General features: G+C 49.6%; 23 protein-coding genes across 24 annotated transcripts in view; 11 read left to right on the forward strand and 12 right to left on the reverse strand.

Annotated features, from left to right (window-relative positions):
• ENH_00039360 (hypothetical protein, conserved) overlaps positions 1–2,299 on the reverse strand; it is a gene marked incomplete at both ends in the record, with an annotated part of 3,013 nt that extends 714 nt beyond the window's left edge. Inside the window, 6 exons of the mRNA XM_013580571.1 lie at positions 1–80; positions 175–441; positions 535–612; positions 838–1,012; positions 1,190–1,657; positions 1,816–2,299. The exon at positions 1–80 is cut by the window's left edge and continues 38 nt beyond it. Coding sequence (XP_013436025.1) covers positions 1–80; positions 175–441; positions 535–612; positions 838–1,012; positions 1,190–1,657; positions 1,816–2,299 — 1,552 coding nt within the window. The remainder of the gene's footprint in view (positions 81–174; positions 442–534; positions 613–837; positions 1,013–1,189; positions 1,658–1,815) is intronic.
• Positions 2,300–7,586: 5,287 nt separating this feature from the next.
• On the forward strand, positions 7,587–8,282 carry ENH_00039370 (hypothetical protein, conserved; the record flags this gene model as incomplete). The annotated part of the gene is made up of 1 exon (XM_013580572.1): positions 7,587–8,282. The coding sequence occupies one exon, from the start codon at positions 7,587–7,589 to the stop codon at positions 8,280–8,282; it is 696 nt and encodes a 231-aa protein (XP_013436026.1).
• Positions 8,283–9,548: 1,266 nt separating this feature from the next.
• On the reverse strand, positions 9,549–10,842 carry ENH_00039380 (nucleolar essential protein 1, putative; the record flags this gene model as incomplete). The annotated part of the gene is made up of 6 exons (XM_013580573.1): positions 9,549–9,665; positions 9,789–9,847; positions 10,032–10,137; positions 10,298–10,360; positions 10,562–10,658; positions 10,757–10,842. 6 exons carry the CDS (start codon positions 10,840–10,842, stop codon positions 9,549–9,551), a joined length of 528 nt encoding a protein of 175 aa, XP_013436027.1.
• A 7,742-nt stretch (positions 10,843–18,584) lies between these two features.
• Positions 18,585–20,859, reverse strand: ENH_00039390 (ATP-dependent RNA helicase, putative; the record flags this gene model as incomplete). The annotated part of the gene is made up of 3 exons (XM_013580574.1): positions 18,585–18,736; positions 19,133–19,214; positions 19,363–20,859. The coding sequence occupies 3 exons, from the start codon at positions 20,857–20,859 to the stop codon at positions 18,585–18,587; spliced, it is 1,731 nt and encodes a 576-aa protein (XP_013436028.1).
• Positions 20,860–22,000: 1,141 nt separating this feature from the next.
• Positions 22,001–28,924, reverse strand: ENH_00039400 (AFG3 ATPase family protein, putative; the record flags this gene model as incomplete). Its single annotated transcript, XM_013580575.1, has 16 exons — positions 22,001–22,621; positions 22,767–22,844; positions 23,243–23,394; positions 23,566–23,736; positions 24,072–24,210; positions 24,361–24,444; positions 24,908–24,991; positions 25,176–25,285; positions 25,783–25,926; positions 26,068–26,194; positions 26,372–26,514; positions 26,637–26,664; positions 26,778–26,853; positions 27,009–27,160; positions 27,293–27,673; positions 27,794–28,924. The coding sequence occupies 16 exons, from the start codon at positions 28,922–28,924 to the stop codon at positions 22,001–22,003; spliced, it is 3,621 nt and encodes a 1,206-aa protein (XP_013436029.1).
• A 7,578-nt stretch (positions 28,925–36,502) lies between these two features.
• On the forward strand, positions 36,503–40,051 carry ENH_00039410 (glyoxalase, putative; the record flags this gene model as incomplete). Its single annotated transcript, XM_013580576.1, has 8 exons — positions 36,503–36,566; positions 36,895–37,440; positions 37,630–37,769; positions 38,077–38,213; positions 38,378–38,628; positions 38,784–38,950; positions 39,273–39,413; positions 39,821–40,051. The coding sequence occupies 8 exons, from the start codon at positions 36,503–36,505 to the stop codon at positions 40,049–40,051; spliced, it is 1,677 nt and encodes a 558-aa protein (XP_013436030.1).
• A 3,875-nt stretch (positions 40,052–43,926) lies between these two features.
• ENH_00039420 (hypothetical protein, conserved) lies at positions 43,927–46,031 on the reverse strand (the record flags this gene model as incomplete). 2 transcript variants are annotated; one of them, XM_013580577.1, is given in 3 exon segments in its annotated part: positions 43,927–44,817; positions 44,822–45,597; positions 45,761–46,031. In XM_013580577.1, coding segments are annotated over 3 exon segments (1,938 nt in total).
• A 6,823-nt stretch (positions 46,032–52,854) lies between these two features.
• On the forward strand, positions 52,855–53,299 carry ENH_00039440 (hypothetical protein, conserved; the record flags this gene model as incomplete). Its single annotated transcript, XM_013580579.1, has 2 exons — positions 52,855–52,943; positions 53,062–53,299. 2 exons carry the CDS (start codon positions 52,855–52,857, stop codon positions 53,297–53,299), a joined length of 327 nt encoding a protein of 108 aa, XP_013436033.1.
• Positions 53,300–53,971: 672 nt separating this feature from the next.
• On the reverse strand, positions 53,972–60,438 carry ENH_00039450 (white protein, putative; the record flags this gene model as incomplete). Its single annotated transcript, XM_013580580.1, has 19 exons — positions 53,972–54,023; positions 54,140–54,213; positions 54,416–54,483; positions 54,609–54,660; positions 54,895–55,002; positions 55,367–55,493; positions 55,783–55,888; positions 56,292–56,338; positions 56,516–56,585; positions 56,915–56,936; positions 57,361–57,432; positions 57,575–57,623; positions 57,967–58,219; positions 58,436–58,587; positions 58,753–58,877; positions 59,140–59,291; positions 59,527–59,574; positions 59,741–59,878; positions 60,126–60,438. 19 exons carry the CDS (start codon positions 60,436–60,438, stop codon positions 53,972–53,974), a joined length of 2,028 nt encoding a protein of 675 aa, XP_013436034.1.
• A 5,783-nt stretch (positions 60,439–66,221) lies between these two features.
• Positions 66,222–68,593, forward strand: ENH_00039460 (splicing factor 3A subunit 2, putative; the record flags this gene model as incomplete). The annotated part of the gene is made up of 7 exons (XM_013580581.1): positions 66,222–66,293; positions 66,507–66,600; positions 66,844–66,992; positions 67,202–67,356; positions 67,882–67,973; positions 68,214–68,314; positions 68,519–68,593. The coding sequence occupies 7 exons, from the start codon at positions 66,222–66,224 to the stop codon at positions 68,591–68,593; spliced, it is 738 nt and encodes a 245-aa protein (XP_013436035.1).
• Positions 68,594–69,949: 1,356 nt separating this feature from the next.
• On the reverse strand, positions 69,950–72,709 carry ENH_00039470 (hypothetical protein, conserved; the record flags this gene model as incomplete). The annotated part of the gene is made up of 2 exons (XM_013580582.1): positions 69,950–71,854; positions 71,981–72,709. 2 exons carry the CDS (start codon positions 72,707–72,709, stop codon positions 69,950–69,952), a joined length of 2,634 nt encoding a protein of 877 aa, XP_013436036.1.
• Positions 72,710–73,386: 677 nt separating this feature from the next.
• Positions 73,387–81,271, forward strand: ENH_00039480 (hypothetical protein, conserved; the record flags this gene model as incomplete). The annotated part of the gene is made up of 17 exons (XM_013580583.1): positions 73,387–73,788; positions 74,499–74,594; positions 75,003–75,080; positions 75,270–75,518; positions 75,694–75,727; positions 75,952–76,021; positions 76,178–76,248; positions 76,460–76,683; positions 76,886–76,943; positions 77,080–77,126; positions 77,282–77,968; positions 78,099–78,404; positions 78,620–78,653; positions 78,915–78,951; positions 79,361–79,441; positions 80,704–80,825; positions 81,093–81,271. 17 exons carry the CDS (start codon positions 73,387–73,389, stop codon positions 81,269–81,271), a joined length of 2,775 nt encoding a protein of 924 aa, XP_013436037.1.
• A 3,878-nt stretch (positions 81,272–85,149) lies between these two features.
• ENH_00039490 (ubiquitin / ribosomal protein CEP52 fusion protein, putative) lies at positions 85,150–86,117 on the forward strand (the record flags this gene model as incomplete). Its single annotated transcript, XM_013580584.1, has 2 exons — positions 85,150–85,356; positions 85,935–86,117. 2 exons carry the CDS (start codon positions 85,150–85,152, stop codon positions 86,115–86,117), a joined length of 390 nt encoding a protein of 129 aa, XP_013436038.1.
• Positions 86,118–86,543: 426 nt separating this feature from the next.
• On the forward strand, positions 86,544–87,091 carry ENH_00039500 (hypothetical protein, conserved; the record flags this gene model as incomplete). Its single annotated transcript, XM_013580585.1, has 2 exons — positions 86,544–86,609; positions 86,852–87,091. 2 exons carry the CDS (start codon positions 86,544–86,546, stop codon positions 87,089–87,091), a joined length of 306 nt encoding a protein of 101 aa, XP_013436039.1.
• Positions 87,092–87,276: 185 nt separating this feature from the next.
• On the reverse strand, positions 87,277–89,130 carry ENH_00039510 (TPR domain-containing protein, putative; the record flags this gene model as incomplete). Its single annotated transcript, XM_013580586.1, has 6 exons — positions 87,277–87,358; positions 87,472–87,575; positions 87,700–87,849; positions 87,965–88,038; positions 88,189–88,302; positions 88,452–89,130. The coding sequence occupies 6 exons, from the start codon at positions 89,128–89,130 to the stop codon at positions 87,277–87,279; spliced, it is 1,203 nt and encodes a 400-aa protein (XP_013436040.1).
• A 1,063-nt stretch (positions 89,131–90,193) lies between these two features.
• Positions 90,194–91,135, reverse strand: ENH_00039520 (hypothetical protein, conserved; the record flags this gene model as incomplete). The annotated part of the gene is made up of 1 exon (XM_013580587.1): positions 90,194–91,135. The coding sequence occupies one exon, from the start codon at positions 91,133–91,135 to the stop codon at positions 90,194–90,196; it is 942 nt and encodes a 313-aa protein (XP_013436041.1).
• Positions 91,136–92,484: 1,349 nt separating this feature from the next.
• On the forward strand, positions 92,485–95,489 carry ENH_00039530 (hypothetical protein, conserved; the record flags this gene model as incomplete). The annotated part of the gene is made up of 7 exons (XM_013580588.1): positions 92,485–92,854; positions 93,089–93,322; positions 93,540–93,819; positions 94,086–94,240; positions 94,611–94,734; positions 94,899–95,056; positions 95,296–95,489. 7 exons carry the CDS (start codon positions 92,485–92,487, stop codon positions 95,487–95,489), a joined length of 1,515 nt encoding a protein of 504 aa, XP_013436042.1.
• An 899-nt stretch (positions 95,490–96,388) lies between these two features.
• ENH_00039540 (hypothetical protein, conserved) lies at positions 96,389–96,718 on the reverse strand (the record flags this gene model as incomplete). The annotated part of the gene is made up of 1 exon (XM_013580589.1): positions 96,389–96,718. The coding sequence occupies one exon, from the start codon at positions 96,716–96,718 to the stop codon at positions 96,389–96,391; it is 330 nt and encodes a 109-aa protein (XP_013436043.1).
• Positions 96,719–96,756: 38 nt separating this feature from the next.
• Positions 96,757–98,661, reverse strand: ENH_00039550 (zinc finger (CCCH type) protein, putative; the record flags this gene model as incomplete). Its single annotated transcript, XM_013580590.1, has 2 exons — positions 96,757–98,025; positions 98,158–98,661. 2 exons carry the CDS (start codon positions 98,659–98,661, stop codon positions 96,757–96,759), a joined length of 1,773 nt encoding a protein of 590 aa, XP_013436044.1.
• A 5,489-nt stretch (positions 98,662–104,150) lies between these two features.
• On the forward strand, positions 104,151–116,673 carry ENH_00039560 (hypothetical protein, conserved; the record flags this gene model as incomplete). The annotated part of the gene is made up of 7 exons (XM_013580591.1): positions 104,151–108,533; positions 108,712–108,826; positions 109,051–109,250; positions 109,451–109,601; positions 109,736–109,889; positions 110,459–111,936; positions 112,130–116,673. 7 exons carry the CDS (start codon positions 104,151–104,153, stop codon positions 116,671–116,673), a joined length of 11,025 nt encoding a protein of 3,674 aa, XP_013436045.1.
• Positions 116,674–124,252: 7,579 nt separating this feature from the next.
• On the forward strand, positions 124,253–126,699 carry ENH_00039570 (hypothetical protein, conserved; the record flags this gene model as incomplete). Its single annotated transcript, XM_013580592.1, has 7 exons — positions 124,253–124,458; positions 124,630–124,735; positions 124,939–125,031; positions 125,314–125,485; positions 125,659–125,742; positions 125,923–126,446; positions 126,562–126,699. The coding sequence occupies 7 exons, from the start codon at positions 124,253–124,255 to the stop codon at positions 126,697–126,699; spliced, it is 1,323 nt and encodes a 440-aa protein (XP_013436046.1).
• Positions 126,700–128,059: 1,360 nt separating this feature from the next.
• On the reverse strand, positions 128,060–131,121 carry ENH_00039580 (hypothetical protein, conserved; the record flags this gene model as incomplete). The annotated part of the gene is made up of 4 exons (XM_013580593.1): positions 128,060–128,222; positions 128,493–128,751; positions 128,944–129,549; positions 129,978–131,121. 4 exons carry the CDS (start codon positions 131,119–131,121, stop codon positions 128,060–128,062), a joined length of 2,172 nt encoding a protein of 723 aa, XP_013436047.1.
• Positions 131,122–134,427: 3,306 nt separating this feature from the next.
• ENH_00039590 (hypothetical protein) overlaps positions 134,428–138,118 on the forward strand; it is a gene marked incomplete at both ends in the record, with an annotated part of 3,866 nt that continues 175 nt past the window's right edge. The window contains 9 exons of the mRNA XM_013580594.1: positions 134,428–134,714; positions 134,996–135,152; positions 135,554–135,694; positions 135,845–136,154; positions 136,351–136,550; positions 136,681–136,834; positions 136,939–137,179; positions 137,284–137,518; positions 137,937–138,060. Of these exons, the coding sequence (XP_013436048.1) occupies positions 134,428–134,714; positions 134,996–135,152; positions 135,554–135,694; positions 135,845–136,154; positions 136,351–136,550; positions 136,681–136,834; positions 136,939–137,179; positions 137,284–137,518; positions 137,937–138,060 (1,849 nt within the window). The remainder of the gene's footprint in view (positions 134,715–134,995; positions 135,153–135,553; positions 135,695–135,844; positions 136,155–136,350; positions 136,551–136,680; positions 136,835–136,938; positions 137,180–137,283; positions 137,519–137,936; positions 138,061–138,118) is intronic.

Consider the following 138,118-nt stretch of genomic DNA (forward strand, 5'->3'; position numbering starts at 1 on the left):
TGTTAAAATGAGGAACAAGACATTCCTTTCGGCTTAAAAGCTGCTCAATTTCTTCCTCCTTGCGCTGTAATGCTTTTTCTCTGTAGTGTAAGGCACAGACAGACGAAAAGCTCATCAGCAATGATGTGGACAGTGTATAATATTGCTGCGTAGATCCCTTCGTTCACAAATCACCTTTCTTCGTGTTGGTGTTGCCTTAGCAGTTTCTGCTGCTCAAGGTCTCCAGTGTCAGTTTCGTCTACAGGATCTGGTTCGGGAATAGCTCCTGGTGCTTCTAAATAAAGTTTTCTCATTTCGTCCCAGAAATCAGTTGCTTCTCCTCCGTTGAGCCACTCACTAGACCCGAATGGCTGAGGCGGGTGCGGTATACGGTAGACAGGCCTCCTACATCGGAGGACGCTGCACTCGTTAAAACCGCCGAGAGTGTGCATGATGAAGCGTCTGGTGGGAAAACACAGAGCCGGGAGTAAAGTGCAATTTGGTCACCCACTGCTGAAAAACGAAAGCAAAAACGTCCAAGGAACTGCCGCTTACCCGTCTGCTTGTATTTCTCGAAGCAGCGCTTCATCATCTTCTGCCGTAACAACGCGACAGTCTGTCTGAAGTGCCGGTCTGTTGCCAAAGGGAAAAAGCAGAAACAGTGAAACAATAGAACCAAGATTCGCCATTTACATCGGAGGCAATCACTTTTGAACCAGAAAATATAATGCCTGTCAATCTGAGCTCCCCCAGCATATTTACTAGTCCACATCGAGCGTTTCAAGAACGCAACGACGGATGACAACAGTTGTACACGTTATGTGGAAATCAATTACTACAAGAGTAAAAGTCCAATACCTAAGGACCTCCCAAAGCAAATCTTTCGCAAACTGAAGTCTGAAGACCACAACTTTGTAGACAAGCCAAGGGCAGTATGCCCCCAAGACCTCGCCAATATCGCCAAGAAGACGGTGAGTCGAATATGCAGCGAGATCCAGCTGTGACAAGTCGCTGAAATCTAAAACAGCTGCCACTGCAAGACACAACGAGCCACTCCACTCTGAAATGTCCAATATTTGAGCTCTGCCCACCCCTTTAGGGCGTCTACAAGGTGCCGACAGTAAGTTTAACACGTGGGCGTTTGCTGTGGAGCTCAAAGGGTCCACCCCACAGACTCCCAACAGCGTCAACCGAGTTGCTTGCCGCATACCGTGAGATATCTTTTCCCCGTGAAGGCGTGACGCAGCTCCCAGCTTCTGCCAAACTCGGTCAAAAACGCTAAGGAGAACTCGCTGGAGAGCTGCTGGGGTCACCTGAAGGTAAAGGCTAGTGGGGAAAAGGCTAGCAATCTGAATGTACACTGCAGGGTGTTTGCCGTCAGAGGAACGATACGCGAGTGCACCAGCGAGACTGGCCTCCAGCTCTACTAAGGCATCAGCAGAGGAGTGACAAGCGAAGCGCCCGCCATCCTCTTGCACTTCCTCAAGACTTTTCCTGAGACATGCCAATCTGGCCAAAGACCTGCATGCTTCTTTCCGGGAAGCCAACTCAGCGCTACGTGATATTTTCCCGTCTCGGAGATACAAGAGACGCCGCACGTCCTCCACCACATAAGATGCGCAGTTGCCGCTCAAGGAACTAATGAGAAATATGAATTTCGCCAGCTTCTGCTCGTACGCTGAGGAGCACAAAATGCCAACCCAAAAAATTATGCGTGAGATTTCTGCGCGCGAACAGAGCCTAATGCTGAGCCATTGCGTCATCTGTATATCAAAACTTTCAGCTCTTCCTTTTCAGTAGAAGACTTCGGTGAGCTTTCCTGTGCAGTATACTCACGCGTAAACAGGTCCTGACCATCCAGATCGTCAAGCGAAACATGCTCTGTCTCGGGAATAGACTCTACGATCAGGCGACCAGAAGCTGCAAGGTGAGCTCTAGCTTTCTGCTTTTTTCCATCTTTCGATTTGATCGTCCCCTTTACTTTGACTCGGGTAGAAATGTCATGCTCTGTCGCCTCCGGGAAGTTCCCATCATAATTCCCCGCAAGGTCGTCAGCAACACAGTCCGAATCATCGCCGGCAGACGGACCAAATCGGGCTTCTTTGCTGACAGGCAAAATCTTCTCCCCTACTTTTACCTGCCCTCGGTAAAAAAGGCGTCCGTTCACAACCCTGGGCCAGGTTACAGGCTGTGACTCATCCCCAGAAACCACGCATACATCATGGGCGCCATTACCAAATATGTGCCCATCATTCCAACTGCCTGGTGCATTTGGTTGACGCTGCTTCGGTGTGCATTCACTGTGCTGCCTCATGACCATTTTCTCGCTTTGATGTACCCGTCAGTATGGCAGCGCAATGAACCCTCCGCAGAGACGGCTAGTTGCAAGCAACACTACCTGTTAAGAAGTTCTCTGGTGTTATGAACAAAAGAGAAGCGGGAAATAAAACGTGAAGTGGCTTCTCCGTTCCCGTGAACCGCTGGATCCCAGCGGAGTCAGATGACGGAGCAGTCACCATCACATGACAAAAAGAATAAAAGGAAAGCGACGGGAAATAAGTATATATGGCACTAAATTGAGTTACCTTTTGACTAACTGGAAGAATGAAGTATGCAATTTGGTGGCTCAGCATGCATAGCTCGACGCCGTCGCAGCCGACCGACCATTCCGTCCATGTACACATTTCGCTTTCCCAAGAAAGCAACAACCCATTTAATTGAATTTTTGCCCGCTTTTGTACTAAATTTTAGCACTTTTACTGATATCTAACGAGTTGAAGCGGCTTAACGGGCTAGCCGATGCTGTTCTCACAGCGATATACGACAATCGGTGTGGGTTTTGCCATAGAGAGCACTGAGTTCAATGGTTTATGTAGCCGACCGCTGTTAACAGCTGGACACGCTTAATGCTTATCTCAGTCTATGTATGTTTTAAACAGATGCTGAGACCTTGTTATTCCTTTTTCAGTCGGCCTGGAGTGCTACATCCATCGTAGTTGCTGGCGAACAAATGTCGAAGCTGCTCGCAACGAGTGCTCCATGAATTTCAGCCTTCTCGTCCCTTCAGCAGGTTTTTTTCGTAATGTATTTGGCGAGTTTATGCATGTGTGTGTTTGAGGAAGTTGCCACTATGGGCGGCTGCCACCATCACTCTGCACACCTCCAGGCCTTCAACGCTTCATCTCCTCCGTCTTTTGCGTTTGTAATAATCTAACCCTTGTAATCTCTTCTATTTCGGAACTGCTGCTTGTGAGCAGCGACAAAATACATTAAATTCGATTGCGAGGCCGCATAGAGTTGCTGAAAGATCAATGCACTTCTCTCCAACTTTCGTGAGCGTTCATTTTGAGCATTTGTATCTGCTATGACATGGTTTATCGTGAAATGGTGTCAAACAACTTCGGCTTTAAGCCAGTGATCCGCTACTGTAAAGTTGGAACCGTCTATGCAGCACAGTACAACAGGACCACAGCCTCGTGGGTGGCCAATGGCTGTGGCTGTAGCAGGTCCCTTGCCAGCCGCAGCCTGTAGATGCAGCAAAAGGATGGGGGCCGGCACTTCTGGCTTGAAACTGCACTGATATTCATGGAAGCTTACTCTTACTACTGGCTTGCGTTGAATGCGCGCTCCACTAGCACACTGGGATTTTGGCGCAAGGGCTTCAGATCTGCATCTCTTCTGCCTCCCACAGATTTTTTTCGTCGCAGTTTCTCTTACGTTCATAGAGGATGACGCATCTCCCTCTGGAGAGTGCTTCTCTGTCTGCAGTACGGTCTTTCAAACCAATAACAAGGTGAGAACAACGCTGCAATTGCATGGGGCCTTGCATGAGGCCTTATCAGAGCAGTAAGCAAGTTTGATATTTGGAAAACATACAGGTTAAATGGTAGACAAGCTATGCGTAGGCGCTTTGTTGAGAGCAATCTTCATTCCCCACTCACGGGGCGTCACAGGAGGAGCGATTACACAGCAACAACGTGTGACTGAGCTTTGCGACGTTGTTAGACACTAAAGCTTACTGTTTGGGGATTTATGAAAGCCACCAAGCCGGCCTTTATCATCCATCCTCTAAGAACCTGCGCTGCAGCATTTGCTGTGCCGCACGCCTTACACGTGAAGACGATTTGACGCAATGAGACAAGGGCGGAGGGTCAGTTGTACGTGGTCTATAACTGCCACACAGCTTTAATTGGACAAGACTTTATCGGAACAGGGTCCCTTTGTTGCAACCCATCTCCAGCCTCTGCGAGTGGTATCCAAGGATGGCGTCATATTCACAATACCAGATATTAACTTCACAGGGACTTCAATCCTGCGATGCATTCAAGTCGTCATGCTTAGTTGAAATAAAACAGCCAAGAACTACTGTCATTCTATGACTGTGCAGCTCTAACTTTCTAAAGCAGCGTCACAAGCTTAGCTCTTCGAGGAACTTTCTTCCCCTTGGATCGATGATTTAGCCTTCGTATAGAACAGGAGGGATATATACTAGCAGCTTCGGCTCGTATGTGTCTTATTCGCATTGCTGAAGTCGCACACATTGCAGACTGGCCATTGCTTGAACCCAACAGCTCTAAAGGGAACGCATCATTCGTTTACGTATGCATTCTAAATGCTGTCGATCCCTGTTGCGCTCTGAACTACATCCCTGGTTAAGAAGCAGAGCAATGCGGAGCTTGAAGTCAAAGCCCTAAGGCTTTCCGGCTAAGCCAAAAGCATGATATTATTTCCTCCGCTCCTTACTAAAGGGCATCATGCCTACAGCAAACGTCTTTTCGTTTGCCATACTTCGTTGCTGCTCTCAATTTGCAACGCAGCACTAGCGTAACAAGATGTGTGCAGGAATGCCTTTGAAGCCTCAGGAGAACCTGTGATACAGGAATGATTCTAAAAATGACACACGACTAAGACTGACTGCTTCTTTCGCAGGAAATGAAGTCCACAATGGGCTGAACAAGCTCGTCGCCTTCCAAGTTGCCGGCTGCACGCTCGCGCCAGCTTAGAGCCACTGAATGTAGCGTGGCGCTGGCAGTGCTATCAATTTAACACACAGACGAATGGTCACTTCCGAAAGCTGAAGCATAGATAGATCACGGCGCGTGCATGAGAAGAAGGAAGTGAAATTCAAGAGAACTTTGACCCCAAAAACGTCAAAATCGTGTTGTTCATAGTCCTGTTTCACGGAATCAGGGATTACTCTCACTCGACTTTGCAAGAGAATGCACTCGAGAACCCAATAACCGAATGCTAGTGGCCAAGTACTGATCTTATAATGCGCTACAAGCCACTTCATGAAGCTGGCTAAAATGCAGTCGTACACATAAGGGACGCTCAATATTTTGCAGCATGGATCTGGAGCGCTTCTCTTGGTTAGTGCCTGCCAGCCAGCAAGTTTTACAGACTATCGAAGTAATGCCATAGTGCCGCGGTGTCTGAACATAGCTACACGCTGCATGAAATATTAATCAATGCTGCCATAACAGTCGCACTTCATCACCAAAAGAGACAGATCCCCAAGGAAGGTAGGCTTGGTGCCATCAACAACCTAGTCTCATGCCCAGCTTAAACACGAAAGTAAAATGTGCCGAGGATGATTTTCTTTCCCCAAAATACGGAAAGAGAGAGACAAACTGTGTTTGACTAACCGAGAAAAGCACGCTTTATTGTCGAAATTGAGCAAATAAATGAGCACAGATGAAAGATACACTTTTCTTCTTTTAAGGGAAAGCTGAGGCTTGTGAGCACCTGACTTTGAGCGGATGAGGAAGGCATATTGCAGAGTGATTGCCTACTTTTTCACTGCTGATGGCAATGAAAACGTCGGGAAGGCGTACACTCACGACAAAAAAATAGCTTCATAACACCTATGGCAATTCAGAAGGCCTAGCGTGCGGTATACTCTCCCCCAACACAGAGCATCACGAACTGACTCCGACTAGGAGAGAATAGGACACGGGTAAATTCAAATGCAAAAGTCATTGTTTTCTTCTGCATCAAGGGTTGCCTTGCAGCGATGATGCCTCTCCAACGCTTGGTCGGAGCAACTAGCTCACATTTGTACAGCAAAAACTGACCCGTGTCGATTAGTTGCAGGTTGGGTCGGGCACAAACAACGCGACAAAACTTGATGTGTTTGTAGAGCACGAACATTCAACAGTGATTAACCATAGGACCAAAGGCAACACAGCCTGACCGCATGGCAAAATACAGTGGGCAGTGAAACATGGAAGAGATCACGAATATTCACCTGGAAAACAACTAAAAGGAGAACTGAAATTACAGGCGTGGCTTGCAGTTGCTCATTGCCGTCGCCGCTGTTGGTTTTACCACCTATAGAAGCTTGTGAAAGACGCAGCTGCCGCTCTGCCGTCGTTGCTCTGAATAAGAAAAAGATCTAAGCTGACCGTTTTCTGCATTGAGTACCTATCTGGAGTTCTGCTTAAACGATTTGCTGGTCAGTAATTGTAGCGCGATTTTATGGACGAGGCATGTGGGACCGGGGACCCCGTGGCATTTCCAGAAGCAAGTGACGGCTGCTCAGGCCTGCCGGTGCCGTTTGTAGGGGAACCAGGTTGCTGTCTGTTGGTCGCCGAAAAAAAATCTCAATCGCCCAGTGTCTGGCAACATAATCAGGTAGATGCAGATGACGGTGAAACGTTGACCTGTCTTTAGGTACACAAATGCAGCGCTTGGTAGCCCTAAGTGGCTACATGACTACTGGCGGAAGAACCAACCAAAATTCTTGTGTTTTGTAGCCTTCTGAGTTGCAGAAATGATTTGTAGAACTGCTTTTTTCTGAAGCTGCTTATTTGGCGGTCATTCGGCACAGCAAGTGGCAGTGCAGCTAGCTGCAAAATCTTTACGGTGCACCAAAGACTGTAGGATGAGAAAGTGGACGGGAATTTCGAAAGGTTCATGAGATTCTGCAAAGAAATTTGCTAAGTGAAGCTTACTTTACTGTTGTTTGTGGCGGGCAAGTGGAGCTGAACCACGCAGCAAGTGGATTGCACTTGGATCGAGTGCGAGTTGGCTCGGGCCGTTGCGCATCGCAGAATTTCGTAACAACAGTGCCGATATTTTGACAAAATATATCTAATATAATTGATTCCGCTGGTTATGTGCTCGCGTGAGAGGGCGTCACTAGCCGGCCGGCGTGTGCGCTCGGGTGGTCCACGGTTGCAACGCAGCCGACAGCTGTCGGTAAAGCCTGACCACTGCAAGCCGCCGCATCGAGACGGCTGCTTCGTGCTCAGGGTGAATCTTGTTGCTTAGAATCCATTTGTTCTAAATTTCGTCACCGGAAACTTTGAAGGTGAGGAGTTGGTTCCCTTTTTCGTCATTTGTACCACCCCCTCAACCTAATTCTTCACCGCTTATTGTGTGGCGGTTTCCAACGGGCCGCTGGGTGCTGCATCGACTGACTCGTGGTTCGTTCGCAGATCTTGCATTTGCCCTAAGCTGTACATTTTGCACATACAAGTAACTATTGTAGCATTTCTTGATTGTCGCTCCCCAACTTATTCCTTCCTGCTGCTCTAGCGGTAGGTCGCTTGGAGCACGCGCACCCAAGGCATCTCTACCTTCTTCACACACCTCACTTTTAGAAAATGGGTGCTGCCTGTGGCAAAAACAAGGCAAAACAGCCCAAAAGGGCTGATCCTAAGGAGCTGGAAGAAAAGGCTCGAAAAGAAGCCGAAGAAAAAGCAGCCGCTGAGGCGGCTGCTCGGGAAGCCGAGGAGCGTGCCAAGGCGGAGGCGGCAAGGGCCGAGGCCGAAGCAGCGGAAGCCAGAGCACGCGAGGAAGAGGCTAGGGCTAAAGCTGAGGCTGAAGCTGCTGCTGCAGCGGCAGCAGCCGCTGAAGCAGAGGAACAGGCTCGAAGGGCTGAAGAGGAAGCGCGTCGCCAAAGAGAGGAGGAAGAGAGAAGGGCCGAAGAAGAAAGGAGAGCTCAGGAGCAGGCCAGCGCGGCTGCGCCAGTCGAGCAGCCAGCAGCCGAGGAAGCTGCTGAGCAGCCTGAAGAAGCGGAACCCGCTGAAAAGGAGAAGCAGGTGCCCGCCGAAGACATCGCGAGTGAAGCCACGATGGAGACATCCCGCCCCATGCGTAAAGTGTCTGAGCCCGACTATGGATCCGCACAGAAAGGACGAAAAGCGCGCACTGTTACCCCTTGTGACATGACAGCAGTGGATGAGACGAGCATGTATGTCAGTAAGCGTTGTGGGTGCGACATCGGAGCTGAGCACAACGAAAATGCATGCCCCATTTGCCGCAGCATAGATCTCTCAGATGCACCACTTCTGAACTAAAAGGTGTGGGTGAAGAACGTAGGTGCGGGCGAAGAACTTATTTGGTTCAAGGTAGCGTTATCGTTACAGGGGGTGGACAGCGGGTCTTTGAGTGGCACCGAGAGAGCATTCTTGCCAGTTTAACTCCCCCCCCCAAATGTCTGCTTTTTGGCGGACTTGGGGACGTTTTAGTGCATCATGGGGCGGTAATGCTAGCACGCAAAACTGCATTCCTGTGTCTGCATCGGGACTTCAAAAGCCCATGCATCGACAGTAGGCTCTTTGAACAGTTTCAAATAAAAACTGATGCGTGCAGCAAATTTTACAGACTATCGAAATATGGAAATAATGTCGTAGTGCCGCGGTGTCTGGACACAGCTACACGCTGCTCCTCAGCGGAGAAGAAGCGTCAGTAATGATGCTGCAAGTGGCAGCTCTAGTTGTTTGCCTAGACGGGCGCTAGTCTTCAGCGAAGTGCCTCGATGACGGCTACTCTTGGAGAGAGTCCGCAGCGAGTGCCTGCTGATGTGGCACGGCGCATGGTTTGTTGAATTAGTAGATATTCCACAAGTTCTCGAACTCTGCACAGATGCTGCTGCAGCAAACCTGGGACACCGCACGTAGCAAACTAGGACAGCCCTGTAGATCAGATTTCAGGCTCTTTCTGGCACATATCTACGCCTACACATAGTCAATATTCCACGGAGCATGGCAAGAAGATAGCTTTGTGGATAGTTTTGCATCGCCTTATTCAATAAATAGTTCCGCAAATGCTGTTGCATGGTACACCACCGACTTGATAACCTAATGGGTAGCTGAAAAAAGAAAGGAAATACATGTCGAGCTTACTGCTGCACTCAATCCACAGGGAGCGATGGAAATGCACTCCTCTGCCAGCTCGCTGTTAGTGGCTGCGGGTACACGCAAAAGCGGAGCTGCCAGAAACTTCGGCTCACTACCCCACAGTGGTCCAGAAATACTCCAAGTTAGCTGTGGCGCCGTTCCAGTGAGGACGTTCTTATTGCCTTACTGGGGTTTGCGTGGGCAACAGCGCCAACAAGGAATAAAACTGGGTTCTTTGTATCTTGAAACTGTTGTACAAAATCACCGAGATCTACCGGACGGCCTTGAGTGGATAGGGCTGCGCGAGCAGAATACAAATGTCAAAGAAATGATTTGGAGGTTGCTGCTGCTCGCAGCTATAAAACGACTGCCCACTAAAACGCGCAAAAGGTACTACACGTGTCTCCACGTTGATAGCAAGGGCCCTAAAACGATGACGCCTCTTCAGAAATGCCTACTTCTGTCCGCATCGCGGAGACGCGGTGCGGCGATAGACCATTGTCGCTCACCAATTTTCCTGCTGCCCACCGGCAGAAAGAGATTTGAGTCATTTTTTGTCACCTGTTGCAGCAAAAACCGAGCCCCGTGTGTCTGCAGTAGGGTTGCGTCGTAGGAAGTGCTGCTCAAGTTAGCCACTGGTTGGATCGATTACAAACGTCAGATTAGAGTCGCTTGGTGTCTTACTTGCATAAGTGTCACATTCTTTTCCACAGCACGTATCCGCCGAGTGTGCAACAGGTTAACTGAGGTTCACAGAAATTCCATACTAAGTGACAACTGGGCAAACAATACAAAGTCCCCCGCGGCTACAACAGCCGTTTGTTAAGGGTCAGAAGACCGTATGTTCACTCTTTCGGCGGGCAAGTACAACGAGCTCGAGGTGCGCCCGCAAACAGTTGCAAATTTAAGATAATTATTCAGGCATACTCATGAGCTTTCTGAATTCATCATATGTTGGTGGAACCCTGAGTTGCGGATGTACTTCAATAAGCTGCCCACTTTGAGTTCGGATGAACACGCAAAGACGACCTGCCTGCAACATGACACGAACCAACGAAGTCTTGGCAGCATCAACCAAGAGAGCATCGCAGTACCGTTAAACGCTAGTGCTCCATAGTCTTTTCAAGAACATGGCACTCAAGTACTCACAAGCCGGATGACTGAAGTATCAAGAGCGCCTCTTTCCGGCTTACTTTGTTCAAGGGAGACTCCTGCAAGGCTATAAGGCATTGGTGCGTTATGTCTGGCCGTACATCCTTCACAACACCACAGAGCAGGAAAGAACACCAAGAACCAGGAGTTACCGTGTCTTCCCACAGGCGCAGAAACCCTCTGCTCTGCGCAGTGATGATGCCTAGTTACTGGCATTCCGCGCCCTTCTCTTGATGCCACAGTACTGCAAAGTCACACTGCGAGCCAAGCTTCGAGCAGACTACTTGGACTACTCGCAGGCTCACTGCGATACTCCTGTTTTCTTGCTGCAGCAACTTCCGATGTTGGAACCCTTCAAGTAGTTGAAGAGAGCCTTCCCGTCCCTTAGCCAAATCCAGGACACTGAAACACACCGCAAATGATACAAAGGCTGGCCTCTTTTCTGGAAAGGGGCCACACCCAGGAGCCCACGTAGTCTGAGGCATTCGGGCGTGGCTTACGCATCTTCAAGCAAGACGACAACTTTCCTCCCCTGGAGACGATCTGCACGCTTCACTTCTGCTCTGGGTGCCACCTGCTCCCACATTTCCGCCGAGCTAGGAGCGTTCGTCCCTGTCCACGTCTGGAGGCAACCCCACACCGGGGTGCCGCTCTACAGTCCAGCGGTATAACGCACTCCGGACCTACTTTTAATTCACTAGGGCGCAAAAATGAATCATAGAAGAATCAGATAGAGGATCAGTGAATTGCAGAGGCTTGACACGTTGTAGTTGCAAGGCACTGTAAGCGCCGGTTGAGGCTACGACCTGCTGGCCAATACAGTACGACTGCAACAAATACAGGAAACACCACAATCTGAAAATCAAAAACAGCCCATACCGTTATACAAGTTGTCTATAACTTAGCAGTACTCCAATGGGGCTGGAATGAGGTTCGCCAGCGCATGCGGCGTGTCGATCAACTTCGATCCTGATCTACATCCAGAGTTCTGCTTCGGCTGCCCTCAGATATGAAGTGGATATCTGGGGTCTCCAAGAACATTTCAATGCCTAAGCTCCTTTGATTAACAGCACGTGATTTGTAGAGCCGATGGCCTCTTAGCCTAGCTGACAAATAAGTGAGTGCTCTTCTCAATGATGTAGACGTTGACAAAAACGAGGACGATCTGATCATGCGTTTTTCTAGCCATTGCAATGGCCTTCTACGTGATCAGAAGCGACGGCACATTAGTTTCAGTTGTCAGTTCCACGGCTGGATTGAGTGTATACCAGGCACCTCCCACGCGTCCGTTGCGGAGATGCATTCCTTACCATATTAAGATATCTGGGTGTGAATCATTTAGACAACATGTTTCTACTATCAGGTCCGGAAAGGAAAAAAAATTCATTCCCAGAACAGCCCCCATATGTAGTGCACAGCGCCTAGTGCTGCGACTACGCAACTACCTGGCCCAGAGGGCAGACCATCAGGCAGGTTGGATTATGGAACAGTGCTTCATACGCTGGCGTTTTTCGAAATCAGACGCCAAGGCAGCAGTTCTGTTAACTGCATGCGTCAATGTGGATAGCTTGGAGCTGAGCGCTGTGCAGGTTGGTGCATTCAGTGCTCGGGGAACAAAACCTGGGAAATACTGGTAATCCAGAGAGCCGCGTGTCGCCTATACCTCATGGTAGCGAATTTCCACCGATGTCCCGTTTCGATGCTTTTCCTTTCGCCGCGTCCTGCTGCCCCACTCCATGTGTACGCATGAGCAGCCTATTGTAAAAGTTTTTAATTATAGCTTATGCGGAATATAGTTTTCTGTAACACCTGGTGGGGGGAATAAGTGTAGAGTATGATGCCCTAAATTCTGCAAACTACTTCGTTCGCACTACATCGCTACATCCAGCTAGCAGGAGATACAGAAGGTAGTGCTACGAGGGTTGTGGTTTAGGGTTGTGTGCCAGATCAATATGGGCAGTGTAGTGCGCGGCGCCTACTGCTGCGACTACGCTGCTTCCTGCCCCTCGAGAAGGCCTACAAACTACGCCTAGCGTAGCCCCATTCCTCGGACACTATAGCTTTATTCCATCGAAACACAACAATTCTTACTTGTTTCAAATCTGTCTGTTCGACTCGCCCCACTCTGGGAGCTCGCCTCCTAGGCCCTATGGGGAGGAGCCCCGCACTGGTGCCGGCGCTATCTCCAGCCCCAGTCTCCACACAATTTCCACACATTTCACGTATTCATTAGAACTAATGGACAGTTTTTCTTACTTTCATCCTATTGGGAGGGTCCTGTCCTCCTCCAGTGTTGCGACCCCTTGTAGGTCGCTAGCTAGCTATCATCTCTAGGACACTAGCCAGCCCCATTGTAGTGCCTGTGCACTACAGCCAGTATGAGCACTGTTGAAAGTACGTCTGTGCAAGCAACCCTCCTAAGGTTGGAAACTATAACTTTGTGGGGCAAAGAGCTCTCACGGTGAATGACACCCCACAGCTGTACACAGCAGCCGCTTAATTCGTTGTTGCGCCACTGAGCCATTTCTTGATTAGTCATCCACCTGCGAAGCACGCTCGTGATACGTTCACATGACCAGACATTCTGCAAAACGCTAATTGTTTCCCAACGAATTTAATTGGGGCAGAAATGAGTAACGTTACCCAGAATCGAATTCACCTCGACACACCCGCACAGCGGCGGATTAGGCCAACAAGACGCCGAAGCCCGTCAACAAATGGGCCTAGCTACGGCTTTGCCGGGTTGAACCGATAGTTGCCACAAGTGCACAGCATTCTTTATGTTGAGCGCCATACCATGGCCTCAATCAACAATACAGACGCGGCCACACGCAAGAGGCCGCAAAGTTAAATCTTTCCCCAGAGATGCTGTTCACCAAAGGTTCTGGACCAGCGATGCTGCGGAAGCAAGACACTGGAACGCTTAGAGAACAATTCCCTCCTGCTTTCGTGCACTGAGCGAGCTAAAGGATACGGGCGCCGGGATGAACAGCTGGGCAGAAGTAAGGTGTGGAAAACTCCCACGCTTCTGCACCACTAGCTGCGTGGACCGTATTCGGCAGATTGTATCCAAGATAAGGGGACCAACAAGAGCCCTTGGCTGAATTTAGGAAGATCGTTGCTTGAGGCGACAACATGCCTGTGGCGGTTCTTGTGCGTACTACTTGGCTAACCTTTCACTCAAGCCGCCCAGTTTCCAAACAAAAGGGCCAACGTAAAGTTTAAGGACTGACTGAATATATTGCAAGGCCGATGTGGAGCCGTGGAGCAAGAGTGGTAGAGCCGGCGGGGAGGATCGGAACTACGCCTCAGTGAAGGATCCACCAGAGCCAATCAACTTCATGCAGACAAAAGTGACAGTGACAGTGCTGCGGATCCACCGGCAACATGAACGGCATGGTGTGTTTTGAATGTAAGGGCAAGGGACATGCGGAGATACTGTTTCTCACGGGGCTTGAAGGGTCGCAGGTTTGACGAACCCTGCAAATGTTGCGGAGGTGATGGCCCCTACAATAGAAATAAGGCACCTCAAACAGGCCAAAACAAGGGTACTACGAAGAAGAGATCGGCGCTAAAGGGGCCTATATAAACGAAAAGCTGTAGTTGGGTGCTTTGGTAGTATAACCATACAGAAGAGCAACTGCAGCAGTTGAACGCAAAGAGCAGGAGTTGCGTGCGGCAAGCCTAGCGGGCGCCAACGACACGGCGCACAGTTGCAGTGTGCAGTTGCTATAGACCAGAACGCGACACAAGTTTCATCCAGCTGAAAGCAGAGGCAACTGGAGCAAGGGCAACAAGACACCATATCCATGTGAGATAGAGCATTGGCCAAGGAATAGGTCGAAGAAGAGAAACATAGCTCACTAGAGAAAGAGCAGTATAGATACTGCGATTACTGTTAATGCGGAGGCTGATAAAGAGGATAAGGCAGGCAACTTTTTGGGGACCCCAAGCGGGCGGGCCGCGTGGTGCTTCCAAAAGGAATGGACTGGGAACCACGCCGCGGTGATGGCGCGAGCAATTGTATATGGACCCAGCTGATGAACGTTAAGGGACTACAGCGCATGTACGAAGTCGGGCACTGTTTGTCCTTGAATGCAAAGTTATTCAAAATATGAGTGCGTCGGGCAGTTTATTCAGCCAATCACGCTTCTGTGGAGGCGATTGCGGGTACAACTCCAGCGAAAAGCCTCCCATTTCAGTCTTGCCAATGGAGAGCAGTTACATTTTGCGGGGTGACAGGGCAGTGAACCCCTTCATATATTCGCGATGCTCACAGAGTATGAAGCAGTATTAGCATGTATCTGACCTGCAGGGCTGCCATCAGAAAAATTTCACTAAGCATCACGCCCTACTGGTATTGGGCAAATCCTTAGCAAAGCCTCAATGCACCGGGTCTCAACTCATATCATGCAGCTGTAGAATGGCCTCGTTAGGGTATTTTTCCATAAGCGCTTCTGCAGCTCCAAATACAATGCGTATCTATTCGTGCATGAAGCGTTCTGTGCTGGACGTAAGCGTCAGTGCCTTGTAGAGCACTGAGAGCCTGCTGAACACAAGGTAATGGCTAGTGGGATTAGTGTGCTCTTAACTAAATGATTTGTAGTGCGAATCACGGGCCTTTCAATGGGTACATATGCCTGAAGTACGGCGGGGGTACAGTGATATGGGCGATGGGGCGCTCAGATAGGTGAGCAACTCTAGAACTGCTAAGCTGCTTTCACTCAAAAGCTGAAGGTCCTCAGGCACCGCTTATCAAACGATTGTCATTCGCACTATAAACTTGTTGCGTCATTTGCACCACAGTTTAAGATACACGAGGCATTAACGGCTCCAGCTCACCATATATCTCTGTGAAGAAACTTCTGAAGGCCTGCAAACGGCGCATATCACTGAATTTTCACGACAAATTAGATAATTTCTTGTAAGAAATATCAGTTACACGTATCCCTGCACCGTGCATTGACTGCAGTTCTGCTCCACGCGGATCATGTTTGGTGGGTGAAACTGACGATGAGAAATGCTTCTAACTTCCCCAGTGCTCAAATGTTATCTCATGGCACATCTTCCTTGTTTTCGTTTATTATAAAAGAAATGTCGTCTTTGGGGAGTGGAAAAGTTGGAACAAGCTGCGTACATGATGAATGTGTTAGGTACGTTTCTATCCTTCGTTTCAAGCTGCATGTCCGCGGTGGACCAAGTTCGCTCTTCTACTTTAACATTGCCGTGTGAGGACGCAGCTGGATGGTGGGCTGGGCAGTAGCAGTCTGACTTCAATGCTCTGCTAACGTTCTCAGGACCCGTCCTTAACGCTTCTCGCATAAGCAGATGGTAGGCAGCTTGTGAAGGCCACGTAACTCCAGCGTAGTGCTGAGACCTTATATGCGCTGCTACCTGCCCCACGAGTAGGGGCCTGTGATAACCTTCTAGCTTCGGCACATCTCCTTGAAATAACAGTCCATGTAGTTATTTCTAGGCTTCCAAAATCCTGGTTAACTCTACCATTGAGTTAACCACCCCCCAGAGACGCTTGGGTATTTGTAGTGTTGTGATCCCCACGTCTTCCTACTCTTTACCGCTCAAACCCCTCGGGGTTCTTGCCTCCTTGGCCCTGTGGGGAGGAGTTCTGCACCGGTGCCGGCGCTATCGCCAGCCCCAATCTCCAGGTATTCACAGACAAGTCTAGTGTATACATGCTAATTTGCTGATAAATTGCCTTACTTGGGTACTAGTAAGAAGCTCCTGTCCTCGTTCATGGTGTTGACCTCCTGTTGGTCGCCAGGTAGCTATCTTCTTACGGTCACCAGCAAGCCTTATTGTAGTGCGTGTGCACTACACATTGTAGTGCTTTAGCCAATTGAGTCCCATGAGGTGGCCATAGGACATAGATATCACGCGGAAATTCCCCGCTGGACACCCGCTCGCAGAGCAAGTTGGTCTATAGTGCTCATCTTCGCAGTAGTAGCAATCATCCTGGTGAGCTTTGCAGGCTGAAGCATTTTGAGAAGAAACAGCTAGCTGTTCGATTCCGCTTATCTCCAAACCAAAACAAAAGAACCCCTTGAATGCATTTTAACAAAATACTTAGCTGTACTACACGAGTTTGATCCTGGCTCAGGAAAAACGCAAGAGTCTTGTCTAACACATGCAATTTTGATAGTTAATAAAATATATATTAGAGAAGGTTTTTTCGTGAGCTGCAATTGGGCATGGGCTAGTTGCTACTCAGCGGCAGCTCTAATGCATTGTTTTGGGCTCTCGTTTTCCGTGGAAATTAACCAGGAAAATACAGCCAGGAAATGAGCTGCACGGCAATGTAATCGCATTATTCAGATCAGGCGGGTGCTCTGGAAAGAGTTGTCATTGCGTTTAACCGCCTTTAAAAGACACACTAACGAATTACAGGAATAGCAGCGATGCAAAACGGGCCTGCTGCTGAAGGTTGAAGGCAAGCGCAGGCTGAAGGTCTCCGTATCGCACTGGAAATGGTCCGTACCGTGGTAATGTCAAAACAAAGACCTGACTGTGCTGTTAGCACTCTGTACTATTCAAATGTAAGAGCTCCTTTATGGCATTGTTAATTTTCGGTGCTATGCTAAGTTGAGGACCCCCAAAGTGAGATGCTGCTGCGGAGATAACAACTCGCGTTCTGTAGCTACCTTAGGTCTGGGTTAGTCAGCTCTGTGGTGCTCTTCTCAAGTCTTCTGCACTCTGAGACTGCTTTCTAGACACCTCGGAGGTGCCTTCGTGGGCTAGATCTGATCCGTTCCTGATCGCGTAGTTCTCGCTAGCCCTCACGCTCTTCGAGTGTGTAAGTTGCGCTCGCAATCTACTTTTCAGTGTTGCGTTAGTGCATTTCTGCGTCTGGCCCTCGCCAGTACCGTTGCTCTTGCAAAAGCTTAAATAGTGTCTCTAGAGGCACTCTAGAGACAGCTTCAGCAGTTTTTATGACCCAGTTGTAGTGGACCAACCCCAGCTGTACTCCTAGGTGTCTCGTCAGCAGCTATCTAATTTCGGTGCACTTCTTATTACTTACCCAACAACCGTAATTCATTTGTCACAAGGCAGACCTGTCAGTTAAAAATTCCAGGGAATCCCACTCAGCAGTAGAACTGGGCGCTGTTCGCAGTGTCTACTTGAATCCATAATCGTAAACCCTTGGACCGTATTACCACAAACTCTATGAGTCAACTTCCTAATCGTGAACCACGCTATGCGCGCAGTTTCTGGGGCCGCTACATGGCCCACTGAGTAGAGACAGGACGAGACTGTCACTACTGCCCTACTCACTGCTGCCCTACTCCAGTGCCTATGGAAACTCGGCACCTTTAAACTCACATAGAGCTTTGAATCGTCAAATTAGGGCAACCGCTGATTTGAGCATTAGTGTTCGACCACTACCCTCCAAGCAGGATAGCACGTCATTCACCAGGATTGTAACCGTTTCCCAGATTAGTGGTACTGACTGCAGTGCCGACCAACAGATAATCGCAAGCGTCTGATCAAGGTGAAACGAAAGTTGTTTTCCAGTGTGAAACACTTCGAAATAGCTTGCTTGTGTCTGCTGTCGGACCCTTTCGACTCTCAGCCAAACTGCATCTGGCCATCGCAGTTTCCCCCAAATAATCCCCCTCAAACTACACCTTACCTACACCTACACGAGATGAAAAGTTTACTGAAGTTTCCGCCTCAGACATACTACTTATTTTATATTCGCGGTGCGCCTTGCCGCATGGCACGCAATCCGCATCCGCTACCGTTATGGTGGCTTCGCGGACGAAACAATGTGTTGTGAAAACTATACTCAAGACCAACACGCAGATTAGAGTTGCCTTTTTCTTCACGCAGAAGTGTATGACTGTCGGCTTGAAAGAGAGCATATTTGATATGCATGAAGTGCACTCCTCTCGTAGTGAGGAAGTACCCGAATCCTCTGATGCCTGGAGGAGAAAGTAGCAAACCTGTGAGCTGACACATCACACTAGCTTGGTCGCAACGTCCGCTGTGCCGCTCAGCAGGAACGAGGGCCTGCATACAGTTAGGTCGTAGCTCAGGAACCTATTTACAGACGTAGCAGCTGGTTCTCACTAGAACTCTTCAGAGAGCATCAGGGAACCGCTGGGCAAAAGCGGCTACGAGTACGAACAGTAAAGCCGACAGCTCCGCTGGCGATACGACACAATCAGTAGAAAGGTTGTCAAACACTCTGAAGACAGAGATGTATTCGAAAAAAAGCCGCAAGGCCACAACCCGCACACAAATATGGGGAGTGTGGCAGCTCGAATGGCCACCATCCTCCTTATTGCTTGGCATTCTTTCATTTTAGCTTCATGCCTTATTTCTTTGTTCTCTTCTGAGCCTTCTGTACTCTTTCTGTGCAGTTTCGTAGATTTGGGCCTTCTGGTCGAAGCCACTGGTCCGAAGCTTTTCGGCCGCGTGCGCCTCCGCAATCAACACGTCTCGCACATTACGCGCGAGGCCTGAGAACAAAATAACGAGACTAGAGATTTCAGGTCATGTCAAAATTGCTCAACTCTTCATAAGGATGAGCCACGCATAAATATGTGCAAGTTCATGCTTCAGTATTTCTACATGCAAAGGCACAGGGTGCGCTTGACACATGCACAAAGAATTCTGCAGATACATGCAGCAGGCCACTTAATAAAAAGAGTATATTTTTTCGTGGCTCTATCTTCGCACTCTTTATCTAACTGAAGCAACACTCAAAAGCAAGAAGCCCTTAGCAGCCTTATGCGTAAAACGGAGATATTTGCACATTTACGCACACAACACATAACAAACTTTCATAACGAGATGAAGTCACTTTCTCAAAAGCAAGAGGACAAAACATCGCAAAATCTTTCTATATTGCAGACCCATCGGGGGAAGCGGCTGCTCTTCAAGACGACGGCCAATGTACGCCTCCACACGATGTACCGCGGGAACATCGGCTGGATCCTGAACAGAGGATTCAGAAGTAAAAGCATAAGCAGCACACAAGAAAAATAGATTATCTCTTCGACGAGACAGGAGAACCAAAGCTGCTCCCGCGTCTCCTGCTGATTGCAGGCTTCTGATGGGCGGCAGCTGCTTCAACTGAGCTCACAACAAATGTAATGGCGACTCCCTTCCTTCCCGCCCGGGCTGTCCTGCCTACGCGGTGTACATACACCTCAGGTTCCTTCGGAGGCTGCAGGTTGACCACGAAGTCTACATTAGGGAGGTCCAGCCCTCTAGCTGCCACATCTGTGGCTACCAGAATTCGCTTGTGCTGGCTGCGGAAGGCCGCGAGAGCAGCATTACGCTGCTTCTGTTGTAGCAGCGAGTGAATACAAATACAGTCCACCTCAAGTTGCTGCAACGCAGTAGCTAGCTGCTGTGTCCTCCTCACTGACCCACTAAATATGATGCCTCGCTGAGATACAAACGGCTCCTGTTGTAGCAGATGAAGAACATACACTCCACGCATATCCCTAGGAACAAATATATAGCGGTGCTGCAGCAAGGGTGGGCTTTTGGTTGCTGCTTCCGGCAGCAGCAGAGGCATTCGGGAATCGCCGAATTCCTGCTGCAACTGCAGCAGCGCATCATTGGTGCTGGCAGAAAGTAGAAGTGTCTGCCTTCCTGCCGAAGAGGTGGGTAATGATGAAAGTAGGAGGCGCAAATCGGGGCTGAACTCCTCGCTTAATAGTCTGTCTGCCTCGTCAAGTACCAAACAGTCGACGGCCTGCAACCTCTCGTGAACTGGGCCGTTAGACATATGAAATGCTGGTCCCATATCTTTGTTGATGCTTGTTGCATTAATAATGTGCAAGCTGCTCTCTTCATCACTGTCAGCCTCAGAGGCTCCACCTGCTGTTGCCTCCTCGGCTGCTGCAAGACCTCTTTCGCGCTGCAGCAAATCCGCGAGTCGTCCTGGGGTGGCAAGGACAACATGCGGCGCCCGTTGCTGAAGCGCTTCCGCCTCAACTATCATGTCTTTACCCCCGGTGACTTCAACCCATCTCAGACCAAGATGCTGACCGTAAATCCCAAACTGCTCACCTACTTGAGATACTAGCTCACGCGCCGGTAACAGGACGACCGACATAAATGTGTGCCCCATTCCGCGTTGTATCCGCTGTAATACAGGCAGCAGATAACAAAGTGTCTTCCCTGTTCCTGTGGGTGCTATGGCGCAGAAGTCGCGTCCGGAGAGGCCCAAAGGCAGCGAGCAACGCTGAACAGGCGTTGGCTCCAAGACGGAAAGATGGTGTAAAACTGAGCAGAGTGAAGAACAGACGCCGAGAGACCTGAATGTGACGTCTGCTGCTTCTGATGCTCCTGACAATGTCTCCTCCGCTGCTACTGGGGACGTGCAGTGCTGCTCTTGCTGCTGCGCTTCCTCCTGGCTTGGAGTAAAGGCCGCATTCTCGGGCTCCGATGCGGTCTGCGCTAACTGCACGGCTTGTTCTTTCGCAGACAAAACACAGCATCTATCTGCGGGCTCTTCGAAACTAACTGTTTTTCTCCCCTCATGTGATGATTTCCTACGTTTCTTCCGCCCCCGGACCCCTTCAGCTTTTGAGGCAGCCCGAGATCGAAGGCTCCGAGAAAGTGCCATGGAATGCACTTCCAGAAAGTGGACACAACAACTGGGTAATAGTTTAACAGAAACTGATGCAACGGAGAAGTTGGTAAATGGAACGCAGCGTCCTGTCCCCTCTTCCTCAGTTCGAGACGTCGAATAGCCCGACGCTGTGTTACTTGAAGCAGGCAAGGGCAAAATTTAGCAAGGAGCTCAAATTTTAAATTTGGGTACGTTGCAGGTTTGATGAGTCCTTGGTCTTGCAAAGATATCAGGTCCTTGTGGGGCGGGGGCCCTAAGGAGGCCCACTACCGCTGAACCGGGCCCACTACACACTTTCGGCATGAAGTACAATGTAAATTACAGATTTTACGTCAATTTAATATACTTTTCTTGTCGACCCTCATACCCCCAGGATAATCAGTGTCTGGACGTCGTGCGCTTCTCACACCGTAGGGAATACAGGATACTGAGTGTCTGGACGCCGTGCGCTTCTCACACCGTAGGCAATACAGCCATACCAGGAATCTACGGCCAGACTAGGATACCAACGACACCTGGCCGTCACATGTTAAACTACCGGCATGGGCTTCGCCGCTGGTGTACACAACTGAACCTCTGTTCTAGTTCACACGCAGACTGAATTTACTTTCCGGACGTCATAGCCTATCTCCGTAAGTGTGCCTGTCCTCTTGCTATTCCTATAACGTGCTCGTTGCCCAATGACAGTCAATCAACTCCAACAAAACCTTAATCGAAATGCACCATGGTCTCTACGAAGCAAAGACCAGACGCAGTCAGAACATATGTATTGTAAGCGACTCCACTACACCCTCAATCAGCGTGCTTCCCACTCACGTCAGTTCCAGTCCCCCCCACAACACCCAACTGGCTGCTGCAACGGGCCCACCTTCTGTAGCAGGCTGATGAGCTAGTGTAATCTGACGGCTAGCGAGAAGCATATGCGCAGGTGATGCGTGGAGAATTATGTGTATCAATTCTCTGGAACGTACGCACGCCACGCCGAGGCAACACTCCGCACCTAAAACGAGCGCCAAAATCCCCGGCTACTCTTGGCGCACTCAAACGTTTGTGGGTGCAATCCCTCTTGCAACTGCTTCTTCCGCTTTTGCTGCTGCATGACGTGCTGACAATGCTGCAGTAAATAATACGTGCGTCATTGTGTGTGCCCTAACTCCGTCTTTCTGGCCGCGGCTGACGGTGTTGGCGTATTTGGTTTGAGGTTTTTCCTCAAAAGTTCTGGCAGGCATGAATCATCGTCTCCCCCAAACAACTTTCTTCTCGTTGGTCCTCTTTTAGTGTCATTTCCATTTCTGTCATCGTCGCCACCACCACCATTATTATCATCATCATCGTCATCATCATCATCATCCCGATCACTGTGCGCACCTTTGTTTTTCTTGCCTTTTGTTTTTTGTGCCTCTTCCTTACCCCCTCCTTTTGGCGCATCTGTGTCACGGTTACTACTGTGCCCTTGGTGGTGCTGACGTTGCTGCTGGCTGTGCCCGCCCCTTGTGCTGGGTATGTTGGTGCCAGGATTTCGATCAGACGCATCCACAGTCCCGTCGTGTGGTCCGACATCAGACTCAGAGCTCCCTGGAGTCTTCTCCGCAGCTGGCCTCTGCTCTTCAGAAGAACTATCCTTTGTTGGCAAAGCATCTATATAGGCAGCCAGCTGAGCATCAGGAGGATAGGGTCTCCTGCCTAAGCAGTCTTGAAGATCCGCAAACGTTAACGTCTCCTTCTCTAGAAGTAAATCACTCAAGGCATGCATCTCCTGATGCAGATTCACGCAGGCAAAATCTGGCATAGATGCACATGAAGTATGCATGCAGACGTACTGAGACCCTGCCACACGCGAGGAAAGCACAAGAACGATCATGCTCTATCTACGCCTAAATGCGGGAAAATCTGTTTCTTGCCTTCTCTCTTTCCGTAAGCAGTGCCTTTACTCGTTCGTATTGGCTGCTAATCAAATTTCGAACTTCTTCATCCACAAGCTGTACGCACACACCGACACCATGAATAGTGTCGCTGCACTGCAAGCAAATTCGTTTTCTTCAATTCAGAGCTGCTCAAAAGCAATGAAAGCGATCCAATGGGATAAAGTGGGGTATATGAAAACAAATATATTCCAAGACTTAAACAACCTCTCACAAATCCCTGCACGCAATAATATACCCATAAAATGGATACACAATTACATACTAGTGGGCAATCGCGAGAGCGGAATACCTACATCTGCTTGCTTCCGTGAAGATGCAGGAACGCACGAGGCGGGAGAATGCGAATATGTAAAGTGTGGCAACTTTGTGTTTCAATGTCCATACCTCTTTGATGTCACTGTATGCAATTCGAGAGGAATGTATGTATATATATATGGGTCTGTGCTGCTTACTTCAGCTGTGGCGTCAGAATAAAGCTGGTAGGGATCTTGTGGGCTGGGTCGAGTCCTCTTTAAGTTAACTAAGCCAATCTTCGGATTCATCCCAAGCTGCATTATTATAAGGCGGGCCAGATGGGTGGCCTTTTCTATGTCGTCTACAGCGCCTACGAACCAAAATGAAGATAGCATCCACGTGAGGTAATAAACACATTGGATAATAAATGCAATTTCCAATGCAAAAAATCACGGTTGTGCACACAGTTTGACACACCAAGCCTCTCTAGCACCAACTAAAGCAGAGCTGCCAAGCTAGTGTATCGTGAATCCTCCCGTACCACTGGATATACAGCCCATGAAGAGCTCCTCTGCCGCTCTTCCCGCCAGACAAACGGCAATCCTGTCTAAAAGAGCGTCTTTCTCGTAAAGCTCCACTGGAGGTGGCATCTGTTGACTGAATCCCATTGCCCCGCTGTCCCTGGGAATGATGGTCAGCTTCAGCACCACGTCTACTCAGACAAAAATAAAGTGCGTTTACTGTGATGCATAATGCAGGCGGGTGCATTTTTCAGTGCATGCATGCCCCCATACACAGCACAGAACAAAAACGCACCTACGAATTCGAAAAAAGATGCCGCGGAGAAGCTCGCGGATAGCAAACAATGTTCACGAAAAAATAATTTATTTAATGCGCTAACAAGGCAATATCAGCAGGGAGAGACATAGTTGCACCCCAAGTAAGGATTTTGAAAACACCGACCGCGAAAGGTAAATCTGCACCTAATGATGCTTAGTTTATTGTAGTCATTGAATAAAACTTATCAGCGAAGTGACGAAGCCCGACCTGCATGCTTGAGAAACCATCCCGCGACCGCATGCCCAGCTTCGTGTAGAGCGATGGTCCGCCTCTGCTTTTCAGACATTAGGTTCTTCGTGTTGGAGGGGAGACCAGCAATAATTCGCTCGACAGCCATCTCAAAGTCCTGCAAACAAGCCCTCGATATGAAGCCGAATCTCCACCCCCAGCTTAGTCTCCACAGCCACTGTTCGTTGTTCTTTTACATCTCCATACGGAGCAATTTATTTCCATAAGTTACTCTAAACTGAAAAAAAGGGGGCTCTAAAGTCTTCACCCGCTGCTCAATCCCTCGCTTGGTTCGCCTCCTCGCAGCGTAAATTGCCGCTTCATTGCAGATGTTGGCAATGTCAGCGCCGACCTTCAGAGACAGAGAATAACAGAAAATCGTAGGAAAGAGCTTCAATCCAAAAGCAAAATCAAGAACAGGATAGAGCCACGCTATGAACGAAATAGCGTAAGCACGGACACGTAACACTCAACGAAAGAACGAACGAAGTGCCGAGACGATGCACAACCTCTGGTGTGCACGAAGACGAAAAGTGCATTACGAAATCCAAAGAGCCATCCAGAATGACACAAAAAAGAAGAGAAAACGCGAGACACAGAATGAGCACAAAAGCCACCCTGGACAGCGGGAACCGATGGAAAAAAAGCGAAACGCGATAATAAACGGAAAAGGGACAGCAAGGGTAAAGTGGCCGCAAATATAAGTGCCTTCGACGCAAGCTACGTAAATATGCTGATACTGCAACGGGGATGGATACGACCACGAAGGGCAAACACGAACGCGAAGCGTGGCAGATTGTAATCAGGCAGCCCACCATGCCTGGAGTAAGAGCAGCCATCCGTTCAGCAAGAGCTGTTGCATCGACTCGAGGAGACAGCTTTAACGGCTGCAAATGGACCTGAATGGAGCAAAACAGGAGCAAGTGACGCCTTCAAAATTTATCCTCCTAAATAAGAGTTGTACGACTGCTCGACAGTCCCGATTGTTAAGAGGAGAGTGGACAGCGGGTCGAGAATACGGGATTTACAACAGCACAAGAAGCTGCAACAACCTCTAAAGAAGTGAAGGAGTCCCCCAGGTACCTTGAATATTTCCGCTCTCTCCTTGACGTCTGGTCTGCTTATAACCACCCGACGGTCAAACCTCCCCGCTCGCTTCAGTGCGGCATCCAGGAGATCTTCCCTATTGGTTCCTGCGAAGCAGATAAACATGCTGGTCCAGCGCATCGACACGAAAACTAGAACTTCCCATGAGACTAACATGCCCACAATGCACTAATATAAACATAAAATTTTGCTGCACAGCTCCAACATGCTACGTGGACAAACACGCGACGGGGTTGCGACATGACCAAATTTTCGTGTGTACTGGAGCGTGCGCTTGTACATGCAAATGGGACCACTCAAATGCATATTCGTATCTAAGCATACAGGCCCCCGAGAGGTTGCGTCATGTGCGATGAGAACACTTGACATGCAGTTTCCACCGCAACGTGTACATGCATACGTGAATATACTCCTTGATTTATGCGTGTGCGCTGCACGGGTCGCACTGTGTCGGATTATCTTGTTATCATGCACAAAAGGCACACCCTCGTGCACACCCTTGAGCCATACCGTCTTGCGTATGATAACAAGACAAACCGATATACTGCGACTTGCACGTGATACAGGCAGTGTCCCTCATTACCAGCTAAGACTACCACCGACTGATGCGGTGAGAATCCATCCATCTCAACAAGAAGTTGATTGAGCGTTTGCTCTCTTTCGCTGTTCGCAAACTGAGTGCTGCGACTCGCACCCACGCTATCTATCTCGTCTATCCAAATGATGGCTGTAAACAGCAAGGTCTCAACAACAAAAGTTGATCCCTTGACGCAGCTTTTCAGCTCTAAATGCTCCGGAAGTACTTCTACGGTAGCCTGCTGCTACTTCACCCCAAGCCCTAGCCCAAAAAAAAGTGTCATAAGCGTACACGGCGCCGCCTTCCTCGCTTCATCGAAGAGCTCTCTCACTCTCGAGGCCCCGACACCCACGAAAAGCTCGACGAAATCCGAGCCACTGATCGAAAAAAATGGAACTCCAGCCTCTCCCGCCACAGCCTGCACACCGGCATAGACAGCACCACGACAGGTGAAGAAAAAATGAGACGGGCAATCACCGAATTTCAAATTAGTTCCATGAGATCAAACGGCAGTAGAAAACAAAAACGTGAGGTCCTAAGATAAAAGCCTTCAACTGTGTCGCAATATGTAAGTTAGGCAAGAAAACCCGCTTGCCTTAGCGAGCAGGGTTTTACCGGTGCCCGGAGGCCCCACAAGAAGTGCGCCCTTAGGCAATTTCGCTCCCATCTTCTGAAACGCTGCTGGATTTTTGAGGAACGAAACAAACTCCATAATTTCTCTTTTGGCCTCATGCAAGCCTGAAAAACACGCGCGACATCGCAATAACATCCAAGCGACTTAACACCTTCTGCATTTTCGTTTTCAACGTTCCCCATGCTCAAAACAAAGCCAGCATCTGGAAACATTAAGAGATGCTTACCCGCGACGTCGGCGAAGCGCACCTTTACCTGCGGAAGATCACATTATGTATAATAATATATGAAGCTCTTTTCAAACAAATAGCAGTTCTTAACCTTTGCCAACCCCGGTACCGTTAACTTTCATATCAGCATCAACTCACAGTGTCCGGCTTGATACGTGCTCTCTTGGAGCTGCTGTTGCCCAGTAAACGATTTAGGCCGCTTGCACTGCCGCCCCTGCACGCAACACCGTAGCCCCTTCCCCCTTTAACTCAAGGCCCCAAATATCGGGCTAGCACATGGAACGAACTCGAAAACGTGGCATGCTTTGAGTTATAAATTGGTCATGACGGAGGCATCTCTTGGTGAGGGATTAAGACTCAGATATTCACCGGTTAACTGCGCCTCCCATAAGGAAGTCCCTGGCTATTGTGGCCATTATTAAGAAAAAAAAGGCGGATGCAACAAGATCTCCCAAACTCAAGTTCCAGCCCTCTTCAACGTAGATCGGCAGAAAATCTTTCGGATGTATGCCCAGAGAAGCCTAGTAGCAGCAACGACGTCACATCAGCTGAGGCCATAAAGGCGTAATGCGGAATTTCGCAAAAGTGTGGTATAGATTACAGCAAAATCAAATGGTCTTAAGGCTTAATTTAACATCAAGGCGTGAGATTACTTGAAAATGCTCCATTTTCTCGATAAAACTCTCCGGAGTCAGTCCCGTCCTGAACCTGACAATCTGCTTTCTTGATAACACGTCCGCCAACTTGGGCTGCTGCTGTTGCTGGAGTGTCGGCTGCGGCTGCTGTAACGAGTACTGTTGCTGGTGGTGAGACTGCTGCTGCCCCTCGTAAGGCGGCTGCTGCTGGTATTGCTGCATCTGCTGTTGCATTTGCTGCTGCTGCATGTACAGCATCAATTGCTGCTGTTGCTGTTGCATCAAATGTAGCTGCTCCGGCGTCGGGGGTGCCCTGACTACAGCTGTGCAGCGGCCCCTATCCCCAACTACAACGACTTTCTCAACCAAGCCACGGGCAACATACGAGCTGAGAAACTCCTGAGCACAGAAACACCAAGAATAATGTAAAAATGGCACTGCTGCAGCTGCAGCTACTGAAGCCGCTACTGCTTCAACCTGCCAAAGCATTCGCTTGAAGACGATGGTGGAGTTACAAACCTGTAGTGAAAGCTGCGGCTCGACGACTCTAGACAAAAGCGACAAGGCAAATAACCAGAAGCCCAGCCAAACACACAAGCGCAACAGCAGATGTTGAAGGGCTCCCCCAGCTGGAGGGATCAGCGGCAGTCGTCCACTTCTGCCGCCACTGGTGTTGCTACTGCTGCTACTGTCCTGTTGCTTCGACGCCTCTTTCGGATAAAACGCTTCAAATCCGAAAGGCGTTCGCCTCATGCCGTTCCCTGCACCTCCCTGCGGGCCAGGTCCCCGGCTGCTCTTATTGCTATCCCCTCCGCCACTGCTACCACTATTACTGCTACTGCTGCTGCTGCTCCTAGTATCCGTGTCTTTCCTTGTGCCGCTGCCAGTTTCTCCCTTTGCATTTTCTTCAGGCTGTCGGCCGCCGGTTCCGTTGCTGCTGTATCTGTCAAGTTCGCTCTGTCCAGTTTTGTTGCTTCGACTGCTGAGGAGAGTCAGGTCTTTCAAAAGACGCTGCAACAACGTGCCCGACATTGGCTGCTTCTCATGGACCGCTGCTGCTACTCGATGCAGCTGCCGCAGCAGCGGTGGCAACACACTGTCCATCAGAGAGACAGGCACTGCTGTTGCCGACTGCAGTACCCCTTCCGCTGTCTTGTGCAACAGTGACAGGAGCTCCTGCAGTTCTTGCTTCTGCAGCAGTTCGCGTTGACAGGCGGCATCCCGCATGAGTCCATTTTTTGTTAAACAAGACACGTTCGGGGAGCCTAGCAGGTGTCTGCTTCTGCTGTTGCAGTTGCCCTCGTTGCAGGCGGTTCTTCCAAGAGCATTCTGCCCATCTTCATGGAAGAATCCGAAAGTGCAGGACGCGAACTGTCTTCTGCTCTTCTGCAGCTGTAGAACTTGCTGCTGGAGCGTGAGCGCATGCTTAAAGACAGTAGTTGGGCTTGCCACTGTCGCTCCCGTTGCAGTTGCTTGTGCCTCGTGAGAGGCAAGGTCTGAGATCCTGCGTGACTGCCCGGGCTCGCGAACGAACTGTCGAGGAATCGAAGTGGGGCACAGCGAAGAGGCTGCTCTATGACCCTGGGCTAGATGGAGGAAGGGTCGTGAGCCTCGCTGCAGCTGCAGCAATCGTGCTGCTGCAACCTGCATGCCGGCCCTCCTGTTGCTGCTATACCAAAGTGCAACGATGAGCAGGCAACGGGGCGCCACCTGCTCTCACCACCGATGCTTCCATGTGACAGCACGAAGGCAGCGACGGGCGCTGCTGTGGTTACAGCGCCTAATGAAATTTCGCAGTGTTGTCTCAACTACTTCCACCTGCCGGCGTGGCCAACACGGCACGCCTTTCCTGCTTAGTTGCTTCCAACAAAAAGAAAAAATGCAAGATGAAGGCAAAACTGCGCCCACAACAAAACCATAACACCCACACCAGCAGAGGCAACGGCAGCGGCAGCCAGAGCACACCGCTCCAGCCAGCCTTCCGTGTCTGTCCGTCGGCCACAGCTGGCCCTTCGCCTCCACTTGAGTATAGGGTTCGACTGCTGTATTTACAAAAATCCGTTATACTGCTTCATTGGCAGTAGCATCCAGTTGACTTCTGACCGAGTAAGGAGGAGGGGACTGAGGGGCTGCCAGTTGCGGCTGCTGGAAGCCAAGATTCCGCGAAAGGCGAAGTTTACTGCAACTGTAGATGACAAGCAGCCCCCTTGCACACTACGAGTTTTGTCGATGATATATTAATACGAATGACTGTGCAGGATACATTGGTCTCGCGCCTGTGGGAACCCAGCTTTGGGCAACAGTTTTGCGTGCATGTTGCCAAGGGTGTAGCATTGTTGCATTCAGATAGTGTCATCTCCTCAGAATACTGTACCTTAAGCATGGCTTATTTATGAGGAACTGCATGAGCCAGTAGAAAGCCACAAAAACGTGGAGCTTGTGTTGCTACGTTTTGGTGGAGGCTCAGAGGGGCTCTGAAGATCATTAGTGGCGTCGAGGGAGGGATTCCAAAAGAACCGTAAGCATTTTGCCATTTTGGCATTGATTGTTTCAAGTTTGCCCGCGCCCGTAACAGGTGTCAAGGGCATCCGGTCCTACGGAGTGTGCCGCGTTTCTCCAGGGCGGGCTGTCTCAACATCGCCGTTACGTTTAACGAAACCTACAGTTAACAAGAAATATAATTGTTGTTGCGCCATGCTACGGAACGCATTTGATAAAGTGTTTCAGCTTGCCCGCTGCTTGTCAGGCCCTCGGCTATTTTCGCCTTTCACTTCGTTTTGGATTAGCAGTCCGTCTTCATTTGCACTTCGCTGCGGATTAGCTGTGCGTCCTCCTTTCCACTTCGCTGCGGATCAGAAGTGCGTCATCTGTTTTTCCACTGCGCTCTGTCACGCAGTGCTTGTGCAATTCGGATCAGTAGACGCTGAACAACTTCGTTTGCCACTAGCTCCGTCGAACCACTCTGACATCCTGTGCGCGTTTGTCCCTTTGCATTTGACCCCAATCTTTGGATACCAAATTCCAATGCCGTTTTAAAGTACGATAAGCAGCAAATGATTGGGAACTTAAGAGTAGTGCGTTTGATGATGTTATATGGAGGTTCCACCAGCGGTCGCGGAAGCCCTCAGATAAATCATGCGCGCCAGAGTTGAACTCTGCTCCACGCAGTCTTCGGATTATATATGTGGCAGGCATGTGTGCACAGCACTGTACCAAAATCTTTCCTTTTTTACATTTCAGCACTTTAAAGTAGCTTAGGGATTCTTAGCTCTTCAGTAGTATCATGTGCCTCAACAGCCATGGCAAAGCTTCCGTTACGATTCCTCCCAGTCGAAATTCGGCTGACGTGCAGGTAGCATCACTGGTTCCAGCGAATTCCTCACAATTCCGCTTTCCTTATATTGTCAGGCTGGACCACCACGTTGTGCACTAAAACCCCATTTTACTGCGGTGCATACACCTGATACTACGTAGTGCCTGAAACTTGAAAGTACTCGCTAGAGACTTGAGGTGGGAACCCCGAATATTGGCAATCCATGCTGCATCGCCTGCGATTTTAGGAGCCGGCTTTGGGTCCTTGGACGATTGTGATGGAGTTTTCAAAGCTGTCGCTGCTGTTGCAGTAGGCTGTGATTCGGTGCATTGCAATAGAAACAAGAGATGGTCTCCAAAACCATATAATTCACACTGTGTTGATTAACGCACTAACTAAAGATAACTACGATGCAAAGGAGCTCACTTCTCCGGTATCAGTCCAAGTTCAATCTGAGCTTACGCTTGGATTGTGGAGCTGGCAAGAGGTACTGAGGCTGCAGCGAGCAGCACGCCTACTCACGGGGGAAGCAACAAACGGGAAGGGATAGGCCTTCCTTTTGGAAGTTCGACACAGAATGATGGCATCTGAATCTTCTAAAGCACAAGTGGCGTCTACAGTGGATAAACGTAGAAATGAACATCTGCAGTAGAACTGAGGAGCCACGTTGTAGCCGAGCTATGCTTAGTTCATTACAATCAGCAAGGTGTTCCGGGGGAAATTTCAGACGCTTCATCAGAATAAAACGTATTGTTTCATCTGTTGTGCACACAGGGGCCTCCACCATCTAGCATTCGAACTGTGCTTGCCGCGCAACCGTGGAACGGGCGCGTGATAAGTGCACACGATCGAGCACCTTGTCAGACTGGAAAGACCAGGCCACCTTATGTTCCGTCAGCCAATCCAAATGCAAGGCTAAATCATAGGGAACGGTTCCCACTAAGAAGTCCCCGGAAAAGCGTGCATGTCCGCACCACATGGTCCAACCCGTCACAACCCAACCAATGCGTATTTGTTCACCTGTGGCTACGGTGAACCTATGCCTTTCCGGAGGTCTCCACACCTTGAGCTGCAGCCTTTGGACTAATGAAGATTCTTGAAGGGCCAGTGGCCAAGAGAGCCTAACATGGACTCCCTGCCAGCTCAACAAGAAGCACCGCCGTCGCACCCACATAGCACAATGCTCCCCCTCTGTTGCAAGGCTCCTTTGCACAAGTTTCCCGCCACCAGTGCGGCCCAATCGCTATTACTTCTAGCCTGCAGCCTTCTTCTGTTACCTCTGCAGACTTCCTGCTGCTAGCCGTCTTTGCGCCTGGAACCTCCTCACTCAGGATCGTCGCCGACCCAGACTCCCACTGCGTTTCCGAAAGCGGCTGAGCCCCTTCCGCGTGCCCATCGCTCGTGTTAGTTCCTTCCGCAGTGTTGAGTTGGGTTCCCCACTCAAGGGAGACTGGAATGGCATTGGGGCGTGTCTCTACCGCACACATCATCCCTTTGCCATGGCTACGAGACCTAGAAAGCTCGTCTCCAACCACGCCTTGGCCCCCCTGTTTAATCGTTCCGTCTTCTCAGTGCTAGGACATGTGGGCTCCCTACTGCTCCCTTCCTCTGGCTCGGTCCGGCCTCATTCGTACGTAGGACAGTCCCGTGCTTAGTGTCCCACACCGCCACACTTCTTGCAGGTGCCCCCCAGACGCTTGGTAAGTTCTTCCTTGCTGCGAAAAACGCGTGACGCGTGTCCGTGACTCTGACACTCATATCAGTTTCCGGTGTTTCCCCCGGGCCGATTTTCGTTTTCCTGGCGCTGACAGGGTCCATTTCCCTGGACAGCAGCTCTGATGACTCGACTGGCCCTTCCTCGTAGCTCTAAAACGCTCTGCTTAGGCTCGTAAAGGCGCGCTTCGGCTCTTGCCGCTTGTTCACAAGCGGGGTACTTCACAAGCCCACTATTTGTTATGAGGAGATGGAGGTCCGTTGGTAGCGTGGCGCAGTAATAGTCAGCGAGTTCGTCGGGGGCGACCCCCACGCCACGCCGTGCTACAGCTCCAAAGTGGTCCGTGCATTCCTTAGGGTTGCCATTCCACCTACCCTAGCCAACTCCGTTAAGAACTCCGTTAACAATTGACTCTGCGACATTGTTTTGTCGAGCCGCTCTAAAAGCCTGCGCTGTACCGTCGCCCAGTCGCTTAGGTCGATAGCTGGCCGTAGATACATCCAAGAAGTTAGAGCCGGGCCAACAAGTTGGACCATAAGTGCGCTTCCCCACTTGAGCGGCTCCAAACCCATCTGCGTATACAGACGCTCGATGCGCGGCAAAAGGCCTGCATAATGCTGCCGTCTTCTGGTAGTATGGGAAGCGTTGCGCCCGATTCCCCGGTCCCGTCTACAACACTTCCTATCACACTCATAGTGGACTGGAATTGGTCCCACATGGCGAAGGGACTGTCCCATGGAATAACATTGGTCATAGGTATCACCTGTGGGGCGTCTCCTTATGCGCATGCGGCCGCTCTTTCACGGTGGGCTTCGGAGTTGCATGACGATGATGGGCCGGTCCCCCGCTCGGCATTTTGCGTACTGACATTGTAGAACTCTCCTGCTGTGTGGGGCCGATAACGCGTCCAGTTGCGGAGTTGCATCCCTTATCGAGCGAAGATATCTAGGTGTGATTCATTGAAACATAGTATTTGTACTCCCAAATCCGGAAAGAAAAAAGATTTCATCCCGGAGCAGCCCCCAAATGTAGTGCACATCACCTACTTCTGCGACTAGGCTTGTACCTGCCCCCTAGAGTAGGGGCCTACGATAACCGTCTACCTTCGGAGCATTTCCTTGAAAAAGTGGTCCAAATATCACGATATACATTTATCCATAATTTGTCAAAATCTGGTTTCTTGAAAATCCCCTCCACTCGGGGTTCTCGCCTCCTAGGCCCTGTGGGGAGGAGTCCTGCACCGGTGCCGGCGCTAGCGCTATCGCCAGCCCCAATCTCCAGGTATTTACAGGCACGTCCAGTGTATACATGCTAATTCGCCGACAAATTGCCATACTTCGATCCTAGTAAGAGGGTCCTGTCCTCGTTCAGTGTTATGACTTCTTGTGCGCAGCCAGCTAGCTATCTTCTATAGGTCACCAGCAAACCCTATAGTAGTGCCTGTGCACTACAGATGATGCACTCGTCAGATTACGTTCCCTGTGCACCCTCAGCAGTTTCTTTGATTTTAATTCCGCCTGTTCCAATCTGGGATTTTACCATTTGCAGGGGAATGTCTATTTGCTTGGACTGTCTTGGGCAGAAACGTCCGTTTGTGTCTTTTTCCTTTCCGTGGTGGAGGCGCCAATTTCACTCCGATTGTTCCGTCGAACCATCCTTCGCGCAAGCGCCATTGGCGCAACCGTTCTCCTGTGGCTTTATCATGTGTTGATGTGCTGAGGGTATGCTGCTGTATATGGAAATATGTGAGAGGGCCCGCATATTTTGGAGCAATTCACGAATTGCAGCCTCTGAAGCCCTCGCTACACTTTAAGACGCCGCAAACCCAAGACAAGCTCCCGCTGAGGAATTGGCTGGGTCTAGCCGCTGTAGAGCTCTCTTTTCGTGTACGCGCTTCACATATTCCGTGTTCTGGGTGGGCCTTTTTCAAAGTACATGGTCTCCTAGAACGGAGTTGTTGTTCCAGTTCATAACACAGCGTTAGTACTACTCAGCCCCACGACTACCTTTTGCTGAGACTGATCCACCCCTCAGGCATGCTTCCTCAGTGTGTTTCCAACATCCAAACTACCAGCTTTGATATATTGCGCAAATTGGACAAAAGTGTGGTCCACTTTGCTGCCTTCCTCGGGCTTCTTAGTGTAGTGCCCAGGTGTAGTGAGTCGGCGCCTACACTGTCACTACGTATATTCTCGGACAAGTCTGACTCTCTACACTTAGTCTCACATGCACTACTCAGGATCGCAAGCAATTATTTGAGCATTCACCTAACAGTTCATGACAGTAATACTCAACACTAGCACAGGTTAAAGCCACGTATTGACACAAGCCAATTTAAAAGCAAAACTGGTCCTACCGGAAAGTGCACTGGAATTCTGACACTCACAAGCCTGCAGTTGTGCAGAGCGGCGCATCCTCCAGTAGCATTGAAGTATCGAAATATAAGGGCTAATTTTACGTAAGGCTCGCGCTGTTTGGCTACACACAGCAACAGCTGCAACGTAAGGGCACTCTGAAGACGCTGTACATCCGAGAGAGCACTATGGCCCAGTTTCTAGCTTGTAACACTGTACCTTTCTCTGGTTTTATATTTCAGTGCTTCATATCACCAAATTGGATTGCTTCACGAAGCAGAACCGCCACAATGCGTGGATATGCCAAAGCAGATTTGACTCTGAAGAAAGCCAACTGCCAGTACACTCGAGGAGTTCCCCGGGAAAAAGGGAAAGAGCGGCAGTATTTTCCGCAATTCATGTGATGTGAACGTCGAAAATATTTCTCAAAGACAGGGCTATTCCCGTTTTCTTCACGCAGCGCTCGTTAATTTCGAAGACAAACGCCACGCCCACTGGTAAAAGCCACTGGAAAACTTTGCATGCAGTAGCTCGTATTATACGTACTTTTCACCCGCATTTAAGTCAATAAATACGTTCTCTCTCAGAATGAGACCAAACCATGTCCGTAGTCACCGAAACTTTCCCTGGATTTAAAGAAGACTGCGGGAGGTACATCCCGCTTGAGCAGTTTCACATGACCTTTGGATGGAAGTGGTACCTTCCTAGCCTCTCCAGATTGTAAGCCCGGCTTCCCTCTTCATTCTGTTACTTTAGTCTTACTTATGTATAAGAGCCGCAATACTGCCCGTCTGCAGACACACACAGGAGCTGTAGGCCCCGGAAGTGCAGCAGTGGCATCACCGCAGTGCGAGAGAAAAGCATATTGTTGGGGATTCGATGCCTGACCCTCCAGGTTTTTAATTAAATGAGTTGATCTTTCCTATTGAGGTCTTTCAAATGAGAAATATGCGAAACTGCACAGTTGCAAAGCTCTTCTTCGTGTCACAACATGGTTGAAGCTTTACTTACCGCCAACTGAGCTTCTCTGCGTTTCCGCTTTTATTCGCACATGATCAACGCCACATCTGCGTCTCGTATGAGATTCATGCACTACAGGATTAAAGGCAGTGGCCAGGAAAGTGTGACGAATCCATGGCTGCTTTTCAGTGTTCTGAGAGATGTTGCCCATTCATTCTCACGGCCGCTACTTCTCCCTAGCTTTCACTAAATGAACGATTCCATTATTTCCCTCACATTGAATGTTCCAAACCTTGCCAAAACTGAAATGAACTGTCTTCCGTGTCTGTTCCTTTAGTCATACGCGGAAGCATCTCCAGGTTGCAGGGCAGTTTCCACGCCCTTAGTTTAGTAGCTCTTTTCGAAGCCGCTTGATGCGCTTTGCCTGGGCGTTTCACCTTTCTCACTTCCAAAGCATATTCACTTGCGTTCGTCATGTTGTGCCGAACCTGCTTCATGTTTTTTCACCTCACTGCCATTGCAGTAACTCCGCTGCAGAGCGCGCAGCCACACTCTTTCAGGTATTATTGTTGTGCTGTGTGCTCCTATTCCTTCATTTCACTGGAGGGTCATAGTAGGGGCTTCAAGCTCTGTTGTTCGATCTCCCTGTGTGTGTTTCCTGCAGTCACAACGTGTGCTCGTATTGTCCGCCGTATCGTTTTTTTCGTCTTCCGGAGGAGTCTTCCTCCTCTGAGGCCGCCCCTCTTTGCATCTGCACACTTCGGTGCATGTCAACTCGTGGACTTGTTTGCCTACGTGACAGAAGGCTGGATTTGTCTTTGTGCCATGCTGGTTGTGCCTGTTGACGGCGTCTCGCAGCACGGGATATCAGTCGAACGGAGAGCATAATGGAGAAACTTCCTACAATCATTTTACCTGGGGCTGAAGTACCGTCGTCCAGTCCGAGAGCGGGTGGGTGTAGTCTAGCAAGCTTGAGCAGTAGATCCATTCATGAAACTGCCCAGTGTAAATATGCTGCCTCTCTTCTACCTATTTTCTTGTATGCAGCATGCCACTTTGATTTTAGTGCGTTCCATGTGGGTGCTTCGACCTACTTTCTTGTATGCAGCATGCCACTTTGATTTTAGTACGTTCCATGGGAGTGATGTGAAAGGTCTCGTTGTCGCAACCCTTCGAGTAGGACTGCTCTTTTTGGTGTTGCACATCGGCTCCATATAGCCGTCTTTATGCATTCTTGCTGCTGATCACTCCATTGCTTCACATGCTGTGCTTTTTTCAGCCAGCTCGTTAGGTTCTTTGGAGAAGCTGCAAACTAGTATTAGAAATTCTCCGCTACGCCTTGGCGGAATCCGTCTGCGCTGTCCTCGCCCTCAACAGTTGGTGGATGAGTTTTACGTAAAGCGTCTGGGGATGCAGGAGCTGGCGCTGAGCTCTTTGGGAAACAAAGCAGGCTGCGGCGGGGCATTGGGGTTCTCCTTTGTGCTCCCACCGAGGTCTCAGCTTCACCAAGTGCTGCAGCAGCTGTCACTTCGCTCCCAACACAGACGGAGCAGCAGCTCTAGTAGCAGAGCAGACATAGCCAGCTCTTTGGCGGATGAAGTGGGGGGGAGTGGAAAGTTGTCTTTGAAGGAGAACGAAGTTAACCCTAGCGGGGTTTCCAGTAGACGCACTAGCTTTGGGAGCCAGTATTCAAGCAGGAACGTCGGGAATTTTCCAGCGTTGTCGGGAAGTCGTTTCGCAGCATTTGAGTTCTTCTCGCCGGCAGAAATTGATAGTATGCTTGCCGAAGCATCCGAATCTGCAGATAATCACCCATCATTGAGCAGTACGCATGATACACTGTCGCTGTGAGCGGGAGCTAATTTGCCTGTTGAGCAGTCACGAGCAATATCTCGCAAGTGTGTGTCCTCCAATAATATGTGTAGCCGCGCTTGATGGGCATTCATCGCGAGCTCGAAATTAGTTCTGCTCAACTCTCTTTACATGTTATATCTCTGTGGCCCCTTCTGAGCAGTCAAGCCCAAGAATTGGCTGAGACATCCTGGTGGTCAGTTTGTGCTGGAGTTTGTCCCGGTGCAGAAGGTGGGGGGAATGTATAAGCCATTCGAGAACCACGCGTGTGACGCGTTTACCCACTTGGCCTTCAGCGTCTGCGTAAGGCACATCCCTTCGTTGTTGCCGCAACTTTCTTTTCAGCTTCTGTCAGCTTTTTGGGGCTTACTGCCGCCGCGTAATGGCGCGATTATAGCATTTCAAAGATATTAAGTAACTAGGGTCTGCACGAAGAGTGAAGCGTGCACAAAAGGTGCCTCAAAAATAATTTGGATATCCTGCATCTGCTTCTTCTCAACGTGGCATTGCGTGGACGCTGTCCACGATTCTTTGTCTGCAAATTTGTCTGAGGAGAGCAGAATTGGAGCTGTAGTTGCGTTTTGCTTCCCTTTCGTTGTTTCGACTTCAGGACGTTGATGCAGTTGCAGTGGATTTATCGCAACATATGGTTCGCGTACAGCCAGCTGGGCAATTCTTGGATATGGCCTATGCTGCCAGTTTCACAGACCCTCAAAATTTTACTGGCCGCCTACTGCAGTACATGAGGTAAGCTCGAAAGTTACAACTAATCTTTGGTGCTAAATGGGGCTCATGAGCACGGAATGTTAGTTCTTGTTGGTGACAACGTGTCTGTAGAAATTCTCGAGAGTTTTTGGCTCCGTATTGGTTCTGCCACTTGGATTCTTTTGTTGGTTTCTCGTCTGATCCAGTGAATATAAAATGGCCTCGTTGAAGGCACTTTTAAGTGGGGAGTCACGACATTCTTCTTCACCAGAACCACCGCCAGATGACCCTGAAGAACGCAGGAAGCTTAACCAGGGGCCTCCTGACACATCAGTAGGATCGAAGGATGAGGCGGACACTACACATCCGTATCCGTTTCCGTCTCCTCAAAGCAGCTGCTGTTCATTATCAGTACCGGGTTCTGTTGCGTCTTCTTTCTTCTCTAACGAACGAGATGGTGAGTCTTCTGGGAAAGGAAACAAGCCGTGCATGATCGGTTACGTGAATTTCCTAGCAGTTCTGCTTTGAATCTTTAAGTGTCTAGAAGAACTTCATCCTAGGTCAAAGGCAATATTTGAGGCATCAGTTTGTGGCACCACTGTTCGATCGTAGGCTGTTTGCCAGCACCCACACCAGAGGAGGTTAAAGCCGTCGAGTTATCGGACAGCTCTTCGCCCTCTTTTCGCTTTGATACGCTTCCTCTGCAAAAGCTTCCCGTCCTCCATCACATTGAGATTTCTGTTGCGGACGTGAAGAAGACGCTTGCATTTTACGAAAACGTAAGGGGCTTGCTGCTGTGTACATATTCCGTTGTTGATTTTTTTCGATTACTACTTGGCAAGAACACAAGGGAGCATATGCTTGCCATTGGCCGGTAGCAGCTTGTGAATCCCTGCTTTTGTCCCTTGTTGGTGTTCCCTCCTGCTTCTTGGACGAGCCGCTGTAGGCTTTTCTCTATGAAGCTTTCTGCCTCTGCTTGCCTCAGTTTTTCATTTGAATTCCTTTCATTGCCTTTTCCGACATGTCACAGCAAGTTGTGAACGTTTATTAGCGCGTGCTCGTGCATAGGTGTGTTTCTGTGCATGATTTTTGTGTTCGTAGGTGTTGGGAATGACGCTGATAGACAAGAAGACAGCGCATGGCTTTGGTTTCACTCTTTACTTCCTTTCACTTGAAGCCCCAACAAACACTTCACTTCATTACTGGTTGTGGACCCAGCGATTCTCTACAATCTGCATTAAAGTACGAATAACGAGGATGCATGGCCACCTACATCTGAAAGAGATCGTGTCTGAGTCACCTAGTGGTTTTCTCTCTCTGCGATTGCCTTGTTGTTTGCTTTTGTATTCACTGCCTTTTCCTTAATTTTGCCTCTCGGGCTTACCTTTCTTGTTCTTGGCGTCCAGGCCTCGTTAATATTGTCAGCGCAGGGCTTTTTGTTGATGCATTTTTGTGCTGCTGTTTTCCTCCCAATGTGCATTCGTCTGGATTGTGATCTGCCAGTGTTCTCACTGGAGAAGAGCAAGCTGTTTGCACCGTTTGCTGTTTTTCAAAGTTTTTCGATGGGTGCAGTTATAGAACTCTGGATGAAACACGGGAGTCGCTTGACACTTCTTTCGTTTTTTCTGCTTTCTTTGCATTGTCTTCAGGTACACACAGATGGTACTCCGGTGAAAGACTACGAGGACCTCCAGCCACATGAGTGCGGCTTTTTGGGCATTTCATTTCTCTGCGCAGAAAGTGAAGGAGCGAACCTTCTAAAAAGAATAAAATCATACAATATTGGAGTTGATACTGTCGATGACGAGGTATATGGACAGCAAGTTCTGTTGCTAAGAGATCCACAAAATATTCCAATACGTATTGCACTGACGAACTAACACGAAACTATTAAATTCGCGGCTAAATAGTCAAAGCATACTGTAGAGGCACTGTATCTCTGTGGGAAACACATAATGTCCAACACTCGTATTTGGCTTCATTGTTGAGGGACTGTTCTTATGCAGTAATTGCGTAGAGTAATATTACGTTAATGGATGCCTTAATGTACGTACTGTGTACTTTTTAGTGTCGACTTACGTATGTTTTCAACTGGATACAAAACTCAGCTCGCTGCTTAGCGAGTTCTTCGCGTGTCAGGATCTGCCTTCTATATAAATTTTTGTCCGTACCGAAAACACATCCTCTTGTGGCACAGAACAAAATAACGGGCATTGACCGCGTAGTACAACTGGCTGCAGTGATTATTAGAGGGGCAGAGTGAAATGAATAAAGGTACTCACACATTGATAGCTGCCCAACAATTGCAAGATTGCGTCTAAGTTACAGGCCCTCTTTGCCTTGGCCTTCACCGTTAGGGGGGCTACCTCGGCAGCGGGTGACTACACTGAAGAAGGTGGATTTTTGGATCGTCATTGCTTCAGATCCGTTACAGTGAGCGAAGGCCATATGCTCTAACGAGCCTTGACCTAGCCCCCACATTGAATCCCACAGAGTGGGGTCTGTCCAACAGCTAAAAGTAACAGAAGTGGGCTGACCGAGACGAGAGCAAAACGTAACGTTCAAAAGGAGCACCTTTTGCGCACGGAAGGGGCATGCCAGTATTGGTTTCCACTTTTGTGCCCCACTTGCACCGAGGTTGAGAAGAGTACTGACGCTTTTGGTCTCGAACTGATGCTTTTGGTCTTTTACATTCTTCGTAGGGTGTATCCCTTAAAGTGAGCTCCTTCGACGAGCTGAACGGCTTACGCACCTCTGTATATCAATTGGGAATTGGGCGCGTTAGATGAGGCGACCGTTCCGTAGCTGGTGTAAAATCCACTTAGCCGCACCTTCTGTTGGCGCTCAACGCACGTGACTCCTCTATCACTTTGTTGCATATTCTACAGAGTAAAATTGGAGCAGCTCGGAGGCTTCGGAGGCTTCCTGCAGATGATCCGATCCGTGGAAGGGCATGCATGGTCCTCTGTCCACCAGCTGACGCTAGCGCTTCGTGATGCTGTGTATTGTGCACCCATTTTAGCGGCCCGGCAAATGGCGCCCTTTTTAAAGTGTAGTTTTGCGGCATGCAGGATGACGCCAACGGTTCAACTGCAGAGCGAGTCTCCTGCAGACCCTAAGGTGTAATTTCTCATCTGAAGCTCACTTTTTCCGTAAGAGAACCGCTCGAGCTCCTGACGAACGCTCACGTAAATATAGGAATAACAACGTCGTGGATCACTGAAGTACGTTCTGCACGCTGGAGCTGAGCTCCAGTGTGCAGAACGAACTTCAGTACACCTTCAGCTCAGGCTCAGAGTAGCGAGCTCCTACTCACCACAGCAGTAAATGCGTGAAGTATGACGCTTCATGGTCCCAGCTTTTAAGCCAGTCTTTTACCTTTGGCCAGTCCAAATAGCGTATGGAGCCGGAGAGTGCGCATGCAGACGGGAAGAGTTGAAACAAAGGATACTTTCCTAATCAGCTTCTCAAGTAACCGTAAGAGTTTTCAAATGCTCTCTGCGCTGGAGAGCTTTTCACTTAGAGGCTGCGTTCTGCTAAAGATGCAACATTAACGAGGTCAACAAAAAATGCATCGCGGAGTTTTTTCGGAGAACAGCTTAAGTCTATTCAATCGCCATTTTTGCATGGATAAGCCTTGGTAATTCTACGGCTGAAATGCAACTAACGGCTTCCTGTAGAGCCCTTGTGGTTCACTGTAATCGAGCGGTTCTCAGTAGCTCCTTTTGGGCGGGTCATGAGCCTGTCCAAGTTTCTGACCTATCAGCTTTCGACGATATGCTATTGGTCTACTGTGGCAGTGGCAGTATGTATTGTGTACAGAGCCAACACACTTTTGTGGTGCATTGGTTGTTCATAGTTACTGAATAAATCGCAATTGGTTCTTTTGGGCCAGCGGTGAATCATTAAATTGTTTGACCAACCAGCTTCTGACGGTATTCTAGTGGCTTGCCGTGATATTGACGAGAAACGGTAAGACTTCGATTCATGAGAGGAAGCCTCAGAAAGGTCTACCACAACTAAGGAGCATGGCAAACACGTAGATTACCCAGTGAAAACATTTCCGAGGCACTGGAAGAACAAAACAATAGTGGACATTCTATGTTTCATAGTTGGAATAATGGGAACCTACCACCCGTCGCCTGTATCGACTGTAGGGCACGACTGGTTCCAGTAGCCGCAGTAATTCGAGCTCCTTCAGTGCGTTTTAGAGTTGTTGCAGTTAGAAAGGTTGCAGTTGAGTAAGCCGCCTCAATGCAAGAACGCGTTATAGAGTGGTCCGTAAACTAGCTCTAGCAGACGAATTTCTAAATACTCGTGCATGCTGGCCCTCTAGATGAAACAGGCTCTGCGTAAAAAGAAAGCACCTGCATGGAGCAGTAGTTTGTAGCGCATCTCAGAACAGGCGTATTCTGTGCATCTGGCGAGAACTGCTATAGAAGCAACGGCAACTCTGTTCCAACCCGTATTCGACGGCCCAGGCATGCATTGCCAAAACACGTGCATATCTTGGGAGAATACGGCACTTCTTGTCCCTATCAACCAGAAAGGCTGTGCCATAACAATTCTTTTGAAGCAGTATGTTACGTTCAGCAGGCTGGTTGCAAGTACCTCACGTCTCCCGAAGAGAGAATACCCATCGCCCGAAAGTACGTCTGCATAATACACATTTATAATAGTAGTCCTGTATCTGCGGTTAGTCCATTATTGGCTACTAACGAGGACGGAACGGAAGACAAGCCGCAACAACAGGGCTCGAAACTCGTTCGAGACAGATGTGTTTTCCGGAACAGAAATGGGCCTTAACGCTCGTTGCTCCGCAATCAATCTACATATTGGCAAATTATGCACTGCAAATCAGCGGCCATCGCGTGAACGCGAGAGCCAGTGTGCATTATCAAGTATTGAGCGGTGCGGCGAAAAAAATGACCAACCACTACAGAAGTGGGTGACGCGTAGTCTTCACTCAAAATCTGAATTTGTCAGAAGAAGAAAAGAAGGGCAACCTCGATCTAAGTGTATTTGCGCGACGGGGCAGCAGCGTACTAAAGAGCCTGCCCAAGACACACAGCCGCCAGTGGCTCAACATATGAAGATCCATGCATTACACTGGACGTCCATATTTGCAACAACAATAGTATACAAGGGAACTGGGAGACGCATCACAATATCGTTTACAAAGAAACTGGCAGATGCATCTAAATATTTTGGCATGCTTGTTCTCGCAGCTCCTCAACGACTCTGGCTCTTTCCGTCAACCTCTCGCCCGCAGCACTACAGCACGTGCTCACTATAGTGTTGTACGGGCAAGGGGCTCCTTCAAGTGCAGGTCGCTCCTGATGCATGGTCTTCCAATTGAACGTACTTCTGATAGCATTTTCGTCCCAGCGTGCAGCCCGTGGTGAGGCGGAAGTTACATATCTCTTCCCCAACACACAGCAAAGAAATGCGGCGTAGAATTCCGCTTATCGGAAATATGCACAAAAGCTCGTCAAGAAAAGGACCTCGCTCCATTATGCTTGCTGTTCAAGCCAGTCCAAGGCTTTCTTAATGTCTCTTGTGATCTAAGAACATTTGCTTAGCCAAAAAGACGACATGGTACTCCAAAACTGGGCAGTTGGAATGACGTCTCTTCGCTGCCCTCATGCGTGGTCACCAACTCCTCAAGTCTCTTGCATAAAAGGAAAGCAACTACAGAGCAGAAGCAAAAATAATTTTTCGGCGCCTCCGTGGAACACCGTGGATAGTTTTTTTGTTAAGAATTATCCCTTTTGCGCAGAGTTCCTGTTGAGGCGGGTGATTGTTCTGGGCTCCAGAGCAGACGGTGGCTATATAGGCTACCTTCTTTCCTTCTCGGGAGGGCTTGTCTACGTGCCCTATAGTCATCTGACGCAACGCGCCGGAGTTCTGGCTTGTCTCCAGATTCGTGCTCCGTAGGACTTCGGTTTCGTGCTGAGCCAAACTTGATGCGTCCAGGCAGTGGTGGTGGTGCACTCGAAGATGCGTTGCTTTTATTTTCCTCAAGAGGCGCTTTAGATAATCCGCCGGTACCGTGCCTATCTGGCGTGTCTAAAGGCTTTGCAACGCCTTCGCCTTGAGTTCCCGAGCCTCTTGGCTGGATTGACTTTGATGAAGCATGCTCTTCAGGCGTGGTAGCTGCTAGTGGAGCTGGCACCGTGTGTGAGAGTTGCATTTTCTCAACCGAATCTGAAGTGTGGCTGTGTGCAACAGGTTGCTCACTTGTGCTGGGCGGGGGCACTGGGGACATTTCTTGAGTTTCATTTGACTCACTGCGTGTAGCCAGCTCTTGCGCGTCTGTGTTTTGATGTTGACTGTCTTCTGCCCGTTCACCTGAAGTAGATAAATCGGTTCCTTGTGGCTCACTGAGCTCCTTCTGCCTAGTTGGCACATTTACTGCCGTCTTTTGTACAATCTTATGCGGACGATATTCGTCTACTGCCTGTTCAGGTTGGCCCTCTCGGTATACGCGCGGTGGAGGTGGGGGTGGAGAGCTACGGGGGTAGGTGTTTTCATCCTGCTGTGTGGCACGCGTTTGTCCTGAAACACAGAAAAAGAGTCTGCCAAAAGTGTCGCCCGCGCTTGTTCGCAAGCAGAGAGCCAAGCGGGCGCGCATTGCAAAAATGTGTTTAGTGAAACTGTGGCTTTTCAGGTCCTTTTTGCGGAACGGAAAGGACCAATAAGCACTGCGGAGTCACGAGGGACACTTTTTCTGTCAATATTTGGGCATGATAGCTAGTACCTTCCTTGGGTGTTTCCGAATTTGGGTCTCCGTGCACGTTACTGCTGTCAAGTTCTTCTAGTTCTGAGCGTTGTTGCCGGTTAACGTTGCTATCATCACCACTCCTGGAATCATTGCCTTGAGACAGGGGCAGTGTGTACATCGAAATGAGCGCCTCTTCGTAGGTTTTCGGCTCTTCAAATAAGGGCGAAAATTCCTTCATATGCGGTGGTCCAATGTTGCCACAGTTCTTCGCTATGCGCTCCTTGTCGGGGTCTGTTAGCAACCTGCTATCTTCAATGCTCTTCACTGCTTGCAAAAGAAGCAAGTGAGATTTCAAAATTTGGGGGAGGCTTGTACGTTCCCAGCTTAATGACAGTGCAGCTCTCACGAGACTAAGAGCCTTTTCAGAATTTCCCTGTGCTCTAACTGCACAAGTCAGTTGTTCTTTAAAAAAATGTTCGGAGAAGGCCATGCTAAGCGCCGCCCAGACATGAATCTGAGCTAGGCGCTCCTTTGATTCGTCTCGGCATCGCGCTAGCAAGTATTGTGTAATGCGGGAGCTGAAAGAATCGCATCCAGATTCTGAGACGTCCAGCAGGTTATTCAATGCATTGCCAGGAGGCACACTGCTTTCATGAATTTCAGTGATGGCGCGCTGGGACAGCATCTGCTGCAGAACCAAGGCTGCAGAAAAACAACAAAATTCGATAGAAAAATTGATTCGTTGAACCACTTCCGTCGGGAAGAACAACTTATGTTTACGGAGTTACTGCCTTAGAAGTGTTTAGCAGCACATCCAATCACAATACCTTACGCATGTTTTCATGGGTTTACTTGGTCAGCCTACTTGAGTCGATGCACCATTTCAAACATTTTTGCAACTCCCTGTCTTTTCCGACGGCTGGGTCCTCTTCCAGCATCAGGCTGAATCGCCCGGACATCCATGCAGCGCTGTCCTCTGACATGCCCGCGTCTGAATCCTGTTCCCTGTAAAAGTTTAAGTACGCCCTCCGTAGGGTGCGGTAAGTATCTAGAAGTGCAGCTGCCTGCGTGCAAGCAGCCATCACCTGGGGTCCTCCAAGTGCATCGTCAGGATTGCGCAGACGAAACGCTTGCATGAGGGTCCTTAACAGGTGCTGTCTATAGTCCAATGTGGACGTTTTGGGGAGGAAATGATTTTGCGAGCAGCCTGAGCAGATCAAGATGAAGCAATTCGAATGAAGGACCGTTGAATTCTTTCAGTAATGTAGGCGCTGCTCGAGAGCATTACTGCAGAAATCTCGATAGTTGAAGGGACATATGCAAGGCCCCCACTTCTTCTCCAGGAAAACTTTATCCATAATGTAAAATGTTACCTGAAAATTTGACAAACAATGGCCTTGCCGGCTGTCCCAGAGTAGCTGCAGAGACGGCGCAAAACGTCGCTATAAGCATTTCCCGGGTAACGTTACTCATAACCCTCACACAGTCAATACAAAAGGGCAGTGTGCCTGCAGTAACGACAACGTAAAGGCATCTCATGCAGAAATGCAAGCTTACCGACAAAACTGCTTATCACCAGGATCTCGACAAGGAGACAGTGCCTGGCCATCGTCTGGAGCAGGACAAAATCCGTCTGCAGATAACAGGAGCTTTTCAGTTCAGACGTGATGCGTCGTCGTGAGCACTGCAAGAGTAGGATGTGATTCCGATATGAGTCATTACAGTCACCGCTGTCGGATGGAAGCAGTGCCAGGCAAGGGTAAGGCTGATGGCCTCCTGGATCCGTTAGACCATTGGACACTAGCTACTGAATTGTATGCTGTTGCTTCTGGTTTGTCCTATCCCTGATGGTTTCAAGCGCTGAGAAAATATACGTATACTACGGAGTACTTCCTGGCCGGTTTAGTGGTTCTTCAGCTGAGAACTTCCAGTCTCCCCAGACGCTATCAGTAGACAGTGTCATCTATCGGTCCGAAATTTTGACAAAATTAAATTTAAAAAAATGTGGGATCGAAATGCCAAGGTGGTCGCCGCAAAGCCCATTTCTGGTGGTCAGAGGCAAGAAAGGACCAAGACAACTTCTCCGGACGGCCAAACTTGCGATGGTCTCTGCATCAAAAGATCCTCTAAATAGAATTATGAGCTATAAACTTTGCTAAGAGATCCAAGATTAACGGTTTTTCACCTCTGTCTGCCAAATTTTCATTCTTTCAGCGCTGCATGACTTGTTGCTTTATGCCTCGCGTTCTGGCCACGCAGCGCCAACGAAGGCGTTCATTTCGACTCTTATCACTCTTCCGCATCAAATATAGAAATATCAGCATTTTTCTTGCTTTGAGGTAGCTTTCAGTTTTTTTATATATTGTGTGGTCTTGATGACGAGACATGTTCGATGGTGCCTCGGCGAAGTGATCTCTGGCGTTTCCTCAACACTGATTCATGGATACGAGCTTATTCTTCATATATACACTTACACCAGCAGTGAATTGCTTATATCATCATCAGCGTCTAGTGTACACGAAGGATATGAAACTTAGAGCTGAGAAGCAATGTGAAGTCTTGACTGGCAGGCGCCCATCCTAAGAAATCTGATGACGAGGTCACGAGTGTGCTAATAGAACATGAAATAATCAATTTTGCTTTGAAACGAGGACATGGATACTTGCAGAATTCATTAGTTGGACATAGTAGGACATAGTAGGGCATTACGTAGTGGCATTGTTGGTATTGCTCCTTTGAAAGTGCGTCAATTTGCTAGAGGAAGTCATTTGATGGAAAATGATGTCATAGTTGGTGGCAGATATGCAAAATGCTTGGCGCATTTCTGCAAAAACACTGAGCAGTAAGCGAGTCCGGTTTTTTACCGAATGCTGCAGGGATGCTTCACCTCCTTGCCCTCATTCTGGAACACAAGAGCGAAGACTCTCTGCATCCCAGCGCTAAGGCAATAAGCTAAAGCCCACAATACTGGTTTTTAGTGCCTCGCTTGCGCTCTAAACATCAAGTTTTCCGTCCCTTGCCTTAGCGCTGGGATGCAGAGAGTCTTTAGGCGAAAGTCTGGGTTGGAAACCACTAGAAAATATAAGCCCTCGCCATTTTCTACACAGGACAAAAAGGCGTGCCGGTGAAGGAATGCCCTGACAAAAGCTTGAGCTATCCAGTGCGGATCCTCTGTAGGTCCTTCAGAATAAATATCAAGCTAAAATTAGATTACATTTCCTGCTCATCATTCAATTTTTTTCTAGAATCAAAAGAAGGAGAGTTTTCGACATGCACCCCGCTGCGCATCTCCCCAAAAGAGATCCGCCAGCACAAGGCTAGCTTGAAGATGACCCTTCCTGCAGGATGAGAAATCTTTTAGCACGGATCAACGGCGCCTCAGCAGCAAAAAAGTGGTCATAGGCATACAGTAGGAAAACGAAAAAAGGAACTTCTTTTTAGTGAGCAGGGAAACCATTTCATGCGGCTGCTCCATCTCGGCCAGGCTCCCACTGCACCGAAAAATAGGCTAGAGCCCTCCATATTGTATCTACCGATGGTTAAGTGCTGTGCTGTCATCAACTGTTTGAGCTGACATACTGGCCAAACCGTCCTAATGTGGCGCCTGTTACCCCGTGCTTCTAAGCAATCACTGTCTAGTGCTGTGGTTTTCCCTTCAGTAATTACTCCTGAATACAAGCTATTGAAGAATGTGGGACTATTTTTTCAGGTTGTGCCTGACCTATATAAGGCGGCGCGTGGTGCTCGTGGGATTCACAAACACGCATCTTGCCTCAAATATGCAAAAACCTACGACGCTGGAATGCACGGGTTCTTAAACTTGAAGTTGTATTATGTAGTGAAGGCTTTCGCCTTGGCTAGCAATCAAGTGCTGATACTCCTTGTGGTATGCAGAAACCACATGAAGTATCAGCACTTGGCTGCTAGCCATTTAATAATAATGCTGGTTGTCAAACTTTGCTGATTAAGCATTCATTAAGCTGCGCAACAAAGACCACAAGCAAGTCGAAGCAGCAACTATGGCAAGGATATCCAACGAAGATATATATGAGGGTTTTGGTGCAGAGAATACCTCAGTGGAGATTTACAACGATATTAAGCAACGAAGCCCATGGCACGGCGTCTTTTTCCCTTTATTAGAGGACAAATCAGACAAAAACACAAGGTCCATGTATCTGGTTGTTCTTTAGAGTCGTAGTGCTGCACATTACGCGAATAGTGAAGTGTCTTTTATCCTTTCGCAGGAGTTCCTGCTTGATTTATAGCATGATGCTTGGTGATCAAACGCCTCTGCGGATTCCTGCTCATGCAACCGAACTGTGGAGCTGCATTACCACGCTCACAGCAAGATGTCTGACTAGTATTTCTGCTCCATTCATCCCGCCTGCCAGTGCTCTACTTCCCTAAGTAAAGCAGCGCCAGAGCTTTGCGCAGGTACACACATTTTTCTGTTTAAGAGAGGCGAGGGGCTTCATCTTCCTATATTGAGTACCTTAGTGCGAGGTTGCACGGATTCGTTAGTTTAAAAGACTCACTAATAAGCTGGGAGAAGAGGACAGATCTCCTCACCTGAAATGATAAATGTTTTCTACAAGAGAACAGACTAATGAAACAGTATCTGGATGATTGGGGTGATGGGATACCTAAATGGACAACGAAATGAAAGCTCAGGCATGTCTCGAGAAATTGAATGACAGATCTGACTAATGCTGGCTTGTCTAAACCCACTATATCGAGCGAAATTCGCGCGCCCTTTTCACCTCAATGCTCTAATAATTCACGAAATGCATGCTAGGCGCCCCTTTTGCCAATTTAATTGTAAAAACTACGTGGAGAAAAAGCGAAAAAATGATATGATTGGGAGAGTATGTCTAGTAACTCAGCAAATCCTACGGCAGCGCAAGTTTCTGAAAGTACGTTCAATGAACCATACAAAAGGGTCTCATTATCCTCACCTCCCACGCGTTGGTCTCAAGAAACTGCGACAACTCATTTTCGTAGTCCGTCGTCAGTAGGTACGTAACCAAGATATCTCTTTCTAGTAACATTTTTTTTGCACTGAGAAGCTTTTGCATAGCAATAATAATAATAATACGCGCAGGGTTGCAGGAGTGGTGCTATTCCTACGAGACAAATAGGTGTCTTGGCATTGCGTTGCTGCAATTTGTTTTATTGGGCAGTGCGCTTCACTTCATAAGTGCAGAGCTCACAGATGGATATGGGGGCGTGAAGGTGCAGAACATTTGCAATGCCACCTAATACCCGCTAGGATACTCTCCGATGGAATGCTTCACCCGCTTGCTGGCGAATGATTGTCTACGTCTTCTAAAGATGATGAAACGATCTAAGCAGGACCTATTGTTTCCCGCTGCATCGCAACCGAGTAACCCTATTCTGAGTGAGTCTACTGGCTCTTCGCGCCTCTTGCTAGCCCCTGGATAACAGGTCTCACTACCTTTGATGGGACTCTGCTTGTCACCTAGTTGCTATTTAGGTTGTGAAGCTCAAGAATGCTAGCGAACGGGGTCACGCTAGTGCCATACTGGCTGCAAGAGGTTGTTGACTAATTCGTGTCTAGAGTGCTGTGGTCAACTTAGTTCTTGTAAATTTGCTCAGTTGAAAAATGCCGACTAACTTAGTGGGCATGCGACTGTGTACATGTGAGCTTGGTTTCCTCTGAAACAGTGTAGAAATGGCATCAGGTACTGTGTTAGGAACACAGATTCCACTGAACAAAAGCAGCAGACTGGGTACAGGGTCACTGTCACTTACGTGCATGGGCTTTCAGCGGGTCTAATGACAACAGCAGGCTCAAGTGACACGGCGAGTATCTCTAACAGCTGCATGCTCAGCAGTGCACGAGGTGCCCGTGATGGATGAGCAGTTGTTGCAGAGGACTGTCAAATATGTAGCATGAGTGTGCAAGGAGATACGGCATTCTACGGAGTGTGCGATCCCACGACGGCAGTGAGAGGCGTTATGGACTGCAATCTAAGGCGCATGGAGAAGCACGAGCAGTTACACCGGGGAAATAGGCTGCAATCATGTAGAGTCTCGGGATGGAAAGGAGCCAATATCGCGGAGATGACATGCATAATGACGGGGAACTCGGCCCGCGATGCTCCGATTCCATTTTATGGTCCTTCTTGCCACTGTTGTTTGCTTTAGAGTACAACGCTACCCCATCAGTAGTTAAGGCTTTAAACAAGACTGAACTACTGGCGAACAACGGAACTGCTAGCCTAATGTAAAAAATGCTTAAGGACCACGGGTAGTAGCTGCGGCCCGATGCCATGCTCGATTGCAGCTAGTTCGGTGAGTGGCTGGGACCAGTATGTTTTTAGACAGTCGCAACTGAGTCAGTAGATGCAATACATGGAGACTGAATTACGCTCAGAAACGGGTTTCGTCTGTTTGTGGTTGAAACGCCTTCAGATCATCTCAGCTTGCTATCGCGTGGCAAGCCTTCCCTATGTACAGTTGAAATGACTGCCAAGGAAAATTCGTGTGCAAAAGATTAGTTACCTTCCCGCATCTCTGCATTGCTCACAAAAAATTCGAGTTGACTTCTAATCCTGAGTAGCTTTTGCCATGTGGCCCGCATGCAACAGCACTGAATTGGTAGCCCTACATTCGGATATGTGAAATCCAGGGAAATTCTATTGCAAGGATGTGAGTTTTGCGCTTGCTACAGAGTAGCTTAGTGGATTATTAGAGCATTTGTTCCTTTATTTCAATGTGTCGTAAGACATAGCATTAGGATACCATTTGGACCCCTTCCATCGTTCTGATGTGCACGCGCCCTTGTCATTCGAGCTTTATTAGCTACAGGAAATGCTTAATATTTGTATAACTAAAGTTTAATGAGCTCATCTATGTTCACTGGCCCATCGCATCAACGAAAGCTCAGTCAACCCCTCTGCTGATAGAGTGGATTTACAGCGTCGTCCTCTATTGTGTTGAATGGGTCTTGTGCGCATCCTCATTCCTGAGGCAACTGTTTCTCCATCTAAATTTCACACAAGGGACAACGGAACTACAGTACTCATGTGAGATGGCATCTTCCACCCCTTTTAAATTACTGAAAGCCCCCCCGGTGCCTGCGCCAACAGGTCGTCGCCCAATCGGCTTTCGCGGTACGCGCATTCTTCACACCCCAGGAGCCAGGAGTTTACATAAAATCAGTTGTCCCTTGCACAGTTTTGTTTTCTACTGGAGTATCTGCCTTTGTATTACACCAGAATCAAACAAAACGAGCCATTTTTACGCTTGTATCCCTTTGCAACTCAGGGAACCATCAACATAAAAAGGCTCTTTATGATCCCGTATTCAAAACAACAAAAGTGAGACCACTCTGAAGCCGTGTGTTCTATTCTTGTAATGCCTCATATGCGGCCTGTTAACGTTTGCAAATCACGCGTCTTCGGTTTCCTTTGGTACGGCTTCTTGAACGTGAAAATTTGCACGAAAACGTTGTTGCCAGTCACACATGCACTTCTAAGTGCCCCATATTTTCGAATTGACAGGCATATGACTTGATGCTCGCAGGTTCCTTCCAATTTAGTGCCTCGGTTCCCTATAGATTGGCGCAATGGGGGCCGCGCATTGTTGGTGGCTGCTCTCCACAAGTTGGAGGGAAACTACCGTATATTACAGAATCAGCAGCCTCTGCTGCATTGCCAGGCCCCTCTAGATCCAGGTTCACTTGCGGCAGCAGGCGATAGCTCCTCAGGGTGCTGCTCGCTGGAGACGCTTACTTCTTTGGGAAGGCGGTGCAGCGCCAGAGCAGGCGCTGCTGCTGGGGCGGCTGCTAAGCGACTTGTACTGAGACATAAGAGGTCATTACAGTGGCAAGAGGGAGGCTTTTGCAGCAGCAGGTGCGGCATGACGTGCAGCAAAAGCCCATGGAGGTGTTTGTGCTCTTGGAGATGTAGAGGCGTACATCAGCATGCGAACCGGATGGACGCTATTTTGATGAGTCACAAGGGACGAGTAGAACCCGAAAAGCCTCTTTTTGCTGTGAAGAGGGCAGAAGTGGCCCCTTCTAGGTAAGACATGTGCGCGCATTCTAGGTCTATTGAAAGCTGCAGCCGTGCATCTGACTGGTGCCAGAAGATGTAAAGAAAAGTAGGCCTAAACTCCCCGCATCTGCTTCTTGTCCCGTAGGCTGCCGAGCGAGGGCATGCTATTTTGCGCCCAAGGCGGCGGATTTGTTTCAACTAGTGAGAAACTGCATTCTGCTTTCGCTGAATATGATGCAAAAGAAGAACGACATGCAACCGCGGAGCAGCGGTCTCGTGCAGTTGCTTTCGGGGGAGAAGACTCGGACACTGACAGCGATCATGAGGAGTGCACAGACGAAGAGGCAGAGGAGTTGGTGAAGTTTATGTCGGGCGTCGTGTAAAGATGCTCCTCCATAGTGCTCGCGCTTGACATTGCATGCACGCATCCATTGCCAGTTACTCAGAGACGGCGGAGCATACGGGAGCAACCTGCCCTATATGGGTGCCCTATATGGGAGAATGTACCGCGAGGCAAATGAGCACCCTTGTACGTGTAATTACGTCTATGTGCAGTTGATCCTTGTCTAGGCGGCAAGCCAGTAATTTCCGAAGTGAGCTTTTTAAGCGTGGTTTTTCCTATCCGTGCATCCAGTGTAGTGTCTTTACAGTGGGCTTAAACGCATGCCTTCCACACGCCAACCCCTTGAAAATATTTTTAGCTTTAGTTGCATTCAAACCGAATGCCAACAGTCTCCTCAGAATGCAACAAGTTCAAACGAACGCGTTGTGTTTGTCCTTAGTGTGCTCACAGCGTGCTCTTACTTCATGTAGGGCTATGATCGTCACTAGCTAGCCCCTGTCAAGAATCCATCAGACGCATCATGTTACATGTATTAAAAACGGCGAGTTCAAAAGGTGCACGTAGCTCTCATGCTACACACAGGCTTATTATAAAAACCTTCCGACTGCGTACACGGCATAGCGGTGGCCCTTCGTTGTGTGCTCAATGAAGCATTCCAAATTTTGCCCTTTGCCAATGATGCACGAGAAAAATGGAAAATGAAGTACTGGCGTCACTTGCGGCGGTTGATTAGTAAGAGAAATCCAAGACCCAGCAGCCGGTATCTGCACAAGCAAAGCAGCTCTCCAAGACGCACTGGTCTGCCTCCACAGAGCAAACACTCTGTGTACCGTACACTCGAGGCGCATGACTGGCAGCGTTTTGTCTTTAAAGTGCTTACAGGATGATCTGTATCAGAAGCATCAAGGCGCTAAACCAGTACGAGTCCTGATCTAGGGCGTAGTACCGCAGTACCTGTGTACGAGAAAACGAACGAAAGACCGTGCAGGAAAATGAGCAAACTGGAAGATTGCTGCAAAGAGAAAACCTGGTACAAGCAGAGCAGGAAACACCTGGAGATTTTTGAGCGACAGCAGTGCATCGATGATCATTATGCTTGTCTGCACATGAGTAATGATACGCTCAGTTCTACGTAAGAATTTGTGAAGTCGGAGACCTGTTCGCCAGTTGAGTAGCACTGGGGAGGGAGAACTTCAGGCGGACACGGATCCAACTCAACTCCCTCTGTTATGACAGCACAAACAGAAGGAATTACATGCCTTTCACGCTCGCCCATGGACGTGTACTGCTATGAGTGTCTGCATAGGTGGAACCGCCTGCAGGCTGAAGTCTTTGCAGTGGCAGCTTACCCCAAACTGCGTGCATCACGCCAGACCACCCCCACCGGAAAGGCGAGATGTACTACACGGTCAATGCCAACGCACGCAAGCAGCCAGTAAAAGTTCTTCAGTTCGAATCGCACACTGCCTCTCGTCATCTCCAGTAGTTAGACCAGTAGTTAGCCCTGGCGCCTTCACATCTTATGATGCCCGCTAGCATCAAAGGTTCAACAGGGAAGATCCTTCTAGGTGCATGTGCCATAGGGCGCTCTCTTCGCTTTTTTCGGCAAGCCACGTAAAGTTTTAGTTTGCTTACCTGTAGCCAAATCCAAAACCTTGGCATGTTAGATAAAATAACCATGAATCCGGACATGAGGACAAGGGGCATGAACAGTATGGGTATCATTGTCGAGGCGAACTGCAGCTGTTGATAAGCACGCAGTAGCAAGCGCATCTTCACGTGAAGCTGGGCACTTCTACCTAGGCAATTCCCCGCATTTTGCATAAATAATGAACGCGCAGGGCCGACTAAATAAGTAAGGAAGGCATTTGCTGAGGCACGAAACTACTCTGCCACTTCAAGGTCCGATGAAATGCGTCCACGGAGATTGGGGGGAGTCGTACCATGCAGTAAACACGAACATACTACGGCAACTAGAATAAAAAGCGCAAACAAGTCATTCAAAGACGCGACCGTGTCGTTCTGTTGCGGGCATGTCCACTGTGTGTTCGCTGGGCAGTACACATACGAGAAGCTAATCTTGCAGATAATATAGCGCGAGACTTACAGTAGGAGCCACACTGGATATTACATAGCCAATTGAAATGGCACTATTGGTTGCCAGCAAGATGAACAGCAGGCCCAGTAGCCAGCGCACTGGTGCATCGTTCAGGCCAACCATATACCACGCAATGCTGAATCACAACACGCAGGACGAAGACTCGACAGTCTTGAGTTATACACTCTTTCCCATCTGTGGGCCACTGGGCCTTTATATATATAGGGAGCACGCAAAAACGCATCACTAAGTTAAATATGAGATACAGCTCAATTTATTGCTTGCTGTACCTTTTCAAAAAGCGCGCTAGGCAGGCAAAAATATGGGCTATGTGAAAGGTGCCTTCACAGGCAATTTAGCGAATTCTTACGTTGCGAAAACTATAGGAAAAAGCATCTGCAGAGAGAAATCGGCAATAATTTTACCGCAATAATACGAGGTAAGGCGGTACAGACCGGCCTGGTACTCTCGTACGGCCAACACCTTGTCGCTGGTGAACGTTTGTAGCACAGAAACCATACCAAGGCTTCCCTGCAAAAAAGAAAATTCGCTTGCTTCTCCAGATGGATGCAAATAAATTCTCCTTGAGACGCATGCAAATGGAATGGATAGGCAGTTGTCAGCAACTATATTCATACTGAACTGGCACTAAAAAGCATCGCTGCATCTGAGTCTCTAGCGTGCGCTATTGCTTCTGTCCCTAATCCCTTAGTGACTCTCAGCGTGTTGTCCTTGGAGTGGTCCTGTTCCCCGCACACTCCGACGTTACGCCAGGCATATATACTTCGGCATACCTGATTTAAGACAATGAAGATTGTGGCGCCGTTTCTAGACAAGTAGTTGTTTGGCGCTAGCCGGAGAAAAATCAGGCCTGCGATGATCGAAAGCGCTAGAGTCTGCACCACTCGAGCCTGAAATACTCTCGGGTTTCGACTATTGCTGATAAAGCTTCGATGAATCAAGGTACATAATTCCTCGGACCTTCAGTGGCATAACAGAAACAGCACAAGCTCGCAATCAACACCGTCCCGGAAGCAGCGCTACACATGCATTCGAAAAGATTCCACAAATGCACAAAGTATCAGGAAATGTTCACAAACTCAAGCTGAAGTCAAGCTGGTTGAATAAATCGCGCTTTGCACACTGCTCACGGCTCACCAGCTGGGCTTATACTTGTCGGAAAGCTCCTTCGCCGGCTCTAACTCCATTTCGACGGGACTTCGCGTCTCTGTAGAAGTTCAAGGAAAAACAGCACGTACGTTCAGTTACACCCACTGGGCAGGAGACGTGTGAATGCAGCTGAGATCCTTTGCTCCACCAGTGGCAGGCTGTGCAGACTGCATGCATATTCAACACTGCATATTTTTTTGCCGGCAGAGCGCAATCTGCCACACAAGCCCAGCAGATGAGTGGCGTAACACATTCTGCGACTATGATCTTTGCTAGCCGCGCAGGTCATAGAAGTGATGGATGGCCGATTAGCAACTGGAAGCGACGTTTCCGATCCACGATAGCATCAAAACGAACAAAGTAGGAAGAAAAGTGCGAACAATTGACCTGTCTTGCTTATTTCAGCATCCTGAAGCGAAGAGGACACAAAAAGAAGCAGCCAAGCAAGAGCTCAGCTGCGCCCTAAAATATATAAGACTTCAGAAAGGTCTCTTCCGAAGGTTTTCTGCTGCACCACGGAGTTAAGAAGAAGAGATAAACAAGAAGAGATTAATGGGCCTTGTGAAGCGATGCATTTTGTGAAGATAAGAGCATGCAAACTCCGCAAAATATTGCAAACTGCAGTGTTTCCCTGCTGCAAGTGTCACACAGCTACACACACAGTGCGCTGTCATGCCAGCTGTCCCATTATAAGTTCATTTGGAATAACTCGCAAGCAAAGCGATGGGATGGATGCTCTTGAAGTATATCGGACCGCGCAATATAACTTCACAACGCCCCCAGCTCGTTTCATGCGCTGCCGCTTTTAACTAATGCTGTTAAATGTTGTTTACCTGTCCACCGTGGCCGCTTTGAAAAGCTCCAGCATCCTGCATTGCCTGGATGTGCTTCTCCCGCACATTCGCCTGAAGAACGAAGAGCAGTGCAGAGGGAAGCGCAGAACAACCGCGGCAACGGACTCTGCCTAGGTGCACATGTACTTCACCATAGGTTTTCCTTCTACCATTAAAAAAGAAGTGTCGTACACACATGTGCGCGTCTACTCACCCACTCAGCAACAAAGGCAACGCCTGTGTGTTTCCACCGTTCTGCCAGTCTGCAAAGTAAGCACCACAGATACTATATCACGGTCATCACTTAAGACAGGGCAACATAAACGTACAAAAACGAAATGAGTCGGTCGCACCAGTACGTTTGTAGCAGCGCAACGCACGCTACTCAAAGTGCTGTGTGTCGGCAGCATGAAGCTGCTGCGAGTGTGAAATGTGCGTAACTGAGTCCTGATAGGCCTAAATGCTCCAACAACACAAATTTAGCACGTGCCACTTAAATAAGTTTATAACCGACTTCAGGTAAGTTCCTGCTGGGGCGAATGCCGTAGATAAGCCGAATGGACCAAAGTTATCGCCTACAATCATGTGCCACTAATGAATACGTACTTCTCAGGAGTTAATTCAATTGCATCGTCTGGTTGTTTGCCTTGTCTAAGCTGCTGTTTCACGAGCAACTCAAGAAGGAATTCTGGGACACTGGTGAAAGGTGGGCACGGGAGGCCCAAACGCGAGAAGTACAACAGAGTCGCCTCGCGGTCTCCGTAGAACACCACACGGCCTTGGCTAAGAAGAAGCACTTTTGAAAACATATTGAATATATTCGAGCTCGGTTGATGAATCGTGCATATAATGGTTCGTCCTGTACGAAGAGCAGGTGCAAACAAACAGATTAGCATTTATAGTGACTGCACAGGAACTAGGCACGCAAAAAGATAACCCTTCCGATTATCATTTTTGCGTGCGTAGCCCGATATATCACACAAAATGTGAAGAGAGGCTTCGGCTTCGTTCCAGCTCAAAAACTTTGCTTCCAAAGTCCACTTGAAAGTAAACGCACGAGCGCAGGCGGTCTCACCTCGATCTGCTAAGTGTCTGAAGATACGCATAACATTCTCGGCTATAAACGAGTCCAGGCCGGTGGTTGGCTCGTCCGCAAATATAACAGACGGGTTTGTCATCATCTCCGTAGCAATATTCAGACGCTTCTTCTCCCCTCCACTGATGCCCCTAAAACCACGTGAATGATCACAAAAAATAAAGCCAAAATGCTGCAAAAATGATGAAACACGCTTGTCTCTAACACCTCTATAGAGTAAACAGAAGAGATGTCGGCAAAAATGGGCGTACGAAGATCAGAGATATATCATTGCACCTGCAACCTCACAAACTTACCTCTTTGCCGCCATCTGAATATTTCCAATCCTCGAGTTTCTGACTTTGGTCAGGCCATAGAGCTCCACCAGACGATCAACAAGCTTCGACCTCTCTTCCTTTTTCCATCCAGTCCGCAGTCTTGCCTGTGCCATTCGCAGATGACAGAAGCCTCAGATACTGTGGAAACGCAGCAATATCCTACTCAAAAGACTATACCGGGGGAGACAAATAACAGCGCCTTCGACATGTCTCGCAAGTCCTTGTCAAAGCGTGCACTGCCTCCTGCTAGTTTGTGGAGCTGCATGCATCCTGGAGAAGGCTTCAGATGAAATACAAGGAGATAACATGTAGGCGTATTAAGGAACACAAAGAGTGCCCCCACTCAAACCGGCGAGCTCAACCCACCACGCAGTCTAGATGCTCCTCTACTGTTAGGAATCCGTAGAATATATCACTTTGTTGTATGTAGCAGCAGATTCGCTTCACTTCAGCGGGCCCCAGCGTCTTGCCGTTGAATAATACAGAACCCCCATTTGTGACGATTCGACGACTCAAAACTGCACGCACCCCAAAAAAAAAGGACAAATATTCTCTGCATGACCACATACACGCAAGTGAGCTCATTAAACGGTTAATGACCGCTGCTTGCAAGCATGCAAGTTCAGCTGTGTGCAACCCTCGGTTTATCCACCTGCCATGCTGGTATGTTTGTTAGCCAAGATGAACTCTTATTATTAAAGCAGCCCCTCTTTCGCAAGGTGTAACAGAACGCACACAATAAAGTATACGCACCGTTGAGAAGAGTGGACTTGCCCGCTCCGCTGGCCCCCATAAGTGCCACTGAACGCAAAACGTCACAAAGGTAAATGTCACAGTGCCCAGGGCGAAGCTTGTCTGCTCTAGTCTGAGCTAGAGCCTCAATACCGTTAATGAGCTTCAATATGAAGTGTCCCCGCATCAGTAGTTGCATAGCCAGCGTATTAAGCTAACGAACAATTGCTCTCACCCATCTCTCCGGGGTGCACAGTCCCACTGACATCCATAAGGAGCGTCTTGCTCTGAGAAGGAGTTACAGCACGTGCAATCTGATTTACAAATGGGAGAGCGAGCACTCCGGTGAACCTCTTGTGGACGTTCACTTTCACTGAATATCAAAGCGCAAAAGACAAGAGGGCATGCATCCATCACCCCGTCGGCAAGGTTTCCCAGAGCAATCTTACAAACACAATGGGAGGTTTCTATTCGGATGGGTTTAGACTGTCCTCTCTGCAAGCCAGCTTCTCCCTACCACGCGTTTAGATACCCTGAAAGCGGAGCTTGCCTCCTCAAATGGGTCCCAAATGCCAGATAGTTGCCATGTACACTGTGCGTGTTGAAAGCTTCAGACTTACAAGACAGTTCGTCGAAAGATATTGTCACAGGCGGACACGGTCGAAGGTTTTTTAGACGCTCGTACGTTAGGTTCTGCTCATCAGCATCAGAAGGAGGCGTAGTTCCACTCTCCGTGACGGCTGGCACTTCTCCATCGCCGCACACCGATCTCCTGTCTACAGAGCTGCGCCCACTCTTGAGGCTCTGCATGCTGCGGCGACGAAGAAAAACCTCGGATGCCGCTGCATTTAGAGCCTCGCAGCAGTCCCCAGCTCCTGCTGGAGGCATAGCATTAGATATGTGTCGTAAGACCTCTTCCTGAGACGCTGGCATCTCCACAAGAAGACGACACGTGAACAAGTGCCTTTTTGGCGTTTTTTGACAAACGCAACACACTGGGTTTGATGCAGAAGCTCAAAAGGAGACAACCTTAAAGAGGCCCAGCCAACCGCCTCCACGGCGACACGGAGCGTAGCAGGCTCCCGCGAAAAGCTTCAAACTCAGGCACTTTCTCTGCAATGAGAGTTAAACTACAAAATTAAGAGTCAGAGCCCCTTACTGTGGGGCTGCAAAATAAAAAAATGCCAACGACCCAACAGACCACCAGGACTCCGGAAGCCCCGGACGGTGACGCTGAGAAGGGGCTTCTCCTGAGATGCCAACGTTCTTATGTGCCAGTTGTTTAGAGCCTCAGCACAAATTTTAACCTATCATTACGCAAAGGCTGCTTAGCTACAATCCAAACGCACTTGGCTTGAACTCCTCGTGTCTTTGCAGACTCGCCTTGTATATTTGCTGGGTCATGCTGATACCACTGCCCGGTGGTAGGGAAGATCTCTACCTGCGAGTCTTCGAATAATGTCTTTTCAGCTAGATTTTATTTTTTGTGGTGGCCCGGAATCCAAATGCAGCTTACCCCGGATGCGCACTTCCAATGTAAGCTCCGAATCATTTTCCAGGGTTCCACATCGTCGGCGAAGCAGGTAAAGGAACTGCACTGAATCATACGTAGGCATCTAACTGCCTAGCTCAGAATCTTGGAGCAAGTCGCATTAGTGCATGCATTTCGTTGTACGATCCAGCGACGTTCAATGCTCGTATATCTTATCTTTGTTTGACGTTTCTAGAAGCGGCAGACTTGCCTGAATGCAGTGTACTTAGCTCTGCAATAATAATATGGCATCACTAGCCATATAATACTTTCATTTAGGTCATCGAAAGCGAATTGTGGGACCGTGCTGCCAACCAGCATGAACGCCACAGTGGCTGGTGGCTGGTCCAGCACACTACTCGGTTTGTCTTGCAAACTGCCTTGTTCATTCCACATAAACAGAATAGTGGTGTATTATTAATATAAGAGTACAAATAGCTGCATGGATTCAAGGGAAAAGCTCAGGCCCTACAGGCGCACTACAGAATGTCGTGAGGATCGGAAATTTTGGATACTCCAGCGCAAGAAAAATTGAGCGGCAAAGTAGCCGCAAAACAGTGCTACGGGAAGATTCAGAGGATATGCTGATTTCTTGCGACCCATAAGACTGGGCGCAATGCAGGCAACAATTGAGAAAACTAGGTCTGAGGGGACAAGGACTTCGAGCTTAGTCGCTCCAGCAAATTCTTCGCTGAGACAAAGTGATGGATTGCTAACTGTCTCCTGGAGGCGACAAAGCTCGACTGGCCGCCCTGGCTGTCTGCACAGTGTAGCTTCCGCCTCTTATTAGACGAACATATTTTAGTGCTGACAAATCTAAACAGACACGTTGTGTCCTCTATCTTGCAGCTTAACTTGCATCTGCGCGCTGCCGGAGGCTAGGCAGGGGTATTTCTCCACTACCTAATATTTTGCAAATAAGAAGAAAAATATCTTGGTGTGACTCTGATGCTACACCAAAGTAAACTGGCGGCGTGGCGCTTGATTCTGCTGTGTTCGTTGTCTGTGATCCTGCGATGGCGAATACTTGTTTGAGCACGTAAGGACCGTCACTATGCGGCTGTCACAATTAGGCGAAGGAATAGATGACATACTAGACCTAGCAACTCCTCTCGACCAAATGAAGGAGGAGTGGGGCTGGCTTGAAGCAAGCCATTTCACCCAGTTTGTTGCCCTAAAATCACTGCCTTCAACGCTAACCAGATTTGCCTCCATTCCGCCTCCACTAGCACCACGCACACCACATCAATCCGGTCAAGTCCTGCCGGAGAGTGTCCACATATATCCTGTCTCTCCTGGTGGTTCGCTTCATCACCAAGCCGGCTGTCTACTTGGTAGCCTCGTGTGCTGCAGACCGTCTCTTTTATGCCACTAGTCAGCTTTGCTCCTACACATCTCACCCGTACTCGCTATATAGACCCATGAGTAACAATGTCCTCTCATGGCACCTGCTCTGCATTGGAAGGGCTCAAAAATCATCAATCAAGCTGTGTGGTATCTAGGCGTGTATTGCTGTGCACGATAGACTACGCGATGATGCCCCCATCCGGGTGCAGCGGGTTTTGCGTTACGGACAGTTTGCTATGAACTTCTGTATTCCTTTAACCTTGTTTGGGAAAGTTCGGTTTAAACTGGAGCTGGTGGGCCCCTCACTCAGCTGGGATCTGCCTGGCGCTCAACAGAAAAGCCGCGGAAGATACTCAACGTAGCCGGCAAGCCCGATATATGTATGCTATGTACTTTCATATACAATTTGGCTCCCATAATTGTCCTGTCAGTAAGCTAGTATTCCCTAATCCGGAGCGTTGGGCCATCCCCGCGCCGTGGATCCCGCTTTCCCCGACGGGCATGCCACCTGGTGTTTTCCATTTTGTCCCAATGCTTTGTTATTATCCAGCTCTTCTACTGGAAGGATATTTTGCAAAACCATGAGCTGCCTTGAATTTGGGAACGCCGATAGATGCATAAACTTCCCCAGTTCAGCAATGTCCATATACCAACAAGAGGCTGCTGAAGGTCCAGCGGTCCAGGGGGTGCCGGCTTGTGCGTTGTAGCAAAATACGCACCACTACAATGCACCCCAGGAAAAACCTTCAAGGTGATATAATTTATTTCGCGAAGAATGACGACAAAGACCGAAGCAACTACCGTGCATAGATATTTCGTCATCAGTCGGTCACGCGCAGTGTGTTCCGCAGTCCAACGTGGGTGTTGAAGCTTGCAATCGGTAATGAAGCTGCATTGTGCCGCACTGCCACAAACGGAGGGAAAAGCATCCGGGGTTATAGAGCTAAATATCTAGGGAAAGCGTACCTCCACTGGAGATGCTTAGACACTTTCAATGCCTTGATAATGTCTGTAGTCAGCAGTGCTAGCTACGCACCTCTCTTGGCTGAATAGCAGAGAGATATGACTCACCTACATTACTGCCGGCAAAGCCTCTGGTGCTGCCAACAGCCATATGCTGAATCTGAAAATGGACAAAGTGTTGTTCAAGAGCCTGGGTCTATGAAATAATGACTTTTTATGCCTCAGTACGTGTATCTTTGCCTTCAGTGAAGACAGACAGAACAGCATCTATGTGACCAGTCAGGGAGGAAACGTATTGGCGGAGCTGAGCATTATCCTAGCTGGGTGCTCCTCACTACATCCCCCGCACCCAGAGTCGCCCAAAGACTAGTTACCAGCGTCCAGCCTATAGGTAACTGACCTATGGCACAAATTTCATATGAATCACCTCACCTATGCTGGAGCAGCAGATACAATCCGAAATAGTCATCTTAGCTTGCCCCAGCACAGATTCTCGGAGCTCGCTACACTGCGCTGCAGGGTGGAAACCCGTTGCAAGGGGCATGCCGCACCAGTCTGGATCCTTCCACACTAGCCTGAAGAGAGATCTAATAATATTTCCGCAACAAGTTTCGTTAGGCTAATAGACAGACTGCTTCGCGTGTCCAAGTAAGTCCCATTTGCTGTTTTATCGGACAAGTGAATTGGCTGGAGCTAATTCGGGCACTCTCCGCGGCGGACACCAGTGGCTGTCCAAGCCAGTTTCTTTTCCTTTTTTCTTCTGTAGTTCCTCACCTGAGCACTGTGCATTTGATGAGCCGTCGTCTTAGGCACTAAAATTTAGTAGACACCGCATTTCATGTCAGAAACGTTAAGGGTAAGCTGGCCTTCCGCAATACGTGAGTTTCGGCGGTGCACGCGCCAAACCGGCATTAGCAGTTGATGGCGTGAAGCTCAAGGCCCCCTGAATTTCCGCCTTACTGGCATTTAAACCTGGCGAGCATAGGAGCTGGCGAACGTAGCCTTTTTGTGGGCTGATTGCTCGAGGGATATTCAACGAACTTCTTTGTCTTGGTAGTTTCTTGGTGCCTGCCTTCCTCATGGTCGCTTCTTCTGACTATCTGTGTCAAGTCCTCCATTTTAGGCTTGTCAAGTCAAAAGCTGGGTTCCCTTAGAGGCAGAAGGTCAGGAAAGGTAAACATATGCTGCACTGGCTCGTGCCTCCCACGCCTCTCCATTATGGCTGGCTGTCTTCGCTTGGCTGTATCCAACTGCATGGCTTCAACACCGGAAACATCACTAGTCAACCATATACCATACCTCAAATTCATTCGTAGATGAAGGACTCCCTAGTAAGAAGGAAGCAACAAAACTACTGCTGATTTCCCAAGTAGGGCGTCAGATCAGTATCCGAGCTTCAGACTATTATCATTTGCCTACACCACAGAAAGATTTTAGGATCCATAAGTACGGATTGGGAGGTCCGTAGGTGCCGGCTACGGGTGCCGTCACGTAAAAGCCGCCAGCAGAAATTTTCCTGCCATATTTGGGGCCCAAGTTCCCTTTTCGAAGTAAAGAAAAAGCAGAAACAAACAAGGAACAACTGTACCGGAGCAAAAGAATCAGGTCTTTTACAACCGTCCGCCTGCTCTGCCCCACGACCCTTCCCAGCCCGACGAGCCGACTGCCATGTTGAGAGTTCTGGCCTTGGCCGCGACTGAGACGATCTTGCTAGTCGACAAGAAGTACAGCTGTATTGTAATAATACTAGGGGGCTTCACTATACCCTCTGAGCACCTGCGGTCGCCGCATATGCTCTTAAAAGAAGTACAAGCGCTTTTCTGTGCAATGTTCAAGCACTATGTACTCAGATTCGTATGCACGTGTGGTGACTGCGATGACTACACGAGCCTAAAGAGGCACGTGCTTGGAGATCCTCATTGGATTCCTTTTTTGTTGCATGGAGAGTATTTAGGCGCAAACTATTTCGTTTTGGCATTGTGTAGCGACCAAAGGCGCTCAAGACTGATCTATTTTGGGTCTCTACACACGATTTTCTGTGGTTCCAGTGCTGTCTTCCCCTATCCCACTTGCGTGAATACTGGTCAGGAGGGGGTCCGAAAAAGGATAATGCATGCGCTAGTGCTCTTCACGCAATTAAAGAGGAGCCCACTCAGGGTCTTGAGATCTACTCTCCCTCTAGCTAAGTGCTACGAGCACGAGAAGGATACAGTATTTACCTGCACTTTGTCGCAGCTCATGGTATATCTCAGTACCCACGTGTAACTCTACAGAAACAAACCTGAGCACTGCTCAAGCCCCGGATACCATGAATAGGAACGTATAACACGCTCACCAAATAAAGACTCCTGAAAGCGCATATGCTGTCCTTTGAGGATGCAGGAATATGTTAGACTATGAAGTAAAATTACAAATTTACACCTACTTGTCCACTTTATACTGCTCTTAATTTCTTCCGAAGCATTGTACGAACCAAACACGAATAACAGACTGGGGGCTGGCGATTGGAAGCCATGTGGACCAGCCGTTAATTTTCTCTTGACGCTTAATAATAGCTTATCTTTTCCACATTTGTTTTAATGGCATTTTGGGTCTACGTGAAGTTGGCATCTAAACCGCCTTCGGCGCTGGATTTGTTCGGCACCTCCAGCTGTGCAATATATGCATGACAGCATGCGTCAACCAATCATATCCACCACAACCAGCGGCACGCGGACTGCAACGAACTCTGAATAGTATTCCATTCGTATTATTCTTGTATTTTTCAGCTAATTGATCTCCAGGTTTCCAGTTGACTTTCCGGCCACGTGCCGTTTTTTGATTGTCGCCTTCTTGGGCCTTCTGTCCTGTCAAGTGGGAGATCTAGCACGTGAAAATGTCGGTATATATGGACTACCAGAACAGAGTCGGGCACAAGCTCGGCTCTGGAGCTCCCGCCACATGGCAGGTGAGTTGAAGCCAGCAAAATCGTGCCGCCATTGACCTGAACAGGTGGAAGATCCTGTCGAGCAGGCTTCTGCATCTGTTCAGATCAACGGCAGCAGGAAGGATACGGTTGCAGCTGCCTTTGAACAATTTGCTGTTGAATTTTCACCGCTCATGGGCTGTAATGGGTGGACACCCCTAGGTGAGCTATTGCTGTACTTTTTTTTGTCGACAGGAGGTTAACCTTGAACGAAAGGAGAGGCTCCGCCGGCTGGCTTTGGAGACAATAGACCTCAATAAGGACCCCTATTTTATGCGCAACCACTTGGGTGAGCAGCCGCATTATTGCGAACGGCTACAACTACTGCGGCAGTGACGCTAGGAAAGCCTGCAGGAAGCCTAGAAGCAAGGGGAACCACATTAGCGAGGGGATTAGGTATAGAAATTCCAATTCAACAGTTTCAGTGCGTTCCAATTTTGGTTGTAAGGTACTTGGCTACAGCCATGTGGCTGGTGGCAATCTATGAGTTGATTCTTATGTATCCCTCTATTTCTCAACCGTTTCGTCTCAGGTCAGTTTGAATGCCGCCTTTGCCTCACGCTGCACACAAACGAAGGTTCGTATTTGTCTCATACCCAGGGGAAAAAGCACCAGACGAATCTGTCAAGAAGGCTAGCAAAGGAGAAGGCAGATGCTGTTGTGGCTCCGATGCCGCTCAAGGTAGGAAGCCTGACTCAGTGTGGAGAGACGTTGATGCCATTTCTTTTGACCTTCATGGGTTTCTGCCTTTGTTTTTTCGCTGCAATTACTTCCTAATTCTAGTTCTGTCATTTGCATTGTTCCGACAAGTCCCTTGCTTTCTCCAGCAAGCGTTTGCCACGTCTATCTTTTGCTTTCTGGTGCAATTTCTGTCGTGGGCCCAACTTCAGACAGCCAGCGGCCCCGGTCGTTCCACAGACCGAGTTCGCATTGGCCGACCAGGTTACCGCGTGACGAAGCTCAGGGATGAGAGAACGCGCCAGTTTGCTCTGCTTTGTGAAGTTGAGTATCCGGAAATTGTTAGAGGCACGAAACCATACCACAGGTGAGTTTGAAAAAAAAACTGCTCGGCATTCTTATCCACCTGTGCCCGAGGGCCTGCATGCATGCGGACCTTGTCTTGCATTTACCTGCGAGCTTATTCCCGTATGGAAGCAAGTCTACGTATGCTGATAAGTGCGCGCGTGCGCAGTATAGTAGCTCACAAGCATTTCGGGTGTATGCCTATCGCGCTAGCTGGCGTCGATGCGTGGTTGACACACATCAGCGGCCTGTTCACATAAAGAATCCGGGGGTATAGGTAAATGTTTGAGCTTGTGGTATCAAGCACCCTCAGCGAGCTCATTGTGAAGTTTTGCTCAAAATGCTGTGCGCTGTGTCGAATTTTTCTGTACTCTATTTACTTCATGATATCGGAAGAAACCTGTCGAGGCCTTGTGTGTTTGGCGCGCATAGAAGAAGTCTTTGTGTTGAAGTTCTGCCTAACATGCACAGATAAATTCCAAAATTTGCTCTATTGTCATACCCGTTTCTTTTGGTCGACTTGTTGTTATTTCTGTTTTCTTCATAGATTTATGTCGGCCTTTGAACAACGTGTTGAAACACCACCAGATGGGAACTACCAATTCCTCCTGTTCGCCGCCGAGCCGTACGAGACCATTGGTCCGTCAATTATGCTTAGGTTTTGGGCTACGGGGGCTCCTGGAGGGTACAGTTGATGAGTCTAGCTCGCCAACACGCTCGTTTGCTCATGAGTTCATTTGTGCGCTGACTTGCGATTGCACGTGTTGCGTAACTTGCTCTGGTGTGTCCGCACCGCGTCTGCATACTTTTGTTTTCGGTCTAGTGTTATATTTCTTACGCATGGAATTTCACTGTGTTTTCTTATGGTCGCTCGCACAGCTTTCAAAATCCCCAACATGGAAATAGACAGAGATGACCCCAGGCACCACGCTGCCTGGGATGAGGAGAAGAAAGTCTACACAATGCAAATATTTTTTTCAGTACGCGCTTTATGGGTCCTAAACAGTAAAATGGATGTCTTGTCAACATGGCCTTCAATGTTGGTTTCAACATACTGGGAACGATTCGTCCCCTCGCAGCATTTTTGAGGTGCCGTAACGCGTTCCTGTGTTTATACATCAATGAACACATCATATGTATTGCGGGAAATGCTCCTTATTCAGTATTCTTCCGTTTGTCCGCAGAAGCGACAGCCCAGGCCGCTACCCGCGTTGCCTCAGCGTCCAACAACTTTCCTGCCTGTTGGAGCCCGATGGTGAACGGAGGGAGCTCGCAAGGTGCTCAAGAAAAAGGGGTTTCGAGGCTGGGAATGGGCTTCCATCGAAAATACACTACGCGTATTAGCACGCGCTAAAGTGCTGGTGTGTTCACATGCTCTATGCAGACATTTCTGTATCCACACGTCTTCGTGCATAACTTGAATCTGCACTGGCGCTACCTGGCTCGCTGATGAGAATATCTATATGGGGTGGATGCGTACATTCGTTCATGAACCCACGGGCTTCGAGCATACGTGCCAGTATCTTCACGTAACGGTGATATGCAAAGGCCCATGCGCATATGCATAAGCAAGAGAAACTGCTACCGGGATAGTGCACGCGTAGAACGTCGTTGTGCTGCTGATTTTCGTCATAGTATAGGAAGTTAAGGGAACGTAAGCGCACAGGCGAAGCCAAGTGAAATGTACTGATAACTTGCGGAGTTCATTACTCGCACAACCGCTTCCAACGGAATGAGAACCTGTGACCTGCAGATTCGTGTCTCTTTTGGGGAGGAGTGAAAGAAACGATTTAGCCGCCCCTGCTTTATGAGGGCTCTGAAGTAAGAAAAATTCCCGTGCTTGGCTGTGCCGAAACTGTTTTCTGAAGGCCTTAGTCCAACTTAGATCACGGGACCGCTAGTTCCTGTTTTCAGGCTGCTAGAGTATCTGGGGCAAGATACAGCCCAAGAACCGCTAGTTCTGGTCGCCTGGTAGCTGTACAGACAACACAGACGGAAGCAATAAGGATAAAGTGCGCGGAAGAAAGTGCACGCAAAGCCAAGGTGAAGTTGGGGAGCGCGATAAGCTCAAGGACTGTACCATGGCGACAAACACACTATCTTGGAATCCCAGGAAATAAGGCATAAGGTCAAACAGACACAGGGACCGCGAGCCAGTAACGGCTAAGGAAACGGATTGTCACAGAACAGCTTGAAAGTGGAGGTGGCACAAAGGCAAGAAAGTCCCAGCACAAAAAATTATGGTGCTGGCTGTGACAGATGCGCATTTTGGGGCCAACTGCTCGAGGCAGGCAGACGGCAATATATGGGTGCAGCTTGGAGTAGCAGGATAGGGATAAGAACCGATGTGAAACTCCTGGGCGGGGTGGGACGACCCTCAAGCGACCCTAAAGGGGGGCACATGTCTTCCACTGGCGCTGAACCACGGTGTCACACGTGTGAACGGTTCTTATCCCACTAGCGATGAGCCGTGGTGCCACACGCGTGAGCGGTTCTCATCCTAGACTGCAGCAAGCGAAGTGCAGCTGCTAGTGCTGAGCAAGGCACCCTGCGAAACGCAGCAACTGGGCCTGCTGAAGAGTACTTTGTTCTTGCAACTGTTGGCACTATTCTTGTTAATTTTGCGATTCATAGTATTGCCTGATTTGCTGCGAGAGCAACTTTTGGTGGTGCTCCACACGCTGCTTCTGCGAAATGCCATGGTCTTCCTGTAACCGCCGCCTACTGTCTGGCTTTGTTCGTGGCTGCTGCTGCGCTGGGCCAAGCAGCTTCTCCGCGAGCTTCAGTGAGTCGCTAATCAACGGATCTTCTTCTGATATCTCCAGCTGCTCCTGATGTTCCGGCTCTGCTTTAACTGCATTAACCGACCCTGGGGAGGACAATGTGCTGATTGAACATTTATTGCTGGGCCTTTCTAGCAGCAGAAGCAGCTGCCGCCGCTGATCTGCTGCGTCACGCAAGTTCCCTGTATGAAGCAGTCCTAGAAGTTTTAGCGCTGCAACGCGAACCCTCTGTTCTAGTGGAATGTGTTGCTGGGAAAGTGCAGCAGCAGCTCTTGCTGCAGCGGCTGTCGCAGCCGCTTTGTCGCCGCACGGGGAAGTAAGAGGAGAACATAGCTCCGACGCTTCCGCGACACTTTGCGCATTAAAAGCAGCGGCTGCTGCAGCGGCTGCTGCGCTCTGTTGCTGGACCTTTGGGGACTCGAATTCTGCAACAACTGAAATTAACAGCTGCCAGTCTGCTGCTGCTGCTGCTGCTGCCATAACCTCCGCAAATGCGTTCAAAGGGAATTCGGGTGGTACTGCTGCTGCTGCTGCTAGTAGACTGTCATGCTGGCCCTTCTGCAACTGCTGCTGCAAGTCGAACACTTGCAGCTGTTGTTGGTGTCGCTGTTGCAGTAGCCTCAACACGCCCAGAGCTTCCCTTGGCGCTGCTGCTGCAGCGCAGCAACGCAAAAGCGTCAGATAGGGAGCAACACTGCCAAAGGGGGGAAAGGCTTGCAGTAACGGCTGCAGTTGCTGGAGCTGCTGCTGGTGGAGCTGCTGCTGCGTGCCGATTAAATGTTGCATTTGCTGAAGCGTCTGTTGCTGCTGCTGTTGTCGTTCCGCGTGGGAGTGGACAAGCAACTGCAGCCCTTCCCTCCACCTGCCCCCCACTGCAAGCGCCTCTGCAGCTGCAGCGTACACAGCAGCAGCATCAAGGGGCAAAAGCTGTTGCTGCTGACGTTGCTGTTGCTGTTCTTCAAACTCACGCAGGAGAGCGTCAACCGTGCTGCTGCTCTGCTGCTGCGCAGCAGCAGCAAGCAGTGACAAGAATGTCTCAGTAGTGGGGGCGTGCGCTTCCGCAGCACTGAAACTCCCGAAAATTTCATCGTTCAGGTGGTCCTGACCGTGCTGCTGTTGCTGCTGCTGCAGCCCAAGCAAGTCCCGCTGGAATATGGACATGGCCAGCTGCAGCCGGCCTGTTGCTGTTGCTGCAGCGATAGCAGCATTCACGAGTGGCGCCGTTGGCAAGTATGAGTCCCGCTGCAGCAGCTGTTGCAGGTGTTGCAACATCTCAGGCTCCAGCTCGCCCGAATCTTGCTGCTGCTGCTGCGGCTGCTTCTTTTGCTGTTGCGAGGACTGCTGGTGTTGCTGTTGGGCTACGCGCTGCTGCAGCACTTCTTGGTGATGCCTCAGAGCACAAAAATCCGCGTATAACTGAATCGCCTTTTCATATCTGCCTGCTTTAACACAGCAGCAAATAAGAGCCGTGTAGACACTCGACGGAAGGGCCTGCTGTAACGCTTCTGCTGCTCTTGCTACGGCTTCTCCTGCATGCTGCAGCCCAGCTGCAGCTGTAGCTACAGCCGCTGCCGCTGCTGGTGCAACCGCAGCAGCGGCAGCACGAATTCGTCGCTGCAGCTGCTGCGCTAGCTGCAACGCAGCAGAAGCAGCTCCTGCTTTGCTGCAGGAGCTAACAGCGAGACTGAGAACGGCCAAAGAAGGCTCGTGGCCTTCCTCCTTGATGTGTTCCAGCAGCTGCACAGAAATCGGAGACTGTAAACGTATACCCCTAAGACCGCGAACCATGGAGCGGCTACTTATGCTGCTGTACAGTGTGGGCAAGAAAAACTCTAAAAACTGCACTCAAGCGCTTGACTGTACCTTGAGCATCCCATGGTACTCTCCAGCCCTTTCCATCAGCGAAGCAATACTATGGAAAGTTGCGTCATCCGGTGGTGCTCCTGATGCTCTCATCTGTTTATACACCTCAAAACCACCCAGGGAGTCTCCCTGTCTCTCGCACGCATGCAGCATGCAATTGAATATTACAGCTAGCCGTTTCTTTTCACCCATGCCCTGGCGCTTTGGGGACCCTGGAGGGTTCTTAACACCGGACGAAACCCATAGCGCCCCTACTTCGCCGATGGGGGGTCCTCCAGTGCTTGCTGCCTCGAGCAGCTGCAACGCACGTGCCAAATCGATCTGGGGTGTGTCGTCGGCTTGCTGATGCTTTTCTTGCTGCTGTAGTTGACTGCTGTGTGAATTGCCGGCAGTCGCTGACCTTAAAAAATGACTTGAACTTTGTTCCAAGTGTCTGTCCGTTGCACCCAAAGGACCTGAACTACCAGAGTAGCGCCTGCAGCTTTCGAAAGTCTCGTTTCTAATGCAACATCTGCTTCTGCGGTACACAGGGACTCCCCACTGCACCGCTGGGGACAAAAATCCAAGTGTGAGTCCCCTTAAGGTTTGGAATCTCAAGGCGCCGCTGAGAGTCGGGCACTCTAGTCTTGCTGCTGTTGCTGCCTGATACTGTTGCTGCTGCAGTTGCAACAACAATAAAAGAAGCAGGGGCCTTGTTGCAAGTGCAACTGAACAACTTTTGCTGTGCATGATCCAATAGGCAGGCGCTTCACACGCCAACGCAACGGCAAAGACGCCGGAAGAGGAACGAGTTCACAAACTCTGAATTAGGGCCTTCTCACATCTTGCTAGGCTCATGCTGAAGAGTCCTGTTTCCTTAAGGCCGACCAGTGAAGCGGGGAAGAAGTCCACGAAGATGCTCTGACTGTTACTTACGCTGTTCTGAAATCTGGGAGGTGTGGGGGCGCCCACCAGTCACACGGCTGCCAATTTAGTCAGTGTATTCAACTCTGTAAGCATGAGGTTGGATAAAGCCATGAGACACCTGCTCTCACAGCTTGGGGGTCCAAGGAGCGCCGTTGCTGCAGGACACTGCTCCAAGCCCTGAGAACGTTTGTGGGCTGCCACTAGAAAATCGCCATTCAACGCCAAAGTGGACGAAAATAGGACATTTAAATCTTTCGCTCTATACCGCCGTTAAGATCATTAAATGGATCAGCGGAGTGACTTTCCAGCGCTTCACGAAGTATTATGAGAAGTGTGGGCCCTGTTTTCCAAGGTCTGCATCGACACATCGGGAAAGTGAACTTCTTTGTCAAGCTTAAGATAAGAAACTGTCAAAGTCAAGCTATTCTGACCAGTCCAGGGCTCTACAACTGGCTGTGTGAAAGCTTAAGCTCAGCACTCCTGAGTGTCGGCCATCGAGGATGTATGGATCCTCTGCCGAATTCCCTGTTGCTGGGCCTCTATTTGGCAAAGAAAACTGCAGGGGGCTGGCCGATAAGAGCTTCGAAAAACGTAAGGCTGCAGCTCATGCGCTACAGCACGTTATCAAGCAGCAAGTCTCTACTGCTGTTGCTACCGCCAATAATGAGGAAGCGTGTGCCCCAGCAGACGCTCTCACAGGCGACTCCGAACAGAACGAAACAGCCACTCCTTCCCACCGGCAGCGACAGCAACAGAGACTGCAAGAGAAGCATCGGGAAGCAACCCAGTCAATCGTACAGCAGGCGACTTCCGCCCTCACAGCTGATTTCTTGTCGAGCCCCATAGCCAACATACGCAAAGGGGGTCTCTTGGGTGTTGCTGCAGTGGGCCTAGCTTTTGAGGTAACAGGCTCACGACCCCATAAGAGGAAAAGAGCGCTTGAGCCCATGCTGGAGTCGAAGCGTTACTGCAGCACGCGTTGTGGTCGTTCCTTTGCGAACACTTCCGACTGTTCCCCAGATATGCCCTCATACTTTCACACTGCTCTACCCCGTAAACGTTTATTTGCGCAAAAGTATATGCTTGCATAAGTGTCTGTCAAAGCGTCCGTGTACGTAGCAATGTGTGGGAGCGCCACAGGTTAAAAATGCCACATGTAGATATGAGACTATCTATATTTAGGCACGTATATTCCTGAAAACGTGCGTGCATCAGATGCACCTGATAGCTGAATAGGCACAAGCATTTGTAATCTCCCCAGCACTTAGCCGCTCTGAGATTGATGAGTGTATTAAAACAGGCAACTGTGGATGCAGTCATCCCCCTGTTTTCGCCTGTAGGAATCTGCCGGTTCCCTTTGTGTTCTTTGTGTTCTTTTGGTCCAGCGTGGTTTGACTTTGCCAGTGGAACATCTTTCCTTTCCAGCGTTTGCCACCTTGTATGACTCTGCTTTTCCCTCCCTGTGTCCGAGGGCGTCTCCCTGTGCTTCTCCTTCACAGTCGCTGTGCATTGTGGCACGTAGTCCTTGGCCTTCATCTGTGGTACCAACCAGCTGGCAGTGCGGCCATGTGGCCTTGCCCTTTTTTCAGATCGTTTTTGGGTGTATGTGCAGTCAGGAGGGTTGGACTGTTGCTTACAGCTGCTGCTAAGGCCTCTGCTGAAGTCATTTGGGGATCCCGATCCTCGCGTCAGATATTACGCCTGCGAGGTGATCAGCCATTCTCACCAGCTTTCTCCATCTGTTTCTTCTTGTCTCTGTTAGTCTCTCTGTGGCGTACCCTACCTCGCTCCACCGAAGCTGCTGCATGTCTTGTTTCATCTGCGGTGCTCAGTAGGAAGTGCATTCGTCAAATTGTGTTTCCCATCGTTTTCCTGCATTGTCTCTCTCCTATGTGCGTTCGTCTCCGTCCATAGGCATGTACGCGCCGTTTTCTGTCTCTATTCTGTTGACTTTCCGTCTCTTCGCAACAACAACTGCAACAGTGACAGCGGCTGCTGCTGCTGTCTACCTGCCAAGTTGCTGCACAACGCGTTTTTCTTTGTGAGCCCACCAGCTTTCCGCCTCCTGCTTTTGCTCTGCCGTTTTTGCCTTTGCCTTTCTCATATAAATTGCCAGAGCCTTTTCAACGTCCTTAAAGCCGCAAGAGGTCTCTGCCTTCAGTTCCTACCAGAGCTCTTCGACGGGTTGTGTAAGGTGAAACGGCTCTCTAGGCTGTACATTTGGACAGCCGTGCATCTGCGCATCTTTATATCATCGTTACCATGTACCATTTTCTCTACTGGAGCGCGTATCCATCTTTCCAAGCGCATACATGCAGCTTGCGATTCATCTTGACGCACTTCCTCAACCATGGGGTAGTTCAGGTTTGTGATGCGTGCGCAGTTGTGTGGTGACGTAGACCGAGAAGTGCGGCAAGGGGTTGGTTTTGTCGACAGCCTGTTGAAGGAAGAGACAGCAGCAGCAGCAGCAGCAGCAGCAGAGGCAGCAGCAGCACCATCGCTGGCGGAGCCAGAGGCACTAAAAGGACGAACAAAAGCAGTAGAAGCGCCGGACGGGCCCATAACTCCCGCTTTCGTTCACCTGCTCGTTGAGCGTCTGCTGGTTCGCAACCCTTATATCAAGCTTCTAGCGGTAAATCGGCAGCTGTAGTTTCAAAGGAGCAACAGAATACTTAGACAATATGCCATTACTATTATCATTATCTTTATGGTCGCATATAGCGCCTCTCGGTAGGAAAAACGGTGTGCTTGTTTGCGAACTATGGCATGGAATTAAGATTCTGATTTTTTTGCTGTGTGGCATGCAGCTATCGTGGATTTCCTTGCTTGAATCACACACAGGTGGGTCTTTTGCGGTTTTTTTCCCGTTGCTTCGGGCAACGGAAAAAGTGGTTCTTGGCGCCGTCTTCATTGCCCTTCCTAGTTTCTTGTTTGGACAGCAGCAACTGGAGCAGGACATATTTCATGTGTATTGAGCAAACATCCAAACGGTGTGCTTCATGTGCTTCAGCTACAGTTATCGTTGTGTCTCCTGGTACTGTTTTTCTCATGATCATCTGTCACAGGAGTCGATATGCTTCAGTATCTGCCGTTATTTTTGGGGGGATTGCTGCAGCTCCTTGGTGACTCTCATCGGTGGGTGTTTCATTCTTTTCATTACAGCGGCACCTAAACACTATTGGTGTCAGCATAATAGGGCTACCAAGTTAAGCATGGGAAACGATGATTATGTGCAGCAGTAGCAAGGGCAGCAACACATCCAGTTGGGAACGCAGTGTGCTTCTGCTGCAGCGATATTCGCCAAGCTGCAGACTTATGCGTTACGAACTTTTTAGAAGATCTTCGGTCGGTCCCTGTCGAAAGTAGGTGGTGCATTTCCAGTCATTGCTGCAGTACACGTATGACTACAATCTTCGGTGTTGTTACCTCAATCGCCTTTTCGCGTGTCATTCTTGTCGCGCTTGTCGGTCTGCTTTAGGGTGCAGCCCAGTCATGCTATGCTGTCACTACGCTGCTCGCTTGTTGGACCCGTTCACCGATGTGCTTTCGTTTGTTGCTGCTGTGTTGCTACAGCTGATCCAGCCGTCGTGAAACAAACTGCTGAAGTGGTGCTGCAGTGCAGCGACAGCAGCAACAGTTCTTTTACACAGCTCACGTCGCTTGTCTGGTTGCATGAGCTGCTCCTGTTATTGCTGCCGGATGAGGGGCAGCAACAGCAGCAGCAACAGCAGCATGATCTTGCTCTACCGGAGACTCCTATCATACGCTGGCACCTGGAGGTGCAGAAACAGCTCAAGGTAAGCCTTGCTGCTCAAACGACAAAACTGCAGTCTGAATACGTAGGTCAGGCAAAGGCGTGGATGTACGTGAACGTCCATACAGCTGTCTGCTGGGACGTTTTGTGGAGTTGTTTGAGAACCTGACGGCGCAAAAGTCAGGGTTTGAAACATAGGGTTCTGATCATCTGTGTTTATGCACTTGCTTTGGCCGCGTTTTCAGCCTCTGGGCTGCAGGATGCTGCAAAGCATATTGCGCTGCGCCGCCGATCAAGAAGAAGGTGATGCAATCCGCCAGCTGTCGACACAGCAGTAGCAGCAGTACAGACAGCAGCAGCAGAACCTACAGCAATCAACGAGATGGAGACCTTAATGATTTGTGCAGGCTCTGGGTTTTTTCCATGTGCTTCTTTGCAGAGATCGCACGCTTGGGGACAGAGGTGCACGCGCACGTCATAGCCCGGGTACAGCATTTCCCTTGCGGCCCATTAACAGGATACTCCTACGATATTTTTGCGATCTGCTTCGAATGCGTCTCGTAGTGCATCGGCGGTGGTTCTGGTGGTAGCACAAGTGTTACTTCCGTGCAGCCGGCTGTCCTGTTGTACTATTTCCTCAGGTTTTGGTGTCGACTGCTGCGCTTGACTTGTCGGACTTCGTAAGCAGCGCAGCACGGTATCTTCGTACGTACACGCCACCAGGGTCTATGGGAAGTGCAGCGCCCACAGACAGTGCAAGCACTACTGCTGCTGGCCAAGGGGGCGATGTGCGCTCGCTCTGCCTCCAGTGGATGGAGTTAATGCTAGTTGAGAAGCCACACTTATTGCTCGTGGGTAGTCCACAGGAAGAGCAGCAGAAGATTGGCCAGACACAACAAAGGCACGAAACGGCTTTAGGTGAAGGCCTTTTGCAGACGCAACAACACGAGGAAGGCTGCAATGAGGAAGATGCAGAGAGTTTTCTGTTGCAGAAGCAGCAGCCTCTAGTAGCCGCAGTGCTGTACACTTCGTTGACTACTGAAGGTACAGCAGGTGTGGCCGCTGCGGCTGCAGCAGAAGAAGGACCAACAACTGCAGTGCAAGTGCAGGAAGCTTCAGGCCGGCAAGAGTCAACAACGACCCCAACGGCAGGTTCCGCTCCCTCCCGAGCAGCAGCGACAGGAGCAAGGGCAGCGGCAACAGTGGCAAATCATCTTTTGCGGATGTCGTTGTCCATCCTCAGTCGTTTTGTCCAACAAAGCGACACAAACCTTAAAATTGTAGCGGAAGAGCTACTGGCCCTTTTCAAATCAAATCGCAGCCTCCTTGTAAACTGCATGTCCCAATCATCAGCTTGTCAGACTGCCTTGCGCTCCACATGTACTGCCTGCCATCCTTTGAACATATCCTGCATTTGGTTTAATGCTGAGGACAGTGGGTTAACGGTTTGCGGCACAGGACAGCCGGGGGCACTTCGTCTTGCGGCAGTTGTGCACCATGAGGAATCCATGCGAGGTGTATATCCATTTGTCGAGACAAATCGAACGACTTTATGAAACAGCGAGACCAGGACAAAATAAGGCAGCAAGAAAGGAAGCATCTGGAGAAGGCTGTGCAGCGCAGAACCATGCGATGAAGGTAACAGGAAGCAGTGAGGAGGCAGATGGTGTGCAGGCTGAATTGTCGGACGACTTTCTTGAGCAGTCAGTACAATTTTCGCAGCAGATAGTCCAAGCCCTCAGCATCGACCTGTTGAGTGCTAAGGTAAGCCTCACAGCGTTGCGGGGCGGCATTCTCCGCGCGTATACTTCTCACAACTTTGCTGATATTGGCGGAGACGAGATATAATCGGAATTTCGCAAACTCAACGTAGGGAATGTTTGTGACTGTCATTACAACCACTAGTCAAAGGAAATGAGTCCACGTGGGTGATGGGTTGGTGAAAAGATGTCAACAGTCTTATACTGTACGCTTCACAGGAAATGGAAGCCGCCCGGCAGGAATTACGGAAAGGTAAGTACACGTGAAACACGAGCCACAGCCGCAACAGCACACGATACAGCGACTGCCCACGTTTATGCAGCTTTAACAGTAGCAACAAAGCCGCAGCATGTTTGAAGTTTCTGGAATGGGAGCATGATTCGACTCCACTTGACAACAATAAATGGAGACCTGATGGCACTTTTTAGGGCTTGCAAGTCGAGCGCCTACGGTTGAACAGTTGTATTCTAGCGCATCTCATGTGCATGAGCCTTATTGGTGCCTCTTGCACAGATGACAATAGGATGTTTGAAGCTCTGTTGCCAACGTGGTGAGCTCCGCAGTAGCTGCAACAGCAGGGACAGCGGCAAAAACTGTGTCAACGCTATGGATAGTAGCAGCAACATGCTGTACTTGGGCTGCGCCATAATCTGGCATAGAAGGTGCAACAGCTGTACCAACAACCATACGCAAGTGTTTGCTAGAGCCTAAATGATACAGCTCTGCCGCGCACAGTAACTCCCTACAGTCCACTCTTTACTCATCAGTATCTGAGAATTTGAAATTAGCTGCGTTTTCAGGGTGCACGGGAAGGTTTGCTGTAGAAATGCTTTGCTTCTAGAATTGCCTAGCTGTGAAACCGCCTCGCCTAAAGCTAAATTTTGCACAGCATGGGAAAATTTATTATTATTCATTGCTGATTTTTCTGGTTCCTTTGCTACTGCTTTTGGGTTTTGCAGGGCGCACAATTCGATTTGGTTGATAGCACTGTCATTATATTCGGGCAAGTTTCAAGTTGCTGAAAGCCTTGTCGTGATGCTGTAAGGCTCTGGGAGCTTTTTGAGATGCACAGTATTGGAGTTATATGCCAGTGTAAATGGTTTGCGAAGGTGCCCATACGAGGCGATGCGTTTTCGTGCCCGCTTCAATGTTTCGTGTATATATCTGTACTTGCATGCGCACGTGCACGTGTACGTGCAGTTAGCTAGTAGGTAAATGCAGGCGTGCTTTCACATAGGCGTGCATGTACACCACTCGCATGCACTTTATATGCGCATCTTCATTTTATATGATGTGCAGGTGTGCCAACTAGTGCGTGCGTGGACTGCGTACTGAACTGCGTATTCATGCGTTCATGCCCGTCGTGCTTTTGCCACTTCTTTTCGTTACATCTCAGCACGAGTGCGCGAAGCGTGTGTTCGCGTATAGCGGAGGCAATGTCCCTTTCCGATCTTTAAGTGACCGCAATAATCTTGTTCGCTTGTCTCCGACTGCAGCAGCAAAGAAGACTCTCTCCCGGATTTAGACATACTGCAGCTTGAACAGTTGGTACTTCTTTTGGAGAGCAAGCCCTTCGCTCTCCTCCGAATGCAACTACTGGAGCAGCCAGCAAATCGGCACCTTGTTACTGCGATTAAAGGTTAGTGCTACCTGCGTTTGCTGCATTTGACACTACGGCGCATGCATCGACAACTTTTTGCGAAAAGTGAACCATTGCAGCAGCAGCAGTCGAAACTGATTTCAGGAGAACCACAGTTTCCTGGTGATTAGCGTTTGTGGCTACAAATACTTCCCTCAGCAGATGTAATCTTTCGACGGCAACACATTTACACATAAGCAATGGCAACACATTTACGCACAAGTATATATGCACGTCGACTTAGTGGTTTTTTCTGCTGCTCGTCAGTGTGTCTTTAGATGCGCTACGTTTGTCTGTCTGCTCGGCCACGACCGTTTATTTCCTGTGGACTGTTCAGGCCTGGGGATGTTGCTCCCTCAAGGTCCGGCATTCTCCTTGCTCCGTCGACGGCTGCAACTTGCCTCTCCTATGATCGGCTGCTGCTGTGTCTCGAGCTGCCGGTGCATTTTTACCCTAATGACGCAATTTTGCTCCGATTTTACCCTTCGGAGCAGTGCCTAGAGCAACAGTACTTACTGTGCTTCCGCTCTTGTTACGGAGGGCCTTTTCATCAATTGTGTATATTTATCCCTCTACGAATAGTTGTTTGTTTGTGTGGCGCTCCATTTGAACAGGCTTTTTTGTAGCCTTTGTAATATATGCTCTGGGGTGTGTGACTCACAGAGAGGCCGAGAATGGTTTAGACAAACAGGCTGAGGCCCTGGTCTCCCGCGCATTATCTCTTGCCAAAGCGGCAAGGGACTATATCCATGGAGAAGTATTCACTATGACTGCGTCGGAAACGGGTATGTCGACGTTGCACATCTGCTCGAGTAGAAGGAGCGGTGAGCACGTCCAGCAGCAGTTCTCGCTGTAATGAAGTAGTTGATATGAAGAGCAGGACGGCGCGGCGTGCTCACGTTTCAGTCGAGCTTTGCAGTAGACCTTGAAATGCAAAAGTGAAGTGCACAGTTGGGTTACACAGGAAGACAAGTTAATCAACGGGTATAGGGTTTGAGTTCACGGGCTCAGGGCTCGACATTTGGCTTCGAGACCTTTCGCGCTTCTTGCAGACCATACGGAGAGTCATGATCCAAAGGAATTAGCCAACTTGACGAAGATGCGGCAACAATCAAGTACAAATCTCCAGAAGGCTACTTCAGCGCAGTCTCTTGAAGCAGCTCTTGATGAGGCCCTCACTGAACATGGCAGCGCCCTCAGAGCATTCCCCTCCATCGACAGTGACACGTGAAAACTACTTACTAAGTTGTGTTATGGTTGTTCGCACGAAATCGGTGAGCCTGCCATGTGGCAATGCCCACTGACAGCAACAAGCTTCGCAAGCATGGTTTTTGAATGGGCTTGTAAAGTTGCACGCCGATGCGGCACCTCCAGCTGGAACTTAGATAATGAAATTCGTCGTTTTTGTTGTGCGTTTTGCTGCCACGAGCAAAGCCTGTCTTGGGTCTTGCGGATGGCCACTCGATCATTTCTTGATGGTTCAATATTGCGTCTGAGAAAAGCTATCCTGCTTGCTACGTTAGCAAAGTAGTTAAGTTTACTGGAGCAACGAAAAAAGTGCTCAGGACGTCAGAGACTCTGCCAGGACAACAATAGCATGAGGATAGGGGTTCCATCACTGCTCCCTCGTCCCGAAAGTAGTGGGACATGCAGGGAAAGCTGCTTTTACCGAATCACTTATCACTTCCCACAAGAGTTGCCTGCTTCTATCTCGATAGCGTGTGCGTAGGCTACAGCCACTGCGAGGCACTGCACTGTGTGCACTGGCTTGCTTTAGTGTACTTTGGGGTCCAGCCAATCAATTACTGTTGAAGTGCATATGCGGAGAGACTTGAACTCTGTTGGTGAAATCTGTAGTCGTGCGCGCACTTGCGAATATGCGCATACGAGGCATCATACAAGGTATCCGTGCTGCGCACACATGTGGAGCGCCCATGTGATTCACCCTTTTCTAACGTGAAAATTAAATGTCTCTTTTTCTATTTCAGACCTACTGGGCATTGTACTAGAGGCCTTAGTGGCCTGGGACGAGTGCGCGCATTAGTACGCGCAGTGTAGCATTTTGCCTCGAGCAGAGGCTTCTCGATGAAGGTCTTCTCCTCCTTCTGGCAAGAAAAATTTCATTGTACAAAAGTAATGGAATAACATTTTAGCGAATAGTGCATCCGGCGAATGTGTTTTGGAATCCTTCACCGTTGCCGGCCCCCAGTTGATCCCTGCTTGTCGCATTGATAGAGGCGTTGAACTTCAGACAAACACTCTCCGTGGCTTAAGACACTATGAAATGTAAACTGAGGACAATATAGAAGAATATGGGACGAAGTGAGCAGGCCACGGCCTGTTGACAAGGCGTACGAATAGGAACAGCACAGGTAATGCTGCAACGAGACAGGCCAACAAGAGGATTGGGGAATTCCCCAGATCTTATATGAGCACCAAAATGAAACAAATATCTGCTCGAAAGCATTACAGAATCTTTACAGTGCCTCGTTCGAGTGCCGTACGGGATCGGTACGGGATCGGATGGAGGTGCAGGGTTGCGAAGCTCACCAAAAAGTGAACCCCGCTTCCGCTTTGGGCTAAACACTCTTTTAAACATTGCATGGCGCTGTTCCATGCATTAGTCCCCCGTATAATTGGCGTGTTCAGGACTGGCCCCATGTTAGAACCCCACCAGTTCAACCAGTCTTGATCTCCCTTGTCCACTGAGCGTACAGCTCGAAACTTGAAAGTTCCGACAAATTCTCCGTCCACGATACCAATCCAAGCCTCATCTTTCTCCTGTAATGGACTCTCGCAGCTTCTAAGCAAATTGCGCTGGCCTGATTTGCTAGAGTGTCTCTCTCGCAATCAACGGCGCACAACTGCGGCAGAGACGGGCAACACAATAGAGGACCAGCTTTACAAATGCATCCATGCCCGAAGACGCGGGCAGGCACATGTGGTGCGGCCTGAAACGTCTGATAAGGCTTTCGATTACAGAAGGACCAAAAGATTGAAGGTGACGTGCATGGCTGCGGAATGGCGGCAGTGAAGAGGGCAGGCCTCGGTAACGCCCTGTAACAGCCATTACAACTCTAAAATTTTTGCCGGACACGCATGTATCCCGGCAATGCAACGGCTCTGCTGTTCTCCCCTTCCTGAGAACACGTGGTGCGCGAACCACCCGGGGAAACATTTTGACGAGCTACCCCAGCTCAGCCTACGCCAACTGCTTGCTCTTCCGCAGCACAATGATCGTAGGTATAAACGTCCCTTTTGTTCATGTAGTTTTCTTCTTCAGTCGAATGAGCTGAAAGGTTTTTCGCTCTTCTCTGCACGCAGAAGCGCAAAAGAACCTCTGCATTGGTCTTCTCTCAGAAAAAGATTCGTGCATACGTAGAGGTCTCACTCACTAGTGTGTGCACAGACAATGCTCCTCACGCAGCTTAGCTGGTTACCCACCCAAGTAGTGGGAGTCTACTTTGGAGCCCCGTTTTTTGGGCGCTGCTCATCGGGCCCGCTGCCGCAACTGGGTCAATTCAGTTGCTCTCAGAAAAAAGTTAAAAGTTTATTAGCCACTATGCCGCCAAAATCATACACGAGTGCGTTCGTTATATATCGAGAAGGGGGACGGACCAATGTTCTGCGCTCAGTAAGCACAGTTTACCTTCAAGAAACTACACCATGCAGCAGACCCACGGTTTCTACGCCGAAGTTGTTGGGCTATGGAAGCGCCAAGACATAATTATGCGGGACGGTCAACAGCACTTCTCCTGCTCATCACACGAGATGCGGCACTTTGTCTAGCACATTTTTCGAAGCGAAAACCGGAAGAGACGATATGGAGAAGCGAAACTATGCAAGTAATTTATTTGGGAGGCAAGTTTATGCAGGCCTGAAGGGCAGCTCTGTCGAGAGAAGACCATGGGAGAGCCATGAAAGCGCGCAGAAGCACAGCCAGTGCAGTCCCACTTTGCTAAATTAGTGGCTAGGAGAAATGTTGGTCATGCATCTATTCGACCCACCGTGTTGAGCAAGGCAGCGAATCATTGCGTTTTCAACTACTTCTGACAACTGAAAGCGTTGGTAAGAGCCAAAAAAGAGAGGGTATTTGGGGTAATGGTTCGCCTGAGGCATGTTCAAATGCTCCTGGGAGCATTTGAATGCTCCACGGAGCATTGGCATCTGACAGGGTGCCGAAGCTTGCCGCAGGTATACAGTTCGAACTTTGCCAGATTGCAGATAAATACGCTAGACGTGCAGCGCACTGCAAGTCAGCTTTGACGTCTGGAATTCACCGTTATACAACTGAAGTACTCTAAAATTGATAAAATTGGTGCGTTGTGTTCAATGGTGCTGGCCTTTCAATGAATTCAAGTTGTAGGCGCTGCAAACTTAGCACAGGCCAAAAACTAGAGGAATAGGGAGCCATGCTCCACACAACGGATCTAAGTTGCTTGCGCCGGACTAAATGAGACTGTGTTTCTGCAGCCGTGAGAACGAAGCGGCAAGCTCATCATTATTGCTTGAGGCCAAGCTTTTGCCAAGGCATTTTCAAAATCTATTCTTCAGGTTACATCAAGTCTTCAGTAACCCTCTCATCACCTAACCGTTGTACGGAGATGTACTCCACAGCAGGCCCTGGAGTAGTGTGTAGGGGCTCTTGTAAAATAAGGACTCTTTTTGGAGAGTTCTTAGGGCCAAAAAGGGGCAGCATGCAGTCTTCTAAGCACTAAATATGCTGAAATCGGGGACGAGATGTCCCAATTGCGGAAACCATTAAACACATACGTCCCTAAACGGCACCGGCCCCAAGTGCCTGAAGCCATGACTGAAGCCACGACTCTATGATTCCCTGAAGTTTTTGCCTGTATATTACACAAAGAAAAAACTAAAAATATGAGGAACGCTAGTAACTAAATGCATTGGGAATCGCCAATCCGCCTTTACCGGTGCTGCAGATTCGCCCTTGGGGCTGACGTCGGAGGCTGCCCCGCCAGCCCTTGCCCCAACCAGAGCAGAAACGCATGTCTACAAGCAGTTGCATACAAGCTTTAGTGGCGAAACTGGTGGGTTTGATTCCGATTGTTCTTGGGTTTCCCCTAGTTTTTTGACGATTTTTCTAAGATGCAGATCTTCGTGAAGACCCTTACAGGAAAAACCATCACTCTCGACGTGGAACCTTCCGACACCATCGAAAATGTGAAGGCCAAAATCCAAGACAAGGAGGGCATCCCGCCTGATCAGCAGCGTCTTATCTTCGCAGGAAAGCAACTTGATGACGGCAGGACTCTTTCGGATTACAACATTCAGAAGGAAAGCACCCTTCACTTGGTAGGCTTCCCCACGGTACACGCACCCGCTTTGATTTCGAAAGTTCTCGGTGGACGTGAGCTGTGATGTAGCCAGTTTTGTGTGGAGTGTCACAATTATACGCTGGGTGAAGCAATGGGTATTTGGTCATGGCGTAGCAACCTATTCCTGACGGGGCCCCTGCGGGGCAGCCACCCAGGAGGCACCGTGGGTTCACGCTAGTTGGCGCCGTCAAACTTGTTAAATTATTTGATGCTTGCCATCGTGAGCCACCATGAAAGATGCAGCCGCTCTAAAACATGCAGCGTAGTCACTTTAGCGGGGTCGCAAGAGTCCTGTGGGATGGCGAGCTGTGGGCTGAACACCGCCGGGCGAAGGTGGCGTGTGCATTGTGGGTCCGCACTTTGCTTAAGCATTTCACTGTAATGTGCAATGGCCTTTCGTAAGTGATTCTACATGCAAGAGGCTGCACGGTCGGAAGTTTTGTGTGCGCTCTGCTGTTTTTTACGTGCCGGCTGGATGCCTGACGTGTGTCATGATCGAATCTTCGTCCGGAAGGGTCTGGACTTTGCTAGTGCGTTTCGTCTGTGTTTCTCCAGGTGCTTCGTCTTCGTGGAGGCATTATCGAGCCCTCCTTGGCGTTGCTGGCGTCGAAGTACAACTGTGAGAAGAAGATCTGCCGCAAGTGTTACGCGCGTCTCCCTCCTCGTGCCACCAACTGTCGAAAGAAGAAGTGCGGGCATACTAGCCAGCTCAGGCCCAAGAAGAAGCCAAAGAGCTAAATAGACGGCACCGGTTGGTCGGGGTGCCTTCTGTCCGTCAGGCGAAGAAGACAAAGCAACACTGTACCGTGTTATCACTAAGCGTTGTAGACACAGTAGCGCAGCAGAACCCCCTTCTGGAGCTGTTGTGTTTGAGGGCGGTAGCAGCAGTCATTGCTACTCGTACGTGGCAGCTGCTGGGCTGCCTGTCGAGCACAAACTTCGAAACAGTTACTTTGCGGAACATCAGTTCCTCCTTTCCACGGTGTGGCGAGATGGGAAGCACCGCAGCGTGGCCGTTCGTAGTGTAGTTCGGCACATGCAAGCGAAGCCGAGCACCTGTGTGCCATGCGGCACGGGCCGGCCCCTAGCAGCTGACCGAATATTAGAGTGTGTACGCTTGTTCACCCTGGCAGGGTGTGGCCGCTGTTGATGCCGCCACAAGAGATGCAACTGGACCCCGGTAAAGACTCAAAGTGGGCAATGGGTAGTAGGAAAATAGACTGTAGGGAAGTTAATCGCTTTGCTACTACGCCCGGCAACACTGCTTGGTGTCGTTGCAGAGGCGCAGAACGGCAAGAGTTCTATACCATAAAATGGAAGAGAACGGACATGCCGGCGGAGAGCAAAGCGAAAGAAAGCCGGCAGCTCCAGTATACATTGCCTCGCCTCTTTTCAGCTGATCTGTTTTCACAGCTGCCCGCAAGCTCCTGTGGCCGAATGTTATGAACACACCAGCCATCTTGTATGCGCAGCGAGTTCCACGACGCTGTGCGATTAGCTCCTCCAGTGCATGTTCTTCGGACGGCAGGAACCAGCCGCTAAGCAGCCTTGTCGCAACGAAGCTTGCGTGGAACAAGTACGGACTACATGCAGGAGGGGAACAGTTGAGGTGGTCCTGCGAAGGGCTCGACGGTTCACAACGACGGCAACCTTTACTTGTTACTTCGGCGGCGCCTTTAGCTCTAAATCCTTCGCAGACATACCAGTATTGACTTTGCCTACGGGGCTATGCGTCATACGCCCACGGGTACCTGAAGGATAGAAACCACCGCCTGCATGAGAAGAAACTGACAAGATATCCCGGGAGCACTGCTAGAAAAAGTGCAGCTTAGAACTCATGAAGAGCTAGCAATTTCGGGCAACCGAGAGCCACACATGTGAATTTTATCTGATACATTCATACTTGCCTCTCTAGAAACCATGCAGTTGCCTCTCTGATGGCGTAGTTTGGGACCAATCGTTTCGCATCGCATGGTTCCCTAACCAGTGCACACACATAGGATGTCCAGAAGCGTAAGCTGCTCTGGATTTTATAAATTCGGTGAGCTATGTAAGATGACGGGAGGAGATTCAGACAAACGAAAAAAAGTACCTGGTTAGCGGCTCTGTGGGCCCATTTCGGTGTAAATGCTCCAGCAGAAGTTTATGTTCGTAAGTGATGCCGCTGGGCGTGATGACCGGTTCGTCCATTAGGCCCTACAAGTTCACCAGCAGACACCAAGATGATCAGCAAGCGGGATTACTTGCTTGGCCGAGTGACATTCTGGAACTGCATGCAACTTATGCACACAATAAATTTGGCAGAGATTACTGGGGTCACCATTGAGATCCTGCACGTGAGAAAGTCGGGAATTTCAAAAGGCGTATCTGCCTCTGCTGCCTCGGCTACAAGATGCTCTAGCTGCGCCAGTCTTGAGTCAACTTCTCCTCTGGACAACTGCCGATGTTCTGCCGCTAGCTCGATGCACTCCTGCGGACAGTGGGAACCGGAGCATCTCTATATGTAGTCGAAAGTGCTGTTCTGTATGCGCCAGCACCCTATTGTTGGGTCCAAGACCAAATATGAGACGTAGGTACACGCGTACCTTCAGAAATGCTTCAAGATCCTTACGGTCTGCCCTTCGTTGCCTACAGTGGCGCGCGTGTCGAAGCTTTTTGGCTGAGAAGGCAAGAGAGAGACAGAAAAAGAAAACATGGGTGCATCCGCAATACAACCGAACTTGTTCCAACAGTTTTCTTGCATCAGTGTACCATTAGACTTTCATAAGTTGCTACACCCTTCTCAACCATGAGATGCGCAAAGTGCTACAGCCTTTCTTGCCGTTTAATAAAGAGTGGCGGATCTCCTGGGCTGCTCGGCCAGACCCTGACGACGACGCTGTCTGTGCCTTCTCCAGCAAGTTGACTCCGGCATCATAGTCCCCTACACCAGTAAAGAAAAACCCGGCTCTAGCATCCCAGAATGACTCATTGTGAGCACCAGAATCTGCCTTTCTTTTGCTAAAGGCATGCGACTGCGGCCTACCGCTCCAAGTCACCCTCAAGCAGAAAAAGTGGGAGGAAAAGCCATACCAAGCTGCACGAGCGCGTCGCCTTTAATATACAGCCCCTTCACATTAGCCTCCTCAAGTGCAAGAGCTGCCTCTGCATCTTGCAACGCTTCCGGATAGCGTTTTTCGCGCTTATGGCAGAGGGCTCTGTTTGTAAAATATGAGGCCACAGTGCCATCCGCCTCAATAGCTTTTGAATAGTACTCTGCTGCCAAACCATACATTCCCCGCCTAAAGCTTTCGTTACCAAGATCCTTCAGCCGGTCTGCCGCCTCTCGATTACGAATCTGGGATTTTTCAGCTGGAGTTGCAAGTTTTACAGGAACGTTGGGATCTTTTGGTGCGCTTCCGCTACTGCTGCTACTGCTGGTATTCTTGTCCGTTCGGGCTGGCTGACTGCCTCCAGGTTGCCCCCTCTGGGCTGGCACCTCACTAGCCGTTTCACGTTGAGGCCCTTGGGATGATGCCGGGGCTCCAGACACGGTAGGAGTTGACGCCGCTCGCTGTGAAGAACGGCCTGGCCTCCACAGATTTCCGCCAGCACGGCTAGGGACTCCATCGGCTGTACTTGTGCGACTAGGTAGTCTGCTAGATCCAGAGCTGCTGCTATCGCTGCTGCTACTGCTGGCCCTGCTGGTTCTGCTGCCCCCTCCTGCCGCCTCAAGGACGGAATTCAATGCTGCTTGAAAGAAGGACTCCATGGGAGTCTTCGGACCGGAAAGGTCTCAGAAGCAGCTTAAGTCACTGACGCTAATTCAGCCTATGCGCGCTTCGCCTCAATCACCCATGAAGGTGCTGCTTTCCGCTTGATCCCCTACAAGATCGATAACTTGGACACGTGGGCTCGAATTTGCGGCAGCAAGGAGGTGCCTTAAGAAGAGAACATGTTACACGTACAGACGGAATTGAAGATACCTGATACTTAGACGAAGATCCACACCGGCTCCTGTAAAGTGGTTAACGAGAACCAGAAAAGTTGAAAATAGTCCACCCTGAAGGGCCAGTAATGTAGTCGCTGCTGCTATCGCCCTAACAAGGCTACTCTTGCATACCCCGCCGAGAAATGTTGCAGACTCGATGGAAGTGCTACAAAGGCTTCGATACCTGCAACCATGATGCAGTGAGATTAAGCCTCAGACTTCTCATCGCCGAGCATGCAAGAGCCCCAGCTGCATCAGTTTCTGCAGAGTTCCTCAGCGACAACTTAGGCCACGACGGTCTCTATAGTAGCGATTATAGCTGCATTTTCTCAGCGATAGTCTGCTTCTACCTTTTCATGCTGCTGCACCCATGACCTTCGCACGTTCACTGAAGAAGCATTCCCGTGCACCTGAGCGCCAAGTCGACGCTATTGCCTTTTGCCGTTGCGTCATTGTAATCATTTGGTAAATATGAGGTTCTATTGAGCTTATGTCACTGTGACGCGAATTTGAACGCTGCTTCAGAAGGCGATAAGTGCCAAGTAGTCGAAGCCGCTGCCGGAAGACTGTGTGTAACGGTGCGAGTGAACAGACCAACGAATGCTGTCATATGCCTGCAGCTTGAGGGCAAGTTATTTTAGTTTACTTCAGGCTGCACACGGGTGAAGCATTAATGCTTCCTACGTAGACTTATGTCTTGGCTCACGGGATGTGCACGCCATCCCGTATCTTGTTCTACGCATGCATGGATTGTGTGACGACGCCCCTCGTGCTAAGGCAAATTAAAGACGCACAACGTGCGATCGCTTTTGCTTTGGAAAGCAAGTAAAGTCTGTGACGTAGATCATAGATTCTTTGCCGCACGGGCTGCCTTGAACGCAGTGGACCAGCGGCCGCAGTTTTCTGCGAAAACAGTGTAGCAGCACCAAATCAGTAAAAGCAGGACAACCGCAAAGATAGTCCACCACATCACGAGTGCACCAGCAGAAATAGTGAAATGCATTTTTGCAACCCCTCGTGTCTTGCGGACGGTGCAAGGCGGACTCTGCAGAACCTCGCTGTTCCCCCACTTGACTGTCATAACGCCGGCTCCAAACGCCGTTTCGTAGTCCGAGTCACATGTGCAAGTAACAGTCCCACTGCCCTTTCCTGGTGAAAATGTGCAGGTGCCTTCACCACAAGGGTTAGCTGCTGGGTTGGTGCATGGATTGTTGTGGGTTTCGCAATTATTGCCAGTAAAAAAGTCTCCACAGTCGCATTTATAGTAAGGCTCAGTATTTGTATCTTGGCAGGTCCCCAGGGAGCACAGGGCACTGCTGCAGTCAATGCCTGTACTTGGCTTGATCCCGCACCCGTCTGTGCACATCGATATGACATCTGTACACAAAGGACCTGAATACGGCATGTCGCACACGCAGATTTGCAAACCTCCATTCTCGTAACAAGTGCCATTGACGCACAAATTAACTGTGCAAAGCGCGGCACCTGCGAACAAGACCCCAGACACTAATGCTGATGATTCCTTTTCCGGCAGCGATGGAGTTCTGTCCTTTGGTCCTTCTTGACAGGTAAGCTGCTGAGGTGACGGGATGAGAATAATGCAAAAAACGATTAAAATGTACAAAACAAAGGGGACGCGACGACAGCATCGAGCAGTGAAGCTTCGATGGCATGCAGCGAAAGGGAATCTCTCGCCGAGAAGGGATATTGATGAACACTGGCTCTTCCCACTTGATATTCCATTGTTGTTTGGTTGCGCTCGCGCGAAAATCAGTGCTTCGAACATCTCCAGAGACCCTCAATAGGCTGCTTGGGATGAATTAAGACTTCTGCATTGGAATTATATGGTGTGGCGCTGGGAGCCGCTTTTGTTGATATGCAGCTGGCGTGAACTTCGGGTACGGCCTTATATCATCCCTTCTCAACCGGATGTCTGCAGCTGTGGTGCGCACTGCTTTCTGGTTTCAAATCTCAAGACGATGCCTCCTCACGAGCCTCAGGGAGTCAAATCCCACTGAAGATCAAAATGGTAACAGCAAGCGATCATTCAGCGGTTCAAAGGGAGGCCTTTCGTGCAAGAAGTTGAGAGCATTCTAGATTGTAAGCCGTTGAAGCCCAGGAATCCCATTCTCCTAATACCCCTGAAATGGAGACAAGTTTCTGGCCCAATACAATGCCTGCAGGAAATTGAGCTCAAAGGGAAGCCGTGGTACGACTTCTCCTATCGTCCTCCAGCAGCACTGCCACACAGAGCATCCACAAGGTCAACTAGGCACTCCAATGTCTAGGCTCCTCCGTAGGTTTGATGGCAGCAGCAACTAGGCGCTTGTAAGAAATAAAATACAAGAGCCGAAACCCCGTAGGTTTACAGTTGTGTGGACGAAAAAACGGCGGTTACGGTTGCTGCTCTGCAGGTAATCATGTCTTTGATGATAAGACCGGAAGTGCAGGGAGAAGCAGCTACACAAATTCCGGCTTTTAGCTTCATTGTAAAAAGTAATTTAAGTCTTAAATAAAAATATACAACTGAAAGTACGAAAACGGATGCGCCGTCCCTTTTTGAGGCTACTAAGGGGAGCTCCTAGCGGCTGCCAACTTGAAGTGCCTCAGCGGGCCACTAACCATCGTCTAAAGCAGTCATGCAGAATCACCAAATCAGTGCCATGCATTCTGTTCCTGCACTATTTTCATTACATTCGTTGTTACTTCATCACAGGTATCTGTTAACGCTGGTATTGTCGGACGTTGTTGCATGGGGAACTGGACCACTGCGAGTTTCTCACGCTGCAAGATCACAGCTAGCGAGCCCCTTCTGGAAATCAGCGTTGAATTATTTATGTGGAAAATTGACGTCAAGAGCAAAGTAGAGTTAATCAGGGTGGAAAGAGGTGACTACGCTGGGAGGAAGCCCTGCACCGCCTAGCCTTACCGATGGAAAAATTGCCAGAGCAGAGGCAAAAGCAAGCGAATTCGACCAGCTGAATGATCTCAGCAGTATTTGAGTCCAACCAAGCAGATGAACTGACGAGACACAGCATGCCTAAACTCTCCTTTTGACGAGCTTGCGTACAACAGTCGCAAAATATTGACCAGCTGCACAGAGTGCTTGAGGAAACTGCAGCGATATCGACGAAAATGGCGTGGATTCTTCGTGCTGAATTCGAGTATTTACTGTGCCTTGCATCCGAGAGACTGGATGTGGCGAAGTCGCGAGCGTTGCTTCATGCATCACTTGATGCCCGGCTACTTTTAACCGACGATTTGCTATACAGCATGTACATCGATGCGGGAAAGGCCGCATTAAAACATTACCTAGGGGAAGGCAAGGACAGGCAGGGGCTAGGATGGCAAAGCCGCACATTCCAAGCGGCTGTAATGGCTTGTATATGCGACGATGTTAATTTAGCTCATGTTTTCACCGTCTTACGAGTGGAAGAGCTCTTAGAGAATCTTGGGGATGAACTCTCTCCATCACAGTGCGCCAGAGTAATGCTAGCAATAATCGGTGAGCCGTGTACTTTGTCGTGCCTAGGTTGCTGCCCAACCTCAAGAGTTTGGTACACCACCACTGATATTGCCCGTAACCACCTACACTCTCGTCTCTTAAGCACTTCCTTTCGCTGCTCCAGGCGCATTTCACCTACAGAACCACACCAGTACTTTAGTTGGCCTGGGAGAGTGAAAGTTCCCCAAAATGTTACTGTAACTACGTGACTTTCAAATATCCTGCGCTTTCCAGGGGAGCTTCACCTTGTGCGACGTGACATGCAAGAGGCGGAGAGCTCTGACTCCCCAGAATTTGTCGAATTTAGGGAGAAAAGCAGCAGATTTCTGCAAAAGGCTTCACTCTTACTGATGTCCCTTATTGCAGAAAGCGGGCGGGATCGTTTTTGTTATGTGAAAGAGGCCCTTATTCACCCGGATGCCACTTGCTCGCGCCCGGCTCCCCTCACAAGCACAAACCTAAGCAGACGTAAGCACGTTTACAGTAAACAGTTTATTGACTCCAGGTTGCACTGTTTATCGACGGCGACATCTAGCAATAACTCTTTTATGGCTCTAAAGGCAACGGCGGAAAATGTGATAACGTCGTGATGCATACACCTATCATGCTGTTGCATCGTCTTCCCAGAAGCGGTCGACTTGACAACTCATTCTCCTGTGGCGTTTTCAAGTTCTATTGTACGCAGCTATTTCTGCAGAGGATGCAGCGCTGGCGAAGGCATGGAGGGGACGCGAGCCGTTCCAACTAGCGCAAGTGCTGAGGGCAGATTTGGACGGGAGTGATTTGTACACTTCGTCAATGTATTCCCTCTACAAAAGAGGAGACCCAGTGTTTGAGACGCTCTTGCATAGCGGCAGCCTCCTATCGCTGTGGCATCGCTTGCATTCTATCTGTAGACACAGTGTTACACTGGGCCAAGAGACGATCAAATGGAGCGTTGTACGACAAGCTCCCAGACTGAACAGGTAGGAACTTGGAGCAAATCCGCACAGTACATGGGCTTTGAAGGGCTTTGAGCGTTCAGAGCATGAGAGCATTTCGGGTTGATTCACTGGGATCCCAGTGAATCCCAGCGGGCTCCAGTATTGAGGAAGTCTGTACGCCGAATGGAGGATAGTCATAGCGTGTGCAGTAACGTAGAGCAAAGTTGCTGAGCTTCATGGTAGGTCTTGCATACACGAGCGCCTCGAATTGGAATGTTTTGGCTTGTGTGATCTTGTGGAGTTTGTAGACTAAGGCAGCTGATTTTGACACGGCTTATCCAGTCTTTGTACCAGCCGCAATATACGCTACCTCTTGGTGGCCCTATGAGCGTGGACGAGAAGAGAAGCAATGATTCTGATAGGGCCTTAGCAGGGCTACTTGCTGAAAGCCTTGTGCTGTCAGGTGAGTCATAAGTGGCTGTCTTTCTTCAACTGCGTGACACTTTTCGAAGCCATTTCAGCATGAAGCTTGCCAGCTGATGCCGTTTACTGCATGTCATGGCTGGGACAAAACTGTAGCAAGTAGCCCGGGAAGAACGGCTGGGGAACTTCTGTAGATTGCGACGGACAGCCGCGTAGACAGCATTTTGTGAACAGCGCATCGGGGATGTACTGTTGAGTTTTGTGGGGAGTGGAAGACTAAAACTTTGTACTAAGGAGCTACGTCATTCAGAGTATACCGAGCGGATGTTTTTCTGGTAAAAAAGCTGCGTAAACGCCGTTATTTTTATGCGTAGTGACCTTAAAGTGCGTGCTGGGGTGTATGCCTGAAGGTGTGAAAGTCTGGTGCTTTGAGAGCTTGGCCCAGAAACAACAGATCCTGCAAATGGCAGGCGAAGGCCGAGCAACTCTAGCATCCAAGCTGGACAGTATTTTGTGCATTCAAATAGACCGTGGGTAGGTGGAGCGGCAATCTATTGACTACGGGCCCTTCAAGCTGCTTTCAGAGCAGAGAGCCCGCTTAGCTTCCGAGAGCACAAACTCTTAATAACGCATGCAAGTCCATAGCGTACTTCAGAGTACAAATGTGCTCACGTTTCATCGAATACTTTGTTTTTCAGATTTGTTGAGATGCCTTTGGGGCAAGAGTTGCCTGACCTGGACGGTCTTGCAAGCCTATTTGCTGAAGCTCCGGGAACTAGACCAATGGAGCCTTACGAAGGGATGCACTACACCGACATGAACCTTTACACGCTAGTGCCGGACACATATACCTCAGGTACGCGCCACTTCGTATCTCCTCCATACATGCTCAAGATTTGGAATAGTGCCAAATTCGGAGGTGCAGCGCAACCTGATTTTTAGTGCGTTTTTCGCCAGGTTCCACGGGTTTTCCCCGGTTGTTATTTTCTGTCTCATGCCTCTCTATGGTCACTTTTAGCCTCTACGCGCGTGAGCAAATTGATATGCCCCGCACCCTTTTTACAACAGCATTTCAACCTGCGGTGCACTGCGTAGGTATCCGTTCCTCCAACTGGCCATCTACTTCGTATCGTATTGGCTCCCGTTTGCACCGAGCTACGCCTAACATGGGGATACTGGACGAGTCACGTTTCTTTACCAACCCGATGGTCACTGCCCTGCTCAACAAAAATGCCCTTGTAGAAACAATTAATAGTTTCATGTCGACTGAAGCGGTAGAAACTGTCTAAGTGGCTCCCGTACATGTCTCACGAGGCAAAGCAGAGTTAACGGAAGGACACTGCTTCGCTGTATGGACGTGTGAGCGTGCAGTTTGCACATACAATACAAATCTTGGCAATAAAGTCTTCATTGTAGCTTCTGCCCTTGCACCGGTGGTGCGTGTATCCACGGCCCACAAGACGCTGGGAAAACATAATCATCACGTCATTTGGTCTAGTGGAATATTGCTGTAGTTCCCGCCACGCATGATGGGGCACTTCAACGTGACTGCGCAAAAGCCGCTAGCAAGGCGAAAAGCCCCTGCGCAACTGCGCTGCCAGCGAATCTATGGAGTCTGCTATAGTTAATTGACTTGTAGCATTGCTGCGCTTCACCGTGTGTACACTTTGGATAACAGAGAACGGTAATTGCGTTTTTGGAGCATTAGCAGAAGGCTGAGCCAAGAGAATGACGCGACGAATTCCCGTTGATGATTCTCACTTCATACTTGCGTAACGTATCACTTACAAACCCAATTTAGAGGTATTTTCACGCATTATACCTGTTCTACGCTAGGTAAGACCCTCACTTTGGCTAAGGGCTCTCGCCGAAAGAGCCGCTGTGGTCTCTGCTGGGTCTAAAAGCTCTACGGACTACTCAGTTGCTGCTTCCACTTCTACCTTCCAAATGTGTTCTTGCTACAAAAACTCCCGCAAATAGGGGCGGAGCGTTACCACACACATTTGGCAGTAAACGAGTCCTCGCTAACTATTCTGCTGTTCTCTCGCATTCTAAAGGAAACGTTGGCTTAGTTTCGGAAGCTCAGCAGCGAAGATGTACAGAAGATGCTGATGCTGCAGTTCCTTGGTAGTCAAGAATATCACAGTGGGGAGTCTTGAGCACAGTGAAGGCAAGGCACCTAGTACCGCTAAGCAGCAAGCGGCATCCTTCCCTTCGTCAACTCCTGCTCCAGAGTTGGCTGCTCTTGCAGATGCTCAGAGCGGCAGTGATCTTCATCGCTTTCCTGTCCTTCATCTTCACTTCTTATAGTCGCTAGTCTTTGAGGCAGCTTCGCAGTAGACTCTTCCGAGTGAGCTTTGCCACGAGTGCGCGCCTCCAGTGCAACAGGATTGAGCGCTGCCTGCTGCTTCTGGCCCTCGGCATTCACAGCTTTGAGCTTCTGCGACTGATTGCTGCAACTCCTCGGTGCTAGGGGTACAGCAGCGATCGTGGAGAGCTGCAGCCGCAGAGCAGACATCGCAAAAAGAAGCCTCACAGGAACCTCTCAGTGAAAGTTTACTGCAAGAAGTCGTGCCACCGGTGCTGCTGCTGCTGCTCCCGTATTGCTGCAGAAGTGGGGTGACTTGCACTGTGCTGAACGCAGGGGGTGTCTTCACCGTCGGGGCGATGCAAAGGGCTTTTTCCAAGTCTGTAGCTTGCAGGCGCTGTTCCAGTCACTCCACTGGGGAGCTGTAGTTTAGGAAAGAGCTGCTGCTGCTCAATTTGCTGTTGGTGTTGCTGTTGCTGCTGTGTGTCCACGGAAGATAGACTGTCTCCACCCAGTTGCTTACCAATGCCTTCCGTCTGCTCCCGGGAGAGTCGCGCCAAGAGGCCCTCTATCTGTCGGTGCTGTTCGAGATGATGCTGTTGCCGCTGCCGCGTTTGCTCCAGTGGCTCGTCTTCTTGCTGCTGCTGCTGCGGCTGCAGTGTCAGAGCCGTCATGCGGTTCTGCAGTTCTCTTAGGCTATAGCTGCCGAAAGGTGAAACGGCAGGCGCCACGTCTGCGCTGCACCTTTCAGCCTGAAGCGCCCAATTTGCTTCTTTCCTTTCATGTTCACCCTGTTGTTGCTGATGCTGCTGTCGAAGCAGCTCGACTGCTTGCAAAAGCTCGTGACCTTGACGGGTTAAAGACTGCTGTGGCAGCTTCTGCAGAACCTGGGGCTGCTGCTGCTGTTGCTGTGTTAGTGGCTTCTGCTGTCTCTGCAGGCTTTCAGGAGTGGGCACTTTCAGGCCTTGCTCTGCTTTGCGTACTGCAGCTGCAGCAGCAAGAGATGCAAACGAATAGCAGTCGTCTCCAGTGGCAGTGCTGGCTGTGCTTCGGGACACAGCTTGCCCCCAAGAGCTCAACTCCCTGTAGGTGTATCCTGGAGCTGCTGCTGTTGTCGCAGTTCCTTGCGCCTCATCAGCACTACCTGCAGCTGGACGCTGCCATCCGTGCTGCAAGGCCGTGTCTGGGAAGGTTTGCTGATACCCTGAAGGCAATGCCTGCTGCTGCAAGAGCAGCCTTTGCTGCATTGACTGCTGCCGTGATACAATATCTTCTAGTTCAGACTGCTGCTGCTGCTGCTGCTGTTGCTGTTGCTCTGTGCCTTCTGCAGCGTTAGCTGGGAGCTGCATCATTGGAGGCAATTCATTCCAGTTGTCAGAGGATTGTAAGTTCTCCAATAGTTGCTCCTCAGAGTCCTGCTGCACTTGCTGCTGTGTTGTTGCTAGGGCTCGAAGAGAGAATGCTGGCACCTTTGACGCTGGTGAACGGAAATGAAGGGCGCCCGGGGAACGTGCAGCCTGTAGCAGCAAATCACACACGACAAGCAAACAACTGTGTTTACTTCAGAACAGCAATGGCTCATAGGTCCTCTTCCAGCGCGAACTGAGTCTGCTATGTTCAGCAGAGAATACAAGATTCAGGAGACATACAGATCCGGCCTCTTGCTGTAGAGTTGGCTCCTCCTGCTTTTTCTGCTGCGGCTGCAGGGTTCCTGGGGCCATTTTAGAGTGGTATGATGGCAGGACATCAGGCTGCTCTTGCTGCTGCCCGTGCTGGATGTCCAGCTCAGAAGCAATGCAGCGGCGCTGCGGATCTTGTAACTGACGCTTTAGATGTTGTTGCGGTTGCTCTTGATATTGCTGTTGCTGCTGTTGACGGCGGGCCACTTGAGCTTTTTGTCGGTCTTGTGCGGCTAAAGCAGCCTTTCCCGCGGCTTCAGCCTCCAGCAGCATTAGCAGTTGCTGGTGTTGCTGCAGCATCTGTTGTTGTTGGTGCTGCTGCTGCCTTGCGCTGCTAAAGCTACTCAGCTTCCCTTGCGCCTGCTGCATTGCTAGCTGCTGCAGCAGCAACAAATCTTGGGGCAGGCTATTGTCAGGAAGGAAAGACTGAGTTTGATGCTGCTGCGTCTGTGGCTGCTCGCGGTGGGCCATCATCACTTGCTGCTGCTGTTGTTGCTGCTCGTGAAATGGTTGAGCAAAGACATATCCCACCTCCAATTCTCCGAGAGCATGTGCGTATTTGCAGCTGGAGCCGTGGAGGCATTTGCCTTGAACAGAAACAATAGGAAAGAGAGTGAGATCCATTTCTTTCACCAGAGATAGCGGAATTGCACGGTATATATCCAAGCGGATAGGCTAGCACTAGGCCCCAGAATTTCTCGGCTTCTTTACACTTCGGAGAAACTACTGCACTGGCGCGAAAAGCAACATACATGTTAAATTGTGATTGTTCAGAGCGGGCTATTATGGAAGTGCAAATGATAGGCATTACTACATTTGTGCAACTCTGCTTATTTAGCCCTGCTCAAGGTCAGGGAATCACCAAGTACAAAAAAGTGAGATTTAATTCAGAAGTTTTCTCATTGGACCGACCTTCCCTGTACAGTCTGCAAAGACCTTTCTTTCCTGGGAAGTCCCTCAGCTCCTGCAGGCCATGAGCATAGGAGCAGTTGTTGTTGCTACACTGACCCCCTAGAAATGCGTTGCACAACTTAGTCTTTCTCAGGTCAGGCAATTGCCGAAGCTCCTCCGCAGAATGCGCAAACGAACAGTTGTTGCCGCGTGTGCATTTTCCCCGAGCGTGAAACACGCACCAAGCTGCCTTGTATACCCTACAAAGCAACCAGTGACATCACACAAAGGACGAAACCATAAAGTGCCTTTCTCCTTGGTCCAGATGTGGGGATTACTGCTCTTTCCGCCTTCACTGCTGCCGCTTTAGCTGTTGTTTACTTCAGGAGGTGCGACTGGGTAGTTGAAGCGGCTACTCAAGAGCCACTTCTATCGTAAAAACGCTTTGCTTTTAAAATGTTTTGAGATGCTGACAGGAAAGGGCAGAGCAAAGCGTACTGCATCTTGAAGTTGCTTGCAACGAACAAATGCGCCCAAACCGGGCTGCCTGGACGAAAAATAATGACGCTGCGCCCCAAGAAGCCGACTGTGCTGAGCGGGCCCTTTCGTTTTCATAAAGAAAGCAATGTAGGCTGACCACAAATATCCGCGTGGTGGATTCTGCGCCCGTTTGAAGATACATAAAACTGCTGGTGTCTGCCGTAGACTCAACAGCGCATTTGTCCCGAAACACGAAGCCGCCTTTTGAAGAAATAAAAAAGCACCAAGATCCCCTGGCTGATGGGGGTATTCTGCACGAATATTTCAATTCACTTCCCACAGAAATTTCTCAGCCACTCCTGAAACCCCTTAAAATACAAAACGGAGACACTGCCGTTAACTGCCCAGTATATCGTTCTATGAAGAAAGAATTAGACAGTTAACACAAAAATAAAACAACCGGTAGAATAAAACGAGAAATGCTTGCAACAAAATTTCAGTATGTTGCGTGAAATCCGGTCTTGAACTAGCACCTGTCAGTCGGGCCTAGACTAGCGCGCAAAGCGCAGAAAGGCGAAACTGCGTAGCGATTTGCAAGAGGAGTGAAGGCGAAAAGCAGGTGAGATGCTGAGATTAAACCACGAGGTTGAAGGGAAACGGCCAAAAACCTGGGATGATAGAACCTGAACTGACCGGCCCCGAGCAGCGACTCGTCAGCCTGTGCAGCAATGGCGCAGCAGAACCCTAAGTTAGAAAAAATGGTGAAACTTTCTGTGTTTAGATTTCAAAAACCCCCAATATAATAAAAGCAACAAATGAAAACAAAGCATACAACGACGGCTGAACAATGCAAGTCAGATGGTCCCAGCTCCTGTCAGCGTGCAGCGCTACTGCTGCGGCGCGATGTCACCGTGGGGCACGCGGGGGCTGACGTTTCCTTGTCTAAGATGGAAAATTCAGTAACTTTACGAAGAAGTAAGTGAAACACCTCAGAAGGTACAAAGCTTTTGCATACAGGTGGCGCAAACTCTCCCTCAGTTGACGTTCGAATTAGTATAACAACGAGCTATTGGTTCGGTAACCGCTCCGTACCATGTAGATGCAACGGAGGGAACACAGAATCTCCAACACAAAAAAACGAGGGGGGGATATTAAAAACAATTTTAACATTCTGTTATACATTTCTTCGGGCGTGTCCGCACATCGAACAGAGTTACGGAAATCCTGTTCTGAACAAGTTGGTAATTCGCATTCTCATGTGGCGCCTCAATGTCAACACTTGCTTGACTTGTTTGTTGGAAGAACACATCTTATTTTTCTCACAAACACCTTCCTACGATTCGTATCCCGCAATCTCCTACATGCAGCTGAATTTGCGCGGAATCACTTTCTGTGTCTTACTTGCCGATCCTCTACTCTGCAAAAAGCTTCCCACAGAGGTCCCTGCTACGTCATAAAGGTCCTTAGAGGTCACACTTTTCGAACAAAATAGCCAAAGACGTCTTTCATCCTTGAAATATCAGACACAATCAGAAATGATGGTTCTCTCGGCATGAAGCGCAGCATTTTAAAAGGGGTCTGCAACAAAAGTAGTCACTTGAAGAACTGACTACAAATCAACGCTGAGATTTTGTCCCCCTTTCAAGGTGCAGGCTGCTTCTAGTCCCATCGTAATAATAAGAATATGCGGGGAAAATTATTCAGGTAAGTGGAAGAAGCACCGCATTAACAGCCCCCTTTTTAAGTTCGCTGAAAATCTGGACTGAATTTTCCCAGTACAAATCTGTCAAAAGCATTCACATGCCTGCAATTTGAGTGCTACGCTGAAGTACACACCTTTTTGCAATATCTTACTTGATTCTGCCGAAGTTACCTGCACGGCAAACACTGAGCTGTGAACCAGTTTGATGCAGGAACAAAAGTTACGCTGGAGCAGTCACCAAGCAGGTACGAGGGAATCGTCTCACTTCTGATGACGCCAGAGTAAAGCAGTTACAACAAATTCCTCCCAGCAAGTAACAGGTTTACCTGTTACCACGACTAACAGGTTTACCTGTTACCTCGACCATTTGTACTGGTTTCGTGCTCCTGTGCAGTACGCTTCTGTGTGCATGCAGTGAATGCATATTATCAAAGGAAGCTGCTACAGAAGGCAATACACAGCAGCATCTCCCCGGGAGCTTTATGTAGAGAAACAGAAGTGTTTCAGCGAGCTACGGAAATGGAGGCTGACAGCTGAAGAATTTCGACTAGCTTGCCAATTTGAGCTCTTGAAGTTGGCTAGACTTGAAGGCTACGGCCAACCACTGAACCGCCGGCGCGGCGTTTTGGCTGGATGAAAGAAGTGACACTCCAGTATTTCCCATTTCGAAATTAAGTCGCCCTGAGAAGAGAAAGCTTCCACTAGAGCCTAAAGTTTGTTATTAGGGTTTGCGCAGCATCCTTGGCAGAATAGTATGCTGCGGCTGCAATAGACTTTGGGTCGGTGGAAGTCCACTGCAAGCGCAACACAGTTCAGTTGAATCTAAACGTTTGAGCTTACTGCAGCCGTTACAAGCAAGGAATGCCCAACAAGGTATCATTCATGCTGCATGAAAAGTGTTGCTTCATATCGTTCGCGTAATAGAAGGAATACCTTGCTGAGAGAGATGAACGGCTTTTTTCATCCTCTGTGTGGCCTGCAGCGCGTTTCCATATCGCGTAGTGGGTCTTCACGCCCTCTATTAGCCGATAAATTAGTGTGTCCGGTTCAACACCTCTCACCACCTTACCAAACGCGCAGGATAGATTCTGTTCGCGGGGGTTGAATAGCCAAGTGCACTTCCCAGCCCGGCGATCAGTTCTAGTTTCCCAAACCCATCGCTGTCTCTCTACGATCTGCAAAGCCGAAAAGAACTACATAATTAGAAAACAAAGTTGGATCGCATAGCAGGGCTTTCAAGCATAAATATCGAACATGATCAGACTCAGCGCGCTACGCTTGAACACGAGGACTGCAAATAGTTTCTGCCCAGTAGAGGGTCACTGTCAGTCCACACCTTTCAGCAGAGCTAGCATTATTCTGCAACTTCTAAATCTCCCTCTTAAGCAGACACTCTAGACAGCATGCAGTCCGGGTGTACTGTGTTTAATTTCGTTCGCGCCCACAAGCCCATGCACATCACGCCACTTTGGCTCCGCGGGCAGCCGCCAGGTTCATCGTCCTGGAACTATGACACCCTTGAGAACCGTTACTAAGACCGAGATGGTGTGTGGCCAATGCTTTTTCCAGGCGTGAAGTCTCTTGACCTATGCAGCAGGCGCTGATGCCGCTGCCGTCTGTGTGAGGGGCGCCTGTTTGTGCACCCAACTAGTGTTCATCTGCTAGATAAGCCTTTGTGTTGCACATACTGTTTTGTTTATGCACATGCTTTGGATGTTAATGCACAGAGCAATGTCTGTGCAGTGTTGTACTCTAGAGGATACGTCAGTATCATGCGAAACTTCCGTGTTGACCCCTACAGCCTGGACACCGAAGCTCCAGATGGCCGAGGACAGGCGGGAAGACTTCTGACAAAAAATAGATTTCCACTCGTTTGCAACTTAAAGAAGTGATGCAGATTTGGCAAGGCCATTATTATCCAGTGACTACGCCCATCTTTGGGTAGGCGGCAAGGCAGCGAGAAGAACAGTCAGTTGAGGCCCTAATTTCGCAGAAATGCAGGCAAAATTCGAATGTTATCAAATTTAGAGCGGTATGTTTATTGGACTTGAAAATATAGCCAATTTTTTTGGCGGCTGATCTGTTTAACGTCAGCGTGCGTTCTGCACGTAAAAAGCTATGAGCAAAGAAATTAAGTGATCAGTGTGCGGCTTGATCGCGTATTTCGGCGCTCTCACAAGCTCCAACCACAAAGAAACATTTATAATTTTCTAAAATTTACGAGACATTTTGGTTGTGGTTTAGCTCTTCACGCTTTCACAACCGAGCATTTCAACTTTGCCCCACCCCACCAGAACCACCCTACACCCTACGAATGGTCCATTGGTCCGTTTTACATGTTGAGCTGCCGGTTGCTCTTCCTTTGAGGTCGATTTCTTCGATTCTTACTCTTAAGTCATACGGATAATATTAATTGGCATGGATCGTCTTTCATTTGACGAGTAAGTAATTGACTGAGCCCCCTTCCATCCGACGCAGGCGTGCACTTGGTGTGAGCTCCCACAGAAGTTGCATCGTCTGAAATCAAGGTCCTTCAACTCTAAAAAAATTGTTGCTATGCGAATCATGTTAACTCTACTGTGTGTTTGACTTGGCCCCTCTGATTTGTATTTGCCCAACGGAGCTTTCCACTGGTGCCGGAGAGATTCAATGATATTATTCGGATCTTACTGAGGACGAGCGTGATGAAAGCTCAGTATACTTCTGTCAAATGTAGTAAGCCATAAGATAGAGAGCAAGAAAACAGTGTGTCTGGACGCGGGGGAGCCAACGCCAGCATCCTCTACTGTAGAATATCTCCGGTCTCGTGCCTTGTCCTCCTCTCCAGCCCTTTGGGAGTGCAAAGCTTACTCACGAAGTAGAGGAGGTCTCCAGTTTCCGATGAGACGGAATGGGGCACTACTCGCTGCACGAGTCCTACCCAACAGAACTTCTGGGGGGCCAAGTCATCGAGGGTTGCTCAGTGAACCTCCTGAAACTGGCGCTTGACAGAATCTTTGCTGCGCTTAACAAGGCCAGCAGAATCAATGGATCTGACCAATTGTGGAGTGGCCAGCTAGAACCCGAACAGCATAATTTGCCGTTTGGTTGCCAGCTCCAGCAGCAGCAGCAGCCCAACCAGCAGCAGCAGACGCAGAAAACGCAGGGGCAACTCTCTCAAAGGCACGAGCAAATAGTAAGGGATCTAAGAAGATGGGAGACCCATAAAAATATTGTCGAGAAGCGCCATGCAGCAGACACACATGTGCTTGCCGCCTTATTGCAGCAACGCCAACTGCTTGTGGAATACGGGAAAGAGATCCAGCAGCAACAACAGCAACTACAGCATATAATAATATTTCTACGGCAACACAGAAGTGCCCGTAAAATCTTGGACATCTCTGGGCAGACGCTAGAAGATGAGGTTGCCCTGCTTCATCAGCTGGAGGAGAGGCTGTGCGAGCAGCTTATGGGGGAGCAGAGACAGCAACAGGTTCTTCACTTAGTAGCTCGCCACTGTTCGCATTTGCAGCAACTAACCGAAAACGCTATACAGAGGCGAGAGTCGCACCTGAGGTTCTGCCAATGCCGGATTGAGGCTCTGAGGAGAGGGGAGTTTGGACCATCAGGAGCAGAGTTGATCCATCCAGACCACAGAGCGCAGCACCCGCTCTGGCAAGTGCCTTTCGTCATTGCCGATTGCAAGGCCTCTTGTAAGACTTGTAATGTTTACAAAACGCTAGACGAGCCTTTGGACGACCTCCCTGAAACGTTTGGGGCCTCTAGCACTAATGAAAGCAGCAGCAGCCGCTGCAAGAACAACAGCACACACGCACAAGGTCGCAGCCGGAATACCCTTGGGGATTGTCATTGTAACACGAAACAGTCAAACGCTTCTTATGAGGGCGAAACAACTGCTGGCCATGATAAGCAGCAGCAGAGTGGGCAACTGCTTTGCTCGCACAAGCAAGCTCCTGCTCAGATGTCGGGCGAAAATGATATAAGAGACAGTAGGTTTAGGAGCCTGCCAACTGGTGTCTTGAAACAACAACTGCAGCAGGTGCGAAAAGAAAGGCGCGGCTTTTTTTCCAAAGGGCAGGCTGTTGATGCCAAGCAGGTTCACCTTGGTGTGAAGCAGGCGAATCTGCGGAGGCGTGAACAGCCAGGCGCAACAGAAGGGCTGGTAGCAATGCAGATTTTGCAGCAGCAGCAGGAGTCTAGCACCTTCAGCACTTGCTCGGAGACACCTTTTCAAGACCAGCTGGACGAAGGCGACTATCAAGCCACAAGGTCACCCGCTGTGCTTTTACCCAATGAAGCTACAAACGGACCCTTCATCTCAGTCCTACTGTCGCCGCAAAGCGTACAACTGCACCAAGTAACAGAACTTGGCTCGAAGGAAATTGAGCAGAAAGCTGCAACGTTCCAGAAATCGAGTGCGCGGCGACACCGTCAGTTGATTCTGCAGCTCAGAGAGCTTCAGCAGCTAGAGGGGCTTATTTATGGGGCCCTATATGATGAATGTAATGTGAAACTTGTGAGTCCCGTTGGCCTCACAGGCTCCCTTCTACACTGTTCACAAAGGCGACACCAACAACAGCAGCAAGTGGCTGCAGAGCTGCATCAGAGAAGCAGCAAACTACTGCAGCTTTGCACACGACTAAACCCTGCTCTAGCCAAAAAACAACAAATTGAGGAGCATCAGCAGCTCATGATGCAAGCGGAAGAGGATCAAACAGACGAAGAGCTGAGGATTCTACATCAAACTCATGCAATTTTGGTAACTCTGCTGGACGAACGATTTCAGGGTTCCTCCTCCCCTCACAATTTGGGCCACAATCAACAGCTGCTTTTTGAACTTGCAGAGAAGCTTCGTCAATTGCAGCAGCTGAAAGTTGTCCCTGCTCATACTCGGCGAGCGCTTGCTTGCATTCTTGGAGAAATGAATCACAGCCGCAGCAGTCCAATGCAACGGGAACTCATTCACGGTACGTGGAGACAGCAGCAACAGCACAAGCACCATGAGGTGCTCTTTGCTGTTTCTCTGCGCGAAGTAGAAAGCTTCATTTTGAGTCGAATTGATGAGTTGCAAGAGCAGCCACTGCAGCGGCGACGCCAGCAAGAAGTGCAGCAACAACAGGAAGCACAGCAAAGCCAGGGGGAGCCAGAACACCGAAGACGGCTGTCGAACCAACAAGATCATCAATCACAAGTGCACAAGCAAACAACAGAAATCCTAAAACCCAAACAAGGCAATGAATCTCCTCACAAACAGCTGAGACATGGAATTGAGTTGCTGAACGCTGCAGTGCAGAGAGTAACCCGCCCGAAAAAGCTCTATTCACACTATGGAGATTGCAGCTTCAACGACAGCAGCACTGATAAGCAGGATGTGCAAATGTCACTCAGATCCGAATATATTCCGGTGTACTCTGTCTTCTGTCCAACCCTAGGAATCGCTGTAGCTGCCTCTGGCTGCACTTTCGTACCGTTGGCCTCCCCACGGCTCCGCCCTACAGTGGGCGGTGTGGTATCTGGAACAGCAGAAGCCATAGAGAGAGATACACCATGCAGCTACAACACAAACGCTGCAGGACTGCTGAGAGGAAAAAGGGCGACAGAAACCAGCACACAACTGGCTGGAAGCAATTACCTTGAAGCCCCCTCGCGGCAAATAGAAAAGGCATGTGGAGGAGCTCTCACCTGCCCACCAACAAGATCCCAAACAGCACCGGTAACTAGCTGCCGAAAATCCGAGTTCCGCCTCACTGAAGGCGCAGGAGCACGAGTAGATATATCAAGTGGACAAAGCTTAATGGCACCAGAGAAAAAAGGACAGGGGATTTGCTGGAGGCCACTAGCACCAACAGGAACAACAACTGAAGCAGCGGCAGCAACAGCTGCAGCAGCGGCAAACGCAGCTGCAGCGAGCAGCGATGGCCGCCCAGCGACTGCGACGCTTACAGACGATTTGCGACGGCCTCCTTGGGGACCCCAATCGAGCTTGCAGGGATCTGCAACCACGAGCATTGCAGGAGCTGCAACAGCAGCACAAGCAACAAATGTAATAACCACAGCGGCAGAAGTAGTACGCATCCGTCCTTCAACCCCTCAAGAAATGCGGAACGAAGTGGAACGTCGCAGACAACAGGTATTACAAGCAAAGCACCACGTACAGAGGTTACAACAATGGCAACCGCAGCAGCCACAGCAGCTGCTGCATCAGCAGAATGTGCAGAAGCAGCATTTAGTCCAGCAGCAGCAAACACAAGCGTTTCTGCAGAGGCGGCAGCTTTTTCAGTTTCATCATCAGCAGCACCAGCAAATGGCAAGACAGGCGCAGCATATGCCAACCTTTAGCAGTGACACGCAACACCTGCTGCAGCAGCACCAACTTCGCCAGCATAAGCAGCTGCAACAGCGTTTGCTTCAGGCGCAACAACTTCAGCAACAACCAAACCTACAGCAATGGCAGCCTCTCGAGCCGTCTCTGAGCCCGCCACATGCACTCATGCTGCAGAATCAATGGCAACAGCCCCTACCACAGCTGCAACAGCTGCAACAGCTGCAACCGTTCCAGCAGTCCCTGCCTCCTCACAAGCAGCAACAGCCGCTGTGGCAGCATGTTCAACAGCAGCGGTTGTGGGATATAGAGAACTACCACGTTACCAATCCTTCAACCAAAGACACTGCCGCAGAAATGGCACAAGCAGCAACTGCTGCTGTCTTTGGCGAGAGATCGTGCGACTCTCCGAATCACTTTCAGAGCTGCCTTCCGACGCTCAGCAGCAACAGCCTCCATTGCCTGCCATTAGGTGAAGCAGGAGAAACAGCAGCACAAGCCATGCATACAGTGCCAGAAGCTGCCTTCCAGGAGCGAATTTTGATTTGCTACCCAAAAGCCACAGCAGCTGCGCCTGCTAAAGAATCAAGCTCATCTTTTCCTGGGCAGTGCAGTCAAACTGTGGTGAAACCAACAGCCGCAGAACCTGCAGAAAGTACGGCCGTGGCCTCATCACAAGCAAATGACCAACAGGATGTGCCGGCGGATCACTTGCTCTTAATGGAACTGCTTATGTGCCTATGCAGCCCGAAAACAGATCCCAGCCCAGTAGAGCTAAGAGACGTTACAGCAAAAACAGCGGCAGCAGGCGGGGTCGCTGTCTCCAGCGAGTTGGAGTGCGTGGAGATAGATGATCCACAGCATCCCCTAAGGTTGGGAACACCCTGGAACGAGAAGGCGCTCGCGAGCCGCCTACGGGAAGACGCAGCGCCTATTCCGGCAACCCATAAGGTGACTTGTGTTTCTGTCTGTATCCTATTGCGTTCCCGCTTGCCATTAGTCTCCCCATCTATCTACTCTCCTATATCTGCCCCTTCTTACCTTTCCTTCCGTTTCTTTCCTTTTCAGTGTCTCAGTGCCATTGAATGGCCACTGTTTCAGTGTTGCGAAATTCTACCTGCCCACGCAGGTACCAGTGGTGTTGGGTGAGGTTGTTGGTAGAGTGACAGTTAGCACCAACTTGGCTGCCAATGACGGCTCCTCCCCTCGCTTCGGTCTCTCCTTTTCACCTGAAGCTATCCTTTGTAAGGTTTGACCCACTAAAGATGAAATCGCAGACTCTCAACCCTGTATGCAGAAGGCCTAAACATTTATGTTTTTGGTTGAGAACAAAGTCGAGGACCTTTCCGAGCTCTTTGCCTAACACTTGAATTACGTGAAAAAGAGCCACTTTTGAATGCCTGCGACCGCAGCCGGTTACATGCTGATCGACCCTGAGACTCTGCTGCTGCTGTTGTTGCTGTTTTAGCTGGCTTTGTAGGTGCGGGCGTCTCTTCCGGAGCAGCAGCATCTCCTCTGCTGCTACCCGCGGCTGACTGTTTGTGCCTTTCCGCCTTCTTCACGGGAAGAAATAGGGGATCTGCTGCAGCAGCTGTTAGACATTTTGAGGTCCCTCGACTGGATTCTCCTGCTCCACTCACCTTCCAACAGAACTGTGAACTACACACGGTAAGAGAGTGCTAAAATCGCCCTTGTGATGCGTGGGAAATGCATTAGTTGCCTCTGCAATATAAGGGCAGCATGCTGGGTCGACGAACTTCCTGAAGGAGAATGAACTCCACTGCAGGACGATAGCAAGCGTAGAAAATGACGACCCTTTTGAAACATGCAGCATAACTTGCTCCCGCGGCTGCCCTTGTGCTTTCCAGGTGTATGTGAATGGATGGCCTCACTTTGTGCTAACGTCGATTCCAGGGGTTGCTGTGAAGGCAGGAGACTTTCTCTTTGCTGACTTGGGGCCGCGGCTCTTTGCGAGGCTGCGGCAACGCTTGTGGCAGCAGGCCGCACTGCGACTTGTCGGTACGAAATACACGGTAGTGGCAATCCACGGAAGGGCTGACGCAGCATCCTTAATGTAATGCTAGTTGGTCATTTATTGTGTTTATACAACGAATAAAGCGTGAGGTTTGGATTTTGCTTGTGAGTGTCTATAGAATTGGGGCCGAGAGCTCCCCACCAAGTCGATACCTGCGGCTTTGAAATCCAATTTGAGCAAGGGGTGGAATGTGTCGAATGCTGCTTGGAGGCAGCGCATGGAGGTAGGGCATGCCACAACTTGCCTTTGTTTTTGGGCAGGAGGCAATGCTCGTAACTGCAAACCACCCATTGTCTGAGCCATTCTCGTCTAGACAGTTAGGCTTTCCTTCGTGGCTTCCAATGCGATGCTTGTGTTCTTAGACGAAACGATTCTGTGCTGCTGCTGTGGCTGCTTGCTGCATTTACGCTGCACTACTGGAAGGTCCAAAGCTTTCTCGGAATCTCTGATCTGCCAGCGGTGCGAAGGCCTAAGCCAGTAAGGGCATCTCAACAATGTAAAAAGTAATAAGTAAAGGTGGTGGCAGATTTGGAGGGCAGAAATGAAGGTTGAGAGGTTTCCGATGGAAACAGATATTCACAGCAAAGTCTCAAGCTGCACAAGAATGGGCACAACCAAGGCTATCCCTGCTTCCCTTTATCTCTTCGGTCTGGCTTTTCACTGTGGCAGTCTGCCGCACCAAATGCCACTCCCCCGTGTTCTGAAATACGTCATTCTTTCACAATATCATATCTTCAAAGCTCCCATGATAGCTGTGTTTCCAGCCTGCTATCTGTCTTAACGTGTTTTTATACCTCTTCCACAACTTTCTTCAATGCTATGCTCTGTTGTGCTTCATCAGACGAGTGCACGAGTGGCCTCGCGAGAGTGAGAACCTAACCATGCTCCCTCCCCATTTCCTCAACAAGCCCAACCAGCAGCGGAGACAACAGCAGGAACTACAAATGATGCACCAGGACCTTCAAGATCGGCAGCAACAGCAAGTGCACCAGTTAATGCAGCAGCACGCTTCAACAGAGATTCGGCAGTTAGGCAGAGGACTGCAGCTGCATCGGAGCAGTAGAGGTCCGCAGGCTGAAAATGCATTGACAGAGGTCGCTCCTGATATTTTGTCAACTTTCTCTTCGGTCAGCAGGTCCGAGTGTTTGGCCGCTCTTCTTCACTTCATCATTACAGGCAATGATACACAAAATGGCCCCGTCAATGCTGCTACTCTTACGGCTGTCGCAACTACTACCGCGGAGGACCTGCGTTGCTCGTGTGCCAAGAAAACATTTCCCAATACTCTGCCCCCTGAACGCTTTTCCCTTCAGCTGTCCATTTTTCGCACACAGCTGACTGGGGAAGCGCCGCTAGCAGGGTTGGCTGAGGATGACATGATGGCGCTTGCAGCTTCCTTGGTGCCCTGCGCTAATTGCTATAGAAAGATTGTGCTGCAGCAGCATTACCGCCGCTTGCTGCTGCTCCAGCAACTGCAACAGATGATGGAGAAGCAGCTGCGAATTCTGGGGCAATTTCTCCAACACCAGCAACAACAGCACAGACTGGATCAGTTGGCTTTTATACGAGAGAGACTTTCTGCACTCCAGCGGGCACCCAGCACGGTTTCCCCGCCATTGTGCAGCCAGCTGTGGCAGTTGCAGCAGCATCAAAAGCAAATGTTACAGGGGAGCTGCCAGGAACAACGACGACTGCAGCAGCTCCATGACCTTGCTGCACTTGTGCTAGTTGCGCTAGGAGAGCCGACAGTTCCACAAACAAGAGCGGCAGAAGGGATAAAGCAACTACAACAGAAGCAACAGTCAGTTGCGGGCAAGATTCAGTCTGATGAGCTGCATGATGATTTGCTGCAACTGCTGAATAAGACGCTCCAGGCGGCACACGCCCAGCAGCCCTGTTGCACTGTGCTGCTGCGCCGTCTACTGCAAGAGATACAAGAAGCATCTCTGTGGTCCGCAGACATAAAACGCAACAGAAAAAGCAGCAGTACAACAAGTAATGAAACCGTCGCGGCTGCCTCCTCGCTGCCGGATTGCATAGGCATTCTTTCGTTGCCGGAAAGAGCAAATGTAGCAGGAGTAGCCGACCAACGAGCGGCAGCAGCAGCTATGATTGCAGATAGCAGCCTCTGGCTTGCTAGGCTGGCCCAAAAAGCTCCACCAGGTGCAGCTGCTGTTGCTTCAGCGTTTGGAGAAAAAGGCTTTTTGAGGGATTTAGCAGTGGCTGCACTCAGATGCCGTCTGCTTTCAGGACACTCCGTTGAATCCCCAAACGGTCTCCAAGGGGCTGCCGACCAGGCAGCAAAGACGTGGAAACATGGTACGCTTGAGGCTGCGGGCACGTGCGCCCATGCAAACAGCGGTTTCCTCTATCTTCGTATGCTCTTTATGGATGCTTGCTGATTCAGTAAGCCACTTGCGTCTCCTAGCTTTAAGAAGGCGTCGCTAACTGCCGCCCGCTTTTGTTTCATTCTGGGCCTCCTTATGTTCGTTGTGAATGTCTGCTGTTTCAGTGAGCCATGTGCTTCTCACCGCTTGTAACAGGCGTCGTCAACTGCTGCGAGCTGTTTCGTTCCTTCTTCAAAAAAGTCCTCAGTTTCTTGCGTCTTTGCAACGCGACCCTGAGCAAAGACCACCATACCAGTGGAAAGAGCGGCAAGGAAACTGGCAGAAACAGCATCAACAACAGCACGTACAGCAGCAGCGGCAGCATCAACAAAGAGAATCCCAACAGCATCAGCAGCAGTTTCAGCAGCGGCAACAAACAGGGAGCTCACCTCAGTTATACGACGGCGCTGCGGCAGTTCCTACCTGCGCGCATAGCATCTGCACTGGAAAGCAACAGCAGCAGGAGGCGATACAACAAACGCAGCAACTGGAGATCGCGCAGCACGAGGAGGAGCAGCAGCTATTGCAGCGAGAGCAAAAAGCGCTTCAGTCAGCATTGCAGGGGGCGTATTCTGTGCAGCAGCCCTTGCAAAAGCAAGCCGTGCATCATCAGAGCATAGAACGGCAACAGCCTGCTCACTTGCAGCACTCAAAGCAATTCCTGCATCGTCAATCTATGGAACAGCAACTGAACGAAGACCAACGACGCACGTTAAGCTTCCAGACCTACCAAATGCAACCGCCGCAGCAAAGTCAACAGAAACAAAAGGTGCAGCCGTCCCAGAGGCAGGCGCTTTATGCTTTGCTGCAGCCTGAGCACATACACCAGCAGTGCTTGCAGCAACAGTATTTGCAGCCACTAAAGCAGCAGCTTTTCCAGCCTCCCCAGCAGCAGCATTTGCAGCAGTTGCAGAGTCTTCAACAATTTCAACATCCGCAGAATTTGCAAGCGCCTCAGGTCTTGAATTTCGGGGGCGCATTGGAGGAGGCGCATGGATTGAGAAGGTGGACTAGAGACACCACTGAGCAAGAACAGCTGCAGCGCAATATACTGCATCAGCACATGCACCACGTGCAGCAACAGCAGCATCAGCTGCAGCAACTCCAGAGGCAGCAGCAAGTGGAGCTTCATCCAGAAATGCAGGATAGTGGAAGGCAGCACAAAGGCTTGCAAAGCAAGGAAATGCACCTAGCAGAGCTGTACCAAAGGACGATGGGACACGTAGAGCTACAAGAGAACGAGAAACAGCACAACTACGTTCAAAGAATGCAGCACGAAGAACTTGATCAACAGCGGAAATGCAATATTGAGCCCATTCAGCTATATTGTCAACGGCGGCAGCGCCAGAGGAGGCAACTCCTGCAACAAAGAAGCCGAAGACGCGAGAGAATGTCTCACGGTAGCACCACTTTAATCCGCGGGCTTCCTAAAAGGCATTGCCCTTCAGTTGCTGCTGCTGCTGATCTGTCTGATGAAGAAATCTACCCACAGGTGTCAGAAAGGGTTACCACAAACGCTGCTGAGGTCTATTACCCAAGAGGTCCAGTTTCTCATCTCACTAGCACCAGTGGAAGCCCATCGTGTTTTGAGTTGAACGTCGCCAGAGCTGACGCAGGAATTCCTCGAGGCACAGCTGCTTCAGAAGCTGCCACCACGGCTCCCTCGGCAACTGCTCACCAGCAGCTAGCTGAAGCAGAAGCAGGACGTACTAGAACAATGCAGGAGCTGAGAAGGACAAGGAAGATGCGCGCGTTGAGGTGCATGCTGGCGCACAAAGGCACCAGCAGCGTGGCATCACCCGTTACTGCAGCAGATACAGCTCACAGAGCAGCTGCCGCTGAGCTCAATGATCAGTCCGTTATTGGGGCTAAGGTACAGGAGACAGCGGCACGTTCTCAAGCTGCTGCCGCTGCGTCTGGCAAGAGAACGATAGAAGCTGTCAATACAGAAGATGCATTGCAAGAGCTCCCTGAAGGAAGCACTGTTGCTGAGAACGAGGGGGATAAGGCGGCTGCAACGCAACGAGCTTGTAACAGATCGCCAAGAGGCGGGCTTTTTTCTGTCAGCAGTGGCTTCCCGCATTGCTGCTACGACGCTGCTCAATGCGTTGACGAAGTAGCGGCAGACTCAAAGGAAGCAGAGCGCGCAGAAACGAATGGCATTGGCGTAGATGCAGAAACTGGCGAAAGCTCGGTGGCAGCAGACAAAGTAACAAGAAAGCAGGATGCAACAACAACGGCACTTCCTCTGGCAGCAGCGCTATGCCAAGAACAAGCCTGGGCAGCAGATGCAGGACAGGAAGATAAAAAACTGCCGATGACTGGCCAAATTTTAGCAGTACCAGCGAGGGAAGACGCTAAAAGCGTATTTACTGCACCTTCTGAGCAAATAATAGTAGCATCAGCAACCGGCGAAGACTCTACTGCTGCAGCCGAAGAGCGAATCGCGGTGGCATCAGCAGCCGCCGAAGACGCTACCGCTGCTGCTGCTGCGCTGCTGGACAGGGCCCCTGAAGCGCCAGAGGTGGCAGCAGCGGCAGCAGCAACAGCAGCAACTGACGCGCTGCTACTTTCTCCACCGGCAGTTCTAGGCCCGATAAAGAAACCACTTTTCCTGAATGGAACTGAAGGACTGCTAGCAGTGTCCGCAGCATCAGCAGCAGGTACAAGGAGGGCCAAGAGAATGCTGCCCGCAGGCCTAACACAGCGCCGGCGAATATTTGCGTACTGCTGCCGAGAAACTATGGGAGACGGTTGTGCCTGCATTGCATGTACGAGCTGCAGACGTCAACCTCCTGTGGTGTCCGTCACAGATGCTGCAACAGAGGCGGACTACAGCAAAAGATGTGCAGGGCCTTTGCAGCTGCAAGAGCAGACGCATAGATCCCTTAGGTCTAGAAAGGGAAGATACGGAGCTGCAACACGAGAAGGAGAGTGCATCAGCGGCAGTAACACCAGCAGGAGGGATATGCACAATCAAAGCTTCAGAAAGAAGGAGAAACGCAAAAAGAAAGTCTACTACTATAGCACGAGCGACCGATGTAGCATAAGCTGCGACTCCAGCAGTGGGAGTGATTGGGAAGGGTCTACTAGCAAGCGAAAGAGGCAGCCACAGAATAAAAAGTACCAAGAAGCAGCAAACGGAGCAGAGCGGAAGGCTCCTCCTGCTGCTGCTTCGGTTGCAGCTGTTCGCGCCCTTCGTCGGGTCAAAAAGCTTGCTGTCACAGATGCAAGCACTACTAAAGCACCTCTCTCACAGGAAGAGCAAAGAGAATTTACTTTTGTCGCTGAAAATGTGAGAATGGAGCACTGCACCGCCGATCGTGCAGCTCCATGCTCCACTGATGCAATGGATGCGCACATCGGCGGCACCCACAGCGATGACGACAACCTCACTCCAAAGGCTGCCACAGGAGTAGAGCTTCGACTGAATCAAAAACGAGAGAGCCCACAGCGGCTGTGTAGGAAAACCAGTCAGCAGCAGCAGCAACGTACAGGGCCGACACTGAACCTTTTTCGTGTCCTGCGCAGCAGTAAGAAGCCTCTTGGGGAGACAACAGTAAAGGAGGCAACGGAGACAGCACTGCACAAAAGCGTCGAAGGTAAAGAGCCTCTCTTTGCCGATGGCGAAGCTTTCTCTGCTGTGGTGCCTGCCTCTTCTAAGCGAGCCGATGAAACGGGCCTCCCCGCCTCTCCAGACACGTTTCTGTCGGACCCAGCAGTCGTAGAAGAAGCCACAGATGCGTGTAACCGTCTCCTTCGAAGCAGCTGTAGCGATTCCAGACAGTCAAACGCGTATGGTGACGACGATGAGAGGCTATCAACTACAGACGGCCTCCGCCTGCACCTTGAGAAGAGGCCGCTGCCACCTCCAACGCCGTCATGCGAGATTCCCACTCAAAAGAAACAGCAGCAACGGGTCCAACAGGAAGAAGAACAACAATGTGAACAAGAAGGGCAGCAACAAAGACGCCGGCGCAGCATCGGCGCGATCATCAATTGTACTTTGCGAAGCGGCAGCGGGGGTACAGCAGCAGGAGAAAGAGTAAAAACTGGCAGTGTAGCATGTGCTGTGTCCAATGCAATGGTTCTGCGGAGTGAACATGATGGGCAACAGCGGCGAAGCTATCAGCGCCACGACGATATCTCAGCACTGCCTCTTGAAGCCGCACCACAGATCCTCGAGGACTTCAGGGAACTGGTGTTATCGTCAGTGTCCGGCCCGCATCAGCGAGAGGAGAAACAGTCCTTGGCACAGCATCATCGCACACGAAAATGCACTGCTGCCTCTCTGCTTGCAGCTGCTGCTGAGAGTGGCAATAACAGCAGCAGCTATAACACGCCCAGCAAATCATCGCACGATTCATGCATCCGCAGAGGTCAATCTGTACGTGCTGCTGCCGCAGCAGTCGCTGCTGCAACTGTAGCCCGACTGCAGGAAAGCAGAACTACGAGTCAAGCAACCACTAACGCAGCGGCTGGAGAAGCAGCAGCTGAAATAGCGAAGAACATAACTTGGAACGAAAAGAGGCGTAGCTATGCAGCAAAAATCAAGGGAGTCTCTCAGCCCGTCTGGTTTGCTGCCAAGAGAAGAGGTGTCCCTCAGGCTCTTCAGGCCGCTGCAAATCTCCTTGTCGAAGATATGAATAGACGCAAACAGGAAAATTAGGTTGATCCCCAACACCATGAATTTTGAAGAACAGCGTAGCGGCAGGCGTGGAAGCTGCATCACGGGCAAGCATGCTGCCAACAATAACAGCAACAGCAAACGAAGCTGCTGCCGAGTCTGAAGGAACATACTTGCCTTTTTATAATGCATTTAGATGCTCGTGCTCTGGATATGCACGAACACAGAAGTGTGCATCAGAGCCATGGTCACATTTTTACCGAAGCGCGATGAAATATAGTGGAGGACGCAGAAAGACTTGAAAACATAGTGGCATGCCCACACATATATGCAGATATGTTCCGAGCTATTGCTACAGCTAAGCAGGTGGGGGCATGGAGTCGCCTGAACCACAAACGCAAAGCTAATGCGGGAACGTTAGAGATAGATTCGCAGATAATGAAGGCTTAAGCACGAGAAAAGTACTCGCAAGGCCTAGAAGAAGCTAAGGGAAACCACTCATTTTTCATGGCCTTCACTCGATATGGAGAGTCCGACGTCTTCTCCTGTGAGGAGAGCTCAAGTGGCTTGGTGACAGGGCTTTTAACTCTAGAGATCCCATCAGCACTTCATTAAGTGGCATGTCGACGCAGAAAAGCACGCAGTAACACTAAGCTGCGGCCACTACAGTCTCTGAAGCAATAGGTTAGCATACGGAGCACCCAAACAAAAGTTTATCTGTTGGCTTCTTATATCTAGCATAGGGTGAGTGGAAGAAAAACTGCAAAGGTTCAAAACCTGTGAGCCCGGCATGAGCAACAGTTTGGCTTTGTGCAGGCTTCACAACTGCCTAATTGACTGGCAACGATATACATATTCATAACAAGCCCTCTGCCGTAACGGCTTGAGAAAATGCAGCAAGGCTCGTTACGTGCGGATGCAAACATTCAGTTGGTGAACTATAACGGCCTCAGCTATCGCGGGATCGTAGGCAGCAGTAGCTACGTTTATGATCCCGCAGCCTTCTGTATTTGCCCGGCCAGCTTCAGTTTCTTAAGACAGTTACCACATGTCTCCATTGCGACGCTGTAGCAGCACCATAGTAAGATACAAAGAACAGCAGCGAAGACCGTCCACCATACAATGAGCTCCCCAGAGGAAAGAGTAAATGAAATTTTTGCAAGCCCTCGGCTGACACGAACAGTGCACGGAGGATTCATCACCAACTCACTGCTGCCCCATTTCGTAGTAACCACACCGGCACCCGGAGCTACTTCCCAGTCGTCATAGCACCGGCACGTGACAGTGCCTGTTCCTCTACCTGGGGCAAAAATGCAAGTGCCTTGACCGCACGGGTTGACAGCGCCAGTGCAGGGATTCGTAGGAACTTCGCAGTTGGTGCCTTGAAAGAAGTCCCCGCACTCGCACTTGTAATACGGAGACACGTCAGTGTCAACGCACGCCCCTAATGAGCACAGAGCGCTCGAGCAATCCAAACCACTCGTGCTCCTGATGCCACAATCTTGAGTACAAAGTGAAGCCTTTTCAGAGCATGTGGGGCCGCGAAATGGTAGGGGACAGACACAGATCTGTGCGGTCAAATGCTCATAACACGTTCCTGTGTTGCATATGTTAACTGCACACGGCGCGGCTGATGCATAAATAAGGCCAAAGCTAGCTGTGGAAGCGCCAATCACCGGCGTGAGCCACCGATGAACCAGTGTAAACAGAATTCCGTCTGTTTCCGTCAGGGATGGCTCAGATGGAGCATTTCGGCATCCCTCGGGAGAACGCTGTGAGAGGTTAGCGCTTAAAAGCAGAACAACCATGAGAGGTAGGAGGCGATGTAGCTTGGGAACGCGGAAACGAGAAGAAAAGGCAACTTGGCCATCACTTTCTGGTGACTTGGGTGTCCCCCGACCCTGGGAAGAACTACGCAGACACCGTCTTGAAAACTTTCGGTTACCCTTGCAACAATCAATGCCCTGTGTTGTAAAAGCCTGATGGCGGGACGCTGCACCCGTTTCGTCTAATGAGCAATTGTCAGCGCCACAGCTACGTGATAGTTCTGACTTGGACATTGAGGGGGACCCGAAGTCAGCAAAAACAGCCATTGTGACCAGCGGATGGCAACAGATACTGACTGGTCTTTGTATGGATTTTCATGCAAACATTTCCAAGGAAAGGCCATAACAGAAGAATGCTGAAATTCCCGTGGCTGTCCCTGTGTACATCAAGACCTTCCGGCAACTATCCACCAAAAGCGACCCACTATAAGAAATGGAAGGCCTTTCAGTAGAATTTTTCAAAGCAGAAAGAGACGCTAACTGATCTCACCAAGCAAAGATTTGTCAAAAGAGAAAATGGATTGGCTTTTCTGATGGGTCTTCGCCATCGAAGGCCATACCCTTCAACGAAAATATATACACTCTAGCAAAAAGCATAAAAGTTCGTCAGGCTAGTGAAAGGATCTTCCGTGCATTTGTTTCACAGGACATCTCTGAGCTCCTGAGTGGTCCAATGCGAGGCGCGCCACACTGTTACACGAAGTAAGTGCACAGGCATTCCTCTCCAAGTGACCTAGATTTTGTGGATATTTGCAGCATTAAAATGAAGAATTCTCACCTTTGAAACAAAGCACTTTCCACGTCTACAAGGAAGTAAGGCGAAAGGCAGGAACCGGGCAGCTAGTGGGTGACCACCAACCATTGATCTGGTAAGCTGCGAAGGAATTGTGATTGTCCTCCCCTAACAAGCAAATCCCAGCAACAGATTTTTACTTAAGAATACTTAACACTCCCAGATGCAAAGAATTTTACAATGTTCATTCGCTGACACCCCAGCGCACACCACCAAACAGAACGACGCATTTAGAGCATCGACAGGCTTACCGCGCATTGGGGGTAAAACGATGCTAGAGTGCTTTAACGGGATGTCAGAACTTTTCCGCAGGGCTGGAACCTGCAGTGGAATAACTCCAGGCAAATGAAGCTGCAAAGAGGTCTGCTTTGAACGGGACTACTACTCCAGCTGGTGCGCAAGCTGGGACGTGATAGTACACAAAGCTCAGATAAAAGTGAAATGAGCTGTAGCCTTAAGAAAAGCATTCGGCCCAAAACTATTTATGCTGAATATTGAGTTGTAAAGGTAATACGCTATAAGAGCCTATAGTAGCTTCTCAGGCCGATCTTTACTTGCCAAGCTCAAGCATGTCAATCAACACACATTGGGTGGCCTTCATGCAATACATGCGCAAATTCACCTATAATCTGTTTGGGAAAGCCAATAGCTAGAATGTGCATTTTGCTTTTTCTTCAAAGCCTCCTTTACATCATACACTGTCTGTTAGATTATCGATGTTCCCCGGCACCTCCCCCCATAATGAAAAACTGTAGCAGGTTCAGGCTTCTCAAATAATAGCCCTCGTAACTTTGAACATTCGAATAATTAAGAGCCCCACCCAGAAGATAAAACTGCTGATAAAACTGCCGGATTTTACGTTCCAGAATATGCGCTGAGGAATCTGGTCTTCACCTGCAAGCACAAAATAGCGAGAACTTCCCGAACAAGGGACTTCACCAGCAGCGATGAGGGTCTCCCCTGCTGACGCGAGTTGTATGAGAGCCCTTGCCACGCCAACGAGTTAAATTTCAGAAGCTTGTAAAAATCCTAAAAGTGCTGAGGATATGAGATGTGCAGTAAAACATCTCATACTCTCGCGACTCTCGCATTAGGGAGCTGCATACACGTAACAGAGTTAAAGCGGAATGCGGGCTGAGTGCCATCGGTTTCTCCTTTTAGCTAGACCGCAGCGTTTTTGGTGATTTAAGCCAGTGTATTGCATTCGCCGTTTTCCCGGCGCCGCAAGGCGGGCAGCCGGGAAATTGCCACGTCGACTGCCATCGATCTGTACAGCCCAAAAATGCCTCAGCCAGTTCCAAGCCAATTCCCTAGCTGCAGGTGCGCAGGGCTGCTATAGCGGAAGCAGTGCCGGCGGAGCAGCGGAATACACAAGTAATGCCTTGCAACAGAACTTTGCAAGCAATAATTCTTGTCGCACCATGATTCACGAGCAATGTTTTCTGGTATTTTTCAGCCTGGCTTGCTCCACGCTTTGCTGGTGCTGAAAAGAAACATTTTTAGAGCAATTCTATATTATTTTGTAGAAGGCCAACATCCTGAAACAATCGCGGTGTGACTTGAGCGTTTAAGCTCTTAGACAGGCTCGCACTACCAGTGGCTGGAATCCATGTGTGCAGGACTACTGAGTTCTGGATCCTCAAGGACACACTTTGACAGTAACCGAACAATTCGGTTTACTGTGGGGGACAAGCCTAGATTGTTGACCGGAATGGCTGCGTCACTTGACCTCGAATCATCTGGGAGTGAGCCATCATTGATCAAGATTTTCTATTTTGCGGACCATCCTTTCAACATCCCTAAATTTGAAGAGTGGTTCCAGTTGCAGGTTCAACCAGTAAACGAAATGCTATGCCCGCTTGCTACAGAGTATTCTAATCGAGAAGTTCTCGTGCTGGAGATGGCAGGTGCTCGATAGCATGCCCTACAATGCCTAAAACGGACCAAAAAGAGGGTTATTGAGATGGCAATGAAACGCTTTTGTGAAAGCTGCAGATGAGTTAGACGTATGCACAGATTCGTGCCTTGCTGAGTCTGGACGATGCACGTTTCTGCATCAAGGCCTAGAGAAGTGGAACAAAACTAAACTTGGTCGAAACAACGAGCATATGCCTTTTACATTGCAGCAAAAAGCATATGGGTTTCCTGGAGTGGTAACAGTAAGTTGCTTGGCTGAGGCCTACAGGCCTCATGCGGCTCCACTGCCTGAAGTTGCAGGCAGCGAGTTTTGCTGAACTGGGGGTATTCTGCTTGGAACAGGAGGGTACTTGTGTTCAGGCATTCTGTTTATCTTAGCAGAAGATACGGCGAACTATCTGACAGCCTTCGGGAAGGCTCTGAACACAGGAGGCAATGCTGAGGCGCTGCAGCTGCCACCAATCAAGCAAATTTCGTGGGTAGGGGAAACGAAACATACCGTTCTTCTTCGCATTCTGCACACCTACAACACTTTTTCTTCAGTTTCTTCGCAAAACAATGCCTAGTTCGAGGGGACAACATAATTCAACACTGCATTGTATCAGTTTTTCGGCGGGAGAATTGAGTAAATAAGGTAAGGCCTTTGTTCCGAACTGAGCGATTTTGTCTCGCTTCTCTGTTAAAAGCAACTAAATGTTTCTCAGTTGCATGCATTCATCATTTTCCTTCGTCAAAGTAGCCATGTCGCTGCCTTCGCATGCCATGTGCCGCTTGAGGCCTCAATTGGGGCGGCATGGAGGCTGGCGACTTTATGAAAAGATCTACACGAAAATGTCGATGGCATGCCCGTAAGATCTATGTTTATCAATGTGTTGGTCACCTTTTGTTAAGCTGCGTGAAAGCGCGAGCTTAGCAGCCTTGCAGCTCAAAACAGCGCGCTTCGGCAGGCACGCTTCCAGGGTCACTTGCGAGATGGGTGCCTGAGCGTTGCATGCGAAGGTAGACGATGCTACAGCTCTCTCCCCAATGTATATAAATAATATCACTAACATAAAGAAGCGTCACTTTGCTGCTTGGCTCCCTCGCAACCTGCATTGGGTTCCAACAAACAGCACGCTCGGTACACCCATTTGCACCTGCAAGTACACAAAATATGCGAGCCATCAGAGGACGGAGCTGATTTGGCCTTAATGAGGCAAAATAAAGACGGCTTCTCGCAGCTGTGGAGAGTAGTCGGCTTTGAATTGGCCTACGGCGTATGTTCTATCAGGAAGGCAACCGAGAAAACGGACTGGAATGGAGAGCCTACAACGGCATCTAAACAACTCATCATGGAGACCAGCCCCAACTGGTCTTCGGTCTTCTTTCAAAGACCCTAGCGCGCAGGCTACAGCTCTACGAAGCGCCTCGGGTCAAAATGCTGGAGGTGCCCTTACACCTCAAGGTTGCAAGAGAGCCATGTCAATAATCACCAGACAGCCCCATTCCAGTGCCCGGGAAGCTCCTTCTGATGTTACTGCTGTCTTTCGTAATTTTGCACATTCTACAAAAATTACGTCGCGGCAGCAGATGCAGCTGCAGCTGCGAAGTAGCCAAGTGCAGTCGACACTTCATGGGGCGGAAGCCGGCCATCGTTTTCCATTCCTTACCAGGTGCTTCACTAAAGCATATTTTCCTATGTGCCAATACTTCCTATCTAATGCTGGCTTTTGCGTGCTCCATTTGCATCAAAACAATGTTGTCCTTCTGCACGCTCTTCGTTAGTCGTTCCAAACGCACATGCCGACATGCTTTACTTGCATATTGGCTTACGCGGTTTCAGGTTTGGTTCCTCTCCAGAAGTTAATGCAACTGCTCAGCAACGAGTACAGCATCACGCGCCTGAACGGGGCTCACAGCAGCAAACGCTCCAGCATGAAGTCAGCATAGTCTCAAGCAGCCCGGTTGCCTCATGCTTCGAAGGCCAACATATGCCATTTCCCCTTTTTGACTCCCGGGCAGCTGCGGCAAGCGCTGCGTCATGTTGCACTAACGCAGCAACGGCAGACGCTGCAAGCCCAACTAGGTGGGCACGCAAAATCATGGTAAGCAGCAGCGGCAAAGGACGTAACGGCATTGATAATATTCAACGCCGCAGTGGGTCATTAGTGCAGCGAGAAAAGAGCAGCGGGGCATTGCGAGCGAACAGCGAAATTGAAGCTCTTTCGCAGTGGCAGGAAGATGCGAGTTCTTCCACAGCGAATACAGCTGCAGCACAAGCTACACAACGAAGCAAAAATCACGAAGCAACAAAAGCTATTGGTTGCACTGCCTCCCCCAGAGCTATTGATACCTTCGCAAAGCAATCGCAGTGCAGCAGCACCTCAGCACCTCGCAGCCGAATGTACCCCTCGGCGCGACGCCACGAGCAGGCGAATTCGTGCGACACATCTACTGAAGGTCACCCTTGCGCAAACCACGGCATCCAGTCCAGCGAATTTCAAGAAGACAACGTGGTATCGGCACAAGCTTCAGGAACGTCAGGAAGTACTGAACCACCCGTAAGGGGAAGAAACACGTTCGTCGGCTTCCGCTGCATCTGAAGCTTGAGGAGGCAGCGTTTTTTTAGACTTTTGCTAATGCCTCTAGCGCCTTTTGTCACACAAAACCTATGCCTGTAACTGCGCTGCCAACACTTTTTTTCTCTCTCGTGGCGCCGGGTGTGAGTACCTATTCTGTGCCTTTAGGGAAGCCAAGGCACTTCGGGCATCAACAAGGTTACATGGAGTCACGAGGAGCGTTGGGAAGATGATTCATTTCCCCAAACACCACTACATATGGGCCTTGATGCCTCTACGCAACGTCAGGAGGCACGGCTAGCCCTTATGCAGCACTGTTTGCTTGCTGCTGAATTGTTCATTTTCAACATCGGCCACATGGCCAAGACTTATCGTTGTATCTGAGTGTGAAGCGGAGGTCAAACAGAAACTTCATGAGTCTCTGAGCTTGATTTGAGAAGCATTTCCCCCCTGAAACGCCTCGCACTCCAGGTCTGTGCTCCCCCATGATTGCAGCTGTAGAGGACAACGCTGAGCAGTTTGAACAGATGGCGGAGCCGATCATAAAACTATTGGTTGCAAAAAGCGTTGAGCAGGCTGTGGAAGAAGCCAGACAAGAGCATCAGCTACTTGTGCTTCACATGCGAAAGCGAGAGCTGATTCGGCACCAAGAGGAAGAGCTGCGTGAGCTGGAACGAGAAGAAGCACGTAGGCATCTTTTGGCTCAGCAGGCCATGCGAGGCCAGTTGATCGTGTGAGTCAATGCTTAAAAGTTTACTCAAAAAAGGCGTTTACGCTAATTGGGAAAGTTTCCACTAAACTACTGCAGATCCTTTGCGCGCGTCATTAAGTCACAGGGTGGAGAGACAAACGACGCATAACTGCCGAATGTTCCTAGTGTGACGGTCACGCGTTTTGCTGGCAGGAAAGAACATGAAAGACGGCTATGGCGAAGGCTGTGGGTAGCGCACATCGGGACGGCTGCTCTGGGTAGTGGCCTCCTCAACAAAACTTTAGACCGTCTGGACCAGGTATCAATTGTTTTTCTGGTGGAAGACGGTAATAATCATGCGAGCTCCCCAATGCTGTCTCCATTTTGTTACTACAACGAGCTTGAGCGGACCCAAACGTGACCTCACTGAAAGTGCCTGACTTCCACAGCCTCACTAAATCCTAATATTCATCCTCGCCTCACGTTGTTCATGCATGTCAGATTGCTGCTTTGTTATCACAGGAACAGTTTTTCCTATCCACGAGGGACATTGCTGTTGGCGAATTTTTGTCGGAAGTCGCTGCGGCAGCTTCTCATGAAATAAAGAAACGAAACGTGGGGAGAGCCATAGGCTCCCTGCCTTATGCAATATGAGCAGATGCGAAGCCATACGACTGTGTTGAGTGCCCGTACTTGGAACACTCGCATTTTTATCCTCCATAGTAACCGCTTCTGGGAAGGCGGCTAAATCTACAAGCGCAACCAAGGCTTTAACTGAACATTGGGGACAGTACTCGAGGTCTAGAGTGGCTTATTTCACGTTCATGCTGCTTTCAGAAATCTTATTACGTTGCAGGCGATAGCTCTTTCAGTTTACTAGACTGTGCGCGGCCTCAGGAAATTAGTGAGGAGCTAGTAAAGCGATGGTCGAACAATGAAGCCTTGCAAATGGCATGCCGGCGGCAGCAAGAACTGTTGCTCTGGCGTCAGCACTTGAGCATGAGGGAAAAGCTTAAAAGAAGAAGAGATCTGCAGCGTGGTGTTGTGCACATATTTGTCACTTCCGCAGGTAAGCACAACATGCTGATTCAGGGCTTCCGCGATGGCGAAAAGCCTTGCAGTAAAATATTTCAGACAGGCTAGCAACTCCGTCCCAAACAACCCTTGTAGGACTGCTTTAAATGCATTTTGCAAGCGGAGACGAATCTTCCCCACAAACACAATGTGCTTGTCCCTGCACAGAGCTTGAACGTGCTGCCAAGTTGGGGTCGTCAGGCAGGAAGTCCACAAAGATTCTGAAACGAGAATCCTTTGAATCACCAAACAGTGAGGCTTAAAGAAAAGCCTTGTTCCAACCTATGCACGCCGAATGTCTCGTCAGCTCTAGGTGACTGGTAGATCAGACGGAAACGGAGAAAAAGGTGTGAGCCGCGAAAGGATGCGCGTTCCAGGCGCACTCTGAGCTTCTTGCAGCGATGGCCGCAGACTTCTGTGCATTCTCTGCAGGTTTTGAAACGTTGAACCTAGCCTTGCCTTCCTCTCAAGAAGCCGTGCAGTTTGACGATGCCGCTGAATTACTGCAAAAAGCGCAAGCCACTGTGAAGGCTGCAGCTGACCTTGTTCAACTTAGCCTGCCTAGTGATTACGTCCGACGAGAAAGACTTAACCGTGGGCAGACCCTTAAATCGGAGGCAAAACGGCTGACAGAAGCATTCGAAGAGCAACACAGGCATTTATGGAGTGCACGGAAAAACAAACTAGCCTCCGCAGCAGACAAGGAATGCACAAACGTAGAAAACACCCAGGGAGATAACGAACTCGGCAGCTCGGCAGCCTGTTCCGCCATGATATGTATCGGCCCCTTCAAGGTGATACGAAATCAGATTGTGCCTGGGCTTTCAAAGAGCTTTATTGATATGGAAGAGCTACAGAAGGAAGTGCAAAGAAGAATGTGTAACTGCTTCAGCAACATGGCAGGGATAATTCGAAGTTCACAAGTCGCCTTCGAAGCAAAGGGACAAAAAATAATGGTGCATTTGCTGATACACTGTATTGTCATGTAATAGTTGTCAAGACCGTGTCAACTATGGATCGCAGCTTCCAAACTCTCCTTGCTAAGCTGTCTGTGCGTCCATGTTTACTCAGAAAGTCCAAACCTTGCTAAATTACGAATTCGGGGATCTGCGCATTCGGCTGGAAAGAAAAATAACATTTGCTGACCCGAGTGATGAGACCGAAAGCGAGCTTGCGAGTGAAGAGTCTAGAGAACGCGAAGGCAACTAGAAATGATTTTCTCTAGTGTCCACATTTCCTTTTGCAAAGCAAATATGGTATTTGCCTTATTGTGTTCATGACCTGATGTGAGCGCCTCTCTTACTACTACGCGGGCCGGGTGGTGTGAGCAAGACAATGCCAATACGCGAAAAGAAAGTTTAATGATAATTTACTACAGTGCTTTAACGGCGTCCACATGCAATCGTCTCTCTACCAAACAAACAGACCCTAGTAATACGCTCGAGACAGCAGACTGCAGCTTTTTCTGGCTGCACGCTCTAGCAAACTGTGAAGCAGCAGAGCGTTGCAAGGCAAAAACTGCAAGCGACTACGTCGAGGAACCCGAATGAGAATTCGCGACTATAACGAAACATTCGGGTGTTTCTCCTGATTCGACAAACTGCTTGAGGGTAGCAGTTATAAAGCCTTTTCGTCGCAGCCACCACACTCTGCAGTTGATGAGAAGACAGAAAACGACACAAGAAGACAGGAAAACATGAAGTGGCTTTTATCTGGGTTCATAGAACGCTAATCTACTACACTGAAGGATCAAACTTCTAAACCTTCATTTACTTTCGTGGCTCGGCCAGTGATAATCTGTTTAGGCATAGGGTTCGAACTAGTAGGGCTTAGTTATTACCGGGAGATGTCCAAAATTTTTTTCACCATTTTTCCAACTTCGCGCTTCCTGTTTGCTGCCCCAGTGGCCCACCTGAACAAAGCCACAAGTTAACGGCAGAAGAGAAATCGGGCAGGAAAATTGCATGCGCTGAACAATTGTATACGAACAGTATTTACGATCTCCTCAAGAAGGAAGGAAAACATCAGCGTGGTGGAAGCGAACCCAGAAAGGGAGAATAAAAGAGGAATTTCATCCACCGTAAAGCCACGTTTAAGGAGAAAGTCTGTCCCAACAAAGGAGTCCACGGTGCATCTGCGCAAAATGAAAAGCCGGTCAGAGACAAAGTTCAACAAATCATCAGAAACTTCATATTGCGTATTGCGCAGAGGAGCCCAACAGAGTCAAAAGACATTCTTCGCCACTAAAGGCGGGGCCCGCTGGGTAGCACGTTCGATATTCGCGCAACCCACTTCAATAAGTGCATGCTGTGTTTGCGTTAACGAATCTTCTGGAAATTTTGGTGCTTTCGTCTACTGGAACTTTTAGCTTTGGCTTTCTTCCTTAGGAATATGTACCGGTGATGGCAGCATGTTGCAATGCAGACACAGAAATTCAGCGTTGAATGAGTGGTATCTCGCGCCGATGCGAAGCACCTGCAGACGCATCACAATTCCCATGGCCTAAAAAACGTACAGTGCTTCAATATATGATGCCTGCTGATTGTCACTACTGAAATTCACAAGCGCCTCACAGCTTCGCGTTTACGGCATCTGAAGACATAAATTCAATACTTTTTATCACGACGCACCGGAGGGCAACATCCGATCCACCTCCACACAAATGCTTGGCTACGCCTACTACAGTTGAAATGCCACTGTCCCTGAAGTGTTCCCTCAAAGTTTCGTCGATTCTGTAGGCCAATGTAAAACAAATGAAAGAGCACACTCTCACCGCGCACGCTGCACGGAAAATCGCCATTCTTCACAATCTAGTTGCCACAAGTACTTCAGCCATAGCATTCATGAGCATTGAAGGATGCGCGTATGGACTGCATCCAGTGTGCCTTTCAATTCTTTAGCTTGGCAAAGACTAAAATAAAGCGCTTGTAAAAGTGTGAACACAGATGGGCACGTCAAATTAATTGTTTATTGTCTCCCTGAGGTCCCTTAAGGGCGCGTACTTTTGCATATCAGGCCCCCCACCTTCCCCCAGCGTCTGGGCGAGAGTGAAGAAGTCATCAACACTTCCGTCCTCGGTAGAACACAGAAAACATGGTTTAGGCCCCCGCTTGGAAGCGCTGACGAACTCTTTTGTTCTTGCCTCCTGTGCTTTTGTAACCTTCAGTCGGTCATCATCTTGCGCACTATTTTCAATCCTATCTTCATCTTTGACAGCGTTTGTGTCCTTCTTGTCGTCCGGATCCTCTTGTAAACGTTGTCCTGGAGCCAGGAAGCGGCATCCATAACTGAAGAGAGTCTTAAAAAAGGAAGGGATGTGGGGCCTGAATGAACATTGCGCAATGCCTCCCACCTCCATTCATTCCGGATAAAGACAAACTACGCTTCGAAATCGCGAATTCGCATGAGCAGATCTATATAAGTGGTGATTCAAGACCTACACGCGCAAGGAACCTCTGCCTGTAATATAGTCAACGAGAGCTACGAGAGAGAAATCCGCGATATCCATTCGAAGCCGCACGGGGGGCACTGGCAAAGGTGCAGGAACGCTGCATTCATTTGCGTTGCTGTGCCTCTCAGCGCAGGCACAGCCAACTGCGCTAGGAAAAGCAGCAGCAGCTGCGGCACTATCAGCAGGGGGCCCATCATCAGCAACGACCCGCGTGAGCTCCCCACGGCGTACTGTTTCCGTTGCTTCCTTTAAAGAGTTACCTTCACATACGAACGAACCAGCTGTGCTGCTCCTCTCAGCTGGTTTTGCTGTTTCAGCGCCGTCGACGGCTGAGAGACGTCTTTCAGCAGCTGCAATCGCCGCAGGATGAACCGGACGCGTGGAATTGGGGTTGCGAAACGTCTTATCCTTTGCTTCCTTGCAGTAGCGTCGCGCTTCTCGGTCAACTGCGATGCATCTGAGGCCCCTGTATTTCAGGGTAAGTGCAGATTTATCATTACACTCGTGTGTATTTGCGTGTGCCTCAGATACTACTGACTCTGTTCCCGAATCAGCTGCAACAGAGACGGCAGACCAGCAGCTAAACCACCGAGTGAGATCTCCCTTCCCTGAAGATAAATGCAGCAACCCAGAAACCACTAAAACAGTGCATTGCATATCAAGAGCAAATTTGTGACGATTTGACGGAAAGGTCAGATAACACATTTGGGGTGCATTTAAGCCTGGCATCCTAGGGATAACCGGGAATGCGTTGCACCTGCCTCACACAAGAGCAGCTCATACTTTCTGGACGCCTAAAAGAAAAGCATTACGAAATGGATGGTAGCGCAGTTCCCACATAATCTGCTTCTATACTTTGACATGCTCCTGAATCCGTGAAGTCGCGCACTTTAGACTGACGGAAAGCAGGCTCCAGGAAAAGTGCCGCGTTTGCTATATACTGCGAGGAGCGACCGCGCGCGCCGTTGCCTCGCCCGCGCCTTTGTGAAAACAAACAGAAAAGGGCGAAGACTGTGCATCTCCAAAGACGGCTCACCTGCCCCGAGCTCCACAAGTAGAGTTTTGTCGCAGTTTCTGGGTTCCAAGTAGTTGTTGTACAAGCACAACGCCAAGAGTTGGAAATGCTGCTTTTGGTGCCTGTTTAGTCTCTTCTGAAAGTGCTTAAGCAGCTCCAGCAGCGCATTTAGGCGATCCTGCTGCGGCAGCAACAATACCCCTTGCACTTCAGCCTCGAAAGCCGCCGTCGACGGTTCCTCAGCTGCGGCAACCCCACTAGCTAGTGGCACTTTGCATGCGTCCACTGCTGCGCGTAATAGTAGGACGGCTTCTCTGTCTCTGCTGCCCTCCCTTTCTTTGGGGGTGACGCTGCAGCATTCCGAGATGAATTCTGAGGCAGGCAGGTGTACCGTAGCCTCCCAAGGATCTAGCGCAGTTGCTGCGGCCTCTGCTGTTTCTGCATCTGTTGCCAATTTCTCGGGTGAATGTGGTGTATTCAAGTATTGAATGGCTTCTCTGTAAGCCCTTGTAATCTTCGCTTCGAGCTCTTGTGTCAGAAGCGGCTGAGCATCTTTCGCCTTGGCAGATGCTGCGTGTTGCTGTTGATGCTGCTGTCGCTCTTCCTGCTTTTCTCTGTCATGACGCTGCTGAAGGGGCAAATTTACGCCAGGCTGCATAAACGGCAGGCAGTGCGAGAAGGCGATGTCTCTTGTCTTTGTGCATTTCTTCAAATGTGCCTGCAGCCGGAGTGCGTAGATAGAGTGGGCTGCGTCCATTGGACATGGTATGCGCTTGCCATGTCTGCCGGAACTGATTCTGTTCCGATTTTGGGACTCCCCGTCGTATCCTACTCCCATCGTTGCTACGCTGTCTCTTGACTGCTCGCTTGCCGCTTCTTCTGAGGCTGATTCTGACTCAATCTGCGGCATTGCCCCTGCTGCCATTCTTGATAAGGTAAGCCGTTCTGATTGATGCGAACGCGACGCATCACCAGGTACGCTGCATGTCGAGCTGGAGGGCTCCACTGCTGCTGGCTTGGGCTTCTTCACTGGATTGCCCATATCCTCGCCGGAGCCCGCTGCATGTGCTCTGAGGCCAACAGCCACGAAATCTCCTGATCCAGATTCACGCAGGCGGACCTCTGCATGAATCGTGGGAGACTCTTCGTCTGCAGTCAACACCATGGCGATAGAAACCCTGAACGCCAAACCCCACGAGGGTCTACAAGCGTCGAGTTCTATCTCTGACTCTTATTGAAGATGGCTAGAAAGTTGGAGCCGCGAACTTCGCTCTTCAACGTATGTGTTACAATATGTTCATCTTCCACGTCAAGTGATCTCCAGCTTGTCAGGATCTGAGTGAAACCCCCATTGAACGATGGAGCCAAGCAGATTAAAAGAAAATAAAAGTAAGGGCACACAATAATTCATATTTTTGCCTGTGGAATTCGAAGCAAGAAGGTCTCTTTGTTTCGCCGCCATGGAGAGTTTACGCATTCTCCCCTCGGGCTTGACGCGTATCGACCCCTTTGGCAACAGTGTGTTAGAAATCCCGTGGAAAAATACAGATTTACGCTCGTCCATAGGTGACAAAAGTGTATAGGCCAACTTTAATTCAGGCTAGAGAAGTACAAAAAGATGCTGCTTTCGTCTGTTCGCTGCTAGGACTGTGGTGAAGGAGTTTGATTCCGGGCCTTCTTCGTCTGAGCGCTGCTGTCTATCTTCTGACGACTCACTCAGTGCTGAAAAGCAACCCAAAACCAGTTGAAACTTCGGCGAAGAAAAGAATAAATGGTGCTTGGTTTGAGGGAAGGTAACGAAGCACACGCCCGACTGCAGTGCATTGAAATCAGAATGCTTGTAGGAGGCAGAAAGCAAAGAATGTCTGCAGCTTGGCTCCCCCGTAAGCCTATTTTGATGTAAGAATTCAGAAGCTGCCATCGAGCCGTAACAGGCGTATACACTGAGTCTCACATTAAGTCAAATGCGCACGCATAATGTGTGTACTTCCGCGTAAGCATCAAGAGCAAGCACTTTTGCCCAGCCATATCTCTCCATGCGTGAAGAGTGGCGATAGGATATAGAATGGACTGAAGGCTCAGCCAAGAAAACTTAACAAGAAAACTGGGCTTTTGCTGGGCCCCACAGTACAGAGATCAAGTGACCATCCACTCACACGCGCTGAAGACACTTAATCTGTACACTATCTCTAAGCATTTGCTCATATTCCAGGGTATTTGCCTCTCATCCACTGCCCGCACCCTGCGCAATACTATTGGACGGAGGTCACACCGGCTGCGTTCGCCACGCATTTACAAGTTAGCAAGATCGGAAGCCACCTGCAAGTTGCTTTCCTCCATGCGTTATGTCGACAACGCATCATACAAGTTGGAGTCGTAGCTGACATGGCAGCCTTAAGGAACAAGGCAGCAAAAGCATATTGGCTACGCAGAAGAACCTGTTTGAGCATCACTTTGTCAATTCAGAAAACGAAATCACATGAAAGAACGAACTCCATTGACGCGAACTATAATTCAGGCTAGACTAGCAGCTCGGTGCACAGGGTACGGGGACAAATTGCACAAGTTGCAATGCATACGAAGCACAGCAAGCAACGAACTGAGCAAGCTGAATTCAGAGCGGAAGTATATTGCGGCAAAAGCATGCGTACAGACGGCTTCCGGCAAATAACACGGAAACGAAGTTGCGCAGTGTGAAGGAAAAAGCGGTCTACAGCAATGTCGCATGCAGCAACATCCCTGCAAATTCTCCATGCAAACTAAAGCAGATTATTACAGAACGTATGGGCAAATAAAGGAAAGTAAAATTCTACTAGCCCACAAGAGTAGCTTACTAATCTTGCCCGGTAGAAGAAAAGGAGCAAAATGCAAAATACATACAAAATCAAGTTTTCAAGCTTAAGATGATTTGATGAGCTAAGGCGCCAAATCAGTGACGAAAGCCAACAAATCAAAAACACAAGGCATAGAAGGAAGAGCAACTGCGACACAACCAAAACAGCTCAGCCAAAGTCTTACCACATCTTAGTTGAGTTGGAAAGATTCTCGTTGCACTCTCCACTTGCATGCAATGGATCAAAAGAACCCAGAGGAGCACATAACAAATTTCAGCGTGGACCAACAGACGCGCGGGGCAACAGGCGGACAAACTATTGTCAGTGCATGCGCCCAGTTGCTTTCCCGCTCGTCACACAGTTAACAGTTGCAGACAGCACGCACTAAGGAGACTCTCCACAAGCAATGCTAAATCGTGCACAGGCTTTAATCTGCATGACCGGAACTTACTAAGTATGCTAAATTACAATGCACATCCATGCTCACGCTAACTCAAGCAAAGACAGTTGCTTTTTAAGGCGCAGCACGTGGAAATAATTTCAGCAATAAAGCTAAGCCACACCTAATAATACCATTATCTAGTATGCATGCAACTACTTCACCGGTGGCAAATGAATTGGGACGCAAACGGCAGGTAGGACACTTCTGAGTAAGAGGCCGCAGGAGTCAGTCACGTGGGCATTGCAGCATTAGCCATGTTGCTTTTCGGTAATCCATAAAGCCGCAGACAATTTTGCATAGAGTACTGGCGTAAAACCACTCAGCGATAGCCATATGTACGAAGACCAGCCAGCACAACACCTCGCACTGAAATTTGCCTCATGGCCCTCAGCACCCTCAATAAAAAGGCCGTCACAGTGGAACGCATTAAGAATGAGCATACAGGAGCCACAGTAATTCATTGAGGCATGCGGTGATCAAAAAGTGATGCCAGTATGAGCATAACAAGTGCTCTCGAGACGCACGCAGAATAAAACGGGGTCGCTGTAGAGCTAGGCACTACAACAAGCAGAGAACTTGTGCAGAGTAGTCTTAGTATGGAACAAATATATATTAGAGCACAGTACACCTAAGTTTACATAATATGTCCGCTTCGACCTGCGCTTGAGGCAAACAAGGCACAATTGGGGCTGGGTGAGATCGTGTGCATAGTGTGGCGGTGCGCTTGAATGAAAAAATCCAGTTCTATTTTTCCTGAGAACTCCCGATTCTTAATTCAGTATAAACTGTTTTTTTCTGTGTGTCTACGATGATATCAAGGGTCTAGCGGGAGTCCGCACCTAGAACAGAGTCGGTACAGGGTAACTGTAGCAGTGCAACAAACGCGCTGATCACTACAGTATTTCTTATTTGTGGCTTATATATGGCATGTCCATATCGCCGTGAACATTTTACGCAGCTTGTCACAAGCTCCTTTGGCGCAGAGAACGAGGGACATCGGGGACGCCTGAGCAGAGGAAAGAGGCCCTAGAGTTCTGAGAAACCCCAGCAAAACGGCAGGCTCCGTCGTGACTCGAGGCTTTTCTGGTTGCGTGACGTTAGGGCTCCTGACTTTGAGGCCGTAGCAACGTTCTTCTTCCGAATTTCTCCCAAATATCTTGCTTTTGCCCCTTCAATGCATCCACAGAACTTGGCAATGTCTTCAAGCAAAGATTTCAGTTTGAGTTCCTCAATGGATACCGAAAGGGAGGCCTGTGGTCGTCAGCACCAGTCAGTGAACCAGATTATGGCTCTTCAGTCTCCCAGCAGCCTGAGACTCCCCCTGCGTTTCCCTCCTGATGCTTTCGCTGCGCTGCGTCTCCCAGCCCACGAGATACTCCATGGCAGAAACCGCGCAGCTGTTTGCAAAGCAAACGGCTGGGGATTCAAGGACACATATATATACTTTATTGACAAGGTTACACTGACAATAACGGGCAATAGGTAATGTAGCCCCCAGGGCAGACTTTAGCGGCCCTGTCCAATGAACGCATGGCCCCTTCATAGGTTTCCTACGCTCCAGTTCGCAGTGGTTCTGCCTAGAATATGTTAAGTAGATTGGTTCTAAAAATAAAATTGCTTTGAGGAAGGTCAAGGCGCGACGGATCCGACTTCCAGTGTAGAACGGACAGTGTTCACCCAGCGCAACTCGACGATTCGAAATTGTGCCAGGAAGTTCTTTGTGAAACAGACTTGTGTGCATCTTTGTCCATATCCTTCTGCAGGTACCCCTTGTGTGGCCATAGGCTGCAACACTGGCAGGAGTTTACAAACTCTATAGAGGGTCTGGATCTAGAGAAGAAATCACTTCCGAAAGAGGAAATCGTCATAAGCCCTCAAAGGCTCGTCAAGAAAGAGTTCTTAGACGACCTTCTGTCCAAGGTGGGTGTAGACCAGCGCTGTCTCACTCTAAGGCGATATCCTGAGCACACAACATAGCGTAGTTCTGCGCTGGCAGTCGATTTCTGACTGTGTGGCGTCTAGATCTTCCCGTACAGTCCTACTACACGCACATGCCCCCTGAAGCATTTCCAGTACTTTTTATATGCTGGGATCGTAGAATCATGCATTTCTTCCAGTGTGGCCCGCCTAGCGAAAGGTCCGCACAAAGCCAGCTACTACGGCGTATCCGGGAGCACGATGCCTTTGCCTAGAGAAGGCACACAGTTCTGGTCTTACTGAGTGGAGAGTGAAGGGTTACTGTGGGTTTCAGGAGCTAGGGCGTGTTTAAGCACAGCTTCGTGAGCTGTTCTGCATATGTCGGCCTCTCTTATGCTTTGCAGGCTCCTGGTGTAGAAGTGTCAGAAGAGGGATTGGAGAGGCTCTATCATGGGCATGGGCATACGTGCGCAGAGATATTTGCACTGAGACACGGACAACTCGAGCGCCTTCCAGATGTGGTGCTGTTCCCCAAATGCCACGAGGTGAGTGATTTTTCCTGTTACTCCCTCTGCCTTACTGTCCGCACCTCAATTCTGCATTGACTTGCCACTTTTTGCTGGCCACGCCTCCTTCGGCCTCACATTGTGCTAAATGACGAGGCACAAGGGCCAGGGCGGGTCTCATGCGTTTAGGACGTTGAAGCCATCGTTGCGTGCGCAGTTCTACACGGAGTATGCTTGATTCCATTTGGGGGTGGGACTTCTGTTACACTGGGACTTGCAGTCCCTGAAGACGAGGAGCGGATGGTAGCAACAGTATCTCTAAGTTATATGCAAAGAATACTTTCCCTAGATAGAGAAGCTCTCCTCTTGACTGTAGAGGCAGGAGCTGTGGGAGCTGTACTAGAAGAACAACTGCGCCACCTAGGGGTCACTCTAGGCCATGAGCCCGACAGCCTGGAGTTTAGCACCGTGGGTGGATGGGTTGCCACCAGGGCATCAGGTGAGCCTCTGTCGACGCAGCGCTTTTTCAACCCGCAACCCTGTGATGCTGCGCGCGTGGTATGCTGAGCATTGGTCGCTGTGGAAACGGAGCCCCCGACTCTGAATTCCTTGCGTTCCGGGCCGTGTATGAGGCACCCACTGTCTCTTGACATTAATGTGAACGGCTGCAACTGTTACTCAATTTCTGAATTTAGGGATGAAAAAGAACGCGTATGGAAACATAGAGGACTTGCTTATTGATGCAGTGGTGGTTACACCACAGGGAACCTTAAACCAGCGTCTTGCTGCACCCCGCGTGTCCAGTGGCCCATCTGTCCAGCAACTAGTGCTTGGCAGCGAAGGCACATTAGGGATTATTACGCAGGTCGTTCTGAAGGTTAAACTGCTTCCAGAGGTGCGGTTTCAAAACAAAGTATTCAAACTTTCTGAGTCGCACAGAAAACTGTGTTCATAGGACTCCCGCGCCTTCCGTCTGTCATCCAGGCAAGGTTTGGTGTGCCTGTTGTGATACACGTGTATTCCAGAAAAAAGTCTACGGCTGCCTGGTCTTCCCCAGTTTCGAGATTGGTGTCGCTTTTATGAGACATGTGGCGCTCAACAGGTTGCAACCAGCGAGCATCCGCCTTATGGACAAGAGACAAACGCAATGTGGCGCTCTTTTTAGAACTGTCCCCCCTGGTAAGAGACAGGCGTCTGTCGTGGCATTCACCTCGCGAACACTGCTTGCCTCTGGCTTGTCTACGAACTGATGTCTTGCGAATTGTTATTTCGGCAAATCTCAGGCGGCCTGGGTGTTAGAGATGCGGTGGCAGACGGCGTGAAAAGGTTTTACCTTAACAAAGTAAAGGGCTGGCGGGAAGAAGACCTGTGTGCATGCACTCTTCTGTTCGAGGGTTCTGCTGAAGAAGTAACTTGCCAGCAGAGAAACCTTTACAAGGCTGCAAAAGTGTTTGGGGCCCTTCCAGCCGGTGGTAAAAACGGGCAACGCGGATATCAGATGACGTTTCTGATTGCTTACGTTCGGTGAGGCACTTGCGCCTTCGTAAGCATTGTGGCGAGGTTGTTTTCAAGGCTTTTTTCCCGCAACTAACGTACTTTTATGTTTGTACATTACGTAATGTCTACAGGGACTTTGTTATGGACCACTTTTGGGTTTTCGAGTCCTTCGAAGCTTCTCTGGCGTGGCCTTTGGTCCTCAAATGCCGAAATTCGGTGCACAATTATATCACGAAGGAATGCAAGAACAAGGGCATTCGATATCCTCCTCTCATCATGACCAGGCTCACTCAGGTCTACGACGCGGGGGCTGTTCTGTACTTTTACTTTGGATTCAACTGGGCAGGCATAGAAAACCCCATGGAGGTAAATTACTAGAAGGTGCTAAAGGGCGTCGGGAGACCGTATTCAGAACATTCTCTTGTGCCACTGGAGGTAGCATCAACATTTTGTCGACCGCGATCGCTTAGGTCATTTGTGAATGTTCTTGCGTAGTCATGTTACAACCGGTGGCACCTTAGCATCCTATGATGCTGACCTTCCTTCGAAGGCCACTGCGTGGGCTTCCACGAGGAGGGGTACAGCTCGATGTCTCATGAGCGTTTCCCTATATGTCCGCCAAAATTCCTGCCAAAATTCATGAACTACGGTGCAGGTGGATTGGAAAGCGGTGCATGTGCAGGGAACTGGAGTATCCCCATGTCACAGGCATGAACCGTAATGTTACAGTACACCGAAAAGTGTGATTCGTAGTATGTTAGCCATGGTAGTCACTCTGCTGCAGGTCTATAAACATATCGAAGACGGCGCACGCAGAGTTATCATGAATCTTGGCGGCAGTATTTCGCACCACCACGGCGTTGGGAAATTGCGCCGGGAATTCATGGCAAATGCGATAGGGGAAACAAGTACGTCTTCGGTAGACCTGCCGTGAGCCCAACGTCTGTGCGAAGGCTTCAATACACA

This window comes from Eimeria necatrix, genomic scaffold, assembly GCF_000499385.1.
Source record: "Eimeria necatrix Houghton genomic scaffold, Enh_scaff28, whole genome shotgun sequence".
In the NCBI taxonomy this organism is placed as follows: domain Eukaryota; phylum Apicomplexa; class Conoidasida; order Eucoccidiorida; family Eimeriidae; genus Eimeria; species Eimeria necatrix.